The 103,087-nt window shown below is 40.7% G+C and overlaps 2 protein-coding genes across 6 annotated transcripts; both read left to right on the forward strand.

Moving 5' to 3' along the window:
• Positions 1-19,516: 19,516 nt before the first annotated feature.
• Positions 19,517-29,918, forward strand: hmg20a (high mobility group 20A). Of its 2 annotated transcripts, XM_061677915.1 has the most exons (10): positions 19,517-19,603; positions 19,804-19,848; positions 22,244-22,320; positions 22,638-22,847; positions 23,256-23,388; positions 25,076-25,113; positions 26,282-26,357; positions 27,458-27,673; positions 28,439-28,571; positions 29,532-29,918. In XM_061677915.1, the coding sequence occupies exons 3-10, from the start codon at positions 22,255-22,257 to the stop codon at positions 29,533-29,535; spliced, it is 876 nt and encodes a 291-aa protein (XP_061533899.1). In that variant the 5' UTR covers positions 19,517-19,603; positions 19,804-19,848; positions 22,244-22,254; the 3' UTR covers positions 29,536-29,918. The 2 variants fall into 2 exon arrangements, with proteins under 2 accessions (XP_061533899.1, XP_061533900.1); XM_061677916.1 differs by lacking the exon at positions 29,532-29,918 and having other exon boundaries at positions 19,541-19,848; positions 28,439-28,575.
• Positions 29,919-36,149: 6,231 nt separating this feature from the next.
• Positions 36,150-101,783, forward strand: peak1 (pseudopodium-enriched atypical kinase 1). 4 transcript variants are annotated; one of them, XM_061677917.1, is made up of 7 exons: positions 36,150-36,376; positions 62,660-62,744; positions 76,696-76,772; positions 86,969-90,427; positions 92,918-93,156; positions 96,693-97,471; positions 98,273-101,783. In XM_061677917.1, the coding sequence occupies exons 4-7, from the start codon at positions 87,096-87,098 to the stop codon at positions 99,623-99,625; spliced, it is 5,703 nt and encodes a 1,900-aa protein (XP_061533901.1). In that variant the 5' UTR covers positions 36,150-36,376; positions 62,660-62,744; positions 76,696-76,772; positions 86,969-87,095; the 3' UTR covers positions 99,626-101,783. The 4 variants fall into 4 exon arrangements, with proteins under 4 accessions (XP_061533901.1, XP_061533903.1, XP_061533904.1 ...); XM_061677919.1 differs by lacking the exon at positions 76,696-76,772; XM_061677920.1 differs by lacking the exon at positions 62,660-62,744.
• The last annotated feature ends 1,304 nt before the right edge of the window (positions 101,784-103,087 follow it).

Consider the following 103,087-nt stretch of genomic DNA (forward strand, 5'->3'; position numbering starts at 1 on the left):
TGAAAATATAATGCCTGTGAGCATTCTTACATGATCTGTCTACATGTGTTGCTCCATCATTTGTGTTCAAATATACGTGGCTTAAAGGGTTAAAACACCACGATATCGATGCTATTCGATAACCCCTGTATGGCTTTTTGAATTGTTTGTTAGCTTAAGGTAAAGCTGTGTGGTTATTTTAAATACATATCGTGTAGTTCTCTGTTTCATGTTTAGTTTGACAGTAAACTTCAACTGGGAGAGACAATAATCAGCTGGAAGCCATTTTTGAAGAATTGTTCACTATCTGCCAAACTGCTGCTTGTTGTCAATTGAGTTGAGTTCAGTTCACTCCCACTATATAGTGCTTGCATCTCAAATTTTGGCTCGCAATTTAATGCAAAAAAATCAGCCCAACAGCTGCTTGTATCTCGAAAAACTTTTAAGTAGGGTTCCACTCGTATCTCAAGGTACCATTTGCTGGCAGATACCAAAAGATTTACCGTAGTTGAGTTTTACACTTCATGAGAGGGCAGGCCATCTTACACCCCGAACTGATTATTTCCACTATTTTCTATAGACAACATACAAATCAGGCTATGACAGATACACAGTATTAATTAATAACTCGCACCCCTTCAAAATTGGACATTCTATTCCTCTATTCAAATGAGACATTATTTATTCAAATAAATATCTTGTAATTTCAAGAACATGACTAAGCCTTAAATACAGTTACAAGAACACTGCAGACAGTTTTTATTTGGCAGGGGGTGAAAAAAAACAAAAACAAAAACAAAGGTGCAATCTGCTGTTTAGTGGTTCTAACGCTGCAGTCAAACTTCAATGTCAGGTCCAAGGGTAACCCAGAAAAATCCCATTCACCCATCCAGATTGGAGCGACACGTGAATGCCAGGCACACGGGGAGGCCCGCTGGTTTCCCTGGCAACTGCAGGAAATGGTCTCCCGGGGAAAAGAATGCTTAATTGTGCAATAATGACTAAGCCATTCTGAGCGCTACGAATTCCGCCAAGTGCGCCGTAACCTTCATCTAATATCAGGTGTGACATTGACATGTATGTGCCTTTTTTCTGCCACTCATTTTCATTGTCTATTAAATTGTCAATTAAAACCTATTTCACAGCTGTAAAGCGTACTGCGAAGCATTGTTCATTGCCGGAGATACATTCCAGATCCACACGCAATAGGTGAAGATTTGCAATATGGGGAAACCATATAACAGTTTTTAAACACTTTTTAAACACATTATAAACAGTTTGGCAGCACGGAGGTAAACTGTTTAGAGCATCTGCCTCACAGTTCTGAAGACAGTTCTGTGCCTGCGTGGGTTTTCTCCGGGCACTCCGGTTTCCTCCCACATCCCAAAAACATGCATGCGAGGTTAATTGAAGACTCTAAATTGCCCGTAGGTGTGAATGTGAGTGCGAATGGTTGTTCGTTTATGTGTGCCCTGCGATTGGCTGGCAACCAGTTCAGGGTGTACCCCGCCTCCTGCCCGATGATAGCTGGGATAGGCTCCGGCACTCCCGCGACCCTTGTGAGGATAAGTGGCTCAGAAAATGGATGGATGGATATAAACACTTTTTTAAACACTTTTTAAACACATTATAAACATATGTGAGCGCAAAGATCGCAAATATTAAATGCACCTGTATATTACCAATATATATTTATGTTAGTCATTAGTGTGGTGTTTTTTAGGTGGTACTTATTGTAAGAAAATTGAGAACCACTGCCTTAGGAGATGTATAACGGCCGGGCTTAAAACAAAATGAAAAGATTACAAAGAAATTCACACAAAACACTTGACACTGATAATGTTGTGTAATGTTACCAGCAGCCAATCAGTGCCCAAGAGAATGCAAATCCTGTGAGACTTGATATGCATATTGACTTTTTACTGCTATTGACTCAATATTTATGTTTTCAATGTTAACATAAAATCCCATAAAAAGGATGGCTATAAACTGCAGATTTTCACAATATACATATAGCGATGAGTTCAAGGATAGACAAGTAGATTTCTTACACCAAAAAAAAATCTGCGATGTATCGGGACTGCGGTATGTGAGCCCCGATATAGCGGGTGAACGCTGTATTCCTAAATTCATTTTGTGAAAATGGTTTTGGTTACATTTTGAATCCACATCCGCAGGATACATTTTCTTACACAATACACTGCAACCCTTAAAGCCCAGAAAATGTTTTACATTGTGGGCTGTTTTACTACCGCTTCTCCTCTCTCCTCCCCCTTTTGAATATAAATGAATAATAAAAAGTACACTGAAGTGTACTATTTTATGAGGTCTTAATGAGGTCAACATTTCAGACATGTGTTTCTAGAAAATGCTTACTTTCCAGGTTTCACTATAGTCTTTTGTTTACTGGGCTTTGGGGAGTGCATAAATGAAGAAAAACAAGGCCCACGTCAAGTATATATGACTCTCCTCATCATGCTACGGAGGGAATGGCTACAAGGTGAGTGAGAAATTGATGTAATAGTTTATCAAACATAAATAAGTAACACTGCCTTGGGGCTGATATGATCGCAGCGACGGAGGGCAGCTTGGCGAGGTTCCCTGGATGTAACCTGACTCTCATCTGCATAAAAATCAGAGCGTTGGGTGCGGAACATGCTTGTGCCGGAGGCCATGCCCACGGATGAGGTGTAACATTACCACATCGGGGGAGCTAATCCCGGCAGCGCACGCTGCAGGAGGTTGCAAAATAGTGAGCGGTGAGCTAAACACGGGGGCCCAGAGGTGCCTTTAAGTGGTATAATGTACACTTGCATTAGACTGGACACAAATGCAGTCGTTCTCTTTTCTTTTTTTTTTTAGGTGGGGGCGGGGCGGCGGGGTAATGATTACTATGTAGTATATCCCAATGGCACCCCTCGTGTTATGCATTTGCTTTATCAGAATTGTTTTTTTTTCTTAATTCCTTGGCCATTTATAGGACCTCCTACTCGATGTTCTATTGTTGGCATAGTGGATTATTTCAAATTATGTTCCACTGGAACCAATCAGACTGGATCCAGGGGGAATAAGTGACTCACACTTTTGATGCACAACAAAATGGATAGATTATTGATGGTACACTGGCATGGAATAAGCAGAGTAATGTCTCTGCTGTTGCATTAACCTTTAAAATGAATGACTTACATCGAAGAAAATGCAGGTAAGTGAGCATACACATGTAAATGCTCTGAAGACTGCTGCTTCTTCTGCTGTGCGTGCCTTGGCCGCCTGGGGGCAGTATAATACAGACATATGGCAGTACAGCACATGAAGCCTCTGCTGCTCAGTAAGCCGCTGTAATGTTAGGCGTTCTTTGCAGAGGATAAAGAATATATTCCTCTGAGTATTGTTATATTATCTATATACATGTGTTGCTCCACTGTTTGTGTTCAAATATCCATTGCTTAAAGGGTTATAACACTGTGACACCAATTATATTCGTTAGCCCATCTATGGCATTTCCAATTATATGTTAGAATTAAGATCGCAGCTTTCCTATTTAAGACAGGGCTTTGGCGCCATCTTGTGACATCTTAGAGCTTTTCAGAAGGAGCACAAAAGTCGCGAATAGGTGTTGGGTCACTGTATTGATAGGGTTATCTTTTACGATACATTATCGAAGCAAGTGGATCGAACATCGGTATTGTTGCTGAATTATTTTGCTTTTTAATGAATTGTGTAGTGTCCAGTTATAATTGAATAAATCCATCCATTTTCTATATCACTGATCCTCTTCAGGGTCAAGGTAAACTGGAGCCTGTCCCTGTAAATCTGCCATTACTGCCATGACAGCCAATCTGTCAGTCAATCACGTTCTACTAGCCACAGTCCGCCATCCCCTATTTAAGGCTTTGTTGGTGATGCAATCAGTGTCAGAGTGTTCAACAGCCATCCATGCAAGCCGTTACATCACCACCCAGTGAAAGAACTCCGCTTTCCATCAACGACCGGGAGCTCTGCCATATCAAGTTTTGTGAGTTTCCATTCCATTACTGCTCTCTGTGAATCATGGATAAAGACAACAGTGAAATATGAGCATTTTCTGACCTGATATCTGTGGATTACGGAACACTGTACTACCTTGGCCCATCTTCAAACCCTGACCGTCTTGACTGTGAAGTGAATTGCTCTATATCTTGGCGTTGTCTTGACCTGTCACAATTCATCTTAAATTGATTATTGAAATCATTTCTAACTTTTCTGGTAGTTTGGTGTTTTGGTCCTTCACCACACCCGCCTCGTGTTAATCCCATCGGATTTAGAGCTGACTACACCCCGAACTGGTCGCCAGTCAGTCACAGTGTAGTTCAGTCTAGAGACAGACTATTCCCTCCGACATTCACACTTTTGTTGTCAATGTACCATTACACCATTAGTGATTTTGATTTGAAGAAATTGTTAATTTAATCCTACATAGACCTATCATACATATTTTTTGTCCATAAACCAATTATCACGCAATCGCTGTATCGTGATACTATCTGCAATTTCCACCCCTACTTTGCACTCATCATACCTGGCACTGAAACGTCCTTTTCGTGCATTTCATGCAAGTATATTGTATTTATCACAATGTCATTGAGAGCCATTTCATATTCCGACGTGAGCCTCTACTCCTCGTCTTCTTCCCGGGCCTGAAGAGATGATACATTGCGACAAAGAGACACGCCAAGTATTAATGAAAACTATTAAAGACGTCTTACATGGAAAGATGAGCATGATCAGGCAGATTTAAGTGTCACTTTTCAGCCGGGATCATTTATTTTTTGTGTGTGTGTTTGGAGGTTAGACGGGGAGAGCGAGCTAACAAATTCTTGTGCCACATTAAACGTCGCCTGTGTGCTTGGCCAGGCTGACCTCTGCGGCCAATTATAGCGCAGGCTAATGCTCCGGCTGACATATCTATTTGTATAGACGAGAGGACTTTTATTTTTCCATTTGCTGACATTGGAGATCATACGCCTATTATCATCACAATGGCCATGTACGCGAGCTTATGTAAATGCCTCTGTCAGGCCGGCCACATGTGAGCTTTGTGTTTGTGAAGAATGGCAATGAGAGGAGAATGGAATCCGTTTGCTTATCACCGCTCGAGCCAAGGAAGCCCCCCAAGGACACAGCCTTTTTTTCAGCCCTAGAAAATAATATTTAATTCATCCGTTTAGGCTGAAAAATCACTTGGAACACTTGCATAATATAAACTCTACCTTTTCAAAGATAAAAATGCTATTTCTTTAAATTCACACTGTCATAGAGTTATTCATTTAATAATATGTTTATTATTGTGGTGAAAAAGTGATGTTGCATAACAACGGTGCATAATGGATTTCACCACCAAGGGTGCAATTAGGCAATTATTCGCCTGAATGGGCTGCAGTGAAAAGAGAGTTTGGATCATTTTGAACAAATAGTTTTAATAATGCTATACTGTTTATAACTACAACACAGAGAATGAAGTGAGCTTCCGCAGACTGGAGAAGACAATTGTTAGTATCTATACACAGTATACTCTTTATATTTTTGGAATATAGCTATTGGCAGAAAATATATTTATCTGAATTAAGCAGAAACAATAAATGAATAAATAATACAATGGAATTTACATCCATCCATTTTCTGAGCCGCTTCTCCTCACTAGGGACGCGGGCGTGCTGGAGCCTATCCCAGCTGTCATCGGGCAGGAGTGGGGGGTACACCCTGAACTGGTTGCCAGCCAATCGCAGGGCACATACAAACAAACAACCATTCGCACTCACAGTCACACCGACGGGCAATTTAGAGTCTCAAATTTATGGATGTTTTGGGGATGTGGGAGGAAACCGGAGTGCCCGGAGAAAACCCACGCAGGCAAGGGGAGAACATGCCAACTCCACACAGGCGGGGCTGGGGATTGAACCCGGGTCCTCAGAACTGTGAGGCTGACGCTCTAACCAGTCGGTCACCGTGCCACAATGGAATTTATTAATAAAATATAAAAAATATTCAAAGCAAAACTGTTGTTAGTATACATTAGTACAGTCAACCACTGCCAATCTGCAGTTTTTGTGCTCTTTTTGAGATGCTTTTTAAAAAAAATGGCTTTTGCTAATAGGTAAGTTGTAATTGGTGTCAAAGAAGTATTTTGTAGTGATACTGTACGTCTCAACTGAGAGACAAGATCTTATTAAGTCGGGGAGGAGCTAAGTCAAACCTGGGTTGTTAGTGGAAGTGAAATGATATGAAGTGTTTTGGGATCATAGTTTGTGGTACAGTACATTTGCAATTTAAACTATTAATACAGGCAAATATTTAAAAAAATTAAAGGGCCATCACTTTTTTCTGCTATTCACTGCAAAGCTTGGTCCTTATCTCCCATTAATAATCAAGGGTTTAATATATTAAAATCTTTGTAGAGGCCAAAAACAACGCATATCTTATGTTTGACCTTATTTGTGTGAGGAGATGTACCTGATGAAGTTTGTTTGGTGAGTGTTTGCGGCCTGCAAGTCCAAAAAGAAAACTTGCTTTTGGCTTCATCATTTTGTGTTACGAAGTTACGTGTGTCTTTACAGGAATTGGCATGTTGTGCTGCCGTTCCACATGTCCTCGGGACTAAGAGCACCTTGCGGTGAGGAAAGACAGATGGAACAGAAATGGAAAAAAGAGCAACCTGGCTGCATATTAGACTATGCAAATAGTACAGCTGCTCTCGGAGACTCCCCCCTGGAGAAATGGCCCATAATTACACCCCTCCACCCCCCAACCCCGAACCACCCGTCACGTTGGTCCGTGCCATTGCCTGAAGAAAAGGCGGGGAAGAAAAGTCTCCTGTGGGGTTTAGGGAAGGCACTGGCAGAGCTGTTATCTGCCAGGGCATCGTGGGAATCCATTTGTGCTGGCTGGCGCATGGCTCATTGTCTCTGTGGATGGAGAGCACTTCATCATCTGGTCCCAATTAGCTGCAAATACTATATTTTCACGACCATAAGGTGCACCGTATTAAAAGGCGCAGTCCTAGTTACGGGGTCTATTTCTGTATTTAACACATACATAAGGTGCTCCGTATTATTGGGCGCAGGCATGGTAAAACATATGCTGGTTTAAAACATACGGTCGCATGCATGCATGCTAAAACAATGTTTTTAAAAAGGCAGCGGGAGCAAAACTGAGTTCGGTTGTACTTTATTGAAGTATTCAACAATGTACTCACGTTATTTTTTTGATCAACCCTCATCCACTAATCCATCAAAGTCCTCATCTTCTGTATCCGAAATGAACAGCTGGGCAAGTTCTCCATCAAACACGCCAGGTTCCCTCTCGTCATTGTCGGAGTCAGTCTCGTTGCCGTGCGGCTCCTCAGAAATGATGCCGGCTTTTACGAAAGCTCGAACAACAGTGCAAGCAGACACGTTAGCCCAAGCATCCACAATCCATTCACAAATTGTGGCGTAGCTCGCCCGGCGCTGCCTCCTCCTCTTAGTAAAGCTGTGTTCGCCATGTCATCCATCGCTCCCACGCCGCTCCCAACTTCACTTTGAACGCCCTGTTTACAGTGATGTCCAGCGGTTGGAGTTCCTTCGTCAAGCCTTCCGGAATGATGGCAAGCTCCAAGTTATTGCACTCAGTCGAATGGTGACTGTAAAGAAGCTTGTCACGGCTGTTCTTTGCTCATTAATCCATTGCTCGAGTTGGTCTTGCAACTCGGGCCACCTCGCAAGGCCACCTCGCCTTGTTTCCGCGGAAACTCATCTTATTCTTCTTGACTTGGCGAAGCTCGTTTTCCTGCTTCCTCCACTTGCGAACCATGGATTCGTTGATCTTGAATTCTCTCGCATCTGCTCGATTCCCATGTTCCTCCACGTAACTGATAGCTTGCAGTTTAAACTGTGCTTCGTAAGCGTGTCTCTTCGTAGGTGCCATTTTAGGGGGTCCTTAGCCAAACCGATGCACATACCGGAACTATATACCTACTGGGGGCGTGTCTTTAGCGTCCTCTCTCACGCGCACCCTTCCCCCTTTACGTCCGCATGCTGTCCTCAGTCACGTCCGCCTTCCTCTATATAAGCAGCGTGTCGGCAGGAAATGCTCCCAGTTAGTCAAGCGGAGCGCTCATTAAAGTCACACATTTACAGATTTTGGAACTCAGTGCACACATAAGGCGTGCCGCATTATAAGGCGCCCCGTCCATTTTGGAGAAAATTGAATGCGCCTTATGGTCGTGAAAATACAGTATGTTGAAGGACTGGATAGATTTATTTGATAGAAAGAAGCTCATCTGTCGATGACAGTGTGTTTGTGCATGTGTGTGTTTGTGTGAAAAGTCAACTGGTTTGATTCTGCTGCTCTCTGAGCCGCCAGCTTGTTTAGTAACCTTTGACATGCCAATGATGCCCTCCTCCCACCCACCCCCACCCTACATGACAGTGCCTCCTCTGGCGATTGTTTACTATCGATCGAATGTAAATGTAACCTACACTGGTGACTGTCTCGCTATCAAATTGGATGACCTGTTGTGATCACATTCTTATTTTTACCCCCAAGTGCAGCACTCGGTGTCTTCGTTTCAAATGTACCATTTCTGGCGCCCCGCCTCCTGTGCATTTATGTCACTGAGGCTGCATGAAAATCTTGGAACGTGTACCGGTACTTTTCTTGAGACTTGTGATTGCCTTTTCAATCCACGAATAGGGAAAAAAAGGACACTTACATTTGAAAATACTTGATTTAGACGATGTGTAATTAGCTAGTAGGGATGTGCAGACCACTCAGGCTACACTTTTGTTGAGCGGAGAATGCCCGCAAGACCAGATTGGACAGGGAACGCCCACATTTTAGGATTGCACCACCCAGAGTGCGTATCTGGCAGGTAGATGCATAAATGACAGACTCAATCTGATGGATGATTCCTTTCAGCTAGTAAAGTGTGCAACTGCCCACCTTTTCCCTCTTACGCACATTGGAGTTGATATGGCCCTCAAAATTCAGAACTGACAAAGCCTTTTGAATTAAAGGTGAAATGTCTTCAACAACCACTCTCCTCGATTTCAACCTTTGCGGATTACCACAACCTGGATGACGGAGAATCTACATAAACAACTTGAAGAAATAGACCGTAATATTTACAAGGTCTTCTGACTAACACGGCAGCTGCTTCCACACTTATACTAAACAGAAGCCACCTCAGGATCACAAACCTACAATTGGTCACAGTTACCTGGAACAAGGCCTGCAAAAATAAGCTTGGGTAATGAACCATATGCTGCCTGACTAGGTCTTTTGTAAAGGCATTATCATCTCCCATGTTCTGGTACATTTCCAGTACAATTCTTGAAAGATTGAACATCTGAATGAATGCACACAAGGGGTATCTTTGTGTCTGTCTCTATGGCCTTTATAGAACCATCTTAATCCAAGTGTCAGGGTTTATCTGATACCTTTCATTCTGTCAAGTGACAGCCTGCCATGGCATTGTTGAAAAGGTCACCTGACTGCCTTCACTGACTGTCATCGTAACTCGTATAATTGAAGCCCCCTGTTCTACTTTGGAGATGGGCTAATTTGCCATCTTTGTATCATTTTGTCTTCAGACCTCACAATTCCTTGGTGCTGAGTGGCGGCGGCTGTCCAGACACTGACACCGCCTCCATTGCCAGCCAGTGCCCTCTGCTGCCCTAATAAGGCACTACAAGTCTGCACCTGCAGACGCTCTGCAATGAAAAAAGGGAGATTCAATGTAACGGTCAGTTGACCTTTAATAGTTTATTTTTTTTGCATGGTTACAATCCATCCTGTCGACCTCTCTTCAGCTAAAGAGTATATGTCCAGATGGACAATCCGCATTGCCTCTTCAATCATGTGGAAATTCCTGAGGAATCAATTGGCTCGTGCATCACTCTGAAACCTTCTCAGTTTCAACGCTACAACCCTCTTTCTTTGTGCAGCACCTCTGGAGGACTGTGGGGTTCTTTTAATCAGGAAATATAAATAATACAGTGTACAGATGGCGCACCTTATGCTACCTTGTTTTGTGTCACCACCTCCCAAAAATTGCTCTGGTTGGTGAAAATAGATGCAACCATTTGGGATTTGGCGCCTGTCAGTAAAATGGAGGATACTGCAGCTGGAAAAATGGCCTATGTCAGTTACTTTTGGACATGTCCAGATGGACAAAAGCAACAAGACTTAATTAATTAATTAATCAATTGTGGGTGGCACGGTGGGTGACTGGTTAGAGCGTCAGCCTCACAGTTCTGAGGACCCGGGTTCAATCCCCGGCCCCGCCTGTGTGTAGTTTGCATGTTCTCCCCGTGCCTGCGTGGGTTTTCTCCGGGCACTCTGGTTTCCTCCCACATCCCAAAAACATGCATTAATTGGAGACTCTAAAATTCCCATAGGTGTGAATGTGAGTGCGCATGGTTGTTTGTATGTGCCCTGCAATTGGCTGGCAACCAGTTCAGGGTGTACCCTGCCTCCTGCCCGATGACAGCTGGGATAGGCTCCAGCACGCCCGCGACCCTAGTGAGGAGAAGCGGCTCAGAAAATGGATGGATGGAATCAATTGTGGGTCAGACTCGACCCATCACTTGACATTGAATCTTAATTTTTCTTCTTAGCAAGACTTTATGGAGGATTAAATTCTTCCAACTCAGTGGGAACAGTCCCAGCACACAGTCAGGTCAATAAAAATAAATAAAACCTTTCCTGAACTTTGGACTCAAAACAGCTTGTAGATGTTGCTTTGTTACTTCTCAAGGTGTGCCCCAAGGTTCGCTACCTGGTGCTCTCTAGTTCACCTTCTTTATCAGCCATTATAGGTTTCTCCTAAAATGTTTCAGAATTTCTTGAACTCTACTTTTGTTGCGTGATGCTGTTGTAGCAGCAAAGGAAGGAGCTCAATATGTGTCAAGAGCATGCTTAATCCATAACAATTCACAAATGGTGCAAAACCACTTCTCATGTGTTCCCAAGGTTCACAACTTGGTCCTCTCTTGTTGATCTTCTTCACAAACCATTAGGGCTCTTAGTATTCAGCAGTTCATAGATGGTGCATCAGCACATTCTATGGTGTGCCCCTAGGGTCACTACTTAGTCCGCTGTTTTTCATCTTCTTCATCTGGCTCTTAGCATTCTAAATAAAACGTCTGGAATCTACTGCCCTGGTTGCCTCTCATTTCTCGAACTTACAATGCCCTGGAGCTGTACCAATTATTTTAATACTTGTACCCAATTAGTGTAAGAAATGTGGCTGATGCGCATACTTACAATGTAGGCTAGAGAATGACTTTCCTCTCTGCAATGAAGTAACGACTGTTGCCATCCTTTGCTTGAGCACTACTAATAAGAACAGGAAGCCGAGATAAAGGCCTCTCTCATATGTGGCACCCACAGCCGTAATGAGGCCTGGCGTCTGATGGATTAACCACACTTATTTTTGCAAAGGCTGTCTCATTTTCCAGTCACCCTCTGCTGTGCTCAGTTCTCCATGTCGGCGAAACAAAGGCCATGTATTTTTTTGAAGCCCTAATGCTTTCATTGCACAGCAGCCACTTGTGTCTGGACATTGTGGCTCCCGGTCATTAATCGTTACAAATGTTGACATAATTTCCTTGAAGCTAGCCAAGAACATGTTAGTGCACTTTGTGACAAGGTTGATGGAACAGCCCCCTTACATTTTGCAAGTGAATGCAAAGGAAAGGAAAGTGGGTGGTGGGGCGGGAGGGTTAAAGAAGTGTCAACCAGACAGACAAGGAGACATAAAGCCTGAAGGCCTTCATCCAACACAGATGATCATCATCCACTAAAGGACATATCAAGCTTACATTGTTTGGCCACTCAATGTCATTGTGTCTCGTAACAAAGTGGAATAAAGATTAGTGTTATTCATTTCTCAATATCGTAGATTAGTCTACCTCTTAGTCCTGAACACAGCCAAGACCTTTACAGATATTAATTATAATGTCTTGGTTAGCCGGCATGGTGGCCAACTGGTTAGAGAGTCAGCCTCACGGTTCTGAGGACCCCGTTCAATCCCCGGCCCCGCCTGTGTGGAGTTTGCATGTTCTCCCCGTGCCTGGGTGGGGTTTCTCCGGGCACTCCGGTTTCCTCCCACATCCCAAAAACATGCATACTAGGTTAATTGACGACTCTAAATTGCCCGTAGGTGTCAATGTGAGTGCGAATGGTTGTTTGTTTGTATGTGGCCTGCGATTGGCTGGCAACCAGTTCAGGGTGTACCCCGCCTTCTGCCCGATGTCAGCTGGGATAGGCTCCAGCACGCCCGCGACCCTAGTGAGGAGAAGTGGCTCAGAAAATGGATGGATGTCTTGGTTAAGCCCAACTAGTCTAAAGATGAAGCCAGTTTAACAGATTGGAACTGCATCACAAAAGGAGGCATTACCAATGATGTGAAAACCCTAAATATTACACAAACTAACACTTTAATAAAAATTCCAACTCATTTTTCACATTCGCCTTCAAAATAAAGGGCTTAAAGATTATCTTGATTTGGAAAAAATGCACCGGAAGTGCGTATGTACACCTACATGCACATGCACGGAGGCCTCTCCGTAACTTCCACTGACAAATCTTAGCTCCTCTCCGATGTATAAAAATGTTAATTTTTCAGTCAAGATGTATCACTTCAACTTTGACACCAATTACAATTATTGCCAGCTTGTGGCACCTTCATGCGTTGCAGAAAACGCACAAAAATTTCAAATACCGTATTTTCACGACCATAAGGCACACCGTATTAAAAGGCGCAGTCTCAGTTACGGGGTCTATTTCTGTATTTAACACATACATAAGGTGCACCGTATTATTGGCCGCAGGCATGGTAAAACATACGCTAGCTTAAAACATACGGTAGCATGCATGCATGCACGCTAAAACAATGTTTTTAAAAAGGCAGCGGGAGCAAAACTGAGTTCGGTTGTACTTTATTGAAGTATTCAACAATGTAGTCACGTTATTTTTTTGATCAATCCTCATCCACTAATCCATCAAAGTCCTCATCTTCTGTATCCGAAATGAACAGCTGGGCAAGTTCTCCATCAAACACGCCAGGTTCCCTCTCGTCATTGTCGGAGTCAGTCTCGTTGCCGTGCGGCTCCTCAGAAATTATGCCGGCTTTTACGAAACCTCGAACAACAGTGCAAGCAGTCACGTTAGCCCAAGCATCCACAATTCATTCACAAATTGTGGCGTAACTCGCCCGGCGCTGCCTCCTACTACAAGCCTCCCGGAATGATGGCAAGCTCCGAGTTATTGCACTCAGTCGAATGGTGACTGTAAAGATGCTTGTCCCGGCTGTTCTTTGCTCATTAATCCATTGCTCGAGTTGGTCTTCCAACTCGGGCCACCTCACCTTGTTTCCACGGAAACTCAGCTTCTTGACATGGCGAAGCTCGTTTTCCTGCTTCCTCCACTTGCGAACCATGGATTCGTTGATCTTGAATTCTCTCGCGGCTGCTCGATTCCCATGTTCCTCCACGTAACTGATAGCTTGCAGTTTAAACTGTGCTTCGTAAGCGTGTTTCTTCGTAGGTGCCATTTTCGGGAGTCCTTAGCCAAACCGATGTTGTTTTGCACAATGCACATACCGGCGCTATGTACCTACTGGGGGCGTGCCTTTAGCGTCCTCCTTCACACGCACCCTTCCCCCTTTACGTCCGCATGCTGTCCTCAGTCACGTCCGCCTTCCTCTATATAAGCAGCGTGTCGGCAGGAAACGCTCCCAGTTAGTCAAGCGGAGCGCTCATTAAAGTCACACAACATTTACAGATTTTGGAACTCGGTGCACTCATAAGGCGCCCTGTCCAAAATGGACAGGGCGCCTTACATTACATCTACATCTACGCCTCACACTTTGCATTATAAGGCGCCCTGTCCATTTTGGAGAAAATTTTAATTATGGTCGTGAAAATACGGTAGGCCAAAGTCAATTTTCTGTGAGTAGCTGTGGATAAGTTCACTGTACCTCAAAATTGAACCATTCAAATCAGTGAACACCACGCTACATTGAAGAATGAGAGTCTCATGACCAATTTTATGTTGAAGGACATCAAGGGCAAAGAAAACAGAACGCCTAAGCAAAGTGGAGACGGGAGTATCGTAAAACAATACTTTCAACAATGTGTCAAGGTGTTCCTCAAGACTCACTCCTCAAGACTCACTACGTGGTCCTTATTGATTCATCATCCTTTCACTTCCTTGCTTTCTCACCATTTAAAACATCATTGGGAACGTCATCACGTTTACTGTTGCACTTAAAACCCCTTTGGAGGAAGATACAACTTTATTTTCAACATTTTGGAGGAACACTGACACTCATGTGACTGCTTCTTTTTGCCAACATTGTTCCATCTACATCAGAATAACTACAATCATCTTTATTGGCTAAGTACTGTAATGGAAAATTTCTCCCCTCCAATTACGTTTTTTCCCAAGCAGAATTCCTGTAGGTGGGTTTGGATACCCACCCAAACACATTGGCTGACCCTCTGAGATGGATGCCCGAAGCCACCGCCCCACCCTTTGCATGCACTGCTGTAACACATTTTTAAATCCAAGGGTTTTTTTCACGGTTGTCTGTTTGCATGAGATTGTGCATCTATAGTTAAGATGAAATACAATTATTAAGAGTGAAAGAGTGGCTGTTTTTTGTTTTTGTTTTTTTTACCTTAATGTGAATTCAACAAATGATTGACATTTGACTGATTTGTATGTTCAGTTTACCATTAGATTGTTTGGTTTGCAAATATGGATTAACAGCTCGCACATTACGTTGTTTTTATTTTTTACTGCGAAACATTGAATAGAAAGAATTATATAAACAGTAATGGGTGCAATATTGTTTTAGTATAAACTGAATGTAGAACCTAGTTATTGATTAAAATCACTGCAGAGAGGTAAACATATTTTCATCAGCAATATTCATTGCAATTTTGTAAATTGTACAACACATTTGAGTATACAGTGTTGAGTGTATGTTGAAATGGGAACCGTCATTATCATTTTGCAATTTGTTTGCAACACTGCACACATGAATTGTATTCCTCTGTACACCGCTCGTGTATTCTTGCCATGCAATGTTAAGCAATGGCAACAATATAAACCAAGTAAAATAGGACACCATCCCTCACAAAGTCAATCTAGTATGCATGTGAGAATATGGAGAATTCATCAGCGCTGGCCCATGATTCGGTGAGATTTTCTAACTTATTGATTTCCTTTTGTCCATTATCTGCCAGGCGGCGCAAGCGGAATGATAAACGCCACGCGGCGGCGTATGAATTTAGATAAGACGTTTAAGGCTCAGTGCAGCACAGTCGTACATCAAGTTATTATCCATTGTCATCTCCCCTCACCTCTTTATCCCCTCACAAAGGGCAGGCGCGCTTGAAGGTGTCCCTTCAAATCTGCCTTGTCTCCTGTTAAAGGTCTTATCAGGACCATTCCAAGGTGCTCCTCTTGTGACATTTTATTCTGAGGGAGCACACACAAAAATAGAGAACATCATACGGTGACTTCTCATGGTTGTGTCAATGAGAAATCATCTGTGTTCATCATCAAGAAGCGGGCAATGAAAGTGTATCATCAACAGTCTGATTCTTACAGACTCAATAGTAAGTTATTTTTTCAAGAAGCTAATGGAATAGTGTTTGTTTGGTTAGAATTAGTCCAGATTGTATTTGAAACAATGCATCGGATATATATAAAAATAATATACATAAAATAAAATAAAAACATGAATATCTGAACAAGAACAGGAAGGGATATGAGTTAAATATGGCTTTGAAGTGTTTCAGTCAAGCTGTTTACTGAACAATCTTCTGTGCTATGGCATGCTATGCTATGCTGCACTACGCTATGCTACACTATTATGCTACACGATTTCATGCTACGCTTCATGATGCTATGCTATGTTACACTGTTGTACACAATGTTATTCTAGGCTACATGTTATGTTATGCTACTCTACAGTAAACTACGCTACGTTATGCAATGTTATGCGACGCTATTACACTACATTACGCTACACTGTACTCTCCGCTGTGTTGTGCTATGCTACACTATGCTAAGCTATGTTATGCTATTTCTCAGGGCATTGAATCGGCCACAACTGGACTGTTCTGGTTGCCTACGCTATGCTACACCATGCTACGCCGTGCTATGCTATGTTATTCTACTCTATGCTATGTTATGTTATGCTATGTTACACTAAGCTATCCCATGATGTGCTACACTACCGGTACGCTATGCTATGCGACACTGTTTTATTTTATGTCATGCTACGTAACTCTATGCTTTGCTATTGTATCCTATGCTCTGATATGCTACACTACTCTGTTATGCTATGCTAGGCTACACTATTACTACATGGCTATGCTATTCTATCCTATGCTATGCTAGATAAACTGTGCTCAACTAAGCACATGAAAACTGGGCTGTCGGGAATATTCCACTTGAAGGTAACAAAGCCCTGAAATGTAACAGTTGAGAGTAAAAAGTGTGTGGGGGGGGGGGGACATGACAGGCGACCTTGATAAGCAACTCGCCTGGTTTAGGGCCACATCCAGTCGAACACAATCTGTGGTTGACTTCCAAGTCGTACTAATCCCCCACAGACAATAATGAACAGAGATATGCTGTTACCTTGTGGAGGGGACGATATTTCTTCAATTACTAAATCCCAGTGTGATGTTTAGTTAATTGTGTTGCTCCTATTGTACTGAGCAGCCAGCCTCTGTGAGTCTCATTTCTGTTTCGATGGTTTATCATCACATTTTTGATCATGGAACCTATAAGGGCCTTGAAGAAGAGGCATCAGTGCAGATGTCTCACAGTGCCACATCCAACTGTTTGACCTCGTCTTACTTACATGCATAAAGCCTCTTTGATTCATGAGGCTGTATCTACTTATGACTAACCCCATTATTGGTTTGCATGGCAACAAGGTGATGCAACACCCTCAGGTATCGTACGCTGATTTTTTTTTGCAATTATGCAAGGTGCAGAGACATGTTTTGTACGTACATATTGTCTTTACCTCTCTTCACGTATCCTTATGCACGAATATCCCTGGAGCAGGAGGGCCACCTGGAAGCTCTGGTTATTCCCATTAATATTCAAATGTTTGCAAAGAAATGTGTGATAATGGAATGGACGAGCAACAAGTATTATGTTGATTCCATATACAACGATGGTGATGCCACGATCATAAGTCTAACTGTTCAGATTCAGCCTCTCGTCTGAAGATAGCTGGGATAGGCTCCAGCACGCCCGCGACCCGTTGTGAGGATAAAGCAGTACAGAAAATGGATGGATGGATGAATTATCAATTAACTACTAATACTACTACAAATAATTCAATTAAATATGTTTCATTTTGTGATTAATTCAATTAAAACAATGTCATAATAGTGTTTTATGTGGTGGGAAAAAATAAACACATGTAATATAAATTTTATTGATATTTTAAAACGTGACTTTCACAATATGTGAAATATCAGATGTTTTTTTTTTTTTTTTTTTTTGCATTAGGGAGAGTGAGGCAGTGATCCACCAGATCCAGCATTTGGTGCGCCATGAAAGAAGAATGTCCTTCTGAAATGTATTTTATATTGCATACAGAGCGTGACCTAATGGGGATATCAATGATTATGAGCCTCATAATCTTTTCAATGCTATTTTTGTGGAAATTCTCTCAGACTTCTTGTCCTTGCCATCTCTCCCTGTCCTTTCTCTGCTATGTGGGAAGTTCAACCCTTAATCACAAGGAAAAGCACAGTTATGTTTTCTGTACCAGTATGGCATTTTTTCCCCCTTTTTTTGGGGGGGGGGGCATTATGGATCCTACGTGACATAAACAGGAAAAAAAATAATTCAAGCAATTCTGTTGATGCTCTCGCTTAAACAGTAGTTTTTACTGTATGTGTGTGCCACCTGCTTTATTGATCCCAGAGGGAACTTCGGGACCCAGGAGAATTCTGCAACCAGCATAGCATGTGATTGGAGGTAGCGTGACATAGTGGATAAGGTTATAAGAGACAGTCAGTCGCTTTTCCCCGCAGGCCAGCTGGGATGTGAAGACTGTCCGAGCCCAGAGACGACTGAACTGAACCCAACTTGTGTGCAGTGGTGCTGAAGGACAAGAATGAACAAAGGAATAGGAATGAATGAATGGTCCAAATCAGGCCAGACATGTTTCTTACTTCAACTGACGGGACTTCCAAGTCAACCAATCAGCAACACGTTTTGTTTATTTCGAGCATCACAAGTTGACAAATGATTGTTGCAAACTAAAAAAGAACACACAGCTCAACTGTCTACCAATCTGTCAATCTACCACTTATCCATCAACATCCATCTCCCCATCTATCATCTGTCAATCGACCTGTATGTCCATCGACGCATCCATCCATCTATCCTACACATTGCAATTCAGGATTCTTCTCAGCCTTCCAAACCAGCAGAACCAGATGACAGGTTTTATAGCTGATTATATGACTTCTTCCGCTGACCCTCAACAGACAAACAGGGGTAATTTCACACTATAAAACACCATAATGTGTGGTATTTTTCTCCACTGACAGCAGCTGCTAAGTGCAAAACAAGATATTCAAACTCATTTGTATCACTAAGAAAAAAACTTTCTCGCCGCTCAAAGCGAACATGCGAGCGGCTAACGGCCGAGTGGAGCAAGCGGAGGTCAGGCCTCGGGGGAATGTTGAGAGGTTTTCTTGTAAGAGCAAAAAGCATTCAACCACCTGCAAATGTAATGTCACACCATTAATAAAAACAGCTCAAGTACTTAAGAGAATCAAAGTGGAAAGGAAAAAGTGGACATAAGAGGACAATCTACAAAAACATGAGGCATCTGTCAGTCAGTATGTCCATAGAATATGTAAGGTATCTAGGACATGAAATGAAATGGAAAAGGAAACAAAATGCCTCATAACTACTACATTTACTATGTATTTATGTAATACTTGCCAGTAAAGTTTCCATTTACCAGCCGTTCATTTGAGGGAGGCGTCGATTTGAGATGAGGCCAAATGCTTGTCTATCTATCTATCTATCTATCTATCTATCTATCTATCTATCTATCTATCTATCTATCTATCTATCTATCTATCTATCTATCTATCTATCTATCTGTCTGTCTGTCTGTCTGTCTGTCTGTCTGTCTGTCTGTCTGTCCGTCCGTCCGTCCGTCCGTCCGTCCGTCCGTCCGTCCGTCCGTCCATCCATCCATCCATCCATCCATCCATCCATCCATCTATCTATCTATCTATCTATCTATCTATCTATCTATCTATCTATCTATCTATCTATCTATCTATCTATCTATCTATCTATCTGTCTGTCTGTCTGTCTGTCTGTCTGTCTGTCTAGAATAGATTGAACAAATTCACGCAGTGTGATGTAACATATAAATCCGCCGTTAGAAGGCAGTGCATTTCTGATGTAATATATAAATCTGCCGTTAGATGGCAGCGACAACCAGCGTTACATTTAGTCAGTCGGTTCGACGAAGAAGAGATGCCAGCAGCAGAGCGTGTCTAGAAAGTCATAATCTAGAGCAGATATTTCGCAGGGGGTAAATATTTGGTCTGCATTTGTATTTTGGTTCCCAATCCTAATGAGTGCAAATATATCGTTTGTTTTGCTAACCGCACTTAAGTGTTACTAATATGGCAAGATGTAAAATAGTAACGCGGCTCTAGTTTACATGGAAGAGATGGCTGACCCATCTACATTCATGATTCTTTGACAGTCGTTCCTGTATTGTTTTGATAGGAAAACCCATTTGCTGCTGTTCGGCTCCCATCCACATTTTCTAAGGTTAGTTTTGGATTTAATTATGTGGTTTTTGCTTCTTTGTTTGTTAGATTTTGTTTCACGAGACATAGCGTGGGGCGCACGATAACAAAAGTGGAATGTTTGACGGTCGGCTCTTTTCTAAAACAATGCTAACAGCACCGATAGCTTGTTGGCTAGCAGCTCGATGAGTCCGAGGCGACCGTCGTTACAGTTGTCAACATTTCATAGAACTTTTGGCCTTCAAAGATTTTGCAATGTCATGTAAATGTCAAACTATGTTGTGGATTTTTAGTGCTGTTGCGTGCTAATATTTCGTGAAACACTGATGTTCGCTAACGTAACCAAAGCAAGTATAGCAGCTGTCACGTCAACACAGGTTAATTAAACGTATATTTGCCACTGCAGTTATTGCGGGCTGTGGAAATAAATACACATTGACTTATGTTACATTCCTAATCATAAAAATCCACAACATTTGCGAAATAGCCCACTCTTTTTGTGCTTTTACTGACTGATTGCCTAACTGGCATAATATTATGTGCTACGTTTAAGTTTAACCCTTTATGGAAACCCCAGTCCTATGTGCGTTTTTGGAAAATTCAGTCCTATGTGGACAAAGTGACATCAATCATCCTGGATAAGCAAAAAAAAAAATTGTGCATTTTGGGATTCCAACCAGAAGAGGGTAGTGCAGCATAATACAGCAAATCGCATACGAAGAGTCAGAAAGGTTCCAGAATAGTCAAAAAAGCTGAATGTAGAACTATGAACTGTCAGCTTTCCCCTTCAGTGTGGGCCAGATGACCACCCAGTAAGTGTACAATGAGTGTCTGCTCTGTTTGCTTCATTCAGTGTGCAAGAAAAGGTGAGAGTTGTAACAGGATGACTCATGGCTGCTTCACCATGACAACGTGCCTGCTCACAACACCTTGAGCATCCAACAGTTTCTGACCGAGAAGAACATCACCATGTTTGGAGCAACCTTCCTAACTACCTGCGATTTAGTCATTTATTTGCTCTTCCCCCCCAAGCTCAAGGGGGTCAACAGAGGGACCCGTTTTGAAAATGTGAACAACAGATTTGCCAAGATGGCCCTGACAACAGAGGTGCGAAGAATCCTGGAAGAATCCATAAAAGTGCATAAAAGCGTGGCAGAGAAGGCTAGACTGTGAAGTGGGTTAGACTGCGCGAAGGGATTATTTCAAAAGTGAAAATTTTTAGTTTGGATTGAAAATATCTTGTGTGACAGTAATGCTGGAACCTTTATGACACATCTCGTAGATTGTAGTGATGGACGAGTACAGATACCAGGTATCGGTATCAGGCCGATACCAGCCTTATTTCAAGGCATTACATACTGGTGAAGGCTGCCGATACCAGCCACCGATACTTAAAGGCAAGAAAATATGATGTGGACTAAGTCCTCCTTGCCAGTTGTTGGCGCAACACTGCGGTGGTTTGACACAGCAGTGAATCATATGTCATAAAGCGAGTCAGCGTTCACAATTATGTGTATTGTGTTAATTGAAAGTTTATATATTAAAAGTACTAGTGGTACCGGTACTCTGTAGCAGTATCGGTGAGTACTTGAGTGAATATTCATACTGGTATCGGTCTGGAAAAAGGTGGCATCAAACATTCCTACTTACTAGATTTCAGAAATTTGGTATGACACACTATGCTCTATATGAATAAAAGACATACCCAAAAAAAGTAGTATAGAAAACACTGACATTCTTCACCTTTAATTGGTTTTAGCATGTTGAAAAAAATCAATCCTTCATTGCATGTCAAGATGCGTGAAGCAATTCCCTCAGGCCGTAGTTTGGACACCACTGTGTTAAATTAATGTGAATATAATGACCTATAAATAGAGTAAGTCTTGACTTTCATTCAGGCATCATGAAAAAATGTTGGGAGAGGAACCCTTACTGGACTTCCCCCACCCAAAAGGAGTATTTGTAGTGAATTGTCTCATTCCTCTTGACTTTATTTCCCACAGTGTTTATTGGCTGGGGGCAGAAATGCTGTCCAGGATGTTGACACTCACTTCCTGTGCAAGTGACGTGGACAGGGTTCAAAGTTTAAAAGGATGTCGGATTGTTACTGTCTGCGGAGCTAAGTCTGTGCCCACACAAGTACTCAATAATATTTGTACTATATAATTCAGAAGTTGATTTTCTTTTCTTTTTTTTCTGAAGATGGGAAATGTGGCTGGCTTGATGGAGTTTGCTTGTAATCACCCTTTTATCAGGATGAAAAATAAATGTCAAAGTTTGGCTTATCTGGCTCCCCCAGATGGTGCAGGCTTTACTGTGACAAATGTTTCCAGATAGTAAACCCGTCTCCTATTGTCCATTGGTTGAAAAAAGTCATGATTGTGGTCACTTGTAGAAAGTCTATTCTTTGTTTACAGATTTCAAAAATATGGATGAGCAGCAATCGTCTCCTGCAGCCAATACGGAGAACGCCAGCCAGAGAAATGGAGATGAGGTACGAGCTGAACCTGAACAATGGAAAGTGTGTACACGGCTCCAAATGTTGTCTGCTGAAACACAAAAGTGTTTTGTTTGTGGGATGGAAACCACTCACTAGGGCTGGGTACTGTTAAGAATGTCAGGATTCGATTCAATTTCAAGTTTGTAGGTTGCAATTTGATTAGGTTCAATATTGATTTAAAGTTCTACTTTTTGAAGGTCCACGGTTCATGTTTTTCATTGGTCAATGATGATGTAAAATGTCATGTCAACTTTCCATCTTGTGAGTGAGTCGTTCTTACTTGATGTTTTTCCTGGTGGCTATCATCTTAGAAGACGAGACGTGCCAACTGGACCAAAGGCAGGAAGAGGAAGAAGCCCATGAAGGACAGGAACGCGCCCAAAGCACCGCTAACGGGCTACGTTCGCTTCATGAATGACAGGCGCGAGCAGCTGAGGGCCGAACGTCCGGACGTGCCCTTTCCGGAGATCACCAGGATGCTGGGCAACGAGTGGAGCAAGCTCCCCCCTGAGGAGAAACAGGTAGGTCACAGCAAAGCAAAAAAACCCAAAAATCACACTGACTGAGCTCAAGAAATGAGAATGTGTTTACATACTGTCAAGGGCAGGCCATTAAAGCCAATTTTAAAGTATCTGGAAAAGGCCCAATTAAAAAAGGAATCTTTTAATTATGACATCATATAAAGGAGACAAGCAGCAAAAAAGTCATATTCATTTTGTTGTAAGATGAATATGTGTGTTTATCAGATGCATATTTTTAAATTAAGTATTTTAAGTACCGAATATACAGCCTTGTTTTTTGGGGGGGAGTTTGTACTTTACTTTTTTTTTTTTTTTTTTTTACTTGTGTGTCAAGAATTCTGTTGAGTTGGGCAATGTACTGAGACACCACATTTTACTTGAACCCTTTGTGTGCATGTGTGTGCGCAGCAATACTTGGATGAGGCGGACCGTGACAAGGAGCGCTACATGCGGGAGCTGGAGAAGTACCAGAAGACGGAGGCATACAAGCATTTCACCAGGAAGGTGCAAGAGAAGCAAAAGGGCAAGCGACACAGAGGCGGTGAGAGTTCGACTAATTTGTTGTTTTTCTTTGTCCCTGCTGGCTCCTGAATTGAAGGTACTTGTGAAAACTCTTCTCAGGACAAAATTGACAGTGGGAAAGTGTCAAATAAAGTAATAAATAAATACTGGTACTAAATCCCAGAGCGGATTAAAATGGCCATGTGACTAGCTTGTTGACCCAGTATATTTTTAAAATAGATTTATGTGACCTTTCCTCCACACACAAACTGCACTTAAAACTTCAAATGCTCTGGCCAGCGGGAAGACTTCCCAACGCTTTTTTCTAGTGTATGCATGTAGACAGAAAACGTTTTTCTTCGAGCTTGCCTTTTTTTTCCCCCTGAGAGGTCAGTCAGTGAACATTTTTAAACAAGATGTTGCATGAAGAAAGCGATTACATTTAAAAATTTTCTTCGATCAGAAAATTAACAAGCTTTTGCAATACAGTGGAATCTCCAAAGTGGAGCGCAATTCATTCTCTGATGCTAGTTGACGTTCAGGTTCTTATGACAATGTCATCATCAGTCGCCGTCAAATTGACTATTATCACCTTAGCGTCGACGACAAAAAATCTGATGTCGTTCAGCCCCTAGTACGAGCCTCCCCCCCAAAAAACAACAACACATTTTTATAATGTGTTTTTAATAAGAAAAGTTGCACTCTAATATTGTATGTATATATAAAAAAATCCAACAATGCCAATTAAATAGAATGTAAAGAATTAAACTCTTTTTGCCACTAGCTAAACGGACTGTCTCGAGGAAAGGTTATGTAGTTGTTTTATATAGAAGAGTCATTCTCTTTGTTTTATGTTGATATTGACTTTAAACTTCGTGTCGGGAGTGGCAATAAACAACTTTAAGGCCCTTTTTTTGTACGAATTTTTCCCTCCCAAACCGATGCTTTTTGTGAGGTGAGTTTACTGCCACCATTACCACATTTGTATCTCAAATTTTTGCTCTCAACTCAAAGTAAAAAAAATCTGCTGCACGACTGCTCGTATCGCGAAAAACTTGCAAGTCAGGTCACTCGTAACTCATGGTACCACTTTATGTGGGAAATAACGTAAAGTGAATTAATTTGTAACCATCATAGAACATTTAACTATTCAGTACATTTTTAAAGTTGTATTTTAACATCGCTAACTGCCATACAAGTGTGAAGAGACAAACCACCGTAAAATGAAATAATACTGTGAAGCAAAACAGGACGCCTGATGGGCACATGGTTATGCTAATGGAGCGGGAATAGGAAGGCAAAAAAGCCAACGAAAAGCAAAAACTTTTGTTTCGTGATTTTACATTCAAGTGGGAGTTTTGAGAGTAACTTGTAATGATGCCTCATTTGAAAATGACTTTCTTCAGGTTTCTGACTGGCTAAAATGGCCTGACGCTAAGTGGTCATTGCGCCACCTGTTGCTGTACCATGCACTTGAATTTTTGGTTTACCGCTCGGACACAAAGGAGCATTTGGTCCAACCGAGCCGTCCCTCGATTTGTAACTCTCGAATGAACAGTTTGCAGCGTTAGAGCAGTGGACGGACTCTTTTGTGTGACTTCTGCTCGCTGGGTCAAGAGTGAAAGCTGGCTCCCAGTGACGGAAAGATGACTCATCTGCTGTCCTCTTTCTTCATTTCTCTCTCTTTTTTTTTTTCCCCCCTCTCTCTTCTTTTCCTTCCTCACCAGATGCCGGGAACCAGGCGGCCAACGAGGCTCTGCACGAGGTCAGTGCCTCGTTCCTGGGTTGTCAACACATCAATATTACATGGAGTTGATTGAAATGACACTTGTGGTTCCTGCTTTGACCACACACACCACATACAGTATACATAAACAGTAACAAATAGGAGGATGTATAGTTGGATACAATGTAGTTATCTATGAGTGTATCTTTCTAGTTAAATAACGTAGCACAAAAACTAAGGAAATTTGTGTTTGGTACATTTTCTCTGTTGTATTTTCTTGGAAGTAAATCTTACACTGTTGGAAAGTGGCCTTTTTATTTCCCCACATTTATAAGGAACATGCAACGGGGGGTGAGCAACAGAGCTGCGTATGTGGGTTGCACCCATGATAAATTCGCCAAAGTTGCCAAAGTTTATTTGGCTGTTCCCATTGACCCTTGTTGTGAGCTTCTGGTACCCTCAGCATGAGCATGGGCCATGCTACAGTGATCAGAATGTGTCTGCTCCAGGGATCGGCATGCCACATTTGACTGAACTGGATAGGGCCCGTGCGATAGCGAAACGTCAACTCACGTCTGCAAAACCTTGTTGCTGTATTGTTTGGAGTGAGCCCTCGCACCATCTCCAAACTGATGGCTGCCCCAATAGGGGGATGGCTTTTTGGTGGAGGCAGTGTGATAGTTTGGGGCGGCATCTCCCTCACTGGAGGCAATCTGAATGCAGAAATATCACGATGAGATTCTGCAACCAGTGGCAATCCCTTATCGCCATCATCTGGGACCAAACTCTATCCTTCAAAATGACAACGTTCGGCCCCACAGAACAAGGTTTAACAGAGACTACCTTCAGAGTTGGGGAGTGGAGAGGATGAAATAGCCTGACTTCAGCCGCATTGAGCACTTGTGGGATCAGCTCGGGCGTGCTCTTCGTGACAGAGTGACCAAAACAACTGCTTTGGCTGACTTGTTACAAATGCTGGTTGAAGAATGGGACGTTCTCCCAGGGCAGAGTGTGACTGTTGATGGTTCTTCCACATCTTATTAAGGCTCTTGAACATATAAAATTAGCCCTAACCCTAGACCTAATCCACCAAACACCAAACAAGAGTCAATGGAAACGTTGAGTAACAGAGATAATTACCTCCTCTTGAATGCTTTGATAGTTTCCTGTCATTGTTTTCACACTGTGTGTCTCTATTGCTCACCAGAAAGATGCAGAGGGGAAGGACAGAACCGTGTTTGACATCCCCATCTTCACAGAGGAGTTCCTCAACCACAGCAAAGGTGAGGGAGTACAGTGCTTGCCCACTATATCGCAGTTCATCCTTCGTGCCCCCGCTATTTTGCAGATTTTTTTTAAGCGGTCATTTTTCTACGGGTTTTTATAGTATACTTACTCTAATGACCTCAAATGTGGGAAAGGAGACCCAACAGTAAAACACAATAAGCTCACAAAGTGAAACTGAAACTGTTTATGCTTCTCTCCCGATGCAGCTAATAGTCCATTTTGCTTTTAAAAAAATTCCTGTATTCCTAACATTTATGGTTGGGTCTAAATGCCAAAAGGTTAGTTCAATCATTCATACAGTTTGTGTAAATTGATAGTACGCATATTTGTTTGCCCATATTGATGTCTTGTCAGTTTGTGCCAGTGTGTTATTTAGGCGCGTATGCTGGTTAATACTATTGATGAGCTTCATGTGAATGTGGTTTGTGTTGAATAATTTATTTTTACATAGTTGTTTTCAGGCGGCACGGTGGACGACTGGTTAGAGCGTCTGCCTCACAGTTCTGAGGTCCGGGGTTCAATCCCCGACCCCGCCTGTGTGGAGTTTGCATGTTCTCCCCGTGCCTGCATGGGTTTTCTCCGGGCACTCCGGTTTCCTCCCAAAAACATGCATTGATAGGAGACTCTCAATTGCCCGTAGGTGTGAATGTGAAGTGCGAATGGTTGTTTGTTTGTATGTGCCCTGCGATTGGCTGGCAACCAGTTCAGGGTGTACCCCGCCTCCTGCCCGATGATAGCTGGGATAGGCTCCAGCACGCCTGCGACCCAAGTGAGGAGAAGCGGCTCAGAAAATTGATGGATGGATGGATGGATAGTTGTTTTCATATATGTATCTTGGGTTCATGATTGTGTACATGCTAGATTCATGGTGTTGATTCTTTGCAGATTTTATTTATTTATTTTCCCCCTTATGTTGTTACAGACCACAATAAATCAGTTTTCAATAAGTTTAAATGTGAAAGCGTGTGGAGGAGTAAACACTAATATGGTCTCTTCTGAAGAGACCTGAGCAAAAAAATACAAGGCCATGGAGGTAGCATGCTCTTTTGATGTCTGTCACACTTCTCCTGTCATTAATTGTTTTCTTCTTCTGTAGCTCGCGAGGCCGAGATGCGGCAGCTGCGCAAGACCAACATGGAGTACGAGGAGCGTAACGCCGCGCTCCAGAAGCACGTGGAGAGCATGCGCTGCGCTGTGGAGCGCCTGGAGGGTGACGTTATGCAAGAGAGGGGGCGCAACAGCCTACTCCATCAGCACCTGGACACACTGCGACAGGCGCTCGCCTCCAGCTTCTCCTCTGTGCCTCTGCCAGGTAACAACCAGGCTGACACACAAAAGCCCTTTTATTGGATCTCTCAAAGATTATACTGACCAATTATCCTGTGGTATGGGGTGTGTTGAGAGTGATTTTTCTTTTTATCATTTTTTTCCCCTCCCTGATCTGCTCATATTTATTTTCCTTGCCGTGGGTGGGGTCGCTCACCTATGTAAAATCGGTTGAGTTAAAAATCATTATGACGCCACTTATTGTATCGACCAGTACTCACAACAATGGAGAATACTTAGTCCACATTGTTTGTCATATATTTTGCACAGCTAAGCTCCAACATCCATCAAGTGTAACGATCGGTCAGAAGCAACTTGTTGTGGAGTTCTTCAGGAAAGTGTTTTAGATCAGATAGTTTTCTATAAAGGTTCAACCGTCCTCTGTCGGTTTCCTGCACTGCTCCTACTGCAGTTGGCGTCGTTTCCCATGGGCGTGGAGGCGAAAGATTGATTGGGGGTGTCCGCTGAACAAAAAGGCGTTTTATTGAAAGCAGTGCCAAGTGTTTGCTTGCAAATTTGCCTTTTTACTTTATTATTTTATTTTTTTTAAGCAACCGCTCAGTGCCACTGATGACGCCAGTGAACAAGTTCAGGCAGCACTTGATGTTGCTCAGAACAAGAATTTCTGCAGCCAGTGACCTTGATGTTTCTGTGCCTGTTTTTTTTAACTCTTCTTCACTGGCCTGGTTTGAATCTGAACATCTTTAAAAGTCTCCAGTTACATAAATTATTACTGTCATCATTTCAACAGGCAGCGGAGAGATCCCCACCCTTGACTCCATCGACTCATACATGAAGAAGCTGCACAGCATCATCATGAGCAACCCCCCGGAACACGACAGCCTCATCAACACTGTGAGAGACCTGGTCAACCGTTTGGACAGGTAGGAGTTCATTATTGGGGCAACCCTGGTAGTTACAAAATACATAATAATAAGAATAATAAAATCCACCACTCTAAAGTTGAAAAAACGAACAAAAAGCAAGTGTCCACTCAACATCATGACACAGATTGTGCTATAACACCTCAATGTGAGGCCATTTTAGCCAGTGAGAAGGTGGAAGAAAGTCATTTTGTGAAAAGACAATAATAACAAAGGTAAATGGGGGAAAAAAAAGGGGATGTTACTCTTTAATATAAAACGTCAATTGGATAACGTTAACGTGAGCATCAAATGTATCCATTTATTTGTTAGTTATTAGGCTACTTCCTGTTCGACAGAAAGTGATGTGACATGTCACAAATGGACGGATTTCGAGACAGATTCTGTTTCGTTTCATTCATCATATTGAGAAAATGCTAAATAAATAAAAACGTTTTTATCTGGATCAGCACTACAATTGAATGCAAAGGAAACGAAAATAACCCAAGTGAAAAAAAAAGAAATACAGAAAACATTCTATTATATATATATATTTATATATTTATATATTTATTTATATATATATATATATTTATATATGTATATTTATATATATATATTTATATGTATATTTGTATATATGCATATGTATATTTGTATATATATATATATATTTATATGTATATATATATGTATATATGTATATATATGTATATTTGTGTTTAAATATGTATATATATGTATATTTGTATTTATATATATATATATATATATATATATATATATATATATATATATATATATATATAGATTTATTTATTTTTTCTCTCCAAACACTGTTAATGAATGGCCAAAATGCATTTGTATCCCATTAAACAAGTCAAAATCAAGTACATATATTAAATGTTCATGTGGACCTGGGCTTTGTGCATTAAATGTAAAAAAATGCAAATGTGTCAATGGACTTTTGTTTCATCTCAGATAATTGCTGCACGGCCGAGTGGGAGAGAAGCACGTCAGCATTGATCCTTACAGCCAAGCTCTCCCAAAAATGAACATTTAATACTCTGCGAAGGTGATGATGATGTAACTCCACATATTTATTTCTCCTTTTTTAATATTCATTTTCCAAGGTGTTATTTCATGGATCTAGCCAGAGTTTTGTCACTTGTCAGTGAAACACTCAAATGTTGTGAAACAATAACCAACATCCAACAAATGTGTCCCCAGAGGGGAACGTGTGTTTGTATTCTTAAAAAAAAAAAAAAAAAGTAATAATACTTAGTGGTTTATATTTTGTAATGGTCTGTTGAAGAATGTGCCATTTATTTTCTGTATGTGTGGTTGTGTTTTCAATAAACGTAAGAAAGAGCCGATGTGTACTACTTACTTATTAGAAAGTCCTCACTAAATTCATTCATTACGAAACAAACATATAACAGCAAAACCACTTGAAAAATAAGTTCAGATGGGTTTCGGCTATTGCTGTTTGTTTTTAACTGGACATTATGTGGCTTCCTGTTTTCATTCAACACTGCCATTCCCCCCCCTCCTTTCCCTCTTTCCACATTGCCAGCTGAGACTTCCCGTCTGCAAAGGCCACACGTGTCACAACTGTTGTACCCGACAATGTCCCACACAGATGCTAGTTAGCCTGTATGCTCTGAATACAACCACCAAAGAGACTTGATGTAAAAAAAAAAAAAAAAACAGCTAATTAAAATATTAATTTGATGTCAATATAATAATGAAATTTAAGTTCTTATGTAGCAAAATAAGGTAATCGTTTTAAAAAGATACACTACAAAATACAACTCCTAATACCTGTATATTGCTTGATTAATACCATTGAGAATTGTTACCTTTTGTAAAGACAGAAATTGGATTCAGCTCTTTTATTCGTTTGTGCCCGTGTCACCCAGGAGACCACCACCATTTTATTCGTATTGTTAGCTGTTTAGCTTCTTGGCTTCTGACATAAACATGGCGGCTCGTGCAGTAAGCTGGCACCTAAGCTCATTTGTTTAATGGGCTTTGCTGCAGCCTTATTTGCTTTCATGTTGGTGCCTGAACTTGAATACATCATGAAAAAAAAAAAAAGTGTTCCCAGGGGGGGGAAAAAGAAAAAAGAAAGTCGCACCTCTGAGGTTGAACACAATGGTAAACATTGGATTTGTTTAAATTTAGAATCTTTTTACTTCACGAAGGACATAATGGAAATAAAAATGTTCATCATAAAATCCTTATTAACTAATAACTACAGGCAATGTTTTCTGTAACATTTTATTATTCTTGTTATACATTTGTAAAAAGAAGTTATCTATTGTGTAACAAAAACAAAATGCAACTACTCACCCTTTGATCACATGTGCCTGGCATATAGGGAAGTAATGCATTGCACTTTATTTTTCATTCATGTTTAAAAGGTTATATGATAAAATAAAACTGCATGCTTTGCTCATGCTGCATGCTTTGCTCATGTGATGTCAGCCTGGCATACAGTCATTCAAATGTTAAAATCATTTAACCACTAATAATAAACAAGGAAACTACTAACTCTTTGATCACGCATGATGGAAGCCTGGCGTATATTGGAAAATTAAAGTCATCGAAAGTCATATGTCGCAGTTTTCAACTGTCATACAAGTATAAAAATAAATTTAGCTATAAACTAAAACAAAGCTACTCGCTCTTTGATCATTTGACATAGGTGTGACGTGTAGGCAAGTTGAAGGCAAGTCCAAGTCATGCGTCCCACTTTTTCAAATGTTCAACTATCATACAAGTGTCAAAAGCAGTTTCCAAGAAGCTACAGAACGATAGCTGTCACCAATAACTGATGAAAAATGTGCTTCATGGTGTGTGCCTAGGAGGCGAGTCTCCTCACATTAAGACAAAACATAACTGTCGTCGCAGTTTGCATTCCATTTTTTTTTTTTATCAACACTGTCGCTTTAGCCATGTTGTACTGAGCAGCCAGGACAGAGACTCATTGTATTCCGTTTCCTGTTCTGTGTTGTTGACTGTTTTAATTGGCGGAATTGGTCAAGTCCAATCAGTGACCTCATGATGTCTCTCATCCATCCCGCCTGATCTTTTCTGTCCGCCCAAAATGAATATTGCCCTTTCTCCGCCTGCATCCTTGGCTGCCTTCCTTTACACTGGGGCGGAGGCCCGGAGAAAGGCAAGCTGAGGGTACGTGATTCAGAGAGAGTGTCGCGGATGAGTCGGGACGCTATGTCGCGTCCTCAGCGGGCTCTTGTTTGCCCAGTGATACGCCATCCACTCCCAAAATGGAAGCGCCGTTGGTTCGCCAAATGACCACATGTGCTAACTGGCACCATTGAATATTTATGAAAGGGTCTTTTAACCATCCAAGCTGAACATTGATTGACTTTCACAAATGTTTTGTAATTGCAACTTCTGTGTCCCTGCCTATTTAATCAATAAAGTACTCAAAAGTGAAGGGGAGGAGGGAAAAAGCCACTGCGACTGAGCTCTGTCGACCCATTTAAAAATCCATAATTTAGAATTAAAGTAAACTGGGACTGAGCCCTGCTTTGAATATCAAGAAATACCCTGCAAGCAACTACTGTTTGCATTGAGGGCAAGTCAGGGAGTGCCCTACTCGAGCAAGTAGGAGGTGCTGTGGTTACTATACATATTTTATGTTTAATACAGAGTAACGAGTCAAATTCAAAAGTGATGTGTATTGATAAATGCGTCTCATAATTCTCAAAGTTTTGTGTCTGCCTGACCAGTTTTGACCAGTTCCTGCCGCCTCTCCCTGTCCTTTCTCTGCTGTTTGGTGCAAAGAATCCTCTGCCGAAGTTGCAAAGAAAACTATCTAATGACCTTGACATTCTTTCCGCTTGTTGGTACAAATGATAGTGCCCACAAATTCTGCTTAGAAGCAAAGAGGCCACGTTAACATCTGAGGTGACCAAGTAACCGGATCAGGAATCGGGAGTAGTTTTGATGACGTATGTCGAGGGTTGCAAAATTTCTGGAATTTTCAAAGTTGGGAACTTTCATGGCAATTCACAGACATTTCTGGGAATACAGTGGCCCCCTACATGTTCGCGGATCAGCATTCCCGAATTCACTGATGAATGGACTGTCTACAGTATGTTAGCAAGTGCTTGAAATACTATGAGCCTCTTTGCAAGTGTTTGGGGATCGTAGTTTGTGGTGTATTTATGGTCTACAATCACTTTGAGGCGAGTATAAATTATTTGCGGATATTCACGGTCGGGGCACGGTCCCTATGCCCCACGAGTAGCAGGGTTCCACTTCCAATTTAGAATGTTTTTATAATTCCCCAACTTTACTGACATTTACCTGAAAGTTTCAGGAAATTTTACATCCCTTTGTAACATTACATATGTTACTGCATCTACTTGCTAGTTAAAATATTTCAGTTGTGAAGTTTCAAATGACCTCCTTTTTTTTACTTTAACACAACCGTGTAATTTTTAAATCAATTAACAAAAATAACATCGACATTCCTTTTTTTATTTTTATTATTATTATTTTTTTTAAATACACTAAATCTTACCATTCTCCATGACTATGACCATGCTTGACAGCCAGTCATAAAAGCACAAAAATGCCTCTCTAAAGTCTTTGAGCTTGTTCCCGCTTTGCTTCCATCATTAGGACTGGCGTCTTTTTTTTTTTTTTTTTTTTTTTTTTTAAAGCTGTGAGTCACTTGAAAGTTGATCATTACACAGCTGACTTCCTGCCAGCACTGACTCATGTTGCCAGACTCGCTCACATCTTTTGGAGCGACCCGCACCTGCATTGTGTATTTGTATTTGGGCGAAACTGCGCATTTTGCTGATTAGAAGGACATTTCAAGTGTATGCCCTGCTTTGTTTTTGGGCTTTCTGGCTTCGGCGGCCATTAGCATCTCTTTGAGGCGGCCTTCAGAGCAACTCGAGTTTTCAGCCTGCTAAAAATATTTGGTCCATGTTGTAATTTGTGTAAAACACAAGTGCTGTAAATTGTAGATAGTGGTGGCTTGTGATACAAGTGAGCTAACATACAAGTTTTTCAAGATACGAACTGTCGTTAAGCAGATTGTTTTGCTTTGACTTGCGAGTCGTTTCTTTTCATTGGGAAAAATTATTTGAGATACTTTTTTTTGGTTATGAGTGTAGTCAAGGAACAAATTAAACTAGTATTTCAAGGCACCGCTGTATCTATAAAAAGTAATGATAATAATCAGATAATGCTTAATCTTTCAAAAATTTAAGATAATTAAATCCATAATACAATTTCCAATATAAATATGACAACCATACAAATAATTAAATCTAATAAAATTACATTAAATAATCTGACAATGTTCATCAAATAGGGGTCCATAACAGTCTGCCGCTTCTATGCTATTTTATCGAGCTCTCCATGTTAAAATTAGTCATTTAATAAAATAAGAGTTATAGAAAACCAAAGCAAATACAATTTATTTTTTAAAAATCTGAAAATGATATCTTGTATATTCGATGATTATTACTCTTTTCTTTTTGTTTTTTTACATTTCCCCATTAGCTCAGGATCCTTTAAACATTATGAAGGAATACTTGGGTAAAAAATCGAATACAAAAAAAAATTGTTGGAACGTTGCCACACCAAAGTCAGAATATTCAGTCTTTTCTGGAAATATCATTAAAACATGCATTTGACAAGAATTATCAATCTTCTGTTGTGCGAGAGGAGCAGAGCAGAGAGGAGGAGGAGGAAATAATGATTGGAATTTGCTTACAAAAAAACAAACCTTGAGTCATTCCCACGTCTAGCTCTGGCTATAAGCCCCGCCTCCTTTTTCCTCCTCCAACTGTGCTGCCTTCAGGTTCGACACGTTTTTTTTAAGACTGCCCCAAGAATTATGTTTTTTACTGTTATTCACACATGGAATGGACCTTAACCACAATTTTCCTGTTATTTCCCACAGCACCTTAAGGTACTTTCCCCCTTTAGTGCCCATCATCCTATAATTTTAGAAAGACAACGTTTGAATTAGAACAAAGGACACACTTTGCCTTTGACAAACACCAGTGCCCTAAAGGGGACATATAATATGGAAAAATGTACCTTTTAGTATTTAATATTCAAATAGTTGGTTCTCTGGAGTGCCTACCCACCTATCAAGTGTGAAATTAAACAACCTGGTTGTGAGTGAACGATTCTGCACTCCCGCCACACTGCTACCTATTATTATTATTATGTCTGTATGTCTAAGAAGTGTTGTAAAACTCCGCCTCTTCCTCACTCCGTGGGAGCTGTCTGGCATTATGTCGCCTCAAGATTAAAGGTGTGGATGTTGTTTTTAGTAAAATAGTTAGGTTACATTTTGGATAAGACTGTTTTGTTAAAAATGGATCGCTTAAATGGGTGCTGATTCATTTCTGCCTATTACACTGCTTAGTCAGCTCATCGTTTTATCTGTTGCATCACTCATGACTCTGAGACGTTTGATAAAGTGTTTGTGAAGACGTAAGAACATTTGTTTGCTTTTGTGAAGTATTAAAGGCTATTTGTCTGGTAGTGGGGTTGGCGTGAGTGCAGACTTTGAAGTGCACGTCTGGTGGCAGTGACGTGTATACCATTTTAATCGACGACATTGTGAAAAATTTGCTTTTTTGTAGCTGCTGTGTTAGCGCAGATTAGTGTTAGCTAACAGTGTTACCTGCTGTAGTTTCTGATAATAATGTTAGACTAAATTGTGTATGTGTGCCTAAAAACACTTACTTTTTCCTGATTGTTCCACATGCCCCCCTCCCTTCTCATGCAATGGACTATTCCGTCCACTGTCTGCACATGTGCAGACTAGATTCAGGGAATGGGTAGAAAAACAAACTTGTTGGCGTTTTGTGAGGATACGGTGTCTTGGCATTATATTTGAACACAAAGCGTGGGGCAACACATGTTGACAGATCATATTTTCTTTATCTCTGCGAAAAGTGACATATTGCTGCAGCTTACTACTTTAGTTGTGAAGATATCTGTAGGTCTGTGTTAAACTGCCCCCAGGTGGCCAAGGTGCACAGTCAAAACGAATTATGCACAAACTGTTTAATTCTTTTTACATTGAATGATATTTTAGAACGTATCATATGTACGATTTTCCTTATTATTGAAAAACATTTTTCAAAAAAATTGTGTTGGGGCGGAACGGATTAATGGCATTTCCATTCATTTCAATGAGGAAAGATGATTTGCGATTGGACTGCTTTTAACGTGGTCACGGATCCAATCAGTCTTATCTCAATGCACCTGTTAAAAAGTACACAAGGTCTTGTAAAATGCCTGTGTCGATTTTTACGTCAGTGGCTGAAGTGCATTCTGGGTATTTTTTTTTCCATTTATGTATTGATTGATTGGTTTGGCTAATGTTTTTTTTTATGGTGATACTGGTCATATGTAACGTTATTTTTGAGGGGGGGGGGGGGGAATACACACAAAGTAAAAGTCATTTGTTTACTATAGAAGACTGCCGTCCACGCAGTTTGACGTACGGAACCGTGAGTTGCGCGTTCACGCGGCTCTCTATGGCCAGCCCAGGATCCCGGTGCGCGCGCCCCCGCGTCGGACTGGTTGAGGGGGGGCGGCGATGCAACGGCAGTTGTCGAAGCCACGCAGAAGAGGCACCGAGAGTGAGAGAGACACAAGCAGAGGATCCGTGGACGAAAAAAAAAAAAAAAAAGCCCACTCGCGTTAGTGGCACCGGCCGAGCTCTTCGCACTCGGATTGTGGCCACAAATAGACTCCTTCCCATGCGGGTATTTTGCGTGACGAGAACCGCTAAGCGTCGAGGAAGAGAGGTAAGAAAAAGTTAGCTTAAAAAAAAAGGAAGAAAGCTACAAGTCGCTTCGCCTCTTCCCCGGCTTCTTACTTCCACTTTTCAGAAGGGGGCTGTGCGATTAAATGTCCACATTCCTGGCGTGGACTAAAAAATGGTTCAGGATACGTGCCTTTTCCACTCCACGGTCTCTCCGCGCATGAGGTCCAATATACAGACTGGCTCGTGTTTTTGTTTTTCGTGTGGACATAAAGTTGTACTCAAGCTGAATTGAGCACAAGTTCAAAGCTTAGGCTTGCAACGCGCCGAAGGTGTCCAAGCCGAGGTCCTGGGGCTTCCAGGGTTCTTTGAGAGGGCACCGAGGGGGGTCCTCGGCTGTCAGCATTTGTCTTAGTTTTGTTTCAAACAATTTGTTCCCTCGCTGCCAGTTGGAATTATAGAATCAGGATGAATATTTCCTTAATTAGTTTCTTGTGGCCGATACCGGCCTGATTCGAAGGTATCGGTTACTGCTGAAGGCTGCTGATAGCAACCACTGATATTTAAGGCAAAACAACTCCCCAAATCTGACATTGAGTAAGTCCTCCTTGACAGTAGTTGCCGGTCGACACTGCAGCGGTTTGAAACAGCGAATTACCATCTGAGTAGGAAATAAAGTATGTTCACAATTATCTGTTATTGTATTAATTTAAATTTTATGTATCCAGTAGTTTGGGTTACTCTGTATCGGTGAGTACTCGAGTGAATACACATTCTGGTATTTTTCTGAAATATACATGACACATCTGAATCTCTTATCTACATCAATAACAAATATGGATCAGATTCACAGGTGATTACAGGTTTGTACAGACATGAAATGATTAGATTATGGCCACAATAATGTACATAATATGCACACAGAATGCAAATTTTGACACGAAATAGTTATAAAGTGTGCAAAAAAAAAAAGAAACAACCTCTCATTTGTGCCCACGGCATACAGTAAACATAACACACCCACTCTACACACCCATCTGCAAATGGCAGGTTTTTGTGATATACAAAAATGAGACCAAGAGAAATAATTTCAAACCTTTTTTTCACCATTTATGTGACATATAATATATACAACTCAATTAAAAAGGCATCTTGTAATATTTTTGAGAGGGGAAGTAAAAATAAACTGAGATATGGGGGCACAGGTGTGCACACCCTCTTTTATTACTGGGGATGTAGCTGTGTTTAGAATTGATCAATCACATTTAAACTAATGTTAAATGGAGGTCAACACAAACCTGCCACAATTTCAAATGCCTCTGGTTAATCCCAAATAAAGTTCAGATGTTCTAGTAGTCATTTTTTTCCTTCCTAGCAGAAGCCTGAAGGTTTCGTGCTAACACTGACTATTTCAAACTGTGGACAATTTCCTCCACCTTGTTCTGTCCAAGTTCCAGCTGAAGAAAACCAAACCCAAAGCATGATGCTGCCACCACCATTCTTCACTGTAGGTAAGGTATTCTTTTGGTCATAAGCATTGTTGTGTTTGTGCCAAACATACCTTTTGGAATTTGGGCAGAAAAGGTCAACCTTGGTTTCATCAAATCATTTAAAAAAATAAATAAATAAAAAATCTCTGAAACACTGTTTTTCTTCCACTGGAACCTGGGGCCTTGGACAAGGTGGGGGGAATAATGAGTAGTTCCAAATAACATTCAGTGTCAGCACAAAACCTTCAAAAATTGTCAGGAAATGGCTACTAGAACATCAGAAATGTATTTGGGGTTAATCCGAGGCACTTTAAATGGGGGCAGGTGCGTGCTGCTGACTACCATTTAACGTGAGTTGAATGAGATTGGTTAGTTCTGAACACAGCCACATCACATGTATATTGCAGTTTCTAATAGAGGTGCTCTGCATGTCTCCGTTTTAGATTTTACCCCAGCATTGTTCTCAAATTGGACCTGTTTGGCAGAGATTGTTGGAACATGCTAAATTGGGTTTGCTAAATTTGATTTATCTCCGATTTAGACAAAAAGCAACATCAGTAACGTAAAATGGAGTCTTTCGTGTTCAAGATTAATCAAATACAGATAGAACTACTTGTGACACGACTGTTTCTGATCCAGGAAGCATTGTTCAAATTTAAGATGTGACACAGTATGAACATGTCAAATTAGATTTTTCATATTAAATAAAATCTAAATTGGATCTAGATGGTATGTGGTTTGACTTTAAAGCTTATGAACTTGCATACACGTAGCACATTTTGTTTAAATTGGATGTAATTTGGCAGAAATGTGTCTAAATATGTCAAAACTGAATTAAACTTGGTTTGGCATGATAGTTTCTGATCCAGAACCTTTATGTTCAAATAGGATGAGTTGTGTGGGAGATAATGAGCGTATGAACAAATTAGATTTTATTTATTTTTTTTGTCTTTAAATCTGGATGGAAGTTATGACTTTGACAGCATCTGACCATGCGTGCACATGGGAAGTTTCATTGAAATCAAATAAGACTTGTGTATCACAAGTAACTAAACAAGCAATATAAAACTGGAAATTTTCTTGGTAAATCTGGATCAGATCTGGAAGAAACGTGGTTTGCGCATAAAAATTTATGTTTGTGTAGACATGACCTCAGTGCATAATGTGTTTGGGGAAGTGAATCATTTTTCAGTGTCTCGTGACGTTTGCAGTGGCTTTCTAAATCTCTGTTCATTGGAAACAGACAGTGGCCTCATGAAATATGACATGTTTGTGCATTCACATGTGGCTGCAGTTGTTCTTACTCAGTTTTTGATTCCCCCTCAAAGCTGACAGTGTCAACAAAGGCACAGGCATCTGGCAGTGTTACCTCTTCACCTACGTAAAGAGGACCAAGAGGTGGACGTGTTGTTGACATTTCAAACCCTCTTCTGCAAATAATGTGAAGTAAACACTTTTTGGATTGTTTTCCTGGATTGTTGCAATGTGAACATGACCGACATTCCTAGCGGCGAGCGCTTGCCAGATTGTACTCAGCGGTGATCTTTGAGTTTTATTTGATTTGTGGCGTCTTTGAGTGACAGCAATGCATTTGCGGCATGCATTTTGTCTAAATGGTTTCAGCATTTCATGACTTGATATGTGTGGCTCACTTGGCTCTGCCACATGTTTGCTCTACACCTTCTTATTTGCCTGCCATCGACCCTCAGCTGCATTATCGTTCACATGCTGTTGCAATAGTTACATAAGGAGACATGAGAAATGACATTTATTACCTTCTTAATTACAGAATGGGCTGCTTGCACTAGGAAGCGCTACAAATGTGGAATATCGAAAGCGTAAACAAAGCATATTAGCTTCACTTTCACTCTCGCAACCTCATACTCAGGATGTCTGCTAAGAAGTGTCAGTAACTGTTAATCGAATTTTACTAATCCATTAGGATAGGTTAGTGGTGATAGACTACGGCAAGTACAAATTCAGGTTACGTCGCAGCCCGAGGAACGCGACACTGTCATAAACCAGGGACCCGGTGTACAAATGACTACTTGTTGGGGAAATGACTGGCATACAGTGACATTACATCTTTTGATGGCTTAATATACAAGATGACACTGACAATAATTTAGGGACACAAACAGTCAATAATTACTTGTTTGACAAAGTGGTTTTGTTTGTGTCACCTCTGAAACAAATCTTTGAGGCAAGAGTCATGTGATGCCACAACCCCTGACCTCTCCCCCCGTTGCCCTGAGGGACTAAGCCTGGGAACAGGTGTGACCCAAAGGTGAAACGGTGCATAGTCACACACTCACTCTCACACACACAAAAAAGACAGTAGTGTTACTCGCTCATCTCTTTACTTTCTTTGTCTTAACAGAACTACAATCCCATCAGTAGTCCATGCATCCATCCATTTTCTGTACCGCTTCTCCTCACTAGGGTCGCGGGCGTGCTGGAGCCTATCCCAGCTATCTTTGGGCGAGGGGGGGGGGGGGGAGGGCACACCCTGAACTGGTCACCAGCCAATCTCGCAGGGGACATATAAACAACCATTCGCACTCACATTCACAACTGCGGGCAATTCAGAATCTTCACTCAACCTACCACGCATGTTTTTGGGATGTGAGAGGAAACCGGAGTGCCTGGAGAAAACCCACACAGGCACGGGGAGAACATGCAAACTCCACAGAGGCGGGGCCAGGATTTGAACCCTGGTCCTCAGAACTGTGAGGCAGATGTGCACTAACCAGTCGGTCACCCTTCCACCGTGCTGCCCCCATCAGAAGTCCTATCAGAAAATAAAGTATTCACGGGAGTTAAGTGGGATAAGTAATTTCCAAAAATTCGTTGCAGTGAACCCCGCTAGTTCACACTTTGCGGTCGTGCTATATCGCGAATTAAAAAAAAATATATATATATATATATCTGTGCTTGTCTTTTATACTGTTAATACATAATTTTGTGTCATCCATTGCTGTTGCACTACCAATGTATGTCTTTAAATGTGTTAGTATTGTTTTAAGTGTTTTTAAAAACCTTAAAAAAATTCAGTGCTGTAAATGCTAAGAACACATGCCTAGGGTGTATTTAAATAGGGTATTTCTATCTCGTGGATTTTACTTATTGCGGGTGTAGTCTGGAACGTAACCCCAGTGATGGAGGGGGGGATTACTGTACTTGGAATTTAACCAGCGTCACAGAATGTTATTTTTTCAACTCCAGAGGTTCCACTCTGAAAAGGAACAATTGTTCCTTTTTTAAAGAGACACCATTGCTTTGTGTATAGACCCTTATTGCCTAATGAAAGTCTATTGCAGTGCACCTCCAGATGCAAATTTTAGTCTCTGATATTCTTGGTCAGATGTGGAGCAGTAAACAGTTCATATTTATCCTAATATGGCTCTCACACAGTTGTCCCTGTGCACATGAATAAAAGATTAGAGCAGAGCTGAGCGGTAAGAAAAACTAACTCATTGTTTGCCTGAAATTGCTCTTAAATTATGTTTGTTGAAAATTATTTACAAGGTTTGTAATTTGAGTCAAGTTTAATGATGCAACACTGGGGCGTGTGGCCCCAGTGTTACATCATTTGTATTTTACACTAAAAAGGAATTTGTGTTATAAACCTCCTTTTATAAAAAAAAAAAATAAAAAAAATAAAAAACTGGTTTTGGCAGGGGCGTGTCATATCTACCGATTCATGCACCTTCGTTATTTTGTTGGAGCCTGGTGGCATTGTGTTGCCTCAAGATTGAAAGTCTGGGTGTTTGTTAGACGATAGAGTGAAAATTGTTTGTGTGCACATTTGAGTAAACCTGTGTCGTTAAAAATTGAAAGTGTAATGCTTCGTTTCAGAAGGAAGTGTGTCAGCCACAAAGATAAGTTTGAGTGAAGATTAATATTCACACTTTGTAGTGAGCTCATTGATTTTTTTTATTTTAAGTTTTTTTTATTGCATCACTCATGGCTCTTAGACCTTTGAAGTATTAAAACCCTTTTGTGTTGTTCTGGGGTCGGAGCCAGTGCACTTTATTGTGCACAGTTGGCGGCGGCAACGTGTCTGTACCATTTTAATTAATAACAGCTTAATAAATTTTCATTTTTTTTTTTTTTTAGAAAATTAAATTAGCAGTTGAACATGATTTTGGCCTGATGTTGTGTTGTTGGTGCACAACAGTATAGAACAACAAGATACGGTACAAGCATAAGAATGTCTGAGGATAAGTGGTATAGAAAATGGATTGATTGTACGCCTTGGTGGCGGTCGGCTTGATCTTGGTTGGTACATGGAAAAGTAATTCATAATTAATTAATTAATTAAACTCGTTTCCCACTGTCGACCACCCATGAAAACTAGTTGCATAACACCACATGCTGTGCTACAGTTTAGTGCCGTTTTATCCTGTCGCTCGGTGACCGGCGGGCCTTATTATGTAGTAAAAAATCTGTAGCAGAGGCAAGGCGGCAGACACCTGTGTGTAAGGGAATTCCGCAGTGCCGGGATATTAGTATGATATTTTATTTTAAATGCCTACAATGTCTTTTTTTAGCACAGGATATCTATCTCTACAGAGACCCCAAAGATTACAATATTCAATGTTGAGGCTTTGTTCTTATTTACATACTGTATATCATATTTGTATAAATAAATGATATATATGTATTTAACTTTAGGGTGAAGACTCCAGCCATAAACAAAACAAAATGTTTGCAAGTTCGGCTTCAAACAATCATGTAGTCAAACCATAGTCAGCTATCCTGTTTTCAAGGTTTAGTCACGTGATGTTTTTTGTTGTTTTTTTTTTTTTTTAAAGTAATTCAATAAAATAATACGTGGAGGAATTACCATAGGTCTTCGTGTGTATGTCTCAACCTCCCATCGCTGACAATCGTGGTCCTCCTTAGACAGCAACCTAGTTGACACACTAATGAACAGCGCCTCTGCTGGTTGCCGCCAATTATTGCACTACATTTTGCCTCAATTGCGTCAAGATTAACAAAACAAAATTCCACACAATCATCACCATTGTACGATTAATGAACAATTGGCCATTATTAAAAATGTCCCAAAATATCTCATTTACTGTTATTACAAATCCACAATTTAATGGGACTCATAGGCCACTTGTCTCCAATCAAAATTTGAAAAGGTGAGTAAAATGTTCAGTACAAAGAAATTGGAGAACTCTCTTGCTTGTTTAAAGGTGTGGCTTAAATAAAGTGTGACCAAAATAAACATACATACAGAATAAAGTATTAATTTTACTTTATCTACCGTATTTTCTGGACTATAAGTCGCTCTGGAGTACAAGTCGCACCAGCCAAAAAATGCATAATAAAGAAGGAAGAAACATATATAAGTCGCACTGGAGTATAAATCGCATTTTTGGGGGGAAATGTATTTGATAAACTCCAAGACCAAGAACATACATTTCATCTTGAAAGGCAATTTAAAATAAAAATAAAATAGAGAACAACAGGCTCAATAGGTGTACGGTATGCTAACGCGACACATTCAGCTAACGTTACATGACGCAAAAACAACAAACTGAGAATGTGCCTGGTATGTTAACGTAACATATTAACAGTTATTCAGATATCTATAGGATAAAGAACATGCTAACAAGTTTACCAAACCATCAGTGTCACTCCAAATCACTAAATCCAATGAAATCTTCATCCTCGGTGTCACTTCTAAACAACTCCGCCAACTCCGGAGATAGACGATGCGCCGCTTCCTCTTCTACGTCGCTTTCGTCAGGCCTAGAGCGCCCTCTTGCGGTTGTCAGTGTGAAAAATAACGTGAACTTATATAATAATGTGCTAATAATTTCACATATAAATTGCTCCGGAGTATAAGTCGCACCCCCGACCAAACTATGAAAAAAATGTGACTGGCTTTTAATTTTGGAGGTTTTCTACCAAAGCAAAAGCACAAAACTGAGCTTGCTTCTCAAGATGCTCCATGGAAATATACTTAGCCATTGTACCCACAGTAAATGAAAATTGTTTATTTCCCCCCCCTATATTCTCGTCTATTCTTTAGAACATTGTAGTCTTGTTTCAGTTATCTCTCTCTAGTTCTGGTGCACCATTTCAATAGGCTGTGTTGCTAAGCTGTGCTGTGTTGTGAGGGCAATTAGCTTTGATGATTTGACTTAAGTTTAAAAGCTGCTGTGCTGCTCGTCAGTCACTTGTCAAATGTTTCCTTTCATCAAAGTGTGTGATTTAAAAGTGTGTCCTTCTCACAGGGCATGCAGAGTTCAGGTATTTGTTACGAGAACCCAAAATGGCATTGGGATGAATAAAGTGCGCCTGGCGTCATCATTGTCCTTTAGGATCTATAAAAAAAAAAGTGGATCCTCTGCCAGAGGCCTTTTGGATAACTGTGATTGTGGATGAATTTTCAGTCCAGTCACCTGTCCCCTGTCCCCCCGTCCCGCCACATTGCTTGTAAAAGGCAATGTAATGTTGTGTTAATGCCTCTTTGGGAAATGATTGATGAGGGTAATGGTAGACATTACGTTGGCTCTTTTGGCAGTTGTGGCAAAGTTGAAATGATGATAAAATGGGACTAAGCAGATTGAATGATCTACCATATCTGAGTTTTTAATGACCTGATGGCAAAGTCCCCACGGCAGGAGACCATGTTATCAGCCTTTGAATGGTGCCCGGTTCACTATTTCTGTTGGGGTTGGTTCGTGCCAATGAGTCGGCACAGTTTTTTTTTTTCAACCTTGTTAATAACTACGATGCTGATAAGTAGGGCTCAGAGCCACCCTCTAAATCTAAATGACTTCCGAATCAGAATTGAATCGTTACTCCTTGTACCATAATTTCTTGTGTATAATGTGCATTTCCCCCCCAAAAGATTGTCAAAAATCAATAGCGTGCATTATACATAGGTATTGGGGAAAATTTAAAAAATGTTCACATTTTATAAATGTATGCCGCCATCTATAGGTTATGAAAAAGCTGTACACTTTCATTCCAATATGCCACCGCCTCCCAGAGGTTATGAGAAAGGTGTACACTTTCATTCCAATGTGCCACCGCCACCTAGAGGTTATGAAAAAGCTGTGTTGCTTACACTTTCATTCCAAGATGACAGTGGTACTTATGATTGCATACATGTACAGTTGTGCTCATAAGTTTACATACCCTGGCTGAATTTGTGAAATATTGTTTTGTAAGTATGAGTGATGACTGAACAACAACCATCATTATTTCTTTATGGTTATGTTTTGTTTAATGATAATGCTTTTCTGAAATGCTTGACAGTTTAATTTGAATCCCATTAAAATACAATTTTATTTGTTTTGCCAGGCGTTTTCTCTTTCTTTCTTTAAAGAATTGTGCCCATCTTACAAATTCTGCCTGGGTAATCAAACACACAACTGTGTTTTCTCATTTACTAACTACAAGTAGGGCTGTGAATTTCAAAATAAGAGCAAGTAAATAAAAAGAAAGTATGTGTTCAAATAAAGTGCCTAACTTCAGAATAGTTATTTGAAAAAAACAACAAAATACAGATAATAATTCATGTTTTGATCATATGGGTACAAGCAAAATCATGCATTGTAAATATGCATTATACATGGGTAGAAGGGTTTTCCAGAATTTTGAGGTCAACTTTGGGGGTGCGTATTATACATTGATGCGCATTATACACGAGAAATTACGGTACTATTTCAAAATAACAGTCCCACAAATTAAAAATCCTATTTGATTATTTTAAAACTATTTATTGAACCGGAAACAAGAATACGCTGTCATATTTTGGCTCTCACGTCTCCCTCCGGAAAAGTTTTTCTTTTAGTTTAAAATGACTTATTTTAACCAGGATCCCTCGCCATAAACGTGACCAAACGTAGGTTGTTTTTGTGCCTGTCGGTGTAATAAATCCTTTTTGCCATAGATCAGCTCCAACCTTTCAAGCTAGCTGGTGGGTTACCTAGCCTGCTGGCTACCTTTTGTCAACTCTAACTGTGTATTGGATGAACCTTTGCCATTCATTCTGCCGTGGTCGCTGTCCACCTCGGCGATGGCTCCTGTTCAGCTTTGGTTTTGTTGTGCTGCCATGAATATCCATACAGCTGCTCTGGGCTAGGGTAATGGATGTGTACAGCTGCTGAGATCTCTGTGAAGAGCTTTTTTTTAAGTCAATGTGGCGGGGCAGCATTGCCGCTCTTGTCAGAATACAGTAGTAATTTATGCTTTGATCTGTTGTGATTTGAATCCAAATATTCTGATTCAGCATTTTTTATTTATTTATTTTTCTTCCCCCCTGATTCGAGTCACCACCCATTTGTGAAGAGCCCTACTGACAAGGTACTTCATTCTTCAAGAGGGATCGATACCTTGATAAGATAGCAGTGTTGAATGCTCCAGTGGTTGTACAATTCAGAATTCAACATCTCTACAGAAAAGTATGCCTTTAAAGTTTAAAAAACAACTTCAGTTTGCACTGCCATCATGACAGTAGAATGGATGAATGCTATTTCTAAAAACATTTGGTAAATCTGAACCAATCAGTGGCCCTTAAAGGGTTCCACTGTTCAGTTATATCTTGACTTAGTCACGAGTGACCTGACTTACACGTTTTTCGAGATACAAGCTGTTGCGTAGCCACATTTTTTCCCTTTGATTTTCAAGCAAAAAATTTAGATATGAGCGCTTGATGGTGGCAGCGAACTCAACTTTTACATTAAGCAGCAATTTGGTAGATATGAACAATTCTGCTTCTTAAAAAAAAAAAAAAAAGCTATAGTTGTTTATAGCCACTCCCAGTTGAGGTTTACGTTGGACCAAACATATGTTGCGTATTTTAAACACCGACAACACTTTGAACGTGCGCTAGCTTAATGCTAGCACGCAATGGAAAATGCCGTACACGGACAAAAATAAATAATAAATAAATGTGGCGGTTTAATAACGCGTAGGTTAATTGAAGACTCTAAATTGCCCCTAGTTGTGAATATGAGTCTGAATGGTTGTTTGTTGATATGTGTCCTGCGATTGGCCGGCAACCGGTCAGGGTGTACCCCGCCCCTTGCCCGAAGTTAGCTGGGATAGGCTCCAGCATACCCGTGACCTTTAACCAACGGCTATTTTAACACAAAGGTTAACTACACAAGTAGAGAGAATATATAGCAATACTCACAGGCATATTCATTATCCTCTGGGAACAATGACGAATATTACTGCAACTTACTGAGTTCCTTAGTTGTGAAATTCTACTTTGTTTGTGTCTGTAAGACTGTATCATACAGCCCCCCTGGTGGCCAAGGTGCACACACCAGAAGGAACACGAGGCCTCGAACGGAAAAATATTGTATTATCTATATTTAAATATGTGATATTTGAGATACGAGTATGGTCACAGAACTAATTAAACTCGTACATCAAGGCACCATTGTATTTGTTTTGTTGTGTCTGGAGTTCACAAAGAAGCTTGAGGGACTAAATAAAATATTAAAATCTTTAAATGACATTTTGCAATTCCAGCTTATTTATACATCCCACAATCTGAGAACAAACACACCATACAGCCTGAGGTGGCAACGAGAAGCCACAGAAGACCAAGATCAGGAGAGCAAGGTCCTTGGATGAACTAGGTGTCCAGTTTCATTTACAGCCCCAATTCCAATGAAGTTGGGACGTTGTGTTAAACATAAATAAAAACAATACGATGATTTGGAAATCATGTTCAACCTATATTTAATTGAATACACTACAAAGACAAGTTTATCAGTTTGAACATTAAATATCTTGATTGTTTTTAGCAAATAATCATTACCTTTGAATTTTATGGCTGCAACACGTTCCAAAAAAGCTGGGACAGGGTCATGTTTACCACTGTGTTACTTCACCTTTTCTTTTAACAACATTCAATAAATGTGTGGGAACTGAGGACACTTCATTGTTGAAGCTTTGTAGGTGGAATTCTTTCCCATTCTTGCGTGATGTACAGCTTCAGCTGTTCAACAGTCCGGGGTCTCCGTTGTTGTATTTTACGCTTCATAATGCACCACACATTTTCATTGGGAGATGGGTCTGGACTGCAAGCAGGCCAGTCTAGTACCCGCACTCTTTTACTACAAAGCCACGCTGTTGTAATACGTGCAGATGTGGTTTGGCATTGTCTTGCTGAAATAAGCAGGGGCGTCCATGAAAAAGACGTTGCTTGGATGGCAGCATGCTTTTCTCCAAAACCTGTATGTAGTTATCAGCATTAATGGTGCCTTCACCGATGTGTAAGTTAACCATGCGATTGGCACTAACACAGCCCCACACCATCACAGATGCTGGCTTTTGAACTTTGCATCCATAACAATCCGGACGGTTCTTTTCCTCTTTGGCCCGGAGGTTCACGACGTCCACAATTTCCAAAAACAATTTGAAATGTGGACTCGTCGGACCACAGAACACTTTTCCACTTTGCATCAGTCCATCTTAGATGAGCTCGGGCCCAGAGAAGGAATTTCTGGGTGTTGTTGATAAATGGATTTTGCTTTGCACAGTAGAGTTTCAAGTTGCACTTACGGATGTCGCGCTGAACTGTATTTACTGACATTGTTTTTCTGAAGTGTTCCTGAGCCCATGTGGTGATATCGTTTACCATTGATGTCGGTTTTTGATGCAGTGCCGCCTGAGGGATCGAAGGTCACGGGCATTCAAAGTTGGTTTTCGGCCTTGCCGCTTAGATGCAGTGATGTCTCCAGATTCTCTGAACCTTTTGATGATGATATGGACCGTAGATGATGAAATCCCAAAATTCCTTGCAATTGTACGTTGAGGAACATTGTCCTTAAACTGTTTGACTATTTTCTCACACACTTGTTCACAAAGAGGTGAACCTCGCCCCATCTTTGCTTGTGAATGACTGAGCAATTCAGGGAAGCTCCTTTTATACCCAATTGTGGCACCCACCTGTTCCCAATTAGCCTGTTCACCTGTGAGATGTTCTAAACAGGTGTTTGATGAGCATTCCTCAACTTTCTCAGTCTTTTTTGCCGCCTGTCCCAGCTTTTTTGGAACGTGTTGCAGCCATAAAATTCTAAGTTAATGAGTATTTGCTAAAAACAATCAAGTTAATCAGTTTGAACATTAAATATCTTGTCTTTGTAGTGTATTCAATAAAAAAAATGTTGAACATGATTTGCAAATCATTTTATTCTGTTTTTCTTTGTTTAACACATAACAACGTCCCAACTTCATTGGAATTGGGGTTGTTGAAAGAGCCTCTCGGCTCAGTGCCATAGTCCTGCATTTTCCCTGCTTAAATCTGGGTGTGGACGGATAATGGGGAAAAAGCAAATCACTGTGAAATACAAATAAATTCCACTGTGGTTATGGTGAATCAAGTGGCATACAATCACATCCATCTGCTGGAGCTATCGTAGAGGAAACCCTGCAATTGTATTTAGCTACAGTGGTTTGAAAAGGTGTTTGCCCCCTTCCTGATTTCTTATTTCTTTCATGTTTGTCACACATAAATGTTTCCCATTATCAAACTAATTTAAACATTAGTCAAAGACAACACAAATAAACACAAAATGCAGTTTTTAAATAGTTTTTATGATTAAAGGAGAAAAACATCCAAACCTACATGGCCCTGAAAAAACATAACTGTGGTTTATAATACCTGAGTTCAGTTTCTCTAGCCACACCCAGGCCTGATACTGCCACACCTGTTCTCAATCAAGAAATCACTTAAATAGGAAGCTGCTTGACAAAGTAGACAAAAAGATCGTCAAAAGCTAGACATTATGGCGAGAGCGACAGAAATTCAGACTTTTTCACACGGGCCAGGTAAGGTTTTTTTTAATAATAGTTTTTTTTCCTTAATCAAAGAAATCAACATTTAAAAACTGCATTTTAAGTTCACTTGGGTTATATTTGTCTGATATTTTCTTTCGGTTGATGATTTTAAACAAAGTGGGGAAACATGCAAAAATATCAGGATTTTAGAAGGGGGGGGCAATACTTTTTCACGGCACTGTCTATTAAACTCTTTCATCTTGCACCTTTAACACCTTGTAGGTTTGGGACATTTCTGTTGGAGTATCAGTGTTATTCAGTCGCAAAGCTTCGTCGCCTTTAAAAACCGTTGAAACTGGACATTGTACTTTTGGAATTTCTTGTTTGCTTTTGGTGAAAAAGGTGCTGAATAAACTGTGTGCTTATTCATTTGCATTTTGATGGGATACAGAAGCGGAAGATTCCAGATGAGAAAAATGTAGGTGGCGGCTAGGGTGCTTCTCTGCAAATCTGCACATATTAAGCGTTCCTCCTGTCGCTGGAAATGCACAAAGTCCTCTTCCAGTGTTCTTAACGCTAAAGTAGGTCATGATGACTCGCCTATTGGCGTCGAAAAATGTGAAATTAGAAAAGCTCCGTGGCGCATTATTGCTCATTCCTCAGTTAAGACCCTCTGTCTTTTTCAATGATGATTTTTAATCCTCTCCTAATTCTGTCATGAACAGGTCTGCCTGCCAATCAATGTATAAAAAGCCAACGCTAACTAAATGGATGACTTCTGTTGAATGGCATAATTATTTTCATGTCACATTTTACACATCAACAAGCAAAATGTAATCACATAAAAAGTCAACATTAGTTGTACTGTTGCCCAATGGCAGCGCTATGAATATGTATAATTTGTTAATACTAAAAGACTTGGAAATCATTTGGATGAGGGTAATGCAGTGGTTAGAAACCATATAAATTGTATAATCATCAGATTAGGGTACATTGTATTTGGTAATTGTTAGTGATTTATAAGCAAAGATCACATTTAATGTTGCAATGAAACTACAACGTAAAGCTGGACTGATGCGCAATGTTGTCACCAGCTCAGTTGTTTGCATCATAGATATTCATTGGTATTAATTCTATGTGACCTTTTATCATACAGCCATATCTAAATTCCTCTTAAGCCTACTGTAAGCGGCAGACTGTCAGTCTGGATTGTAAAGTTGTTAAGACATGACACAGCATTCTCAGTGAAAAGGCATCTTAGCATTTGCTTCCTTTACAGCTTGTAAATAAACAACCCCCATCGTGACCTCTCTTGACACTGCAAGCGCCTGTTGCACCAAACAATCACGCTGCTGGTGCTCAAAGTTAAATGTGCAGACTCAACCCAGGTTTCAGATCCCAAGCTGAGCGAGGGACCCTCCCGGAATTACGTGTTTAGCTCACACAACTTGCTTTTAGCCTCACAACACTCAGTCCATCCACGGGTTGAGCTCATTAACAGTAAAAGTGCATGTGCGACAGAAACTCCACTGTCGTGTAACTGCATGTTGATGGATGTATGGCATGATTGGGATCACATGAAGTTCTAAATATCGAGAAAACAAACAGACCTTGGCAGACACTCTGGCTCATACCACAGCTATATCAGGCTGGAAGAACGATTGAGCCTTGTGGATGAGATGATGAGTATGACGTGTCTGTCTGAGAATGGTGTTAAATGTCATGTTGCACTTTGAGCATGAATAAATGTCTGACTTTATTTAGAATCGTGCTTTGCAGATTTGGTGAATCGGCTGCCGCTGCTCCAGTGTAGTGGTGGTGTTGTGGTGGTGGTGGCAGGTTGGGTGTCCTGCCCAGAGATTGGCATGCAGCCACTAGGCCTTGACAGGAGGGTGAGGTTGGGGGAGGAGCCGGCAGCATGGGGGATCCAGAGGACTGACTGACAGGAACAGTGGCTACCCAACAACAAACCAACATGCGCGAGGCAGGCAAACATGTCCACAGCACAACAAAACGCAACATTTACAAATCTTTTTGGGTGGGCCTCAGTTATTCGCAGATATTTGCTGTTTGTAACAGAGCTCGGTCCCTATCCCCCGCAAATAGAGAGGGTTGGTTCACCATATACTTAGGACTACTAACCTTTTTGAAAGTAAGAGCTACTTCTTGCGTACTAATTACTGCGAAGGGCTACCAGTTATCGACACACTTCTGAAATGACTATTTTGGTCAAATTATGATTATTTTAATAATTGATGAATCTGGGATTATTTGTTTTATTCATCGATGATTCTGATTAAAGAATGTTTTAATTTCCATCCCTTTATTAAAAACAGAACATTATTTCAAATTGATGGTGCAGAAAATGCACAAACATAAATTATGATTCAGTTACTGGTTTGGTCCGTAACCTGTCCGAAAATTGGGGCAAAAATGTTGATCATTGATTTCCAAAGTAAAAGCAGATGTTTGCAAAAATGTCTTATTTCAATTTCAATGAAACACAAAAATAATCAGTTTGCTTTCATAAAGGACTATAGAAAGGACAATATTGCTGAGAGGCTGAAATTCTGAGGAATTGAACAGTTTTAAGTTAAACAATAAGGATTAATCATCAAAAATAGTTGTCAATTTGATAGAGTAGTTGTCGATTAATAATTAATTGTTGCACCTCTGTTGTTATTAATAATGATATTCAATATCTATGTGAGGACAATACAGCGGAACCTCAATCTAATGGACCTTGATTTAAGGGACTTTGGATTTAAAAGACAGAAAAGTGTCCAGTGGGAACTCAAAATCAACCCTTTTATATGACAGTTAGGTAACTTTGGATATACTTTAAAACTTTTCAAACATTTTAAACCTTTTTTATACAACCCCAATTCCAATGAAGTTGGGACGTTGTGTTAAAACATAAATAAAAACAGAATACAATGATTTGCAAATCATGTTCAATCTATATTTAATCGAATACACTACAAAGACAAAATATTTAATGTTCAAACTGATAAACTTAAACCAAATAATCATTAACTTAGAATTTTATGGCTGCAACACGTTCCAAAAAAGCTGGGACAGGGTCATGTTTACCACAGTGTTACATCACCTTTTCTTTTAACAACATTCAATAAATGTTTGGGAACTGAGGACACTTCATTGTTGAAGCTTTGTAGGTGGAATTCTTTCTCATTCTTGCTTGATGTACAGGTTCAGCTGTTCAACAGTCCGGGGTCTCCGTTGTCGTATTTTACGCTTCATAATGCGCCACACATTTTCAATGGGAGATGGGTCTGGACTGCAGGCAGGCCAGTCTAGTACCCGCATTCTTTTACTATGAAGCCACGCTGTTGTAACACATGCAGAATGTGATTTGGCATTGTCTTGCTGAAATAAGCAGGGGCGTCCATGAAAAAGACGTTGCTTGGATGTCAGCATACTTTTCTCCAAAACCTGCATGTACCTTTCAGCATTAATGGTATCTTCACAGAAGTGTAAGTTACCCATGTCATTGGCACAAACACAGCCCCATACCATCACAGATGCTGGCTTTTGAATTTTGCGTCCATAACAATGCGGATGGTTCTTTTCCTCTTTGGCCCGGAGGACACGACGTCCACAATTTCCAAAAACAATTTGTAATGTGGACTCGTCAGACCACAGAACACTTTTCCACTTTTCATCAGTCCATCTTAGTTGAGCTCGGCACCAGAGAAGCCGGTGGCGTTTCTGGGTTTTGTTGATAAATGGCTTTTGCTTTCCATAGTAGAGTTTCGTATTGCACTTACGGATGTAGCGCTAAACTGTATTTACTGACATTGGTTTTCTGAAGTGTTCCTGAGCCCATGTGGTGATATCCTTTACACATTGATGTCGATTTTTGATTCAGTGCCGCCTGAGGGATCGAAGGTCACGGGCATTCACTGTTGGTTTTCGGCCTTGTCGCTTACATGCAGTGATTTCTCCAGATTCTCTGAACCTTTTGATGATATTATGGACCGTAGATGATGATATCCGTAAATTCCTTGCAATTGTACGTTGAGTAACATTGTGAACAAGTGCGTGGGAAAATAGTGGAACAGTTTAAGGACAAAGAGGTGAACCTCGCCGCATCTTTGGTTGTGCATGACTGAGCAGTTCAGGGAAGCTCCTTTTATACCCAATCATGTCACCCACCTGCTCCCAATTAGCCTGTTCACCTGTGGGATGTGCCAAACAGTTGTTTGATGAGCATTCCTCAACATTCTCAGTGTTTTTTACCACCCGTCCCAGCTTTTTGGGAATGTGTTGCAGCCATAAAATACTAAGTTAATGATTATTTGCTAAAAATAATCAAGTTTATCAGTTTGAACATTAAATTTCTTGTCTTTGTAGGGTATTCAATTAAATATAGGTTGAACAACCATCCATCCATCCATTTCCTGAGCCGCTTCTCCTCACTAGGGTCGCGGGTGTGCTGGAGCCTATCCGAGCTGTCATCGGGCAGGAGGCGGGTACACCCTGAACTGGTTGCCAGCCAATCGCAGGGCACATACAAACAAACAACCATCCGCACTCACATTCACACCTACGGCCAATTTAGAGTCTCCAATTAATGCATGTTTTTGGGATATGGGAGGAAACCGCGCAGGCACGGGGAGAACATGCAAACTCCACACAGGCGGGGCCGGGGATTGAACCCGGGTCCTCAGAACTGTGAGGCTGACGCTCTAATAGGTTGAACATGATTTGAAAATCATTGTATTATGTTTTTATTTATGTTTAACACAACGTCCCAACTTCATTGGAATAGGTGTTGTATTTACAATAATTTTGTCCTGTACTGGGTGTTTTTAGACCAAGAAAAAAAGTAGAAAACAATAATTTTGTACTGTACTGGTGTTTTTAGGCCACAAAAAGCATGCTTCAGTTTAACGGACAATCTGATTTAACGGATGACCCCTGACCCCTATTAGTCTGTTAAACCGAGGTTCCACTGTATCTATAAAATGATTTCTCACAATCAATAATTACCAACAATGATTTAACAAGGTCTGAAACATAAATGGGCCCCCCTCTGGAGCCAGGCCTGGAGGTGGGGCTCGAAGGCGAGCGCCTGGTGTCCGGCCCTGCACCCATGGGGCCCGGCCGCGCACAGCCCGAAAGGGTAACTTGGGTCCCCCTTCCCATGGGCTCACCACCTGTGGGAGGTGCCATAGGGGTCGGGTCCAGTGTGAGCTGGGCGATGGCCTTGGCGATCCGATCCTCGGCTACAGAAGCTGGCTCTAGGGACGTGGAATGTCACCTCTCTGGCAGGGAAGGAGGCCGAGCTCATGTGCGATGTCGAGAAGTTCCGACTCGATATAGTCGGGATCGCCTCCACAGACAGCTTGGACTCTGGTACCAGTCCTCTTGAGAGGGGTTGGACTCTCTTACACTCTGGACCACCGGAAGGAGACCCCGGGGACGACCCAGGACAAGGTGGAGAGACTACGTCTCTCGGCTGGCCTGTCAACGCCTCGGGATCCCCCCGGAAGAGCCAGATGAAGTGGCTGGGGAGAGGGAAGTCCCTGCTAAAGCTACTGCCCCCGCGACCCGACCTAGGATAAGCAGTAGAAAATGGATGGATGGATGGATGGAGGAAACATAAATATCAATATCCAACACATTATTTCTATAAGTCTCAGCAAGGGTTTTACATTTACAAATGATCACTTCTACAACATTCCTAGGAAATCACAATGTTCCCATCACTGGTGTGCTATTTTTACAAAAGCCTACGGGCTACTTATGTGGGCACATGTTGGTTTTTGTCTTAAATTTCAACTCTCACTATATGAATTACTAGCCTGCAACAGAACGTTAACAATGATTGTAGAGCTCACAATACAGATTAACTGAGTCACAATTTGAGTGCTCACACTATAAGGTCATTGCTATTCCACTTAAGTCTTGCTGATGTTAGTGTTTTTTGAACTGTCAAATCAAGAAGACACTGCATGACTTGTATCTCACTAGACTTGGTCGCCAAAGTGATTCGACTGACTCGGAATCTAGCCCTGCTTAAGCGGACAGCAGCTTTTTAGATCTAAGTGAAAATATGATATTCAAGCATGACGAAGGAGTCTGCTTTAATTCGCAATATTGTTGGTACGAGATTTGGTTTTGGCTAATGAGGAGCGCAGATGAAAATGGAAAACAACACGTATACACATATGCATATTTACTTTGGCATGCGTATTTCTCCCCTTCCCTCTGGGGATACTCAAAAGAACACCTGCACCGACACGTGACTGCCACTCGCAGAGATCACAGAAAATGCTTTCTATATTTGGTTTAGTTTGTGTATTTTATTAATATAGAAATAAATATGCAAATGATCTAAAAGACATTGCACAATGAAATGTTGCCTTTAGAATGGTCCAACAATTTTATGATGGAGAAAGTGAAATCTCACTGATAGTGTTCAGTCTCTTTTTAAAATTTAGACACTTTATCATGAAAGCTTGTTAATCAGATTTGTTCTCTCTCGTCAGTGATATTTTAAATCCTGTTTAATTTTCATTTTCAACACATGACCTGCAGCAAAAAATCACTGATGCCATTGTTATTCATTAGCTTTTTTGGTAATAAATTAGTTCAATTTCCTTGTACATACAAAAGCTAAACAGTTGGCGGATGCCTGGTGATAGTGTTAGGGGATATGGGGGGGGGGGGAATCTATCCCCATATGGGCCATCTTATTAAATATGGCCACTTCCGCATCCTTCTTGCCTTGCGGAGTTGACATAAGTGCGCTGCGCCACATTAAAAGTAGCCCGTGCATCCTTTGAGCTTTACAAATAAAAAAACAAACGTTCCCCGAGGCAGAGAAAATGCCTCAGCATTTTTTTAATGACTGTTTTATGCCCTACAGCGTTCATTGTGGAAATCTTTGTTTGAAAAATGGATAAATGACAATAGAAACAATGGAAGAGAATTGGCACGACAGACATTGTTTTATCGTCCCCTCGATTTTCTGTATATTACCATATCGCCCAACACTACCTGGAAGTATACCTTTTGATTATGCATTTCTTGAAAAAAAAAAAAGTGTATAAATATTTAAAATATACACATACCCATTAAAGGCGTTTATACATTTTCTGAATGTTCTCGATATCCAGGATATGCATTCTTGAACCCCTTCTAATGCATTTCATCAGTTTATGCAAGACTTCAATTTGCTGACAGTTTAAGCATGAATTATGCTTGTGCCTAAGCGTTGCAGAAAAGGAGGTATATTAATATATAGTAATATATATTAATAATAATAATTTATATTCATGTATATTAATTAGTTTGGCTGTAATTAAACACTTATGTGACAGACTTGTTCAATGCAAAAGAGGCATAAAGGCTAATTATAACTAGAGCAAACACATGTAACGTACATTTTTTTTTTTTTACCGGTTTCTGATTTTTGTGCCTTGTTTCATAATCAAGACTGGCCATGAATAGAACATTTCCCTTTATAGTCTTATTAAATGCCTAACTTCATTTTCAAGGTTAGGAGTACTGCCATCGTGGATACGTAATCTGTAAATGTAAATGGCTGTCTGTCTCTCCATGTAAACCTTGTGGTTGTCTCGCAGTCTGTTTGAGGTGGACCTCGCCAAATGTCTTCTGGGATAGCTTCCAGCTCCATGTGACCTCCGCACAGGACTAAGTGGCGAAGCTGATAAATGTGGATTGTGTCATCGTGACACCATGTAGCCGATCGTATAATAAACAAAGGGGCTAACACAAAGCAGTGGCATGCATGCCTTTGTGTTTAGTATTTACTTCAAGGTGTGTTGCAAATTAGTTGAATGTTTATCATTGTCATTTTCATCATCTTTATTAGCTCTTGGCAATGAGCAGTCAGAAATATGAAACTATCCTAGAAACAGCTTTATAAGCTGAAGGATTCTGTTCAGATACAATCCCGATAATTGCAGCCTTGCGTATTGGCAGATACCAATATTGATCCGATATGAACAATGAGCACGAATCATACATACTTTTACTTATTTTGTAGTATGTGAATGCTAGAAAAGGTTTCAATGAAGTGATATTACTAAAACATAGAATAATAGTCAGCAACAGTAGGTATGAGAAAAATCCAATTAGTAACCAATGGGTTACAAAACGTTTAACCTTAAACATGAGAATATACTGCAATTGCATGAAATAAAAATTCAATAAAAAAAATCCTGAAAAATAACCTCAATAAAACCAATAACTAAATAAAATCGATATTTAAATTGCAACATAAGCACTATTTCTAACTTAAACGTAAGCATATTCTACAATTGAATGGATTAAATTAAAATAAATTATACGCATACATACCACTGATGGGAAGTTTTAGCAGTTTTTAAACGATGGTATACCGTGAAACCACTAACCAGCTTATGTCTGGTTGCCAGTTTGAACCTGTACCTGTCGCTTCAGTGAGAAGGAAGAAGGTACACTACGAACCACCAAATTTGTCTGTCTAAAGTGTCCCAATTTTAGCCCTTTTCTTTGATGAAATGTCCTCAAAGTTATCTCCAAAACAGGTCGTAGATATTCCATACCCCAGAGTTATAATATATATAATATAACATGTGGCCTTTCAAACATTTATAGGCTTCCCCAGGGTGCCTGTGCTTAATCCTCAGGGATTTCTGGAAGCCACTCTATTGAGTTACATCCCTCCACGTCCTATCTGGAGGGCCATCTTAATGGTTGGTCTGTGAAACTCTCATTGTACCAACTTGCGTTTCTCTCGATGGGTTGGTCTAATTTGCACCAACCGGAATCCCGCAGAACACACCCACGAGTAGCCACCTTCTTCACAAAAATAAGGAGATGTTCTCATTACTCATCAGTCTCATTTGCCATTTGAGTTGATCTGCTAACCGGCACTGAAGAGAGATGGAAACATTCCTATATGAATTTGCGCATAAATGCTAAGGGATTATGTTGCTGAGCAATAAACTGAACTGAGGACCATCCATCCATCCATCCATCCATCCATCCATCCATCCATCCATTTTCTTTACCGCTTATCCTCACAAATCTTAAATTCCATTGAATTCTGTCCTCCTCCACCTTGTACAACCATAGCAAAGCATACCACTACAACTTGTAGCCCGAAAACGAGGGACTGAAAAGTAGGACATTTGAGTAGGATATTTTGGGATGTTTTACAATGGAACTGCCGAAAAATTGTGAACTATACAGAATTAAGGTGAATTAAGTTGCCGTTCTATATGAAACAGCACCAGCACAGATTGGGGGTACAAATTACAATTTTGTGAGATCTATGTGTGAAGAACGTGTTGTGCGATATAGTAACTTGTTTCCAGGGGACGCATGACCTCTTTCCTGTGTTGTTGCAGAATCATATTTAAATATAGCATCTGATGCTGTCTAAATATGATCCCAGTCCTTAGCTCTCGGAACAGCCCAGATGCTTTTTCCGCCCTGGCTCAGAGACACACAATAATGACATCATGCTAAATGCACACAGATTTGCACTCCTCAACACTTCTCAAGGTATTTCACAGGCATGCTTAATCTTTGATAATATACTGTCCACATTCTGAAGGTTGGGCAGGCTGCATTTTCAACTGCAACTAAATACAAACAAATTGACGAGACAACGAGGAACACCCTGGACAAGACACTAGTGGGTGGAGGGAGCTGATTGGTTGACACGTGGTAGAGGGCTGACGAGAACAGGTGGAGACAATAAACTATGAACAGACATGACATAAACATGTGACACAGGAAACCTTGACAAAAGCATGAAACAAACTAAATCTAATTAGAACAAAGTCAACAAAAACACAGACCATGACACTACCACAACCATATGATTGATATACATTTAAGAACGATTGCATTAATTGTACTACCACCATTTAAATGTAGTGTTTATGATTATATTTAAAATCTTAGTCCCAAACAGAACATGAATAATTCATTACTAGTGCAATTATTGTACTTTTACTTATTATAGTTTGTTTTCCTATACAATCCTCTTTAAAGGAGTATTTCCTTTTTAACTTTGCATACAGTATCTTCCTATATCTATGCTATAAACAGAGTTTAGATAGACGGACAGATTTGTTAGCTTTGCTGGCTTCATCTCAAAGTTAAAAGCTTTGCACATGACTCTGTGTTTGTAGTAATGAGAGAAATGAAAACGACAGACAAATTAAGCAGACAAACTTTGGAGTTAGCGGTATAGTGAGCCCTGGTAAAGACATCTACAGTAAAACCATAGATGTTGATATCAGGCAGCAACTGTTCTTGAAAAAGATTGTGGCGGTTTATTTTTTTAAGTCACCGGGCGATTCATTGAGGCACAGCAAAGGCCACAATTTTTGTGATTACAGTATATCCAGCCCAGTTCTGGTAATGCCATGCATCTGGGCAAGTATTATAAAAGTCAGATTTAGTGTTGTCTGTTGATCGTTTTGTTCTCCAGCATCTACTTGGAATGTTTTCTAATGTTTTTTTTAGAAGTTACGATGTCTAAAGAATCTGCCTTTTCATTTTGACCCAATATTGCTGAACACTAAATGTAACCCTCAAAGAAAAAAATGTTGTTGTTCATTGTCTTATCTTTTTACAGAGACAGTTAATTTGAGCTTGCATGTGTTCTTCACTGCACTTAAGCTGCACCATTTCTGTTTTATTCTAGAATAGCAAACTTTGCAGCTTCTTGTTTTAAGGAACTTGTGTTGTTGTCTCGCCCAACTGGGTCTTGGCCTACAGTCACGCTTCGTGGACCATTGCAAACAGTCTGATGCCTCTCAGCCCATTTCGTCTGCTGCACACACAGCCAATCTGGGCAAATTGCTAAGAGCAGGAAACATATAGAGCTAATTTCCCCGTCTAAACTTACCAAGCATGCTAATTTCCGACAATTCACCAGCCAACGCAGTTCGGTTTGGATTTTAACACTGTTAAACTATTGACGACAGAGATTTTTTATTTCCTTAGCATTCTTTTTATACATGGCACATGTGGGATTTTGGCAGTATGTCACCATCTAAAGATGGTTTTCATAGTACATGGTGTACTTCCAGACAGTACACCACACTTTTAACGATCTTTCAAATGACAATCAAGAGTGTCATTCCCCAAAACCAGAAGTCTAGCCTGACCAAATGGAATAGTAGCTAGACTGAACTGTGAGAGGCAGCAATATTCCTCGGGTATCCAGATGACACTAGACTAGCTGTTACCATATCTGTTAATGCCATTTCGGTGGCAATTTCTTGACATCTATTATTGTCTATTTTGTTGTTGTAAAATACTTGAAACACACATATAAACACTCAAGAAGTTGCTCTTCCATTTCTGAAGAGCTTTTTATCTTGTGTTTTTAATGTTTCTGTCTTCTTCAAAGAGCTCGCTTTCTGATTTATAATTGCCAGATAAAACAGTTCTTAACACACCACAAGATAATCAGTATCAACAGATAATTGGGCTTCTGCTTGCTTTGGTTGGAAGGGAAAAATCTGTTCAGATTGTCTAGATTATATGTTTAGCACACTTGGTAGCATTGTTACCTGACAAATACTGCCATTTGTACAACATTTACACCTGTTCACACCTCCCTGTCCTTTGGCTGCTAACTGCCAATGTTGTTGTTGGAATTATGATAAATCCAAAGTCATGCCGTACCCTCTTAAAACAAATAAATAGAAAAGGCTTTCAGTGTAAACATACTCTCCACCTTCTAAACCCTTGGCCTTTAAGAGTTCAGAGCCACAGGCCGCACACAACACCAACAATTCCTTATATAGCGTGCTTTCTTGCCTGAGCTCACTGAGAGCAAAACCAGATTGCCTGAAGGGATAAGGTTAAGTAAGACGGGAGTAGTCGTACTTATTTACTTACTTTCTTGAACGCATGGATCAAAATAGAGATTGTTTGGAATCATGTTTGGCTGTTATTGACTGTTGTTTAAATTAATTACCTATCAAGGATTTTTTTATTGGGGTCATTTTGTGGAGGGCATGGGTTGGGGGGATAAATTAAATTTTGGTCCATCCCAAAATCATTTTTAGTCTCTCCACATAAAGTTTGTTTCCCTTAATTCTTAATGACAAAATTTAACCCCCCAAAAAATCAATTAATTGATCATTAAGAATTATGTTGAGGCAAAATGGAGTGCACTTCTGGGCTGCAATGAGGAGAACCGCTGCAATTCAGTCTGTGCATCTTAAAACGTACAGCATGACATCAGCTATGAGAAGTTGAGCTCCATCCAGGCTATGACACAGCTCCTCCACGCAGCTTTCTTTCGCTCAATAAAACACTGACGTAGAAAGAAACTGGAGTTCATAACATTCTCATCAAGAGTCAATGCCGACACGTTGGAAGGTCGAACAAGTTTAGGAACCCGACACTCGAACATAGTATATGTATGGTATAAATTATACTACGAACAGAGCATGAGTCACAGTAGTAGAAAGTGTGTGTTGCGATTGTGAGTCAAGGTGATGCAGTTCATAGAATGAATAAGGAATGCCATGTAAAAAAAGCCATTGAGGTTCAACTCGAGTCATGCAGTGAATCAGCGTTGGTAATGGCGCGTTTCTTAGTTGTATATCTGTAAGTAAATGATTATCAAAAGCCCTTTGTCAATCTTGTTTTTGTTTTATAGTTTGAGGTGTCCCAATAGCAAAAAAATATATCAGCGTCAAAGTCACTGTTCAACTTGACGTTTCTTTTCACTTTTTTCCACTTTTTACTCACAAACCGGTGTTTTTGGTCAAACCAACACATGTTCTACTGCTGGTTACTGAAGAACAGAAAAATCTGGGAATATATTATCAATATATAATTTATCATTTATGGTGAGAGAAAAGTCTACTCTTGTTTTGGTATGTTTGTTGCTTATATTGTTATAGAACACAATATTCTGTGTGTCTTGAAAGATCAGTGAAAATGTTCTAAAACAGCTGGCAATATGTTGAACACTGCTTTGAAATAGCTGGGAGTTAAATGAGGTAATGATCCAGAATTTTACTTTTAATTTGTGCCTTTTGTGTTTTTTTTTACAGGAAAACTGGATGCACCCTGTGTTCAGACTGGATTATTTTTTAACCTATAATTCCCAATACAATAAGGAGGCAAATTAGCTGACAGGTAAGTGAAGTAAACTGCTTACAAGCAAACTTAGAATGCTTCTGTTTTTAAATAGGAAAAATCCAATGCAGTGTTCATTTAGCAATATTAGGATGGCTTTTTTACCCCCCTATTCAATGGACATTTTGTCACCCTGTTATGAGGAAATGCTTAATCCTTTGAGGAATGGCGAAAGTATTTCAAGTTGTAACTGTGAATCACCTTCAAAGCTCAGCAACTATTTTTGGACAGTTTTTTTTTGGTTCCGTTTTGGTCATAATTAAGACAGCTTTGGTTTTTCTCGCTATATTTGACACTGACATATCTCTCAAAGCTATATTTCATGTTTATGTCTCCTGTGCTGCCATTTTCTAATATATATATATATATATATATATACTTGAATGGTGAATCCTTTGTTGACTACAAACTTTTATTTTTGTCCGACAAGAGAGTAATATTTAATATGAATAGGCTTTTTGGTTTACACAACTGTCACAGCAACCATTTTGTTGTGTTAATAATTTAATAAAGTAGTAAACCTTTATCCAACTGTGTAATGCTAGGTACTCTGAAATCTTTCCATGGTTTAAACCCAAATTAATGGACTGAAAAAAATTCAACATTTGTCCCACAAATGACTCTGCCTGGTGATGGTTGAGAATGAAAAGTTTGGGAAAGTTTCAAGGGTTTGTTTTTGACATCATTATCTCCTGAATACTGATTCACTGATAGTGCAGCCATTAGCTGGAATGGGCTCAACAGCTACCTTAAATAGGGCATCGACTTTTTCTTTTTCTCCAATTAGCCTGAGGAATGTCATGAGCGAGTTTCGGGGGTTGTGTGGGAAAATAATTCCCTTAAAAAATGCATCAGCATTGGCTCAATCACAACTGTAAAAGACCAAATAGTGTACACTGTATGTTTCCTGACTAAAAGCTCCTACAGATGTGGCAGATCAAATTGGAACGCCCACTAAAACAGACATAGTTTAGGGTCTTAGATTCTACAGATTTGGTTTCCACATGATACATAATTTTTCTAGCATTCCTCCCAGCGTCAGTTGTTCAGACTGGTTCTCTAAAACAGTGCAGTACAACTCAGAATTTACCCCTCAAACACCCATAGAAGTCATTTCTACATTAACACTTCTTTTGTCAGAAAGATTAGAAAAATAAAACAGTCCACCCCAGTATTTGAGCAGACATTTTGATGATGTGTTTACTGTGGCTTAGCATAAAGCTCTGCACTGCGAAAGTGAGGCTGTATTGACCGGGGGGGTGGATCCATTAAGATTACACTCTGTTGACTCATCGTAGCTCTTTAAGTCACTCTACGTATTGATTGATGCATTTCCCTGTTGTGATTGTCCTTGATAAAAGCATTAGGTTGTGTCCCGTGCTTTTTGCCTCCAGAGTTCTACTGCAACACTGCTCACAAAGTGGCTGTGCTATCTATCCCCATTAAAACATTATAACATTCCACTGTGAGGACCACATTGATGTGGTCCGAATCAATTAAGCCGGAGAAAGAGTGTTACTTTGGGGAATTGTAGCAGGAACGTTGTTTAAAAAAAAAAAAAAAATGGTCTGCCCGTGAAGCCCCCAGAGGGAGACAAGGTCAAAGGAGATCAATTACTGAGTGGATGTCTGGAACATGTGTTGCCATCCCATCCCCTCCCATTCCTCCACTCTGAAACCATGACTATCCCCACAAGGCTAAAAAAAGATGACTGCAAGAAGGGGCAGCTGTGAAGAGTTTCCAAAAGACCACAATGAAAGGGGTTTATTTTACAGCAGTCATAGACGCCTCAATGATCACTATAACATTTTGTACATTCCCATAAGCATTAGTTTAATTTGTTAGCCGTTTCAAACAAGCTCCTGAATGGATGGTGGGTCCATGCGAGGTCATCAGTCCTGCCATGTCTGTCCTCTAGTCCTAGGCCAAGGCTATCGAGATAAAGAAGGGGTTTCCCATGCCATTTGCCCAGTTCCCATTTAACAGTGGAGAACGAGGAGCTGATGAACTTCATGAAGACAATTTAGAGTAAGGATAAGTTTTTTTGTTTCTGTGATGCTTTAATTCCTCATGAAGTTTTTCTAAACAAAGCAAAGCATGTTGTTGCTTTGGTTTGTTTTTGGAATATGTTTTATGTTTATGTTCTGAAATGGGTCAGGTCAGGGTTGGCTAAACTGCATCATTGAACCAGCTGTCCACTAAGGGAAAATTAAATACAAATCCTTGCTGTTGTTGTGTGACTTAATTAATTAATGGCCTACCTCCTTCAGAATTCAACTTGGTCAATAATTCACCTGTAATGTAACTCAAAGGAAACAAAGAATTGGAGTCATGAGATTTCTGACTAATAATTCATAAAGCGTCACAGGCCAGCTCAGCTCAAAATCCATCAAAATGGACAAATCTGATTTAATTTGATTAATTCCACAGGACTTAAATGTCAGTCAATTTGCAGCTTAAATTTCCCCCACGAGAGAGTGCAATGTGGCTGTTATAGACGACTTTCACACCGAGATCCTGCAAAATTGCTGCATCAGAACAGAAGACTTGTAAAACATAAGCCAGCGAAAGTGGCATATTGCCTCAATTGCGTGCGCTTTCATTAACCAGAACGGCATCCCCGTAATTAGGTAGTTAGATGCATGCCTGTGTCTGGTGTGATGAAGTACACCCTTGTCATGGTATTGTTTAAATATACAGGCATTGTCCCGTAATTGTGGGGTCATATTCGTATTTTGATGCGGTTTATACAGAACTGAATTTTTTTTTTTTTTTTTTTTTTTGTAATAGGTTGGTTGATTGTAGGCCGCAAGGTATTTTTTATTTCATTTTCTCAAGGTATTAGCTCACAGTTAGCTCAGATACGGTGACTATTTTCTCACTGTGTTATAAATTGCTAATACACAGTTAGTCCAAATCTGACTGTGAGATTTACTTTGTTCTATTATTCAGGGACTGCCAGGATTAAATCAACACACAATGCTATTTATTACAAAGGGGCCTATTTGTTTGAATTCATATCCAGTTACTTCACATGTTGTCATGTTATCTGTGTTTCAGATTTATTGCCCACTGATGTGTTTCAACTTGATGTGAGCCAAGGCTTTCGGTCTGGCCTCCTATTGTTTGACTGTCTAGTCAACCTTGTGCTGTCCTAGTCTTAAACAGGCCAAAATTTCAGCTGTTCACTCTTTGACCCACCTGTGGTTTCTACTGTCAAGACGGGCTGAAAAATTGGCTCTCATGCTTTGAAGTTAAGTTAAAGTGACTCGACAACATTGCAATAAATACATCAGAATTTATTTCTATGCTTTATGGGATGTGAAATTGGCTCAGACGGAAGTGACTGAACAGCCTATTGTCTTGTCTTGTGTCGATGTTGCGAGAGACAGACTTGTTGTTTGTGACTCCACTTCTGCTGGACCTCGTTCATCCCACCCCTTCTTCCATGTTTTTTCAGCTGTGTTTACATGCCAGCTCTGTGGAACTGGAAGGGTGGAGTGAATACCTTCCTCCGCAGCAGACATTTGTCCTTTTTTGGTTTCATAATTTGTTTTTCCATTGCAATTACATATACTATTGGCGTTACATATTGGTCATGTTATAAAGGCTTCATATTCCTCTTGGCTTGTAATGATGGGTATCTATCAAGGTAAAAATAACAAAAAATAATAATATTCATAAAGCTCACATCATCATCATCATCATCATAGCAAAGCAGTCATATTTTATATTCAAATAACCCTAATTTTTAATTGAGTGGCTAATTTACACGAAGTAAGAAAACTTCAGTAAGAAAAAAAAAAACCTGTTTATCATGTCATCAAAACATTACATCCATCCAAAAGTTATTGATGCTTGATGACTTGGTCCATCAAAACAAAGTAATTCAGGACAACTCTTCTCTGGACAGAGCCGACAGTCTTCACTCATCTTCAAAAAGTGAATGGAGGTTGTGTGGTCTGAACAGAAAGTACATGTTTTGGTGGTTAGGGATGATCCTCTGCCATTATAAACCAGATTATGTTAAAATGGTCATCAGACATCAGTTGTGCCTATGATTGGTGGATGTTCTTAATGCTGTCATCTTCTTGTGGATACAGTACATCCTTCGTGGTAAATAATGTCAACAAATCTGTCCGTCAGCAGGACAGAGTAGAATACAAACTACGCGCATTATTGATGAATATGAAATTGGAGCTGCTGCGATCATAGCTAATCCCTCATCTGTGTTGCACAGCACATCCTGGGATCGTTGATCCATAAGTGTCGATTCATTGGCCCTCAAGCCTCGCTCGCTCTTTTATTGATCACATTCACTCTTAACTTTAGGCGAGTATAAATTTGGAATCTATGCATGTAATGCAACTAGCCACAGGCATGAAAAGGAGCATGTTTTTGCCAAATGTGGTGATATTTCACCATATTACAGATTTCACTCAACTCTCGAGGATGTTCACTCTCTCTGGCTCCATGTTTTCATTTGACATGTTTTAATTTGGTTGGACATTTACAAGGAGACATAAACACGTTCTGAGATGCATGCAATGGCTTTGCATGTACTTGCAGTACAGTATCTCCTCTCCCGCTTCAGCAAAGTCAACCAGGGGATCACAAGAATTTTAATGAGTTAACAAACTGTCTATAAATAACCACAGAGTCAACACAACACATCTTAAAATGGTTGTTGCAAAGCAAAGCAACATTTCTGCAAAGCTGACAGTGTTGATCCAACTCTGTTCTGCAAAAATTACAGCTTTTATTAGAGCCCGACCGATATGGAGTTTGGAGGGCCAAAAAAAGCCTTATCCAATATATCGGCCAAGATCCGATATGTTCGCCGATACACAGGATATAATATACTATACATGAACCCAAATTCACAAATAGTAATACCCAAAATATGATTCAAGAAAAAAACACTAAATAAAATAAGGAACTTTAATTAGTAACACTAACAACACAAGGGCTGTAAACTGTATAAATTACTTATTTTAGATAGTGGTGGACTTGGAATTAACAGTTGCATAAATGTTTGTTTATCTCACGAAGATAATTTACACAACTTCAAAACACTGTAATACGCTCGCTATCCGTTCTTGAATGTCATATGGCAACAGTATTGATATCTGATCTTGACAAGGGCGTTGCCAGACCCCTTTGGGGCACGTGCCCCCGTATAAATGAGCTGTGCCCCTGTATCCGGTGCGGACTGGCCATTGGGAGTTTTCAGAATGGAAAAAAAGTAAATACTTTCTATGCAATTGTTAATGTGTTGCATCCACTGCAGTTTTTACCATTAATCTATTTGCGACCTGCTCGCTACAGACGCGCCCCCCCACCTCCTCCCCCACTCGGAGATCATTGCTGTGTTCCGAGCAACAGGTGAACTACTACACACATGCACCCAAGGTATATGCGGGTGTACGTTTGCACAGGGCAGCATGGTGCACACATGCTAATCTGAACTAGAATTTTGTAATGGCATGCCATATCTGTAAAATATGTATTTTTCAATAAGCCAATGGGTACGTGCTTCAGGAATCCCACACTCTCACTGTGTGGCAAGTGAGGAGGGACACTCTTGGAAGGGGAACTATAAGGCAATATACAACAGTGCAACGACAATGTGGTTGTCAGTAATACCCGCAAAGGGGCCCCTTAAAAAAAGCAGCGCAGGCTGGTGCGACCCACCTCCGACAGACAGCTGATATTGGTGTATATCAACGACACAACTCTATAAACAGTCACGTTGGGGGTCAGCGAGCTCTCTAATGGCGCCCCCTGCTATCAGGCTTGTTGGAAATGTGTATACAGCACAACAAAATGAAGTGTGTGTGTGTGTGCCTGTGTGCACGTGCCTGTGTGTGTGTGTGTGTGTGTGTGAGTAATGGGATATACCGTAGTAGGGGGCCCTGTGCCCCAGTAGAGCTGCTAGCAACACCCCTGGATCTTGATACTGTCCTGTGACAATTGTCGCACTTTGTCCACCCCAATCTACACTGAAGTTACGAGTGACCCAGTTTATTGCAGGTCACCACCAAGTAAATGTTAAATTACACTTCAAAGGACATATTTTAGCCTAGAAATAAGCAATGCAATGAAGTGAGCTGCATGCAGCAAGGATTGCTGTCATTCACTGACATAATAACTTCGTTTCTATGCATTGGAAGCAACACCGATGAGCTGTTAATGAGGGCCAAAGCATTCTGCCATGACCTCTTAATTAGTATGCAGAACAGGACAATGTGGCTTTGATGTATTCTGTCAGTACTCATTACCAGTCTCATCTTTTGTGACCTCACTCGAACAACTTACCACCGTTTCCTGTTGGAAATGTCAATGCAGGATGAAAATTGTGAAGTCTTTTCAGTTGTCACAAAGGCTGACACAAAATCACACCAATTCATGTGAAGTCATGTTTCTGGATATGGTTTTTGAAACCTTGTCTGATTTACAGAACGGATCAACAGGTCTTGGCCTGTGGCGATGATTTTGTGACCTTTTGCGAGCCACAATAGCACAGACAAACAACACAGTATGGTCCCATATCTTCCCCCATGACTATGTCACAGTGAATTTATGTTCTTGATGTGCTTTTGATAAGATTTTATTGCTGCCACCATTCTAACAATCAGTGTAATTAAATTGGCTTAAACTGAGACAGTAGTAAATGGAATACAATAGAAGGCTGCACTTTGCTTTTGTCGCTCAAATGTGCTATTTAGAGGAACACTGTTTTCCCCACATGCGCCACTGCAGTGTATGGCTTCAGCTATCGAATATCCGCCACTGTTCACGGCTGTTGAATGATAGGCTTTGCTTCGAAATTGTAAGGATTTATTCAACATGATTGTGAATATTTAATAAGTTGAAATGACAATCTGAAATATTCAGTTCAATTTGTCACTGTGCTCTTGTGAAGTCAAATCATTACAGCCTCCCCACACAAAAAATTACCCTGTAAATAATGAATGGTAATGAAACTAGTAATGTAATATGTGATCCGGCAAAGCAAAATCAAACTCACTTGCCCCTATTGCTCCGTAATTGAAAGTCTTTATATTCATGACGATTGCATTGGTACTCTGATTAATCAATTTAGCCTCTAAACTGGTATTTTAATATTATTTATTAACATATTGTTAAAAAAAGATAAGCGAGACGTAATACATAAATAGAGTGTAGGCATGAGTCCAACATACTGTTTTCAAGTCATCCGCTGACTGAATGGCTTTTCACCATGTTTGATAGTTGACATCGTTGTATTGTGTGACACACAATAAATTGTCGTGCTCTTCTTTTGACAAAGCATAACCCAGCATACGTCAACTTTATTAACCGTCTTAAAACGTTCACTTAAGACTGGTGCGCACATTCCTGACAAAGTTACAGTGACCGTGACATTACTGTAGGGCATTTATGAGCCATCCTTGTACGTGGAAAAAGTATGCGAAAAACTGCTCTGTTAGCCTGAAAGTGTTTTTCTGGAGTGGAGTTGTGTGGCCCAGTGTAACGTAACATCTGGTGTAGGCTGGCTGAAGTCCCTGAGTCCCTTGTTTATATCAGTATTAATTGCAAAGCTGAAGCATTTGTGTTTGCGGAGAGCACAAACGATGCGGTTCGTTATCACTTTCACCCACCCGGCTCCCAAAGCTCAACCCCATTGATGCACAATTCCTTTCATAGGTTTTGATCCTGCTAGTCATTATTTGCCATGCAGGTTTTGAAAAGCCCCATAATGCTGTGGAGTGGTAGTGGCATGGAGATGTATGGATAAAACTGAATAAAACTGAACTGAACCCTAAAACAAGCAAACATTTCTGGTTTATTTCATTCACTAGCCAGTTTAACAAATGAAATTGTTGCATCATTAGTAACAGAAGACCCAAGATTTAACCACCTTTTGGCTTTTACACAAATGGCATGATATTGTCGCAATGGTGTGCTCTTCTACGCAGTGACACAGCATCCAATAATTGGTTATATAAAGCCTGCCCATGGGAGAAATGAGTACCGGTTCTTAAAATTCACACCCCAGTCCCAGCATTGAGGAATACTCTTCAACACTGACATCTACCAGCTCTGTTACAGTTCTGATACCACTACGGCATTGGGAAAAATGCTGACCTTTCCATGCAGTTTTAAGAGGCTATCGTGACCTTCCCAGCTGTGCATTTTATTGTGCCGCTGTGTTCTTCGCATTGAGTTCTAATTGGCCTTGCTTTATCTCAGTCTGACCTTCTCTGCCCTTAAATAAGTTGTTCTCCTGGTTCTTATCAGGAAGGCTGTGGATGGACTCACAAGAGAATAGCAGTGAACATCCCGACCATTCTGCTTTCATGGTTAAAAAATACTAATAACTGGATGAGAAGCTTGTTTCTGTGCAAAAGGTATGCGGCACGACATTAACACCAAGGATTGTTTCGTTCTCTCGGACAAACGGCGACAGACTAGGATGAGCAGGACACTGTCCAAATGATTTCTGAAGCATGCAATGAACAGCTATCAGCTGATGAGTCAGCACTGTTTTTCGCGCTTTGTATCCACCAATATTTATGCTAGGAGTAGCATCTCCTCGCATCCAAACTTAGCGCTCACATTCATAGATGAAAGGCGGTAATGGCAGGTTGGCTGTACATAATGGTGTCTAACCACAGGCACTTCTGGGAAGCAGTCTGACATTAAATGCGGTCACAGGCTTTTTGTGATGGTTTACTTGTCGGGGTTATGGGACTCCAGTTAGACGCCAACAAGAGGAATACATAGAGCGTCTTTGTTTTATTGATAACACTTTGTAGTTAATAAATTAGTTGTTGACAGTCAATAGATACGTCAAGGTCATTCTTTAGTTGGTTTTATACAAACGTCCGTAAAACTGCTGCCCACAGTGCTGTAACAGTAAATGTTGAATTTATTCGCCTGTGCCTTTTTATATGGAACCCAATAAACCAGGATATTGCCGTATACGTGTGCGCCTCCACACAGCAACACGGAATCTGGTATGTCACATGAAACGCGTATAGAAGTGAATGTCGGGTATTCACCCCCTTATTGGGGAAATGCCTCCACATACAAGTAGGGCTGCAGCTATCAGATATTTTTAGAATCAATCCAATAATCAGATAAAAACTGATTATGCCTTATTAAACAAAATATGAGGTACAGGTATTATTGTACACATGGGTTCATCATCCCCACGTTCTACACTGCAGTATCTGTGACTTTAAACGTGTGTGGCTTTAAAAGTCACCCCTACACACAAGCATGGTTCCTTCTCTGAAGGTGGAAAATTGCCGGATTAATTTAGTTTTTCTACCCTGCTTGGGTGCCGTTTATACAGCAACACAGAAAAAAATGCTTTATAGACAATGTAAAAGTGTCTTTCTTAATTTATTCAACCTAACTGTTGCCCCTACCATTGCCTTGGGGGATTAAGCCAGTCTTTCAGAAGCTTAAGCCAGTCCTTCAGCAGCTTTCCAGTGAAAACATTATGTTCACCCACTCAATACAAAAAGACGCAAATATTTCTTTGGTGTTTATTATGATGTCTTGTCAAAAGCCTCAGAGTTCATGCTGCTGTTCCCTTTACTGTATGTGCAACCAGTGCCCAAGTGGATCCCTTGACGTAGGCTGCCCTCAGTGCCCCCCTTTTCTTCAGAATTTGGCCCCCCTTCACCCTCACTATAGAAAACGTGGACCAGATGTCAGCACAGATGATGGGGCCACATAGTTTTCACCACGTCATCTGCCAGCTGCACCAGAAATCTGATTGCACAGCACCTCCACCGCCAATAGGAAGTGACCTCTCAAAGCTAATTTGGCACGGAATAACTACAAATGGCCAAGCAGCGGAAAAATCTGGTTGTCGTGAACAGTCACTCTTCGCATATTTCCGAATGTCTCATGAAGTCTTCACCCGCAATGCCCATCATTTGTTTTGGTTGTGAAGCAGTCACTCAAAGAACCGGGCATTTTATTTGTTCCTATGTTGAGCATCTGTGACTAACTGTGAAGAGCATTAGCAATAGTGGAAATTCTCATGGTTCGAATTTGACTGTCAGGCTATGCAATAAGGTTTTGTTGTTCCATCCATCCATCCATCTTCTACCGTTTATCCGAGGTCGGGTCGTGGGGGCAGTAGCTTTAGCAGGGACACCCAGACTTCCCTTTCCCCAGGCACTTCATCCAGCTCTTCCGGGGGGATCCCGAGGCGTTCCCAGGCCAGCCGAGAGACGTAGTTTCTCCAGCGTGTCCTGGGTCGTCCCAGGGGTCTCCTCCCGGTGGGACGTGCCCGGAACACCTCACCGGGGAGGCGTCCGGGAGGCATCCGAATCAGATGCCTCCTCTCGATGTGAAGGAGTAACGGCTCTACTCTGAGATCCTCCCGGATAACCGAGCTTCTCACCCTATCTCTAAGGGAGAGCCCGGACACCCTGCGGAGGAAACTCATTTCGGATCTCGTTCTTTCGGTCACGACCCACAGCTCGTGACCATAGGTGAGGGTAGGAACGTAGATCGACCGGTAAATCGAGAGCTTCGCCTTTTGGCTTAGCTCCTTCTTTGCCACAACGGATCGATATAAAGTCCGCATCACTGCAGAGGCTGCACCGATCCGCCTGTCGATCTCCCGTTCCATTCTTCCCTCACTCGTGAACAAGACCCCAAGATACTTGAACTCCTCCACTTGGGGCAGGATCTCATCCCTGACCTGGAGAGGGCACGCCACCCTTTTCCGACTGAGGACCATGGTCTCAGACTTGGAGGTTCTGATTCTCATCCCAGCCGCTTCACACACGGGTGCGAACTCCTCCAGTGAGAGTTGGAGGTCATGGCTTGATGAAGCCAACAGAACCACATCATCTGCAAAAAGCAGAGCAATACTGAGGCCACCAAACCGGACCCCCTCTACGCCTCGGCTGCGCCTAGAAATTCTGTCCATAAAAGTTATGAACAGAATCGGTGACAAAGGGCAGCCTTGGCGGAGTCCAACCCTCACCGGAAACGAGTCCGACTTACTGCCGGATATGCGGGCCAAACTCTGACTCAGGTCGTACAGGGACCGAACAGCCCGTATCAGGGGGTTCGGTACCCCATACTCCCGAAGCACCCTCCACAGGACCACCCGAGGGACACGGTCGAACACCTTCTCCAAGTCCACAAAACACATGTAGACTGGTTGGGCGAATTCCATGCACCCTCGAGGACCCTGCCAAGGGTGTAGAGCTAGTCCACTGTTCCACGGCCAGGACGAAAACCACACTGCTCCTTTTTGTTGTTGTTTCATATTTTTGTAAATTAGATATTAGTTGTTAACAAAGATGTGTTGTAGCACTCAGCTATGTTTGACCTGTAAAAGTAGTTATTCCCATATGTTTTATTCCACAGTACAGTTTTACAATTAGGTTGTACACAACAGTTTCGAGACCAGGGGTTGAACTGATAACTAAAAAGCAAAATACAAAACTTGGGATCTTAAAAAAAAAAAACCTTCTAATAAAAGCTATTTTTTTCTGACATAAATACAGTCAGTAGGTCGTGAACTTTGAGAAAATGGACTGTGGAGTATTGCAAAGAATACAGGAAGGACCCTCAAACTAGAAATATTTACATTTTTAATCAGTGACTGTGTTTATGGAAAACTAAATACACAATAGAATCTGTCTCATGTTTGTATCATATTGTTTTCCCACTTGGACACACAAATATAGAATACAATGTGTTTTATCTTGTCTCATTGGGGGCATTTATAAAAGTATTTGAAATATAAACAACGTGGCCCAAAAATATATTCGTCCAATTTGTGTATGACCTACAAATGGTTGTCTGTGTGGCTGTCTACAATCATGCATTTCTGGTTAACTTTGTGCTTGCTAAGGCGCACTTTCTGGTCAAAAGCTCAATGTACAAGACATTAGACCCATGTTATGAGGGTTCTTTTAAACAAGCCAGGAATTGACTACACTCTTGTCTGCATCTACACGGGGATGACAGCTGCTCCACCACAATGGCTGCTGAATGTATCATTAGGCAGCATTATGACACTGATAGGTCTCTCTGGGAATTCTCTGAGAATTCTGCTTTGTCTCCCTTCTTTGTTTCCCTCTCGTGGCAACCCTGAGGAGGGCTCGATGCACTCTGATGTTTTGACTGGTACAGTGTTGATTGCACATCTGGGTTTGAACTTGAAATGCAAAAGTGAGGGGTCCAAGCCTGTCGATTGTAAACAACTTTCCCTCTGGCCATCCTTTAAAATGCACCAAGCAGGGACTGATTGGATTAAACTGCACGCTGGAAATGAGAATGGGAAATAGAAATTTGATAACCCTTTGCAAGACCATACAATCTAATACAACAAGACATGGTGGTTTGTCACTGTCTATTTCGGGCCGTATATATTGTGTAATCCCACCCATCTTCCCGACACATTTTGCTCTAATCAGCTCTAGCTTCCAAGCAGAAAAGCAGCATGTGCGCACACACGCACACACACACACACGCTCGCGCGCACAGACGCTCGCACGCGTACAGACACTGGTAGCAAATGGCTTGAGGCTTGACCACAGTGCATGTGTTTTAATCCAGCCAGCGTGCATCTCATTGCTAGATGGCAACCGTCCCTCCATTCCCGCTAAATGTCAATCTACTTTCCCATGGATCCGTTAACGGGATGCATTAAGTGTGATTTAGCCTGAGATCAGCTGTTTGTGAATGATTTAAGTTTCTTATTTTCAAAGTCAATAACAGGTCAACAAGCCTTCTCACAGCTACTGTGCTTATTTCTAACAGTTATACAGTGGTGTATTGACCCTGTTATGATGTGAAAATATGCCACTGAATGACAACTATTCAAACGGTTCTTATGGTGTCCAAGCAGCAGTACATACTTGAGATGTCTGAGAAAGTGGAAAGAAAAGCAAAGCCAAAAAGCCATGTCCCTTTTAAGGCATCTAGAGGCTGCTGGAACCAGCTGTTGTTTACAGAAAATACCTCTGCGCAGACATTGTGCAGCACCACTGTGAAAGGTACCCCACCATTATAAGACTTTTTGGTCATTTACATTGAAGCTACCTGATGTTTACACTGCTGAATCTGTTTTGCGTACGTTATGTCATTCAAAAGCTGGCTTCTGGTTATTTATTCTCCACCATCCCATTTTTTTCTCCCCCAAGTAAGTCATAATGCAGTGTTTATGAAATGGTATCTTAACTAAATACATACAATAAAATGTATGGTCAAGGCACGAGTATAAAAATGATTTTACCATTATGTTAGAAGCATTTTTCTTACCCCACTTAGTCCCTGTAAAGTGAAAATGACACACCGCAAGAGTAAAAACAATTGGCAAGCATATAAAACGAGGCTTAAAAATCTTAAAAATAAACCTCTTTGAAACACTGTGGGCGTATCCGCTGATCGCGCTGAAACCACACCTCGCTCAACTGTCAATTAATTACCACTTCTACTTCCTGGGAAAATGGATGCTAATTTGTTCATCATCTTTCTTATGCCTACACATAACTAAATATTTGAGCTGCGAAAATATATATCCGCTTGGCTGGAATTTATCCCACCGGTTCATCACTGGGTTCTCGACAACGAGGCACTCTTGTCCACATGCTGGACTGAAATGGTAAACAAACTGAACTGGTGAAAAAAAACTTTAATGCTAAATCTCCACAAATCAGAATAAGAATCATCTTTATTTGCCAAGTATGTCCAAAAAGCACACAAGGAATTTGTCTCCGGTGGTTGGAACCGCTGTAGTACGACAACAGAGTGTCAAATGACAGAGAACACTTTTGAGACAAATGAGTACTGCATAGTTCTTAGTCGTTGCACATGTTTTCAGCAATTATCTTTAAAGATGTATACAATAATGTATGTCAGAATAAATCTCTGAATTCACTTTACAGGGTCTTTATTTTATTTATCTTTCTATCATTGGTAGGTTCCAGGAGCGGGCGCTGTCTGCTTCCCCAACTTGGACTCAATGGCTGCCACTGTTGCCTATTGATACACTACAATGTAAGTTTAATATTACAGAACAAGTGTCTTGTGTATGTGGCTCATTTGTCATTCTGATTATTTGCCCTGTTTTTTAGTTGGTTTTATTTGTTGTTTAAAAAAAAAAATATATATATATATATATATATATATATATATATATATATATGCAATAGTTCAATGTTATACTGAAGTTCATTTGTCCTCATAGGGGGCACATCATTTAATGTTTACATTTATAGATACGGTTTCAGTTTGTGAGGTGAAAATATTCTGTGGCAGCAAAATAGACTTTCTTTTCTTTTTCGACAAGACCCATCAGGCTCGATTTCACACTCTGGCATCAACACAAATGGTTTGAGCCAGCGAGGCGGAGAGATATTCATGATGTACAAAGTACACTTAGGCTCTTACCCGGAGCTTTTGACCCACTGGATGCTGCTTGACTGGAACTGACATAGGTTGCTATCATCGCAGTCTTGCTGCTTCCACCTTCATTAGTATCCTTTAAATTCTACAGCTTTTGGTTTGTATTACACTTGGCAGGGGGAGCAGGAAGTGTTTAGTCTTTTTTTTTTTTTTTTTTGGCCCAGGGCTGACAGCTTATTGGCTCAGATAGCAAATATAGAAGCTGTGTGTCTGTCTGAGATGAAAATAAGGGGTGTATTATTGATTTTATCAACTGTAAAATCAAAGGCTTCGAGAGTTTGAGATTCCTCTGGTCAGTTTATGTTTTGACACATTTCTGTAATGTTCCAAATAGTACATTTTGAAGATGAGTCAGAAAATTTTCAAATATTGCATTACCCTGTGTGACGGCAACCTCCTCTCGGAAAATCCCAGCAATGATGTATTTTATCTGCTGAAATATTCATTGAGCTTAATTGTGACCCTTCTGTCATAACAGATGGACAGGCAGGGCATGGAATTCATCTTTCTTATTAACAGTAGCTCGTTATCAATGATTATGTTACCTCTTGCACCACCAGTCAACAATTTTATCATCTTGTAGGGGGAAAACCTTTATTTTTACCAATACATTTTTGGAATAACATTAAACAATATCACTGGAAAGTGACTATTGGTGTCAAGTGCAACTAATAAAAAAATATGAATATAAGAAATGCTACAAGAAACGAGGCAAACTGGGTAGAAAAAAATAAATAAAAAAACATGGACGTACACAAAATTGTGAAGAAGCCATCTCTCAATCTACTGGTATGCTTGGTAAAGACGCCATCTATACATACCAATACATTTACATAAAGTTAAATTTTAGTTATTAGAAATTATTGTATTGTACAATAATACCCTACACTTTGAGGCACTGTTGACGTGCATCTGTAGGTGCTGCCGTTTTGATTAGCAACAGTCCAAATTGGCAATTAACTCACATGGCCACTATTTGAAGAAGTATTGTAGATAATATGTATGGAAATAATAACATAACTACAGTATCGTCACCAGTCACAATCCCAAGATTGTTTGTTCTGTATGTCTATCATAAAAATCAGCCGAGGAAATTAACGATAAGCACCAGTACAGTAAAGGCATTCGATAAGTGCTGACAAGAGAGAGTCTTTCCAATGCCAAGTGTGTGTGGCTGAATTTTTACAGTCTCGAGGCAATTTGAATATTGGGCTGATTATCACAGTATCTCCATGGACAACCTTGGAATATTCCCCTGCAGCCAAATTAGCCTCTCCTTCATTGGGGAGGCGGGGGGTGTTAGTCACAGGCTCAGCAAAGCTTCATAAGTTCTCCAGAGTCATCAGCCCCTGGCTAATATATCACTACATCAGTGTGACGATGAAGTGGAGAGAGTGCGACATGTTCTGTTTGTGTCTGTGTGTTGACATGTTTTGGTGAGAGACATTGAGAAAGCAGCGCAAGATAATGATGGGGGCTGTTATTTTTAGTCCTGCAGTGGAACAGTGTGACTTACACTTGTAGTGTGACTACGTAAATGCATAGATTTCATCTCCATTACAGCCCTCTGGTCAGACTACATTAGTAATGAGGGTGCCGGTCTGAGTGGCTATAAAGTTGTGAAAATAATCCTAAATTGCCTCTAAAGCCATAATTTTAATGTAGCCAAATACACAGTCAAGTGACTTCCTTTAACATTTATTTGTTACGCTGACACGCATCGACGTTTGGGAATGGAGCCCTAATATACTAACAGCATTGTATTGATGACTCCATCAATACAATGTCTGCGATGTATGTCTATACACTTCCTCACGTCTGGTCGAATGATACCTGAAACAAAAGAGAAAAAAGGAACTGTATCGAAGTTATCTGTAGTATAAGAATAAGAACTTCCTTTTTGTCTGTGATATGTTTTACGTTTATGTGGAGTTTTAGGAAACTAGAAAAGAACTCTCTCGAGTACAGGTTTAACTAAGAAATGGCAAAAACTGAAAATAAATTCCCGTACCCTTCACCACAATTTAAAGTGTTTTCCATTGGTACATGCGTCACCCGACTTTTGTGGGAATCGGTTGTGTAGTTTTTGTGACATTCGTCAAACAAACGAGATTTTCAATCAAAACAATATTACAATATTTTTCAAATGTCTGTCTGTTGGCTGTATTTATAAAAAAAAAAAAAAAAAAAAGATAGCTGACATTACACACCAAATACTTATTTTCTCCTTTGATTTTTATGGAGACCCTTTTTGCATGTGTTTGTAGTGTTTTTGTATGTACTATATGCCCATAAAAATGTTATTCATTGTCTTTTATGCCCTCCCACACATCTGGCCTTGTCTGCTCGACCCGCGGGTTTGTTTCCTCAGAGACCTCGTCTTTCTTATGTTCCCAGGCAAAACACTCTCCCAGATCTCACAGAATACCAAGTGCTGGAATGTTGTTGCTTTTCTTCTTTTATTTTGTTGTTTTCTCCCCTTTTCTCTCGTTGACTATCGAATTTAAATCCAAGACCTACAGCATATTTGAATACCAGATATCAATATCAATGTATTTGTTTACTACTTAACAACTTTAAATTTGAGATGTCAAAAGAAGAAAGAGGAAGGACAAAAAAGGGGAAAAGGACAAAAGAGAGAGGGGGGGAAACAAATTTTAAAAGAAAAAGAGGAGGAAAAAAGAAGGGAGAAAAGGGAAAAATGAGATAAATGAGAAAAGGTGTAAAAAAAAAGTGTATGTAAAGTATGTATATGTATAATTTATACGGTATTTGTGAGTACTGCCGAGTTGCCACTTTGAAAAAAAATTAATAAATAATTTTTTTTAATTCTTACGTTATGTCATCTCATGTCAATAAATTTGTTAAAAAAAAATATTTTGAGATGTGAGGTTCTTGTTCCTTTATATATTTGTTTTGCAAGGTAATAATAAACAGACTTCATTATGCCCATGATCTTCCAATATGTAAGAACCACAAGTGTTTGGTCTGAGAAAAGTAATAGCCCAGGCCACCCGTTTTGTTATTTGGTTGCCTTTTATCAAGTGATGTCACTTATTTGGTTGTCTTTGAAATCTGTGTAGTGATGACGCTGCTATTCATCGCTCTTAAAAACAAAACAAAAAAGTGCATTATGACCATGGTTTCTTGTTTTTGTGTGAGGTTTGGGGCACATGTTTCCTGAAAATTTGGGTAGAAAACCAAACGTTATGATCTTTGAAGCATTCAAATTTTGAAGTACCACTGAAGTACTTTAGTGTTAGTTATAGAAGACATCAGCCACTGAGGGTAAATGTACTAAAGCCCACCCTAATCCTACTCTTTGAAGGCTATTCAGTAATGACTGAGAGTGCCAAAGCTAATTTCCGCAGCCTATATCTGCAGCGACTGTAAGTAGTTTTTAGCATCGTCTTTGTGGAGGTTGCCTTTTGTACCATTATTGCCACTGTCTGTTAACAATAAGAACGACAATGTTCTTGACCTTTTTTTAATGAGACATTTGACATTTTTTTAAATGACATGAAGAAATGTGTGGAGTACTACCCTTAAATAGAAGAGTAGATGACGGGTTGCCTCATTTTGCAGCGATAATATAAGTTAAGGATTTTGTTACAGGCTGCTTGTAGTTCAATCTGTAAATATAATACTTTCCTTCCACTGTGGTCTACAAATGTACTGTCTAAACTCCCACTGTTCGTTTTGCTGTCTCAAACTGAAAATTATAAAAAGAATGTGTGTTTGTTCCTTTCAAGCCCAAAATACACTTTTCACTGTCACGAACTGACGCGTGTTTGAAGCACATCTAATGTTAGCAACACGCATTGATTTTGTGCTAAAATCCCACAACATATAAATTACTTGTTGTACTTGTGGTTTGATCATTCTGGCTCTTGTCGTTGGGAGTATTGTTTCAATCATGTCTTATATCCAGATATAGACCTGTATTTTTAATGATGAAATGTCTTTCCCTTTGAGATTAAAGATTATACTATGATGCTACCGTAGGTTAGTGTGGACGTTGCCTTGTTGTTTTTTTTACTCTGTAGCCTCTTTGATGTTTGTTATAGTGAAGTTTAGTGTGTTATACTGTGTTTGCTGACTTGCCCGTCATGAAACCTATTAGACAACAGAAGCATCCCCCGTGGAGACTTGGCACAGTTTTTTCTTGCTGATTCAGCTAAATGCTTTAGACAAGGATGAGAAACTCTGATTTCCATGTGACACTGTTGTTTGAAAATTCACGGCGGTAAAAACTGACTTTTGACTGGAGTTTATTCTGAAAGTGAAACTGGTGGTCATGTTTGCACACTTAACACAGCTTGTCTTTGCCCAACCTGTCATTATCACATCATTGATGGACATGCCAAATTCTGTATCTCATGTTGAGTTTATGCTGAAAGCTACCATCAGCACCAACTCTGTGACGAGGTTGACGACGCTACCCACTAACTTGCTTTGAGGTGACACTTTGCATACTTGAAGGCAATCGGTCCAACACTTTAATTGAGGATTATTCAAGCAAAGGAAAATACACCCAGCATGCATTTTCATTTTTGCTGCCACTCTGCTTTTAACCAACAGACTACACTATACTGAGATATTTGAAAGCTTTTAATCCATATGTAGGCAAGGAGCAAAAACCAATTTTATCACTTAAAGTCCCTGTAAATTAAAAATATGCCTTCTAAATTTGACACAGCACAGATAAGAGTGTTAACAACCCTGCGAATTTTGAATGAGTAAAAGAAAATTGCCACTCGGTATATAAAATGTGGCTTCAAAATCTTAAAAACAGGTCATTCTCTCCGTTCTTGAACGCTTCGGGCGTATCCACTGAATGCGCTGAAACCACACACTGCTCAACTGTCAATCAAATACCACTTCTACAACCTGGGATAATGGATGCTATTTCATCTAGCATCTTTCTTATACACATACTACATATTTGAAACGCAAAAACATATTTGGTTAGAGCCTCTGGTGGCTAGAATGTATCCCGCTGGGTTGTCACGGTACTTTTTCCACTCTAAAGCGGCCATGCCTTGCTGTTTTAGCCACGCCCCAAAAGAATCAGGAAACCTGAAATGGTGTAAAAGCAGTTAAACGCTATAGCTCCACAACTGAGTACTACATAGTTCTCTGTCTTTGAACATTTTCAGCAATTATCTTCAAACAAGTATAATGTATTTAGAAACTAATTCCTCTATGCAACAAATCTTACAGGCTGTTTTTCTTCTTCTCACTCCTTTTCAGATGTGCATTTTTATTTTTGTTAAAAAAAATATCGGTTTTTTTTTCATCGTTTCATTTGCTTTTTCTCTTAAGATGTTTTCTTTTTTTGTTGTCTTCTTTTTTTTAAATGGCACATTTGAAATAGTTTCAAATTCAAATTGTTAAATGCAGATGTCAACTTGGTGGGAAGCCTTTAGTTGAATCAATATAATATTACAACACAAACTGGAGTTGAAAACAAAATGTAAATGCTGAAAAATTCCCCAAAATTGAGGCAAGCTGGGAATAACTCTTACAAGACAAACATTGATGCATACAATATTGTGGCACGGCCAATGGTCAGTCTACTGAAAAACTCATCCCCACAACAAAATCTTTTTTGCACGGCATACAGATGTACTGAGCCTTCAAGTGGTGGGACAATGTGAGGAAACAGGAGAGAATAGACAACAAAAAGGAACCCTGAGGCAAAGAGTTTGACATGTAAAGAAGTGAGACATCAAAGTTGGAAAAAACCTGTGAGTGGCTTTAAAATTTCAAATCAGATACAAGCTCTCCACAAGAGGAGCGATGTTCTTCCCCTGAGAAGAGTCAGTTTGCTGGAGGAAAAAGCTAATTTTCCACCCACGGCACATTGTAATTGAAGAAGGCCTGCAAGCTCTCTTAAGCCCAGTCACACAGTCGTAGTAGAATAACAGAGGCTGAAAGCCAGAGCACGAAAAGATGGTATGCAGGATTTCTTGTGTTTGTGGCACAGTGTTTGAATAATAAGACATCCACAGTATTATTATACATATAAACAGAACAGTTAAAAAATAGGTACAGAGCCTGACAGCAAGCCTGGTTGGCTAACAATGTGTACAGAGTTGTTTGTCCAAGGTGTTTCAGAAATGTTCCAAGACTGGTATCACCAAATATATATTTCAAATCCAAGCTACAAGTTTTTCCTTTCAAAGTAATCCCCCTGAAGTCTACAGCACTTTCCCAGCCTTCTCTGTCAATTCTTCATGCACTCCTGGAAGGATTCCTCCATAGCTCCATCGTCACGGCCATATTGATGTTGTCCATGTCTTTACTTGATGATCCCCTTGAGCATGGGAAAGAGGACAAAATCACACTGAGCATCCTGAGCTGGCGGATTGTCATGGTGTATCAGCCAGGCCTCGTCTCGTGTCGGTTGATCATCTGGCCCACATTGAAGGGGAAAACTCGTAGTTTGAAATATAAATGTTTTTTTATGTAGCTTTTTTTTTTCTCCCCCCAACCATCAACACAAAATATTTTCACAAAATGCCACTGTCATATTTCTTCCCGCTGTATTAAAAGACTTTGAAGATGTTATTTGGCTACGGAACCTAAGTGGGTCAAAACAATGTGAGCCAGAATAACAAAGTTGTTTAATCAAGAACACATTTTCTTTAAAAATAAAAATACATATTGAAATAACATGGACCCTAAAGCAGTGCCTTTCACACTAATAAAAATTGTGCGCCATCCAAGACAAATAAATGCCTCCCATTTCCCATCAGGAAAAGAAGCGAGTATCTTTATTTACCTTGGTTTGTAGACTCAATTGTTCACACGTGGACATTAAAGAGTTATAACTGCTGACCCCATTTGAAATCCTTGCTAACCCAAAACACCAGCGCCCACTGAAGCACGTAAACGGTCTCTTCGATTGTGTGGAGTCTTACTGCATGTTAAATGTAAATTAGATCTCTATGCAGTGTTCAATAGTGATTTTATTGTGAAAAAATACATATAGTATTCTGCACTTTTCTGACCATTAAAAGGGTACTTTGGGTTCTATGATGGTGACTTTGTGGAACTGGAACAGATTATTTCTATTCCCTTAATTTCCTCAATCCCAAATCCAAACAAATTGGACCAGTTCCTGGAATGTGACCTTGGCAGGAAGTACATTTCGAACTTTTTTTTTAATAGAAAAATGGCCAATTAAATGATATGCATTCCAACTATTCTTACCTGAACCATCAAACAGTCATATCCACCCAGTGATGTTCTTATAAATACGTAAACATCGATGCCTTTATTCGGACATAAATAATCTTTTTACAGCTAAAACGGTTGCCTTTCAATTACTGTCTGAAACAGGGACATAAGGAAGGCACATTTACACATTACAAAGCGAGCGAAAAAAGTGAGAGAGAGCCTGAAGAAAACACAGTCTATATAAAATGTGAAAACTAGTATGTGGGACAGGACAATGAGAGATGGAGAGGGACAGCGAAAGTTTTGGTGCCTAAAGGGAGAAGATGTGAAGTAGAGAAACGTTGGGGGAAAAAAAGGAGGCGTCTCGATAAATGAGAAGAAATTGTTCAGCCAGAGATAAGGAGAGTTGAAGCCTGCTGGTGTTCGCAGTTTTAAATGAGTGCAGCCTATGCAGTAAGGCATCACTGACTTGACCTCTTAGTGTTTTTATGTGTGCGGTCTTCCAGTAATGGAGAGCTGAATCAGAGAAGCTGAGTTTTAGGCACATGTGCTCCACCATTTTTCATAGTTCCTTTAATTGATTCGTGATGGGAGAATTGCAGATATTTTCTCTGGCAGACTCTCACATAAATTGTGTCTATGACGACACAGCGTATAGGACATGGAATTTAAGTGAAAATTCGGAGGGTTCCCATTGCAAAGGTTTTCTCAAGTCAAAGGTCTGAAACTCAAAATATTTAATTTGCCTAGCAGACTTGTGGAAAAATAGCAAAATGGCACATTTCCTTTTCCACCTTTTATTTGTGGGTTTGCGAATGGTATATATTGTTTATTTGGGGGAAAAAATAGCTATATCATAAATTAAACTATTTTGATCTTTTTTAAGCACAACAGTGTATGAACATGAATAAATCTGTTACCTTGCATGTTTTGGCCTCCGATTTCAGTGGATGTTCGCTTGTTTGGAAGTGCTGCTTAACGTTTACGAGACAACGGTTTTGCGCTAACTACCGGAATAATAAAAAAGTACTGATCTGGTCATTATTTTAGTTTCCAAACTTTTGAACAAACCATTCTGTGTCATCAATCCTGCAAATCATTTGGTAAAAATAAATGGTTTGATTGGCTTATTATGGTCAAGTGATCACAAAGTGGACTACGGTAGTACTGAATATAGCTGTGTACACAGTCTGTGACAGGTGTGGGGGGGGAGGGGGGGGAGAAGAAAAAAAACAGCAGCGAGACGATTCACATACTTTATTTAACAGCAATTGACCAATTGACCGTTGGTCCGCATGATATCTTGACTTGGTCTGGACCTGGATTGTGGTCAGCCATTTGAAGATACCCGGTATAGGAGCTGAATGTTAAGAATAGGGATGGCCATTGATGGAATAAGTGATGTGATTTTAATAGAATGAGAGAATCTTTGTGAATTTTCTGTATTCCTCTTTCATTGCACGTATTGTACTGTGCAATGCTTGAAGTATTTTTTTGTCAACGGCACAATAGTTAACAAGACAAAATTAATCAACAATGAATTCCACATATTTATGCAGACGGCATCAGTATGACCTAGTTAAGGTTGTAAAACCCAACTACATAACAAATACTAATATGCTCATTTTTTATTTATTTTTTTGCATTGTAAAGTGTTTTTTTTTTGTTCTTATGCAACACGTCCTTAATTGGAGTTTGTTTTGAAATAAAGAATTTTTGCCATAAATTATCATGAGTCAATTATATTGCATAATATCTTGTTACATAATGAAAGTAGTACACGAATAGCAGTCAATTGTTTTGGCGGATGGCCAGGAGCACTAAACTGTTATAGCAGATTTTTCGGATTGTTATCACTGAAATAGGGAATGATTGTCTCAGTAATGGTTCTCAACTCTCCTACATTATTTTTACTGCTATAACACTGACAGGAAATATTTCAGCTTTGTGCGCACAAATGGCCCTTGCATCCCCTGTGCCAGTGCTGTATGTATATACAGTGTATCTGTGACAGGCTAATAATTGGTGGATGTTGAAATATCTCCAGATTGAATAGTGTGGGCTATTCCACTTTTTCTCTAAAAATTCATTTTCTTTCCTGTTTATTTTTTTTTAGTTGTTTGTTTCATTATTGTAATCACATACAAAAATGTAATCAAGTCATTTGCCGCCACTATAAATTGAGCATGAAAAACTGGTAATTTATTTTTTTATGGCATCTTAGGCTTCACAGGAAGTATCAGTACAGTACATTAATAACTGCTCAACCTTGAATATTACAACCAAAACACTTAATCTTCTTTACCTCTGCCCCTTTTTGTTTTGAATTTCATCTCCTATGTGCCTAGTTGGATAAATCTGATGGCGGTCCCTCAGGATAGAAGTAGAGAAAGCTTGCCATCTATTGGGGACAATGTAGCACTACCTCTTTCAATCGTTTTCTTTTTCACACACACGATCAGTTTTTTGTTTGACCCAACCCTCATTATAGTGTATTATTATCCAAACTAAATTTGTGGCAACTAAATCCAATTGTTTTATCACTTTTTTGACAGCAAGCATATATGCTTAACAGTGTCTTTCTTTTCTTTTTTTTATTGCAGGTCCAATACCCTCTTGCTTGAGATTTGAACAGGTTCCATTATTGAACTACATTTGGTTCCTGTAGTCAGCGTCTTCATGGAGGGGTTTCCTGTCCACTGACTGTAGGCAAACTGTGGATCAGCAGCCATGTCTGCCTGCAGCACATTCACTGAGCATGTGTGGAAACCAGGCGAGTGCAAGAACTGCTTTAAGCCAAAGAGTCTTCACTACACTCTGAGTGGTGGGGTCAAGCCTCGGTCTGAGCACAGACTTCCAACATCTCAACAACAGAACCCACCCCATGCTGGGACCAGAGCCAACTCAAACCTGGCCAATAACTCCCAGAGGGCTGGCAGTGGGACTGCCCGCTCAAGTCACTTCCGTCCACCAGTGGCAAAGAAACCAACCATAGCTGTTAAGCCCACTATGATGCTGCCATGTTCTTCATTAGGATCAGGTTCAAATGGCAATATCCAGAGTCCAACAAATGTCCTGGAGCCAGCCAAAACTTCAGCTTTTATGGTTTGGAATCGCAATGGAGTGAACTGTAAGAGGACCAACAGTACAAATAATAACAACGAAGGAGAGGATGGCATTGACGAAAATCAGGGTTATGAGCAACTTAGTCCAAGGACCCCGAGTGGCAATAACAACAACAGTGGACTGACTGATGTGTTAAAAGAGATTGCTGGGTTAGGCCCTGGTCCTAGCCTAACACCTGTCTCTAAAGACTTATTTTGGGGCCGGATCAGTAGCTCATACCAAAGGTCATTAGAAAGAGGCCTTCCAGCTACGAGCTGTTTGGCTATGGAAAGTTGCCTTGGTGGTGGTGGTGGTGGTGGTGGTGGTAGTACTAGTCAAAAACTGGTATCACTCAGTGATAGCACAGAGATAATCAGCACAGAAGGTGGTCGCTTTTGCTACCCTGAATTTTCAAGTGAAGGGGAAGATGATGATGATGAGGAGGAGGAGGAGGAGGAGGAAGAAGAGTCTGATAGAGATGACGAGCACGAAAGCTGGGATGAAAGTGATGAAGAGTTACTTGCGATGGAGATCCGTATGAGAGGCCAGCCACGATTTGCAAATTTCCGTGCTGCCACCTTGTCTCCGGTGCCCTTTGCTGCAAGCAAAAAGTGGAATACTGTTCCACTGCGTAATCGTTCTTTACAACGGATTTGTGCAGTGGACTACGATGATAGTTACGATGAAATTTTGAATGGTTATCCCTCCATGGATTCCACTGGAGTTATTCCACATTACGGACCTCATGACTGCCAAGGTAGTGGTTTCCTCACAAATTCAGAGTCCACAATTTCTCCGGGATCATCTTCATCTATTCCAGAAGATTCTCAGACTGCATCCAGCAGTGAGAGCAGTGTGTCGTGTGCTCATCGAAATGGATTGCAATGCCCCGCATCTGTCAAATCCCCTATTCCCTGCTCTTCTCCTGTGAAAAAAGAGCCTGCTAACAGAGCACTGAGTCCTGTCAAGGTTACGGAAACGCACAAGGCTGTTCTGGCTATCAGATTGGATGATCAGGATCAGTCAGTGTCAATGCCCCAGGCCCTTCCAGGCCAACCAGTTACTATCAGTTTTAGTCCCACAGAGGAGCAGGCGAAACCATACCGTGTTGTAAATTTGGAAAAATCGCTCATTTGTAAACCTTACACTGTCGTGGATGTGTCAGCTTCCATGGCCAGCAAAGATGAACATTTAGCAGATTCAACCCCAAAGCACAAAAAACAGCCAATGCCCTCCAGCCCAACATCATTTTGTAGCAGTCCTGTGGGTCAACCACTGTCTCCAACGTCATCTGTGTGGCCAACCTCACCCACATCTATTGTCCGTTCAAATGCTTCGCGAAAGAAATTAGGATGCATGCGTTACCAAGAAGTATGGACTTCAAGCACAAGTCCTCGTCAAAAGATCCCCAAAGTTGATTTGGGGAATGGGAGCACCGCAGGCCAGTCTATACCTTTTCAACCCTTCAGCCACAAATCAGCTCCTACGTCTCCGGTTTCTGGGCTGTCTTCATCCCGAACTGTACCTGTGAAATCCCCCAATTTATCAGAGATTAAGTTCAACAGTTTCAACAATGCAGGCATGCCTCCTTTCCCCATTATTATCCGAGATGAGCCAGCATATGCTCGCAGCTCCAAGAATGCTGTTAAGGTACCAATAGTTATAAATCCAAGTGCTTATGACAATTTAGCTGTGTACAAGAGCTTCTTGGGACTCCACGGGGAGTTGACACAGGCGAAAGGGGTTGGGAGTCGGGTGACCAGCCATACCTACGAAGAGATTGGGTCCTCAGAGAGTGTCCAGTCGACCTCAACAGACAAAACCCTCTCTGGCAGAGGCACATCTGAGAGAGCATCTTTGGAGGAAACAAAAGCTTCATTTGAAGCACCAATAAAAGCACCCAATTTACAACCTGGAACCACTACAGACCCGAGCACTGTGTTGAGCTCTCCAGTTGGGGCTAGTTCACCCACTGAATCAACAAAATCTATCCTCTTTCTATCTGAAAACCCACCTAAAAGTAGCCCTTCTGCAAATATGGTAACACGCAATTTTAGTAATGACAAGCTTATTGAACAGTCTTCCTCTTCAGGGGCAGGATTCAACCTTTCAAAGGACGCCAGTGTTGTTCTCTCACAGATTGTGGCCTCTATCCAACCTCCCCAGTCTCCTCTAGAGTCACCCTCGGTCCATGACAAAACCTTCAGTTCTGAGGAACTTTATGCTGTTCCACCTGATGCCATGAAGGAGACCCTCACACGACCAAAGTCACTATTTTCTGCAAATGATGGAAGTGTTTCCAAGCCTATAAAAGACACCCTCTCAAAAGTTTTGTCTAAATCTCAGAGTGCCTCTGCTGCCATACCCATCTCCACAAGCCGGTCAGAGCCTAATGCCCCTTTCCCCCCTCCCAGGTCTACATCTTCCCCTTATCATGCTTCAAACATCCTCCAGAGACATTTTAGCAACTGGGCAAAGAGCTCTGCTTCCAGTTCCCCTTTGCGCTCCAGTGAAGGTGAAACTCGTCTGAATGGAGAAGGGAGGCGTAATCAAACGGAGAGCTCAAAACCCAAACGATGGATCTCATTTAAGAGTTTTTTCCGTCGGCGGAAAGATGAGGATGAGCAGAGAGAGAAGACAGAAAGAGATAAGGAAAAGGGCAAGTTGGTTGGGCTGGACGGAACTGTAATTCACATGCTTCCACCGCCACCGATTCAGCAGCGACACTGGTTCTCTGAGGCAAAACCAGAGGATCCCACTCAGAAACCGACGATTGTTTTTACCTACAAAATGGAAAGTGGTAGCACCGCAAGTGGAGAAGGAGAACTACAAGTAGAAGAATGTAAGGAGACTGCACTACTGACACCCTGCGACGGTGAGGAGTCCAGACCTTTGAGCCCAGGGAGACAACCACCAACATCGGAGGTCACTGAAGTTGCGCCTGTCAGCAACATAAGGTATTTCTCCAAGAATTTTAACATTTTTCTACCCTTATACCTAACTGTATTATAATACTAAATTGCTTTTAGCAGAATATAGGATTTGCTTTTGAACAAATATAATGACACTAAAGTTAAACCACAGGGTGGGAGTAATGGATGGACCCCTTTTCTTTCAAATGTCAGAATAAATTAAAATGTATCGAGATCTGTTATTTTGAATAGTCATAGAAAATAGCACTACTAGAATCAAGCATGTACAAGTACTCAAAAATTTTATCTAGTTTAGCTTCTTTAAAATTCCTTCCTGCAAATTACTGCCATTTTTTATGAATGCCTAAATGAGTAACTCAGTCGTTTACTTGGAATGCTCTATTTTTGTAGCACAGAGCTATTCCAGGAACTGTCACTTGGTAAACAAACCAGTCCATCAGTGATAACCAATCAGTCATCAACCAGTCACACAGGTCACTCGACACAGACCACTTGCTCTTGCCACATGAAGGGTTAACTCGGCTATCATTTTGTTTTGTTTTTTTCTGACTGAGGCTGTTTTATTGGCTCACAGTGGGCGTGCTCTTCAGTGCCTAGCAAGCACACATCACCTGAGATAGGTAGGAACAGTTAGGGAGGGAGAAGGGGGATACGACAAGGCAAAGACGAGCAGGAAAATGTCTCCACAGTAGGCCAGCTATCGCTCTCTTCATAATGTGAATTTCTCTCTGCGTCCTAGTCAAGAGAGTCACAGATGGGAAGCTGTGTAAGCCAGTACAGTGGGTGAGAAACAAATTTAAATCTTGCGTCTGTTACTTCTGTGTTTCGTATATTGTGGAGTTGTTAAGCAAGAATATCTTAGATATTATTTAGATTTTACATAAAAGGTTATTCGCCTAAGGCCTAGCTTATCAGGGAAAAGAGAGTGGAAAAATTAACTGAAGCTCTTTCATGCCGTCTCAACAAGTCAGGTCCTGACCCTGAAACGTGTAGCAGCTATAAAGGTATTTCTTGTCACGGTCCCTCCAGCTGTATATTTGATCTTCCCTCTACACTCAGTGTTTGGGCCACAAAGCCTTACTGTAAGTGATTTGGGGTGTTTTTTCGCTTTAATTTCAGGATGTGACAGCTAATTGTAGCACATGAATTGATTGGCTATTAATAGACTTGTTTTTGTAGCATGTATATAGCACAGGACCGGCAATTGTTTCCAAATGTGTTTTTTTATCAACATGTTCAGGTCAGGCTGCATATACAACATTGTGTGCTTTGACATTGCATGGTCCCATCTTTTTTCAGTTATTTGCCAGTTAGCTTCTACACCACCTTTATGTTAAATGTCATGAGTGTTGGAGTTGCAGAGTGATACCTTTTCAGTTGTTAATTGACTTATGGTTTGTACAGAGACATACCATTCGATTTTATGGCAAAAATAACGATACGTGTACAGGCCAGGGACTTTTTCCTGTGACGATATCATTCATTAGTCATACAGACGAACTAATCAAAATGTCTCCCGGAGAAAATGACTAATCAGATTTGGGATAATTCAAACCTTTCAAACTGTCTCGACAGTGACTACCCCTTGCTCTTATAACCTGACTGTGACCTCTTTCCTTTTTTGGTTTGGTTTTAGTCTCAATTTGTGTTAATCATTCATTAATATGATCAAGAATAGAACTGATAAGGATTCGCCAAAGTGCAAAACTAAAGACAAAATGGGACTTTTTTTTTTTGGAATAGGTATCAGTCACTTCTACTAAAGCAAGGAACTTTTTGTACAACTGTGGCTGTTGAAATCGACCTTATTGTATTTACTTAAATCGTGAAAGAAGCTAAACTCAACATCTCATCTCTCTTTCTTTGTTGTTGTTTTTTGTCTTGTTCGGCTGTTAGGTCAAGCAGAAAGGAAGATCTGTATCCCTTTTATGCCGGGACAGTTTTACTGTGCCACAATGGACTTTTTTAAACTGCCACTGTGGTTTCTTTGTATTCTGATGGCTATTAATGAGAATGACAGTCGTTCAGTCTAACAGAACAAAGTTTTTAAAGGGGGGGGAGATGGAGTGAAAAGGTAACTACATAATATAAGAAAAGAAGACAACAAAAGTCAAGCACTAGCTCTAAACAAGATGAGGAAAGTAAAGCATTATATAACTAGCACAATGACACACCTTATCTCAAAAAACAAGGTTCTACTATGTGGTTGTGATTACCTTTACTACGACATCTGATACAGTCATGCATCAGTGTCCACATAATAAGCAAATAATCATATTAAACATCTTTACTGCTAATAAACACATTTTACTGTCTGCAGTTGAATAAACGGCATTATTTGTCATTATCATTATTTGTAGTTTTTGTTATATATATTGTAGATGGCCTTTATTGCTAAGTTCATGAAACCACTATAGTAATGAGCTCAATCGTAGCAAACAATGGAGAAAAGGACACATATTCCCACAAACATACTTTCGCTAATCATGTCATACCTTTCTCTTTTATCTGCAGCCAGGTACCAGTCAGTGCCAACAATGCGACAGCTCGTGAACTGCCCAGCATTACCCCCCTCCCCGCCAGAGTGAATCTGGGGCTGGTGCTTGGGGAGGGCAAAGAGGCCCGCGCCAACCAGGCTGCTTCGGCCACCGAGCGCAGCGCCAGCCTCGGGGAGCCAGAGGATGACGGGAATCAGTCTCATCACTCACACTCGCCCGCCTCCAGCCAGTGCAGTGCCACCTACAGTAACCTCGGTAAGAATAATACCTGCAGGATTAATTTCATATTGTGCCTGTTTCATTACCTCAACCCATTGTTTTTAATCGCCATTTGTCTATTAGGCACGATTACTGAAAAACTGTAGATTCACACCCAACTTTATAACTTTATTTATATAGCACCTTAAAAAACAAGTTTACAAAGTGCTTCAAGCATAGACATCCAAACAGACATAGAGAGACCAACTAATAAAATAGACTTGACTTGGCTTAGCTGTCATATGATCCATCATATAAATCCGATTGAGGATATTTTCTCCTTCAACATATATCCTTATTTCTCAGTGAAATCTTGCATCTTTTTAACGCCAAATTTAACACACAGGCTAATGTTACTGCAGTCGCACGCACCATTCAATGTAGAAATAAGTTGTCGTGATGGGGGCGAGCCAGGAGGAATAGAATGTACATAGTTTGGGATCATTTCAGACTGAACAAGAAAGTGCAATGTTTACCACAGCAGCACGTCCACTAACACAAGGTATTTACCTAAATCACTATCTGCCATCACCAGTTAGAACCAATTATAATGCCCCTGCAAGCGGTCAAGTTCATTTCACTGTTCAGTGTCTGAAATAATCTTTGCATCAGCCTAAACCTGCTTGAGTGCAAAACTGTCACAACTAACCACTTGCAGTTTGCAAGTTGGAACCCCTTTTAAATACATTTCGTGACAGACACCCTCACATTGTTTCCCAGCTACTCCTTACTGAAAGTGTTGGAAATTTTTTAGACGACACCCCCAACAATTTAAGTGTTCTTCGTTGAGGAAGCATAGTGCGGATATTTTCTGTCCTCTTCAATAATAGAACACAAATGACAGGAAAGATCCATTTGTTTTGCCTTCAGTTTTTTTTCCTCAGAAGCATGTGACAAAATTTAGACATCACCATAGAAACTGAAGTTTAAAGATTGCATGCAACCAAATGTCTACTTCCTCTGTTAAATGATTTCTATACTACAAGGAGAATTGTTTTTTTTCTTTACAGTCTTTAATCTTTACCTGTTTTAAGTCTCTGAGTTGGTTTTTCACAGCTTGACAGTCAGTGGAGTTTGAGTTGAACATTTCCCAGAAAAGTACTCAACAGACTCGTTGGCTGTGCAGCAATATACACAAGTGCTTTGAAAGGGGGAAGTGTGTTAGTCATAGCTATCAGGCATACGTAACTGACCACTTGAAACGTAAAGCCATTTGTGTGTGCATTGGAAGTTTGCGATAATAAGAGTGGTGTGTGAGTGGGAGAGCACAACGCAGTGGCGTGAGTGTAGGGTTTGTGGAGCAGGATTACACAGTAGGCTAACATGGGCAAGTGTGGTTATGTGATAGTGGTAATATCCGCGTTGGTCCACTTACTTGTCGTTGATAGGAGAGCAGGCATTGTTCGTGAATCAGTATAGTTCAGGATGCTTGGCGCTTCTTTATGACAATGAATGAGCCAAGGAGGAATCGGTTCCATTTTCATGCAGATCCCAAAATTTTCTTTCATGTCTCTGTGATTAACTTATCCATCCATTTTCTTTCACTCAAAGCAGGAATACCCAGACTTCCATGTCTTTAGAAACCTCCTCTTCTTCCACCGTGGAACATTCAGAGTCTAGATGTAGTCCTTCCAGTGGTCCCAAGTCGACCCTGAAGTTTCCTTTCCTTTAGGTATCCACAGAGCACTTTGCCAGGGAGGTGTCTAGGAAGTGTCCGAAATAAATTCCCCTCTCTCCCTACCCAATATTTAAGGGTGAACCCAGAACCCCCCGTGAAGGAGACAGTCTTGTTCTTTCTGTCATTACCCAAAGCTTGAACACCTCGTAAATCTTAACCAGAATTGTCGCATAGATTCGTCTCTGGTTCTCATGTTCAACTGAGACCAATTGCCTAAGTTGATAATTATAAACCACTTTGCATCTTTTTTTTTTCCTCCCAAAACTGAAAATATCCTTTGCTATTTGGTGTCCATGTTTGATCACATTTCCCCGATCGCATGTAAGTCTTTCCCTCTCTCACTTGTTAATAACTGAGCATCAAGCAGTGGGAGGCACAGTGCGTGCTGCCTCATTCAGGGAGAAAGCTCCAGTTTTAGTGAGAGCTCAGAGCCTGCCCGTTGGCATCAGAGGCATCTCTGGGATGGAAGAACCAAAAAAAATTTCAGCGTGTCTGCATTTCCCTTAAAACTTGTAGGCATCGCAGGGCTTGAGGTAGGCTTGTTTGTCACTTGAACGTGGTGTCTTCGTCTCTCTCATTGCTAGTTTTTTTTTTTTTTTTTTTTTTTTTTGCTTACTAGGTGTTTTGGCAGTCATCCTTTCAAGCCTCCCACTCTTATTATATCCTCTTTCTCTTTCTTTCAATGTTTGCAGCATGACAGCTTACTACAGCAACAAGTTCCATCGTGTTTTAGCTCTCATTTGTCTGTAATAGAAGATTTTATTCGTGATTGGTGAATAAATACTGCTCATTTGTGGTCAACCAAAACTGGCAATATCTTTTCATTTGTCTTTGTGGAATAAAAGTATAATAGCTTCACTAATCAAGCTATTTTCCCCGAGATAACTTTTATAGACCAAGAGATTACAGTTACATAAGTTTTTTTTAAATATTTAATGAACATTTCCTTGTTTGGTCAAATATGTATCTATTTGTACCGCCTTAATGTATATGAGTAAAAAACTAAACCCAGTGAGTATATAATAAATGAGTGGAAGACATGGTTGGATTACCGCAGACCCTTTAAATATATTCGTTCCAGGGAGGATTAACAAGACCCATTTACTTCACCCTGACTGCTCTGTTTTAAAGCTTCTACTGCTTTGCTAAGATGATGGCCTACACGTGAGGAGTTGCTTATGCACTTTTAAATGACCTTTAGAATTTTCTCTAAGAGCAAATGGCAAACTTAATTCAGCAGGGCGATGATGGGAAAATTATCTCAGCAGCCCCCATCATGCTCTTAAAAAACTGGGTGTGACAAAGGTTTTTACAGATTTTTATACTTTATATTAATTACCCTTTTTCTTCATCTTATCAGACACTTGTTTTGGGCCATCTGTCTGTCTGACGCTCAAATCAGCCCCACCAATTCACTTCCCCCGCCCTCCCTCCCATAAGAATAAGGTCACTACTTCAAGCCACTCCATGCCGCCTCTTTAAGCCACACTGCAGACCAAGAGTACAGCTTGAGTCGAGCAGGGGGTATATAGAGAGACTTGTGTCCAGCTCCCTCACGTGCCTCCGCACGCAACCTCCTGTCAAGCCAAACGTCATGTGAGGTTAGCTCATCATTCCTGATGTAAGCTAAGAGGAATTATTTGTCCTTCATTTGTCACATTGGCTCTGGTGGATTCTGCCAAGTTTTATTTTCATATGTCACATTACAGAAAGCTGTAAATCTGTGATGAGTATTTTATCCCCCTCCAAATCCAAACCAAAAAACAATCATACCTTCCTGGCGATAGAGACATAACTTCCTTGGCAGTGGTGAATAAATTAGTACTTTATCTATTGATGTGCTCTTCTCCTGCAGGTCAATCTAGAGCCAACATGATCCCACTGAAACAACCACGAAACATAAAGGCGTCTAACGATACACTGGCGTCCATCGATCTTGAGGGACTTGCCGAGCAACCGGTACCCAAGTCCACTCCGCCTCCCCTGCCGAAAAAGGCGGTCCCTCGCTCCATCACAGAGCCCAGCCTAGGCGCCAAGGAACCCCTCCAGGGAACCTTTAGACCTAGGGCAGAGGCCAAACCTGGCGGCACCAACCTGAGTGTTGCCAACCCTCTTTATGACTTGGACACCACTTGGGAGACGGCGAGTCAGAGCTCCTCGATCAGTACCCATGATCAGGAGAGCGGTGACTCCCTGGAGCGGCCATCTGTCGCCATAAGTAAAGCCCGCCCAGCTAACAGCATGTCTTCGTTGATGTCACAACCGAGTGCTGCAGCTGCCGTCTCCAAAGAGAGAAAAGTCTACCCGAGCACTGAATCTCTCACTGGGAAGAATCGCAAAACGGGACAAGGTGGTGCCCCTACCAAACATTCAAGGCCTGCGCTTTACCGGGGTCTGGACAGCTGGGATGAGGTGGTGGGCAGGATCAGGGGCCTCCACACGGACACACTACGGAAGCTGACGTCCAAGTGCGAGGATCGTTTCATGGCTGGCCAAAAGGATCACTTGAGATTCGAAACTGACAGCTGGTCCAACTTCAGGCTGACCACTGGGAAACCTTGCTGCGAGGCCGGGGACGCCGTCTACTACACCGCTTCGTACGCCAAGGACCCGCTGGTCAACTACGCCATCAAGGTCAAATATTTATGCTTCTATTGCAGAGGGTTTGTAATGTGTTTATTGTGCAACTGTCTAAATTAGTGTTTCCCAAAGTTTGTCCATTTAAGGCCTAAATAATAAAAGTTTGGGAAACCAAATCTAAAGCTGACTTTCATTGAGACTTTAGAAGTGTAGTATTCACATAGATGATATTTGTGCAGCTGATGTGGAATTGCCGTTTCACTCCAGCTTCCCACGGTATAGAAAATAATATACGGATGGATAGCTCCACAGTTTGTGCAAGAAACAGTAATGTCCTGATAGGGTTTATTATGTATTGACCAAGAGCTGCATTCTCATTGCTTTGTGTGGTCTGCAAGATGCAAAACAGATAGGAAAGGTTTCATTATTCATACCGGATATGAAAGTCTCTTTGCTTCGCAGCCCTTCAAAGCTTTGCTTTCGTGTTAACAGATCCCTCAAGAGAGTCTTGCTTTTTTTTTTTTTTTTTTATCATGCCCACATAAACACTGCATTTCCTCATCAGACTTTCTCCATAAACACTGTGCATTTCCTCATTAGACTTTCTCCAACTGACTATTTCTATCGCACTTATTTGAGCTCACTGGCTAGTGATATTTCTGTAATGAGGCTGGTGCTTATAAATCCACAGTAAATATGTGATTGAGACAAGAAACTTGAAAGAGCAAAACACACTTCTGTGTTTAACCCTTTACAACACACTCAATGAAATACTAAATTAAATATTTGATGCACAATAAAGCACTGTCTTAATCACTTTAAAGAAAAGGTTAACAATCTATATTTTGTTTTTAGATCTGCCGAAGCAAAGTCAAGGAGACCCGGCAGCAGTTCTTTCACAGTCTGGCCGTCAGGCAGAGCCTGGCTTTGCACTTCAACATTCAGCAGGACTGTGGACATTTCCTGGCTGACGTCCCCAGCAGCATGCTCCCAGGAGAAGAGGAGGAAGAAGAAGAAGAGCAGGAGGAAGGGGATGAGAAGGTGGAAAGAGATGGGTTGAAAGAAAGAGAAGTTAAATCAGAAGCCAAGTCGACAGAGTCCAGACATCCAAATGGTGAGTTAGATGAGACCTCGGCCGGCGTTGATATGAGCGGTGCGGGCCGCTTGAGGAGCCGGGTGGTGGTCATCACGCGGGAGGTGCCTTTCCAGACGGTGGCCAACTTCGTCCACCAAGGTGTGTCCCGGCACGTCCAAAACCCAGACCTGTATGAGCGTCAGGTGTGCCTCCTGCTGCTCCAGCTCTGCTCGGGCCTGGAGCACATGAAGCCTCATCACGTGACGCACTGCGACCTGCGTCTAGAGAACCTGCTCCTGGTTCATTGCCAACCCAGCAAAGCTGGAACCGCGGACGCCGTCGAGCCCAACAACAACAGCGGCTGCAAATCTGCCAGTGCCGCCGTCGCCAACTCCCCCTGCCCTGCCCGCCTCATCATCAGCAACTTCTCCCAAGCTAAGCAGAAGAGCGCTCTCATGACCACCGACCCCGGGGCCCTGCGGGACCACTCTCGATTGGCCCCGGAAATTATCACAGCCACTCAATTCCGAAAGTGCGACGAGTTCCAGACTGGGATTCTCATCTATGAGATGCTACACCGGCCGAACCCCTTCGAGGAGACTCCGGATCTGAAGGAGCGAGAGTACACCTGGGCGGACCTGCCGCCCCTACCGGTCCGATCGCTGTACTCGCAGGGCCTGCAGCAGCTGGCACGGTTACTGCTCACAGTCAACCCATCAGAAAGGATCCGCATATCCGAGGCTCGGGCCTGCCTGCAGTGCCTGCTCTGGGGACCCCGCGAGGACTTGTTCCAGGCTCTGGGCTGCGGCAGCACCTCGGGCTCCATGTCGTCGGCCACCTCCAGCCAGCGCCAGGCGACCCTCCAGAACTGGCTGGACCTGAAGCGCACGCTAATGATGATCAAGTTCGCGGAGCGCTCCATGGACTCAGCTTGTGGCGTAAGCTTGGAGGACTGGCTCTGCTGCCAGTATTTGGCCTTTGCTTCCACGGAGAGCCTGAGCCGAGTGGTGCACATCCTGCAGCAGCTGCAGCCGCATCCCCCATCCCAGAAGCAGAACCAGTCTGTCCCCGCCGGGCATGACCATACTCACTTAACGCACACCTTTCACCGAACTCAGTCGCAGCCACTCTGAGCTTCACTACTGGGTGGTTGCCAGGGCAATAACTTCCCCCCTTGTGTGGTCCCCACATTGATGCTAATGTTTAGTGTGAGCTATGAGCATCATTAGTGCTTAATGTGTATATGGGTAAAATTTTGCAGATTCAACATCAACAGCAGGATGATTTTATATTAAATGAACACAACAGCTCCCCAACATTTCCACAATGCTATAAAAACTAATCGAATAAGATTTGGGTCATTGACAATGAAGTGGCAGGCTTTAGACAGTTCAAAAGTATTCAGACGATGACCGTTTGCTATTATACGCTGCCGAAATAAGTGCAGGTTTTGAGCTTAAAAATTAAGAGGTTTCACAAAAATATGGCCTTTACCATTTCTTCTACAATAACTTCCTTTTCTCAACTGGACAAAACTGTCATATCTCGATTGCATCAAATACATTGGGTGGGTAGAGCTTGCATGGCACCTTTCTCCAGGGTATACATCTTGAGCTAACAGGTTTTTTACCTTTTAATTTGAAGAAAATTGTCTGGTTAGAAAATTGCCAGGATTACTGAAAAACATTTGCCTACTGAATAATATAATTGTGGACTACATAGTTCTATTTCAAGAGAGATGGATGAGGAGTGACTATTTGACATGAAGGCATATGGTAATAAAATGAAAAATATAATCCATCTTTTGTAGGTGTTGAGGAAGCCAAAGACCTGCCACAAATTGTCCATTTAAACACAGTGACAGAAGGCATTATGAGACTGAGGTTTACGATCTAGTCCGAGACGAGCCAGTGATTTATTAGCGACGTGAAGCTTTTGTTTTAGTGCTTTTTTAAAAGGTCGACGCAAGTAAATCCTCACTGTTGATGTAACATATTTTGACACATTTGTGCAGGTGATTGACAGTTTTCAAAGCTCATATACTCAGTTGTTGTAGTAAAAAAATGGGACATAACTGCCCTAGCTGTTGTTTTTGGCTTCTTGTCGCAGATTCTTCAGATTCGTACAATAGTTCTGTGGCACATAATCCGAGAATTCTCACTGTGGACAAACAAAAGGGATTTTTCCTGGACTAGACTGCAAAAATTGTTTTGGGAAAGGTTTGGCAGCATTGGCGCTGAGCCGTTGGTGCTTTGATGTTACACCGAATGAGCTTGGAATTTAATAAGCGGCATGTAGAATGTAAAGAAATGCCGGACTGATGTTCGGACATTTCAACCGATGAACCACTTTGTCTCGACCGCGCAGACTTGTTTCCATTCCACACTGCCTCATTTGCCGTCCTCATGCAACATGGAGGCCTGATCCCGCGTTGAAGTATGGCGCTCATACATGCCCACTGACTGTGGGTGGAGAACCTTACGGGCCTTGGACCATATAGCATTTGATCTGGCCTGCCAGGCAATTATAATAGAACTAAAAAAAGTAACTTTTATAAAAAGCCCCAAAACACTAAACCCAGGATTCCTCATATTATATAATCAACATCTGATTTTTTTTTTTTTTTTTTTTTTTTTCTCCATGACCCTCAGAGGACTTCTCCACCACTGACTTTGCGTAAACTCTCCAGTGAATGCACATGGGTTCACTTGTGGTCAGCATGCCTTTTATTCAACTCGACTCATTGTATTTTTTGCACATAAAAAAGTCATCTGACATCAAAACTGACATGAACAAAACACTTCGTTTTCTATATTATTTTGCTTGGTTTTCTTTTTGGGAAAAACTATTTTCATAAGGGAAAATGTTACTTTTACTGAATGGATGGATGGGGGGGGAAAGCAACAGACAAAGCAGGTGTGTAAAGGATTTGTATACTGAATAATGTCTGGAGAGCACTGGTGGCTATCCTTGTATCTAGAGATTTAAACGTAAATATATATATATAATCTATTTTAATCCACAATCTGCTATTTTGTTTAGCACCTAAATAACATTTTAACCTTTGGTGAAACTTGACTTTCTTCGGCCTTGACTGGGGGAGGACGAGGCGAGTAAGATCACTGTTGTAAGATGAAAGCCCATTCAAATAGTGGCTCTACAAAGTGAACACACCTCTGTTAAAATATGTGTTTCTGATGTAGAAAAAAAAAATTGTTTCTAAGCAATTATTTTAATTAATGTGACATCAAATGCATTAGTCAATTAAAAAACGTACATCTGAAAGAAGCATCACTTGACTAATCCTGAATTCTTTTAGATGCCTGAGGTCCCTTCACTTCTGTTTGCTAGTCTTATACTTTGTTGTCTGCAAATGAGGGATGGACATTTTTATTTTCAGGAGGCAGATATTGCGTAATATTGTGTCAAGCAAAAGCCCCTGAAGCCAGTGCAAGGCTACGGGGATCTGTCGCTACGCATGGTCCTGCGAATGCACGGAAAATGATTGACACCTTGTCCGTCAAGCTTTCTGTCTCTGATTGGTTGTTCTTCCTCAGGTGCGGTGGTGTCTTAAAAATCTAATTAGAAGTACAAGATGGGACCAGAGACACCCCCCCCCCCACCCACCCACCCACACACACACACACACACACACACACACACAGTAGTTTGAACAAATATGACAAAAAGTGTTGTTGTTTTTTTATAGATTTTTTTTCAATAGGAAACTCCCCCTTTAAGAGGATAAACTTATGTTTATGCAGAAATTCACTTGCTCCAGTAGTCTTTCTTAAATATGAAGTGGGCATTTTATTTTCTAATGGTGTAAATTCTGGACTACTAAAATAACTATAATGCTGTTTAATTTTAATTAATTTAATTAATTAAAAAAATATATTAATTTATTTCTTTGGCACATCTCGCTATTCTACTCTCAATTTGTCGCCTCTTCCCCATTGTTGTTTATTTTCTTTTGCTTCTGTACTCTCAAGCGTCATCGCTTGGTCCGTAAACTTTGTTGGTTGCCTGTTGTTGCCGTAAATTATTGTGGGTAACATTTTTTTTGTAAAGGTTGGTCAGGAGTATGCTAAAGTTGAGTTCAAGTTTGTATCAAGGCACCTTTTGCTATGGATTTTTTAAAGTCAAACAACCTCAATTTCCAAGTACTTTCGGATCATCTTGCTCTTATAGGAAAGGAAAAGAAAGTTCCAATTCAAAAACCAGAATATGAAAAAACCTGGAACATGCAACAAAAGCAAGTGTGGCAGCGCCACCCCCAGGCTGGGAGGACAACAGCACAATGACCTACGTTCATAATACGTGGAAGAGTCCTCCCCTGAAAAAGTAAATGCGGTCATATATATATTTTTTTGTATTTAAAATATAAATAAATAAATCCCCCAAGCATATGTTTTTCAGTTGAATTCCAAATTTTATAATTCACATGATACATATATATTCCAAATTTTATAATTCACATGATACATATATATATATATATATTTAACAGAGCTGTGTTCACTGTGCAGAGCATGTCTGTTTCCTCTCATTTAGTTGATGTGCTTGATGGTGCTGAACCAATCAGACACACAAGG

Source organism: Phycodurus eques, chromosome 5 (genome assembly GCF_024500275.1).
Source record: "Phycodurus eques isolate BA_2022a chromosome 5, UOR_Pequ_1.1, whole genome shotgun sequence".
Lineage (NCBI taxonomy): Eukaryota > Metazoa > Chordata > Actinopteri > Syngnathiformes > Syngnathidae > Phycodurus > Phycodurus eques.

Coding starts and splice junctions, on each gene's coding strand:
- hmg20a (XM_061677915.1), top strand. CDS start 22,255: ATGGATGAGCAGCAATCGTCTCCTGCAGCCAATACGGAGAACGCCAGC. Junction 22,321..22,637: donor GCCAGAGAAATGGAGATGAG/GTACGAGCTGAA, acceptor CTATCATCTTAG/AAGACGAGACGTGCCAACTG. Junction 26,358..27,457: donor GTTCCTCAACCACAGCAAAG/GTGAGGGAGTAC, acceptor CTTCTTCTGTAG/CTCGCGAGGCCGAGATGCGG.
- peak1 (XM_061677917.1), top strand. CDS start 87,096: ATGTCTGCCTGCAGCACATTCACTGAGCATGTGTGGAAACCAGGCGAG. Junction 90,428..92,917: donor GCGCCTGTCAGCAACATAAG/GTATTTCTCCAA, acceptor TTTTATCTGCAG/CCAGGTACCAGTCAGTGCCA. Junction 97,472..98,272: donor TGGTCAACTACGCCATCAAG/GTCAAATATTTA, acceptor TTTTGTTTTTAG/ATCTGCCGAAGCAAAGTCAA.